This window comes from Ranitomeya variabilis, chromosome 6, assembly GCF_051348905.1.
Source record: "Ranitomeya variabilis isolate aRanVar5 chromosome 6, aRanVar5.hap1, whole genome shotgun sequence".
Taxonomy (NCBI): Eukaryota; Metazoa; Chordata; class Amphibia; order Anura; family Dendrobatidae; genus Ranitomeya; species Ranitomeya variabilis.
The window spans coordinates 326,790,782-326,912,656 of record NC_135237.1 but is presented as its reverse complement, the minus strand read 5'-3'; the positions used below and the strand labels follow the sequence as shown (position 1 = coordinate 326,912,656).

Genomic DNA, 121,875 nt, shown 5'->3' with positions numbered 1-121,875 from the left:
CTCAGGAAACACCCACAATGTCTTGACACCACGGCTTGGGTCACTGGCTGCTGAAACACATGTCCCTATCCATATAAATATTTGACATGTGGTTTTAGCGCCATTTTGACACTGATATAGCGCAGAGAGGCTGCTCCTTATGCTGCCTAGATTTCAGCTATTTAGTTAGGTGGCTGTATATCAGTCAGAAAGTGTAGCTAGATAGTGTCTAGTGTGGCTGTAAAATTTACCTTCCAGAATTTTTTTCTTATGGCCATACTGAGGTGCACAAACAAATCCAACAGGGCACGTGTTGCGCACTGCTTCTATTGTGATCGATGCATGAATATAGCATGCTAAATCACATATAGCTAGTGAAAAAATATTAAACAACCTGCTGTATCCCACCTTATAATTTAGTGCTGTGGTGAAATAAAACTGTCTGCAGACCTAAGGCACATAAAAAAAAGTTATATTTTTTTCTGTTGCTAAATGTGAAACAGTCTGCTGTATCCCACGTAGTCATTTTGTGTCGGTGATATGAACCTGTCTGCAGACCTAAGGCACATTAAAAAAATGTATAATTATTCAGTTGCAAAAAGTTAGAAAACCCGCTGTATCACACTTTGTCATTTGTTTGGGTTGAAATTAAGCTGTAGAGGCCTGATCCAGAAGCCACAAATTCTTCTGTTATTAATATCATACAGTAAGGGACCTGTCACCTGACTTGAAAAATAGTTTGCAGCATCTAGTGTGTTATAGAAGCCTGATACATAGGCCACAAACACATTCTTCTGTTATTAATGTCATACAGTAAGGGACCTGACTTGAAAAATTGTTTGTAACATCTAGTGTGTTATAGAGGCCTGATCCTTAGTTAAAAAAATTATTCTGTTATTAGCGTCATACAGTAAGGGTCCTAACTTTAAAAATAGTTTGAAGCATCTAGTATGTTATAGAGGCCTAATACATAGGCCACAAACAAATTCTTCTGTTTTTAACGTCATACAGTAAGGTTCCTGACTTGAATAGTCAACTATTGACCATTCGCTTGCCAACACTGTTTGCTCTTATCCATCATGGCGCCAGATTGCCTTCATGCCCATTGCGTATGCACGGCGCTTCCTCCGCCCCCCTGTCAGCGCTCGCGCTGGTTGCACGCTCGGCATCCAACTGCACGGGCCCCGTGTTTGTCTGTTGTTCGGTGGAGCGTGGCGCGTTGGCCGAGAGGTGGGGTGAGGCTGTGCTGCTTATCTTTTATCCCTCATTTCTTCACGCATACCAGTGTTAATTAGTGTATGTCGGCATGGCAACCCGCATACACTTCCAGCAATACACTCCATCTCACTTCCGGTGGCCATTAGTATATAAACCCGCTCATGGCACTATGTGCCATGCCCCCTGAAGGAGTGCTTCCGAAACGTGCGTCGGGGTGGGTGCACGGACCCTGGGAACCTTTATATCTGCATCCCATTAGAGGTAATAACTTTCAACTTTCTTGTAGGAAATATTTTGCTTTTTGTGTCAAGAGTTTTTTTATACTGCAGCAAATATTTTTGCACAATTTGGCATCTCTTCTAGATTGTATATGCTACATATATGCGGATGTAGCCACTGACCATAATAATAATAATAATAATCTTTATTTATATAGCGCCAACATATTCCACAGCACTTTACAGCTTAACAGTTTCAAACACAACAGTCATAAGTAGTGTTGAGCGATACCGTCCGATACTTGAAAGTATCGGTATCGGAAAATATCGGCCGATACCGGCAAAGTATCGGATCCAATCCGATACCGATACCCGATACCAATACAAGTCAATGGGACTCAAGTATCGGACGGTATTCCTGATGGTTCCCAGGGTCTGAAGGAGAGGAAACTCTCCTTCAGGCCCTGGGAACCATATTAATGTGTAAAATAAAGAATTAAAATAAAAAATATCGCTATACTCACCTGTCCGACGCAGCCGGGACCTCAGCGAGGGAACCGGCAGCGTTGTTTGTTTAAAATTCGCGCTTTTACTTGGTTACGTGAAGTCCCGGCTTGTGATTGGTCAGGGCGGCCATGTTGCCGGGACGCGGACCAATCACAGCAAGCCGTGACGAAATTACGTCACGGCTTGCTGTGATTGGTCCGCGTCCCGGCAACATGGCCGCCGTTAACCAATCACAAGCCGTGACGTCACGGGAGGCTGGACATGCGCGTATTTTGAAAAGCGCGCGTGTCCAGCCTCCAGTGACGTCCCGGCTTGTGATTGGTTAATGGCGGCCATGTTGCCGGGACGTCACTGGAGGCTGGACACGCGCGCTTTTCAAAATACGCGCATGTCCAGCCTCCCGTGACGTCCCGGCTTGTGATTGGTTAATGGCGGCCATGTTGCCGGGACGTCACTGGAGGCTGGACACGCGCGCTTTTCAAAATACGCGCATGTCCAGCCTCCCGTGACGTCCCGGCTTGTGATTGGTTAATGGCGGCCATGTTGCCGGGACGTCACTGGAGGCTGGACACGCGCGCTTTTCAAAATACGCGCATGTCCAGCCTCCCGTGACGTCATGGCTTGTGATTGGTTAATGGCGGCCATGTTGCCGGGACGCGGACCAATCACAGCAAGCCGTGACGTAATTTCGTCACGGCTTGCTGTGATTGGTCCACGTCCCGGCAACATGGCCGCCCTGACCAATCACAAGCCGGGACTTCACGTAACCAAGTAAAAGCGCGAAATTTAAACAAACAACGCTGCCGGTTCCCTCGCTGAGGTCCCGGCTGCGTCGGACAGGTGAGTATAGCGATATTTTTTATTTTAATTCTCTTTTTTACACATTATTACATTAATGTTGTTGCGATACCCGATACCCGATACCACAAAAGTATCGGATCTCGGTATCGGAAATTCCGATACAGCAAGTATCGGCCGATACCCGATACTTGCAGTATCGGAATGCTCAACACTAGTCATAATAAGTAATAACATTAGCAATACAATAATTAAAGCAAAATAAGATGACCCTGCTCATGAGAGCTTACAATCTACAATGTGGTGGGGGAGATATAAAGTACAGGTGTGTATTTGCAATTATGTATTTACAATGATGGTCCAGCCACCTTCAGGGGGTGGGGGATAGATGGGGATAGTGAATGGGCTACACAGACACACAAACATAAAATGACTTTGATTAGGGAACGTGATAGGCCGCTCTGAACAAAATGTGTTTTGAGGGAGCGCCTAAAACTATGTAAATTGTGGATGGTCCTAATATCTTGGGGTAGAGCATTCCAGAGGATTGGCGCAGCGCGGGAGAAGTCTTGGAGTCAGAGGTACGGATTAGTGCAGAGGTTAATCGAAAGTCATTTGCAGAGCGCAGAGGTCGGTTAGGCCGATTGACCAAAATGAGGGAGGAGATGTAAGGGGGTGCCACACTGAGGAGAGCTTTGTGGGTGAGAACAAGTACTTTGAATTGTATCCTGTAATGAATAGGCAGCCAGTGTAATGACTGGCAAAGAGCGGACGCGTCCGAGTAACGATTAGCTAGATGGACAACCCTGGCTGCTGCATTAAGGATAGACTGGAGAGGGGAAAGTCGAGTAAGGGGGAGGCCAATTAGTAGAGCATTGCAGTACTCCAGGCGGGAGTGGATCAAGGCGACAGTGAGGGTTTTTGTTGTTTCCATGGTGAGAAAAAGACGGATTCTAGAGATGTTCTTTAGGTGTAAGCGGCACGAGCGGGCGAGAGATTGTATATGGAATGTGAAGGAGAGATTGGAGTCAAACATAACACCCAGACAGAGCGCCTGCTGAAGGGGTGTTATTATGGTGCCACCTACGGAGAGGGAAATATCAGATTTAGGGAGGTTAGTAGATGGCGGGAGCTGAAGAAGTTCAGTTTTGGAGAGGTTGAGTTTCAGATAGAGAGCGGACATGATGTTGGAGACAGAGGACAGACAGTCACTGGCGTTCTGTAGTACAGCGGCAGTAAGGTCAGGGGATGACGTGTATAGTTGTGTGTCATCAGCATAAAGATGGTACTGAAGGCCAAATCTGCTGATGGTCTGTCCAATTGGGGCCGTGTAGAGGGAGAAGAGAAGAGGGCCAAGGACTGAGCCCTGAGGTACCCCGACAGTGAGAGGAAGATATGAAGTGGAGCCAGAGAACAGAACACTGAAGGAGCGGTCAGAAAGATAGGAGGAGAACCAGGAGAGAGCAGCATCCTTAATGCCTAGTGACTGGAGCCCAGAGAGTAGGAGAGGGTGGTCAACAGTGTCGAAAGCTGCAGAAAGGTCAAGAAGAATGAGGAGAGAGTGGTCACCGTTACATTTTGCTGTCAGAAGGTCATTGGTCACCTTGATGAGTGCCGTTTCTGTCGAAATGTAGGGGGCGGAAACCGGACTATGAAGGGTCTAGGAGGGAATGAGTGGAGAGGTAACGGGTAAGGCGGGAGTAGACCAGGTGCTCCAAGAGTTTAGAGATGAAGGGGAGATTAGAAACCGGTCTGTAGTTGTTTGTGCAGGATGGGTCGAGGGCGGGTTTCTTTAGTAATGGAGTAATGATAGAGTGTTTAAAGGAGGAGGGGAAAATGTCAGAGGAGAGGGAGAGATTAAAGATTGTAGTTAGGTGAGTTGTGACGACTGGATAGAGAAACTGGAGGAGAAGTGAGGGAATGGGGTCGGTAGTGCATGTAGTCAGACGAGAAGAAGAGAGGAGCCTGGAGACTTCTTCTTCTGTGATGGGATCGAATGTGGAGAGTGAACCAGGGGAAATACAGGGCTGTTTTACTCTGTGCTTGGACGTTCTGAGGGTGAGGGGCGCTACTTGGTCCAGGGTGCTTCTAAGAGTGTCATTGTAGTGATGTACAGCCAGATCAGGACAGGAAAAAGAGGAGATTGGGTACAATGATGAGTGTAGGAAGTCTGAAAGTGTTTGAGGGTTCATAGCATGTAGATTTCTGAATGTGTGGTAGGTAGGAGGTTGCTGGGGTGCGCGAGGAATTGTGAGTGTGAAGGAGAGAATGTTGTGGTCAGAGAGGGGAAGCAGTGAGTTATCTAGGTAGGAGATTGAAAAGAGCCGGATGAAGACCAGGTCAAGGGTGTTGCCGTCTTTGTGTGTTTCAGAGGTTGAGAGCCGTGAGAGGCCTAGAGAAGTGGTTAGTGAAAGAAGCTGGGATGCAGATGTGGAAGTGAGGCTGTTAATGGGGATGTTGAAGTCTCCCAGGAAAAGGGTTGGGAGTTCTGAGGACATGAAGTGTGGCAGCCAGGCAGAGAAATGGTCCAGGAAGTGGGTGGGTGAGCCTGGGGGCCGGTATATGACTGCTACTCTGAGGGAGAGAGGACGAAAGAGCCTGATGGTGTGAACCTCAAAAGAAGGGAATGAGAGTGATGGAGCTGGGGGATGACCTGGAAAGAGCATTGTGGGGACAAGAGTATACCGACTCCACCACCATGTCTGTTTGTGGGTCTCGGGGAATGTGAGAATTGTAAGCCACCATGGGAAATGGCAGCAGGATAGACAGTGTCAGAATCCTGAATCCAGGTTTCCGTGAGGGCCAACAGATTAAGAGCGTTTTTCAGAAAGTAATTGTGTAGGAAGGGAAGCTTGTTACATACAGACCGTGGATTCCAAAAGGCACAATTAAAAGGAGATGAAGGAGTGCAATTAATATTAGTAAGATTATTAAGGTTTCAATGTGAGGTAGGGTAGGGGGATGGTGGACCAGGGTTGGTGGAGATGTCCCCTAAAATCAGTAGGAGTAGGAAGATAAAGAGCAAGTAGTTTTTGGAATTGACCATAACATGTTACCCACTTTTATTACACCCCTCTTTGGGGAGGGAGTGATTTTGATAACTATGATCAAAGTGTAAGTAGCTATGGTCCCCTGGCTCTGTGCGCCCCTGGTGCAGTCATGTAATTGTGCGGTGATTTGTACTTAGTGTGGAACTCTGTCCTCACCTGTTCTTTATATTATATTTAATAAAGATGGATTATATTCTATTATTATGTGTGGACTGTATGGTCGTTTTTTTTTTTTAATCCTCTCCTTCTTGCTCCTTGTTAATTAGTGACCTGTCTGTACGCTTTATCCTATATTGATATCAGTGGATACTGATCTCCAATTCTACCTTTATCAATTGATTTCACAGTTGGTAGCTATGCTGATTGATGTTGTGATCTTGTTTATTTATTGAATCTAGGCAGGAGCTGCGCACTTCTTGGTGGTCTTTTGTGCAATTCTCGGTGTCTCAGGACCTGGACCCCGACCAATATGCAGGGAATGTAAGGGCCTAAACAATGTAAACATTTTATAAATACATATTTAAACCTTAACCCTATAATGACCTAGCGATTTTTTATTTTAATTTCTTCCTTATTTCAAAAGCTTTTTTTTTTTACTTAGTTACGTCCTCATAATCGTAAGGCTACGTTCACACTTTGCGGGTTTTGCCGCGGATCTGCAGCGGATTTGACACTGCGGATCCGCAGCAGTTTTCCATGCAGGGTACAGTACAATGTTACCCTATGGAAAACAAAACCCGCTGTGCCCACGCTGCGGATTTCCGCGGAAAAAGCCGCGCGGCTTTTCTGCGGAAAAAAAGAAGGAGCATGTCACTTCTTGGTGCAGAATTGCAGCGGTTCTGCACCCATAGAAATGCATTGATCTGCTCACTTTCCGCATGGGGCTGTGCCCACGTTGCGGGAAGTTAAGCGGATAATGTGCCGATGGTACCCGGGGTGGAGGAGAGGAGACTCTCCTCCAGGCCCTGGGAACCATATTTTGGTGTACAAAAAAGAATTAAAATAAAAAATAATGCTATACTCACCTCTCAGCGCTGCCCGCGGCGTCCGGTCTCAGTTGCTGTGCTTGCAGGACCTGTGGTGACGTCGCGGTCACATGACCGTGATGACACCGCGGTCACATGACCGTGACGTCACGAAGGTCCTTGTCGGCACAGCCGCTTGCAGCGCCCAGGAGATCGCGACGTCAGAGGGTGAGTATAACGAATTTTTATTATTTTTAACATTACTATTGATGCTGCATATTGCTGCATATGCAGCATCAATAGTACAGGAGTAATCCCGCAGCGGAAACCGCGGAACAAACCGCGATAAATCTGCAGGGATAACCGCAGCGGTTTTGCCCTGCAGATTTATCAATTCTGCTGCGGGATTAACCCGCAGAGCAGGCCGCAAAGTGTGAACGTGGCCTAAAAGGGCTTGTTTCTTTGCAGGACGAGTTGTACTTTTGAACAACATTCATTTTATCATGGGATATACTGGAAAGCAGGAAAAAATTCCAAGTGCGTTGAAATTGCAAAAAAAGTGCAATTCTGCAATTATTATTATTATTTTTTTTTATTTACCATGTTCACTGTATGGTAAAACTGGCAATAGGACTCCCCAGGTCAATACAAGTACACAGATACCAAATATGATCTGCTTATGTTGCCATTTTCCAATACTCCAATTTTTCACAATCTGGGGCTGGAAGAGGGCTTATTTTTTTGCGTCATAAGCTGCCATTTTTATTGATACCATTTTGGAATAGATACTTTGTTTTGATCAGCCATTATTTCATTTTATACTTGAAGCTGTGAGCCGGAGTTCACTGGAGTATTGTAATGACAGTCATGGGGGTCTTCTGCAGACCCCCGGCTGTCATGACAACCCATAGGTGTCGCACAATCACGTGACGGGGCGCTGATGGGTGGGATGTATGAAGTGCTTCCTGTCGGTGTGTGTTAAATCCCGCTGTCAGTGGTTGACAGTTTTGAACACCAGTCTTAATAAGATGCTCCAAATTGATTAAAAGGCACACGTTTCCTAATGAATTCAGAGCATTTTTTCAGTGGCGTGTGCCTCGCCAGAAATTTTACTCCCATCAGAAACTGACATTCAGGGACTGGAATAACATTTCTGGTATAAGAAACGCACCACTCTGCATAAATATGATGGGCAGGTGTAGCCACACTTCATCCTGCCCAGGCTCCATACCAGCTCTTCCCATTTTAGCAGAACTGCTTAAAACTGGTGTAAAAACGCCAAAACTAATAACTTCATTTTGCACAAATGTTTTACTACTAATCAAAGTGTTTCATGCCAGTTTTGTGACGTAAAGACTGTGGTTTTGTATTGGGCAATTACACAAATGACTGACGGAGGCTGAGGCTGCTTCCACTACTAGACTGGTTACTTAGGAAGTCACAGTGAGTGTATTGTATATACACCACCGATTTCAGCGCATGGAATATGTGTATATATATATATATATATGATCTGATATGATCCCCGTCCAACCCCACAATGTTGTGGCTGTATCAGTCACAGCACATGCATGGAGAGCCCAACAAACAGGATCTCCATGCATGTGTTGTGACAGTGACACAGCCGTGACGCATGCAGCAGTGGCGCCGATCAGCTCGCGCGATCCAGTAAGCCGGGTTCCCTCTGCAGCTTATTTGGCAAGCACTATAGCTTGCCAAATAAGAGGGAACCCAAACAAATTTGCTCAACTCTAGTTATGATGCTGTTTCAGTAACCAGTGCTGAGTTCCGCTATTATCAACCTTTTCTCTTATTCAGATATATAGTGTCACTATTTTTTAAGCTTAGCACCACCTCAGACTGTTTTTTCCTGAGTGCGGAACAGCTTTAAAGTGACACTTCCCATTGTAAGCTATGTGGACATGTCAGCAGTGCCAGAGTTTCATACTGTTATACAGGTCCTTCTCAAAAAATTAGCATATAGTGTTAAATTTCATTATTTACCATAATGTAATGATTACAATTAAACTTTCATATATTATAGATTCATTATCCACCAACTGAAATTTGTCAGGTCTTTTATTGTTTTAATACTGATGATTTTGGCCTACAACTCCTGATAACCCAAAAAACCTGTCTCAATAAATTAGCATATTTCAACCGTCCAATCAAATAAAAGTGTTTTTTAATAACAAACAAAAAAACCATCAAATAATAATGTTCAGTTATGCACTCAATACTTGGTCGGGAATCCTTTGGCAGAAATGACTGCTTCAATGCGGCGTGGCATGGAGGCAATCAGCCTGTGACACTGCTGAGATGTTATGGAGGCCCAGGATGCTTCAATAGCGGCCTTAAGCTCATCCAGAGTGTTGGGTCTTGCGTCTCTCAACTTTCTCTTCACAATATCCCACAGATTCTCTATGGGGTTCAGGTCAGGAGAGTTGGCAGGCCAATTGAGCACAGTAATACCATGGTCAGTAAACCATTTACCAGTGGTTTTGGCACTGTGAGCAGGTGCCAGGTCGTGCTGAAAAATGAAATCTTCATCTCCATAAAGCATTTCAGCCGATGGAAGCATGAAGTGCTCCAAAATCTCCTGATAGCTAGCTGCATTGACCCTGCCCTTGATGAAACACAGTGGACCAACACCAGCAGCTGACATGGCACCCCACACCATCACTGACTGTGGGTACTTGACACTGGACTTCAGGCATTTTGGCATTTCCTTCTCCCCAGTCTTCCTCCAGACTCTGGCACCTTGATTTCCGAATGACGTGCAAAATTTGCTTTCATCAGAAAAAAGTACTTGGGACCACTTAGCAACAGTCCAGTGTTGCTTCTCTGTAGCCCAGGTCAGGCGCTTCTGCCGCTGTTTATGGTTCAAAAGTGGCTTTACCTGGGGAATGCGGCACCTGTAGCCCATTTCCTGCACACGCCTGTGCACGGTGGCTCTGGATGTTTCCACACCAGACTCAGTCCACTGCTTCCTCAGGTTCCCCAAGGTCTGGAATCGGTCCTTCTCCACAATCTTCCTCAGGGTCCGGTCACCTCTTCTCGTTGTACAGCGTTTTCTGCCACATTGTTTCCTTCCAACAGACTTACCATTGAGGTGCCTTGATACAGCACTCTGGGAACAGCCTATTTGTTGAGAAATTTCTTTCTGGGTCTTACCCTCTTGCTTGAGGGTGTCAATGATGGCCTTCTTGACATCTGTCAGGTCGCTAGTCTTACCCATGATACTGGTTTTGAGTAATGAACCAGGCAGGGAGTTTTTAAAAGCCTCAGGTATCTTTTGCATGTGTTTAGAGTTAATTAGTTGATTCAGAAGATTAGGGTAATAGGTCATTTAGAGAACCTTTTCTTGATATGCTAATTTATTGAGACAGGTTTTTTGGGTTATCAGGAGTTGTAGGCCAAAATCATCAGTATTAAAACAATAAAAGACCTGACAAATTTCAGTTGGTGGATAATGAATCTATAATATATGAAAGTTTAATTGTAATCATTACATTATGGTAAATAATGAAATTTAACACTATATGCTAATTTTTTGAGAAGGACCTGTATATTTGTACTTCAATGGGGGTTGAAGTGTCAGCTCTTTCTCACTTCCCTATTATATATATACACTTACTGGCCACTTTATTAGGTACACCTGTCCAACTTCTTGTTAACACTTAATTTCTAATCAGCCAATCACATGGCGGCAACTCAGTGCATTTAGGCATGTAGACATGGTCAAGACAATCTCCTGCAGTTCAAACCGAGCATCAGTATGGGGAAGAAAGGTGATTTGAGTGCCTTTGAACGTGGCATGGTTGTTGGTGCCAGAAGGGCTGGTCTGAGTATTTCAGAAACTGCTGATCTACTGGGATTTTCACGCACAACCATCTCTAGGGTTTACAGAGAATGGTCCGAAAAAGAAAAAAAATCCAGTGAGCGGCAGTTCTGTGGGCGGAAATGCCTTGTTGATGCCAGAGGTCAGAGGAGAATGGGCAGACTGGTTCGAGCTGATAGAAAGGCAACAGTGACTCAAATCACCACCCGTTACAACCAAGGTAGGCCTAAGAGCATCTCTGAACGCACAGTGCGTCGAACTTTGAGGCAGATGGGCTACAGCAGCAGAAGACCACACCGGGTACCACTCCTTTCAGCTAAGAACAGGAAACTGAGGCTACAATGTGTACAAGCTCATCGAAATTGGACAGTAGAAGATTGGAAAAACGTTGCTTGGTCTGATGAGTCTCGATTTCTGCTGCGACATTCGGATGGTAGGGTCAGAATTTGGCGTAAACAACATGAAAGCATGGATCCATCCTGCCTTGTATGGAGCATCTTTGGGATGTGCAGCCGACAAATCTGCGGCAACTGTGTGATGCCATCATGTCAATATGGACCAAAATCTCTGAGGAATGCTTCCAGCACCTTGTTGAATCTATGCCACGAAGAATTGAGGCAGTTCTGAAGGCAAAAGGGGGTCCAACCCGTTACTAGCATGGTGTACCTAATAAAGTGGCCGGTGAGTGTATATATTATAATTAGAGATGAGCGAAATGTTCGGAAAACTTCGGAAAACGGTTGCCATCTCAAAATCGGCACGAACATAGCACATTCGGATTTGTGTTCCGTTTCACAAGCATTTTTTACTCGGTCGGCAAAATTCGGTCGCAGTTTGGTAAATAATCGTGTTTCCACTAATGCTTTTATTACTTTGGCTAGGACAGTGGTGCCGTATGATGAGCGGGGTGGGGGTGGGGTGCGTGTTTGATGAGAGGAGGCGGTGTGGAGAGGTTAGAGAAGTGGTGCGCTTTTTTTTCCCTTAACTTTATGAGTGTTGATTCTGGCAGCCAATCAGGACTCAGAAACAATCCACATTATGACACAAGGTCTTCTGTGATTGGTTGCCGAAGTTGCATGTCCTTGGCCATATAAAAAGCAGACATCTTGTTTTGCTGGCTCCATTTTCTCAGTGTGTCAGCACAGAGAGGCCACTCCTGATAATGCTGCAAGTGAACTTGTCAGTTAGCTAGATAGGATCCTGTCTTGTGTGAAATCGATCTTCCAGCATCTAACTAGATTGTGCAAAAACTGTGTGAGTCTGAGGAGGCCCCATTTGTTAATCCAAATAGTTTGTGATAAAACTGTATTTCAGTGAGAAATCAGGAGGCCAGATTTCCACTTAAAAATCATTAGGCCTGTTATTAGGGTTCAGCGAGGAGGCCCAATTAGCTAATCCAAATTCTTTGTGATAAAACTGTGTTTCAGAGACAAATCAGAAGGCCAGATTTCCACTTAAAAATCATTAGTGGAGGATGGGATTAAACCAAAGTAGGAGAAGGGAATTATCACACACTCAAACCTTAGTAACTGTCCCAGACAAATCCACCAAATGCCTTCTCCAATAACAACCACCAACAACCTCCAGCCATGCAGCATAACCTAGCTTTGACAATGAGTGCTTGCCAGGACCCAGTTTATAGATTAGATGAGTGGCTAACAATGCACAGAGGAGCCTTAACGCAGGAAAGTTTACATGAGCTCTCAACTGAGCAGATTAACCCCTTGTGAGGTAGTGAGGGGAATCATATACGAGGGCAGGTATGTGTCCCCCAGGATGCATACGTTATATTAAACCCGCTGGAGCATCTTGTGTTAACAGCAAAACGCCTGTGAATAACAAGGCAAAATAAAAGTAAGTGTGGATTTGGTCAAAGTAGTTGACCCAGTTAGAGTTTTAGGAAAACCCAACCTGGGCTTTTATTTTTAGAGGGATTTACAGGTTTGGTAGTGGGGCGAATCCCTCTCTCCACTCCAGGTTTTGAGAGTGGCTCTATGTCCACGATTTCCATTTAATCTCAGTATTGTCTTGGGTGTGTCAGTTTTAGTTTTGCAAGCTGCAGAGCAGGAGGCTCTGTGCAACCCAGGCCTGTGGGAAGCCAACACAGAGCCAGGGACTTCAAAGCGGCTGATGCACCAAGGAGTTATAGCAGTGCCAGGTTGGAACATGGACTGTTTTTGGGAAAAAGAACTGGAGGATATTGGTTTCTGTTTATGTGAGTTCTGGAAATAGACATTTTATGTTGAACTTTCTGTGGTCCCTGCCTATTTGTCGCACTGTGTAAACTCCACTGCACTACTAAAAGAAATTTCCACCATTTAATATGAAGAAGTGCTTCTAATCAGTGCAGGAGTAGGAGAAATCAGACGCTGCAGTCTTCTAGCTCCTTTGTCGTGGTAAACTCGTGGCTAGTGATGAGCGAGTATACTCGTTGTTCAAGTTTTCCCGAGCACGCTCGGGTGACCTCCGAGTATTTGTTATTGCTCGGAGATATAGTTTTCATCGCCTCAGTTGCATGATTTACGGCTTCCAGATAAGCTGAATACATGTGGGAATTCCCTAATAAACAGGCATTCCTCACATGTATTCAGCATATCTGGAAGCCGTAAATCATACAACTGAGGTGATGAAAACTATATCTCCGAGCTATAACAAATACTCGGGAGGTCACCCGAGCGTGCTCGGGAAAACCCGAGCAACGAGTACACTCGCTCACCACTACTCGTGACATCTAGACTTCCAACCCCGGGAAAGTCAAGGCGTCATGGCAAAAACATTAGCTGCAGCAGTAGTGTAAGTGGCATAAGCAATTTCTGTAAGTCATGTTACACTTTTTTTGTAGACCAGCCCATGCACCAGTAGAACAAAGTACAAGTCTGACACGTTGTGAACGATTGGAGAAGACAGTGCAGGAGTATCTTGAGCTCAATATAAATGCAATCAAAGGGAATTTGGACTCCTTTGCATTTTGGTCTTCAAAAATGGAAGAGTGCCTAAGCTCACCTTGGAGGTGTTGTCATGCTCGGCAGTCAGCGTTCTCTCAGAACGCGTCTTCAGCACTGCTGGTGGTGTCCTCACGGATAAGCATATCCAGTTGTCCCTGAAAGCGTAGACTGCCTAACTTTCATAGATCTCCAATGACTTTCGCACCCTAGTCACACACTGGGCTGACTAGGCGATGGTGTAGTTTTTAGTGTCATGCATGGATCTCGCATTATTTTAGTCTGTGCCACCTTTGTCGTGGCTTCCTGCCTGCTGTTACTACTGCTGTTGATGTTACATTTATTTGAAATGTGGAGAATCTAAGTTGGGTCTCATTCATGTGTGTTGCCTTTAGAAGTAGGGCTTCCAGACAGGCAGGCCTGCACTTACTTTCACTCAACTACCTGTGTTTGCAGTAAATCTTGTGAAATACTGTATTTTCCGGACTATAATACGCACCGGACTTTAAGACACATCTAGGTTTTGTTAGAGGAAAATACAAAAAAAAATTTGAAGCAAAAATGTGGTCATGATGCACGGTTATGGTGGGAGGGGGTGGTATCTACTGCTGACACTGCTACAGTACTAATATCCCCCATTATGGTATATATGTCCCCAATCCAGGTATACATGGCACTTTCATCCCCATCCTGATATATATGGCCCCCTTCAGAAAAACATAAAAAACATTCTACTTACCTTCCCTGCGCTCCCTCGCAGCATCCTGTTCTGATGCCAGCAGTGTATTTCAGCCTGGAAGCAGTGCATGGCAGTCACATGATGCTGTGCTAAGAAAATGGAGGACAGCTGCCGGATTACTCACTGCTCCCCATGCCTGGGACTATGGGCATGTGGAGCAGTGAATATACATCTTCTTTAATAGCAGGCACACTGTTAGCCCCAGCCATCAGCTTCCTGCAGGTGCTGGCCATCACATTTGCCCACTAGTAAAGAGAATCAATATTCACTGCTTTCCACTCCCATGGGTGTGGGGAGCTATGAATATTCATTCTCTAATAGCGGGCACACGTGATAGCCCAGCTGCTGCAGGAGCTGGCAGCTGCAGTTACCAGTGTGCCTCTACTAAATAAAAATGAATATTCACTGCCCCCACAACCATAGTCCCTCTCAACTCAGCGCCAAGAGGTGGGAGGGATTATGGGCGTGGGGAGCATTGAATATTCATTTCAGCAGGCATAGAGGTTAGCCACAGCAGCTGACTCCTGCCTCCCCCACCACCCCATCACCCCTCCACAGCAGGTACATCCAGACTATAAGATGCACCCCCATTTTCCTCCAAAAATATTGTGACCAAAGAGTCAACAAGGTTTTTGAATTTATAAATACTTTAAGGGGTGCAGTTTTTAAAATGGAGTCTTGTTTGTGGGTTTTCTGGCATATAAGCCCCTCACAGTCACTTTAAAAGTCAAGTGGTTCCTAAGACTATATTTTGTAAATTAACTGAATGAATAAGAAATTGCTGCTAAACTATTACCCTGTTAACATCCCAATGGGGAAAAAAAGTCTTTTAGAAAATAATGCTGATGAATAGCAGGCTCACTCTATATCTCTGATGCCCTGGATGAGCACAGAATTTCCCTTATGCCTCCTGAGGAACTTGCATCATGGGAGGGAAACGCGTCGAGGCTGAACTGATCTAAGCTAAGTTTTATTCTCTTGGCTCTTTTATATGCTATATGCTGACCTGCTTTGAGTATGGTGTAATAGGTGCATACACTTCAGATATTAATAAGACTATCTCAAGAAAGGTTGAATGAATATGTTTAAACTAAAGCCCCCGTCACACTAAACGAGGTCGCTAGCGAGATTGCTGCTTAGTCACAAGTTTTGTGACGCAACAGCGACCTCAGTAGCGATCTCGCTATGTTTGACACGTACCAGCGACCAGACCCCTGCTGTGAGATCGCTGGTGGTGTCGGAATGGCCTGGACCTTTTTTTGGTCGTTGAGGTCCCGCTGACATCGCTGAATCGGTGTGTGTGACACGGATTCAGCGATGTCTTCACTGGTAACCAGGGTAAACATCGGGTTACTAAGCGCAGGGCCGCGCTTAGTAACCCGATGTTTACCCTGCTTACCATCGTAAATGTAAAAAAACCCAAACACTACATACTCACATTCCGGTGTCCGTCAGGTCCCTCACCGTCCGCTTCCCGCACTGACTAACTGCTGGCCGTAAAGTGAAAGTACAGCACAGTGGTGACGTCACCGCTCTGCTGTGAGGGCCGGCGCTCAGTCAGTGCAGGAAGCGGACGCCGGGGGACGCGAAGGTGAGTATGTACTGTTTGTTTTTTTTACATTTTACACTGGTAACCAGGGTAAACATCGGGTTACTAAGCGCGGCCCTGCGCTTAGCAACCCGATGTTTACCCTGGTTACCCGGGGACCTTGGCATTGTTGGTCGCTGGAGAGCTGTCTGTGTGACAGCTCCCCAGCGACCACACAGCGACTAAACAGCGACGCTGCAGCGATCGGCATCGTTGTCTGTATCGCTGCAGCGTCGCTAAGTGTGACGGGGCCTTAAGTTTCATCGCCTTGGTGTATTATATTTGATCTGCCTTGGGCATGGTTCAATATGCAATTGATTACAGGCACTGCTTATACGCCCCCTGGAGATTACTCTAATTGCCTTATTATCTGGGCTGGGTTTAATAATAGGATTTTATAACCTCAGATAGACCTGCTTTATGGGCAAAGTGTAATATATATAGCTGGACATTAATTTTAGTGCTATACTGACCTTTGTTGTGTGTATATACAGTATATATATATAATAATTTTTGATTGGAGGTATAGGTGGTCCAGTGGGCATAGATCCTGGGAGTTTATGCATTACTGAGCTCGTCTGGGCAGCCATGTTTGCATATTTGTGAAAGTCTGCACCTTTATAACTGCACCATTTTTTACCACAAAAATTCTCTATTAAAAAGAATTGTTTGGATATGAAAAGGGGTTATTACTGAGCAGTTCCATTTAGTTTTATTGTGGGACTAGGGTCCCTCTGTTAACCTCACCTTCATTTATTTATCTTTACTTGGGTGAATAACAAAAGGGAGAGCTGTAGGGAACAGTCTAGGGGCAGCCTTCGTGGAGCGGGAGTGCCACTTTGCATTTAAATCTAGGGTGCCAACCTCCGTAGCCAGGAAGGGACTCTGCAAATAGGGATTGTGGAGGGAAATATTTTTCCACTTCCCTACTTTCCATCTGTTCTCATTTCCTCTTGCTTAATTAAATAAATCGTCCTATACAAGGAATGTTTATTTATTATTTTTGTGGTTTTGTTGGATTCGTTACCATGTTGTTGGCATTATTCTGATAATTGGGTACGGTAGTACTTTTTTGCTTCACCCTACCGTTTTCCGGGACTGCTCAGTTTACTGGTAATAGCAGGCGTTTGGATTTTTTTGGGCCAGTATAGCCCATCTGGTGTTGGTTGTTGTTTAATGCCTGTGACCAAATGAAGTATATTTGTCATGTGTTTGAGCAGGGATTTCTAGGGTCATTAGGGTGAGCCGCCGAGGAGCGGGGGCGCCACTTGCTTTCAAATAGGGTGCCAACCTCTGCTGGTAGGCAGGGTTTCGGCAGGGGCTACTAGGGCTATTAGGCCTACCCAATACATGGTGTTTTGCAGGTCGGCTTTTTATAGCTGCCTGGTTTTTGTTTTTTGAATTTTTGATGGTTTTTAACCTAGTCTAATAAAGTTTAATTTTTTAATGGTATTAGTTTTTTCTATGAGCCCTTTCTTTAACTAATCCACTCTGAGTCAATAATTTTATCTCGCATGCTGATGTAGGCGTAGCTGAAGGAAGAGGCGTGGCAGTGGGTGGGGCTTAATGGAGGAAGAAGGCTGCTATCCGCAGCCCTGCCGAACGCTAGTGTGAAACCAACCTAAATGAAACAACAATCTTCAGGTTTTCACATAAATTATTACAAAATTGAGGCATCTCTTGGATATAAGGATATGTAATATAATTCAGTGTACACTGTGGAGGAATGTTTGTGTGCTAAAAGAATAATTCTGCTTGTATGCACCCCTAAATACATCACCTACTGAAATGTTAGATGCATTGAGAAATGGTTTGAAGATGACTCAAAAAAGTACCAACACTATGCAGGAAACAGTGCCCCTAGGGATTCATACTCACCTGCGAGAAACTCGGATGAGTCTCGCACGTCAATATCCGGCACGGCACCCGGCACTCAGGAGCGGAGCGTGCGGCTGCATGAATTCCTATGCAATGCCGGCAGCAGCGCCGGGTATTAACATGCGAGACTCATTCGAGTTTCCGGCAGGTGAGTATGAGCCCTATGACTGAAAGAGCCAGGCTGCCGGGGTGAATAAAGTTAGTTTGCCCGTGGCAATGGGGCTCTGTATGAAGGGACCATAAAGTGTCAGAACGCTATTAATCTGCAGATTATCCCCATATGTGCAGGTTAATAGTGTTGTTTTACATGCCAGGTTCCCTTTAGCCCCTTAGTGACAGAGCCAATTTGGTACTTAATGACCAAGCCAATTTTTACAATTCTGACCACTGTCACTTTATGAGGTTATAGCTCTGGGACACTTCAACGTACCTCACTGATTCCGAGACTTTTTTCGTGACATTGTACTTCATGTTAGTGGTAAAATTTCTTCAATCTGACTTGCGTTTCTTTATGAAAAAACGGAAACATTGCAAAAATTTTGCAATTTTCAAACATAATTTTTGTACCCTTAAATCAGAGTGGTGTCACATAAAATAGTTAATCAATAACATTTCCCACATGTCTACTTTACATCAGCACAATTTTGGAAACAATTTTTCTTCGGGACCACCTCACATTTGAAGTGAGTTTGGGGGGTGAATATAACAGAAAATACCCAAAAGTGACACCGTTCTAAAAACTGCACCCCTCAAGGTACGCAAAACCACATTCAAGAAGTTTATTAACCCTTCAGGTGCTTCATGAGAAATAAAAAAATGTGGAAGGAAAAAATGAACATTTTTCTTTTTTTTTTATTTACAAAAAATTTACTTTGGAACCATTTTTTTTTTATTTTTACAAGGGTATCAGGAGAAAATGGACCACAAAATTTGTTGTGCAATTTCTCCTGAGTATGCTGATACCCCATATGTGGGGGAAAGCCACTGTTTAGGCGCATGGCCGGGCTCAGAAGGGAGGGAGCAAAATTTCTGAATGCAAAATTGGCTGGAATCAAAGGTGGCGCCATGTCACGTTTGGAGACCCTCTGATGTACTTAAACAGTGGAACCCCCAATTCTCACTTCAACCCCATACCCAACGCACCCCTAACCACAAACCTAACCCTAACACACCCCTAATCCTAACCGTAATCCCAACCATAACCCCAACCCTAGCGCTAGCTTTAGCCCAACCCTAACCCTAGCTTTAGCCCAACTCTATCCCTAATGGAAAAATGTAAATAAATATATTTTTTTATTTTAGTATTTTTCCCTAACTAAGGGGGTGATAAAGGGGAGTTTTGTTTACTTTTTTTTATTTTTGATCACTGTGACGGGGTCTATCACAGTGATCAAAATTAACCAATAGGAAAACTTTCCTATTGTTGCCAGGTGCCAGCCAGCAGATCTCGGCGGGCGCACACGCTGGCGACCCGGGGGACGTCACGGGGGGTTGCAGGGACATCGGAGGTACCGGGGGGACGCCATTTCTCTCTCCTTTGATGTGCGATCACATCAGAGGAGAGAGAAATTAAATTTTTGTGATCGCTGGTATTGCGTAATTAAAGCAATTGCAACACTGGGGTTGGTAAAAATCAACCCTAATCATGTTCTCTGGGGTCTCAGTTACCCCGAGACCCCAGAGAAATTATGACTCTGGGGGGGCGCTATACACTTATTTCTCAGCGCTGTTAAAAAGCAGTGCTGAGGCATAAGTACCCTTAATTGCTGCCGTTAAAAGGCGTATTGGCAGTCTTTAAGGGGTTAAAGTGCAACTGCACTTTCACCAGACTTTACATCATAGACATATGAAAAGTTTTGATTCGTGGAATCCTAAAATGCTCCTGATCCTCAAAATGGGGCAGAGGAGCTTAGCTTAACCCCTTTCTGACATTGGACGTACTATCCCGTCAAGGCGGGGTGGGCCCGTATGACCACCGACGGGATAGTACGTCCAGGGCGATCGGCGGCGCTCACGGGGGGACCACGGTCGATCGCGGCCGGGTGTCAGCTGATTATCACAGATGACATCCGGCACTATGTGCCAGGAGCGGTCACGGACCGCCCACGGCACATTAACCCCCGGCTCACCGCGATCAAACATGATCGCGGTGTGTCGGCGATACAGGGAAGCATCGCGCAGGGAGGGGGCTCCCTGCGTGCTTCCCTGAGACCCCCGGAGCAACGCAATGTGATCGCGTTGCTGCGAGGGTCTCTTACCTCCTCCTCGCTGCAGGTGCCCGGATCCAAGATGGCCGCGGCATCCAGGTCCTGCAGGGAGGGAGGTGGCTTACCAAGTGCCTGCTCAGAGCAGGCGCTTGGTAAGCCTGCAGTGCTGTAAGTCAGATCAAAGATCTGTGATATCCCCCCCGGGACAAAGTAAAAAAAAAAAATTTCCATATGTGTAAAAAAAAAATAAATTCCTAAATAGAGAAAAATACATTTCTTTATCTAAATAAAAAAAATAAAACAATAAAAGTACACATATTTAGTATCGCCGCGTCCGTAATGACCCCACCTATAAAACTATATCACTAGTTAACCCCTTCAGTGAACACCGTAGGAAAAAAAAAACGAGGCAAAAAACAACACTTTTGTCATGTCGGACGCTATTCAGACCAGGTCGTCCGACAGACAGCGGTAATTCCGCTTTTGACCACTATTTGCTCATTGGCGTCTGCTAGATTTTATCTAGCTGTTCCGGGGTTAATTTACCTAATCCTTGGATTGGAAGCTGGGCCATGCCCACTGCCTTTAAATAGTTCTCCTGATCTTTGGGTGTCGCCGATTATAGCTTCTGTCTTGTGCGTTGTTATCTCGGTCTGGTGAGGAGAGCTGGTGGTTGGAGATTCGTTGCTGGTGGTGTATTTTCCTTTGTCTTATTTACTCGTTCCTATATTTGTATTTATTTTGCCCTGCACATTTATAGTGTATTCCTGAGTGACTGCGGCGTGGTGTATATTTTCCTTTATCCTTGTCTGTGCTAACTGTGGGTATTGGGGAATAACATCATCACTGGGTGGTGGGCGGAGGTTTCAGCCTAGGGCTGAGCTCAGGAGACAGGGTGAGGTTCGAGGCCTGGACATGCACACCTTCAGTGTAAACTCCAGGTAGAGGGTCAGTCAGGATTTCCCTAGTCTGAGGGAAACTGCAGGGGCCCGGGTTATTAGCTCTTGCTCACCTAGTCTCTCCGACATTATAATCGGCCCAACAACACACAAAAAAAAGGGGTTTCTTTTTTTTTGTGTTTTGTCATAGATCCCATGACTTCCATAACCCGCCAGTTGGAGGCGCTGTCCCTACAGGTCATGGAGTTAAGGGGGGCAGTACAGCAACAGGGACTAGCAGTGTCTATTGTGCAAGCTGGAGCGACAGGAAGAGTTGCTGAGCCTAAATTTCCTTTGCCTGAAAAATTTGCTGGGGAACGCAGTAAATTTGTTTCTTTTCGTGAAGCTTGCAAACTATATTTCTGTATGCGCCCGATATCTTCAGGTAATGAGGATCAGCGTGTGGGCCTGGTGTTGTCATTGTTGAGTGGGGATCCCCAAGCATGGGCGTTTTCTTTGCCATCTGATTCTGCTGCATTTGACTCTGTGGAGAGTTTTTTTTCCTGTCTTGGGAAAATCTACGATGAACCTGACAAAATGGCTCTAGCAGAATCTAAGATACGCTCTATTCGCCAGGGGGAGTGAGTTGCAGAGGATTACTGTTCTGAATTTCGTCGCTGGGCGATCGATACACAATGGAATGATCCAGCATTGCGGAGTCAGTTTATACATGGGATTTCTGGAAGGGTTAAAAAAGCCCTTCTAGATTCCGCCATGAGTCTGGTTGTCCGCATTGATCGCCGTTTGCGTCAGGGGGAGCATGTGACACCGCCTATGGGAGAGGGTTAAGGTTCACGTGAGGTTGCTGCAGGTGAGCCCACAGAGCCTAGGCAAATCGCAGGGGTGTCACATGTGAAGCGTCCGGTCCCTGGGCTCAGGAAGCAGGGAGCCTGTTTTTACTGTGGTAAAACGGGTCATTTTATTAACATCTGTCCTCTGCTGCCTAAGAAAAACACAACGGCGGAAAACTTCTAAGCTCAGAGGGTGTGGAGGAGACCAGTCTGAGCTTATGTATATCCTCCATGGTGGTTTCTCAGTGCATGCTCCCTGCTAAGGTTTTTGTTGCTGGCAGTGAGCTGCCAATTACTGTTTTTGTGGGTAGTGGTTCAGCCACAAATCTCATTGATGAGTTTGCGCGCACAGCAGGTTTTAGGATTGAAAAACTGTCTCATCCTATCCGCGTGGTCACCATCAATGCTGCTCCTCTCTCTCAGGGGGAGATTTGTTGTGAACAGTGTTTCTGGGCTCCCTCTGGTGGTCACTAACGGTACTGTGTTAGACATGTCTTGTTGCAGGCCTGGGTTCCAGCTGGGTCATTAAGCAGCGGGTGTTCCCTATTTAGGTCTCCTCTGGACTCAGTCTCTTGCCTGGCATTGTTGTATCCAGTCCTATAAGGTTTCCTCCTGATTCCTTTCCGTCTGTCTCATGCAAGAAAAGCTAAGTCCGTTTTGAATTCTTTGGATCATTTGCATTTTTCAGTGTTTTTGTCCAGCTTGCTTTATATGTGATTTTCTGGCTCGCTGGAAGCTCTAGGGTGCTGATATTCCCCCTCCGCACCGTCAGTCGGTGTGGGGGTTCTTGTAATATTCAGCGTGGATGTTTTTGCAGGGTTTTCTGCTGACCGCATAGTCCACTTTCTATTTTCTGCCTATCTAGACTAGTGGGCCTCACTTTGCTGAATCTAGTTCATCTCTACGTTTGTGTTTTCCTCTTGCCTCACCGTTATTATTTGTTGGGGGCTTTCTATATCTTTGGGGTTCAATTTCTCTGGAGGCAAGTGAGGTCTTATTTTCCCTCTAGGGGTAGTCAGTTCTCCGGCTGGCTCGAGACGTCTAGAATCAACGTAGGCACGTTCACCGGCTACTTCTAGTTGTTGTTGTTAGGATCAGATATGCGGTTAGCCCAGTTTCCACCTCCCTAGAGCTGTTCCTATGTTTTTTGTTGACCTTGCCGGAATACCAGAGATCCTCTACCACTGGGATCATTACAGAATGCCAGGCCAAAAGAAAATGTTTATTGCATTGCAGAAGCGGGATTAAAAAGAAGTTCTGAGTTGTTTTTTTTTTGTTTTTTTTTTGTTTTTTGTGTTGCTGCAGTTCGCCTAGCTTCTTCCATCCCCTTTTTTCTCTGAGTGGCTTGAGCTCTGCTGCAGATATGAATGTCCAGACTTTGACTTCTAGTGTGGATCAGCTTGCTGCTAGGGTGCAAAGCATTCAGGATTTTGTTATCCATAGCCCTATGTCTGAACCAAAAATACCTATTCCTGAGCCGTTTTTTGGAGATAGATCTAAGTTCCTGAATTTTAGGAATAATTGCAAATTGTTTCTGTCCCTGAAACCTCGTTCCTCTGGTGATCCCGCTCAGCAAGTTAAGATTGTTATCTCCTTCTTGCGCGGCGACCCTCAAGATTGGGCCTTCTCTCTGGCGCCAGGAGATCCTGCATTGGTGAATGTTGATGCGTTTTTTCTGGCACTTGGTTTGCTTTATGAGGAGCCTAATCTTGAAAGTCAGGCTGAAAAGATGTTGCTGGCTATCTCTCAAGGCCAGGACGAAGCTGAGGTGTATTGTCAAAAATTTCGGAAATGGTCCGTGCTTACTCAATGGAATGAGTGTGCCCTGGCCGCAAATTTCAGAAATGGTCTTTCTGAAGCCATTAAGAATGTGATGGTGGGGTTTCCTATCCCTACAGGTTTGAATGATTCAATGGCTCTGGCCATTCAAATTGATCGACGTTTGCGGGAGCGCAAATCTGCTAATCCTTTGGCAGTGCTGTCTGAACGGTCACCTGATTCTATGCAATGTGACAGAATTCTGACCAGAGCCGAGCGGCAAAATCATAGACGTCAAAATGGGTTGTGTTTTTACTGTGGTGATTCAACACATGTTATCTCAGCATGCTCTAAGCGCTTAAAAAAAATTGTTGTTAATCCTGTCGCCATTAGTACTTTTCAGCCTAAGTTTATTTTGTCTGTGACTTTAATTTGTTCATTATCTTCTTACTCAGCTATGGCTTTTGTAGATTCTGGTGCTGCTCTGAGTCTGATGGATTTGTCGTTTGCCAGGCGCTGTGGTTTTGTCCTGGAGCCTTTGGAAAATCCTATTCCTCTTAGAGGAATTGATGCTACGCCATTGGCAGAGAATAAACCTCAGTATTGGACGCAAGTGACCATGTGCATGACTCCTGTACATCAGGAGGTGATTCGTTTTCTGGTACTGCATAAAATGCATGATGTTGTTGTTTTGGGTCTGCCATGGTCACAGGCCCATAATCCAGTTTTAGATTGGAAAGCTATGACTGTGTCAAGTTGGGGTTGTCAGGGGATTCATGGCGATTCTCCATTGGTGTCTATTGCTTCTTCTACTCCTTCTGAGATCCCTGAGTTTTTGTCAGACTATCAGGATGTATTTGATGAACCCAGGTCCAGTGCCCTTCCTCCTCATAGGGACTGTGATTGTGCTATAGATTTGATTCCTGGTAGTAAATTTCCTAAGGGACGACTCTTTAATTTGTCTGTGCCAGAGCATGCCGCGATGCGGAGTTATATAAAGGAGTCTTTGGAGAAGGGACATATTCGCCCATCCTCTTCTCCTCTTGGTGCAGGATTCTTTTTTGTGGGCAAGAAAGACGGGTCTTTGAGACCTTGTATAGATTATCGTCTTCTGAATAAGATCACGGTGAAATTTCAGTATCCTTTGCCATTGTTGTCTGATTTGTTTGCTCGGATTAAGGGTGCCAGTTGGTTCACCAAGATAGATCTTCGTGGTGCGTATAACCTTGTGCGCATAAAGCAGGGAGATGAATGGAAAACAGCATTTAATACGCCCGAGGGTCATTTTGAGTACCTGGTGATGCCTTTTGGACTCTCTAATGCTCCTTCTGTGTTTCAGTCCTTCATGCATGACATCTTCCGGAAATATCTGGATAAATTTATGATTGTTTATCTGGATGATATTTTGGTTTTTTCTTATGATTGGGAGTCCCATGTGAACCAGGTCAGGATGGTGTTTCAGGTTCTGCGTGAGAATGCTTTATTTGTGAAGGGTTCAAAATGTATCTTTGGGGTACAGAAGGTTTCTTTTTTGGGTTTTATTTTTTCCCCTTCTACTGTGGAGATGGACCCAGTCAAGGTCCGTGCCATTCATGACTGGACTCAGCCCACGTCTGTTAAGAGCCTGCAGAAGTTCTTGGGCTTTGCTAATGTTTACCGTCGTTTTATCGCTAATTTTTCTAGCATGGTTAAACCTTTGACGGATATGACCAAGAAGGGTTCTGATGTTGCTAATTGGTCTCCTGCGGCCGTGGAGGCCTTTCGGGAGCTGAAGCATCGGTTTACTTCAGCGCCAGTCCTGTGCCAGCCGGATGTCTCTCTTCCCTTCCAGGTTGAAGTTGATGCTTCGGAGATTGGTGCAGGGGCCATTTTGTCGCAAAGAAGTTCTGATGGCTCCGTGATGAAGCCATGCGCCTTCTTTTCAAGAAAATTTTCGCCTGCTGAGCGGAACTATGATGTTGGTAATCGGGAGTTGTTGGCTATGAAGTGGGCATTTGAGGAGTGGCGACATTGGCTCGAGGGAGCTAAACATCGTGTGGTGGTCTTGACTGATCATAAAAATCTTATTTATCTCGAGTCTGCCAAGCGCCTGAATCCTAGACAGGCTCGTTGGTCGTTGTTTTTCTCACGTTTTGACTTTGTGGTCTCGTACCTGCCTGGTTCGAAGAACGTGAAGGCTGATGCACTTTCTAGGAGTTTTGTGCCTGACTCTCCTGGAGTCTCTGAGCCGGTTGGTGTTCTCAGAGAGGGAGTGATTTTGTCTGCCATTTCCCCAGATTTGCGACGAGTGCTGCAGAAATTTCAGGCTGATAGGCCTGATCGTTGCCCACCGGAGAGACTGTTTGTCCCTGACAGATGGACCAGCAGAGTTATTTCTGAGGTTCATTCCTCGGTGTTGGCGGGGCATCCTGGGATTTTCGGAACCGGAGATTTGGTGGCTAGGTCCTTTTGGTGGCCTTCCTTGTCGCGGGATGTGCGTTCGTTTGTGCAGTCCTGTGGGATTTGTGCTCGGGCTAAGCCTTGCTGTTCTCGTGCCAGCGGGTTGCTTTTGCCCTTACCTATCCCGAAGAGGCCTTGGACGCACATTTCCATGGATTTCATTTCGGATCTTCCGGTATCTCGGAAGATGTCTGTCATCTGGGTGGTGTGCGATCGTTTTTCTAAAATGGTCCATTTGGTGCCCTTGCCTAAGTTGCCTTCCTCCTCTGATTTGGTGCCTTTGTTCTTTCAGAATGTGGTTCGTTTGCACGGCATCCCTGAGAATATTGTGTCTGACAGAGGATCCCAGTTTGTGTCTAGATTCTGGCGGTCCTTTTGTGCTAGGATGGGTATTGATTTGTCTTTTTCGTCGGCTTTTCATCCTCAGACTAATGGCCAGACCGAGCAAACTAATCAGACGTTGGAGACTTATTTAAGATGTTTTGTTTCTGCTGATCAGGACGACCGGGTTACCTTTTTGCCACTGGCCGAGTTTGCCCTTAATAATCGGGCTAGTTCTGCCACTTTGGTTTCACCCTTTTTCTGCAACTCTGGTTTTCATCCTCGTTTCTCCTCGGGTCAGGTTGAACCTTCTGACTGTCCTGGGGTTGATTCTGTGGTGGATAGGTTGCAGCGGATTTGGAACCATGTGGTGGACAATTTGAAATTGTCACAGGAGAAGGCCCAGCGTTTTGCCAACCGCCGCCGCGGTGTGGGTCCCCGACTTCGTGTTCGGGATTTGGTTTGGTTGTCTTCTCGGCATGTTCCTTTGAAGGTCTCCTCTCCTAAGTTTAAGCCTCGCTTTATCGGTCCTTATAAGATTTTGGAAATCCTTAACCCGGTGTCTTTTCGCTTGGACCTTCCAGCGTCATTTGCTATTCATAATGTGTTCCATAGGTCCTTGTTGCGGCGGTACGTGGTGCCTATGGTTCCTGCTGTTGAGCCTCCTGCCCCGGTTTTGGTTGAGGGCGAGTTGGAGTACCTGGTGGAGAAGATTTTGAATTCTCGTATCTCTAGACGGAGACTTCAGTATTTAGTTAAGTGGAAAGGCTATGGTCAGGAAGATAATTCCTGGGTTGTTGCCTCTGATGTTCATGCGACTGATTTGGTTCGTGCCTTTCACGCTGCTCATCCTGATCGCCCTGGGGGTCTTGGTGAGGGTTCGGTGACCCCTCCTCAAGGGGGGGGTACTGTTGTGAACTGTGTTTCTGGGCTCCCTCTGGTGGTCACTAACGGTACTGTGTTAGACATGTCTTGTTGCAGGCCTGGGTTCCAGCTGGGTCATTAAGCAGCGGGTGTTCCCTATTTAGGTCTCCTCTGGACTCAGTCTCTTGCCTGGCATTGTTGTATCCAGTCCTATAAGGTTTCCTCCTGATTCCTTTCAGTCTGTCTCATGCAAGAAAAGCTAAGTCCGTTTTGAATTCTTTGGATCATTTGCATTTTTCAGTGTTTTTGTCCAGCTTGCTTTATATGTGATTTTCTGGCTCGCTGGAAGCTCTAGGGTGCTGATATTCCCCCTCCGCACCGTCAGTCGGTGTGGGGGTTCTTGTAATATTCAGCGTGGATGTTTTTGCAGGGTTTTCTGCTGACCGCATAGTCCACTTTCTATTTTCTGCCTATCTAGACTAGTGGGCCTCACTTTGCTGAATCTAGTTCATCTCTACGTTTGTGTTTTCCTCTTGCCTCACCGTTATTATTTGTTGGGGGATTTCTATATCTTTGGGGTTCAATTTCTCTGGAGGCAAGTGAGGTCTTATTTTCCCTCTAGGGGTAGTCAGTTCTCCGGCTGGCTCGAGACGTCTAGAATCAACGTAGGCACGTTCACCGGCTACTTCTAGTTGTTGTTGTTAGGATCAGATATGCAGTTAGCCCAGTTTCCACCTCCCTAGAGCTGTTCCTATGTTTTTTGTTGACCTTGCCGGAATACCAGAGATCCTCTACCACTGGGATCATAACAGAGATTACTGAATTTGTGGCTGAGGTGAAACTCCACATTGGAGTTCTACATTCTGAGCAGGTTACATGTAAGGTGCTCCGGAATCTTCCTGCTCAGGTGGTTTTGGGTTTTCCTTGGTTGTCTATGCAAGACCCGGTAATTGACTGGAAAACTCAGGACATAATTCGGTGAAGCGAGTTCTGCCAGAATTGCCTGGCCACATGTGTGGCTGCAGTGACTTCAAGCGTTCCGGAGTCACTTCAGGATTTTGTGGATGTGTTCTCTGAGAAGGGTTGTTCAGAGTTGCCGCCACATCGTCCTTATGACTGTTCTATCAGGTTTAAACCAGGGGCCAAATTGCCTAAAGCAAGGATGTTTAACATCTCCGGTCCGGAGAGACAAGCGTTAAAAGATTACATTGCTGAAAGCTTGAGCAAAGGGCACATCAGGCCGTCATCCTCGCCGGGGGCAGCAGGGTTCTTCTTCGTGAAGAAAGATGGCGGATTACGCCCGTGTTTGGATTTCAGGGAGTTGAACCAGATTAAGGTTCGTGATTCATACCCTATGCCTCTGATACCAGATTTGTTCAACCAGGTGGCAGGTGCTAAGTGGTTTACCAAGCTTGACCTCAGGGGGGCGTACAACCTCATAAGAGTCCGTCATGGTGATGAGTGGAAGACGGCTTTTAATACCCCTGAGGGTCATTTTGAAAATTTGGTGATGCCGTTTGGGTTGACTAACGCACCTGCAGTGTTCCAACATTTCATCAATGATGTGTTCTCGCATGTTTTGGGGAAATTCATTATCGTGTACCTAGATGACATTCTCATATATTCTTGCGACCGTGATACTCATTTAGATCATGTCAGGCAGGTGTTACAGCTTCTCAGAGAGAATAAGCTGTATGCTAAACTTGAAAAATGTGTAGTTTTTGCTCAAGAGTTGCCTTTCTTGGGTTGTATTGTGTCTGCTTCTAGTTTTAAAATGGACGCCGCTAAGGTGCAGGCTGTGCTGCGTTGGGAACGTCCTGATAACCTGAAAGCACTTGAGCGGTTCCTTGGGTTTTCTAACTACTATAGGAAATTTATCAAGGATTTTTCCATCATTGCTAAACCGCTAACTGACATGACTAAAAAGGGTACCAATTTCTCCGTTTGGCCTGAGGCTGCTGTGCGCGCATTTGAATTTCTTAAGAACAGTTTTGTTTCAGCCCCCATTCTTGTGCAGCCAGACGTATCAAAACCTTTTGTTGTGGAAGTCGATGCGTCTGAGGTAGGTGTGGGGGCGGTACTATCTCAAGGCTCATCTTTGAGTGGTTTTCGTCCGCGCGCCTATTTCTCCAAGAAACTGTCGTCCGCCGAACGTAACTACGATATCGGCAACAGTGAGTTGTTGGCAATTAAGTTGGCCTTTGAGGAATGGCGACACTTCTTGGAGGGGTCGGTACATCAGGTAACTGTTATTACCAATCATAAGAATCTGCTGTATTTGGAGTCAGCCAAGCATCTGTCCCCCAGGCAGGCTCGCTGGGCATTGTTTTTCACGCGGTTCAATTTTATGGTCACTTACAGATCGGGGTCTAAAAACACTAAGGCGGATGCTCTGTCCAGGTGTTTTCCGGGGGGAGAACCTCGGGAAGATCCAGTACCCATCCTCCAAAAGGGTGTTGTGGTTTCGGCTCTCACTACCGAGGTTGAGGCTGAGATTGCCGAGGCTCAGGAGGAGGTACCATCTGAGCTCCCCGTCAACAAATCTTTTGTACCGCTTCATCTCTGCCTAAAGGTTTTGGTGGAGCATCATGATGCTGTCCTGGCTGGTCACCCAGGGGTTAGAGGTACCTTGGAGTTGGTGTCACGTCGGTTTTGGTGGCCCAAGATCCGACAGGACATGGTCTCATACGTGTCAGCTTGTACCACGTGCGCTAGGGCTAAGACGCCCCGCTCCCGTCCTGTTGGTACACTACTTCCTCTTGAGGTACCTAGTAAGCCATGGACGGAAATCTCCATGGATTTCATCACTGATTTGCCCTCATCAGCTGGAAACACGGTCATCTTGGTGATTGCTGATCGGTTTTCTAAAATGTCGCAGTTTGTGTCTTTTCCTGCGTTGCCTAACGCTAAGACTCTGGCCCAAGTATTTGTGCAGGAGGTGGTCAGACTTCATGGGGTTCCGTCTGACATCGTGTCTGATAGGGGTCTCAGTTTGTGGCAAAATTTTGGAGAGCGTTTTGCTCACGGCTGAAAATCAAGTTATCTCATTCTTTGGCGTTTCATCCTCAGTCAAATGGTCAGACTGAGCGTAGGAACCAAAATTTGGAACAGTACTTACGCTGCTTTGTCTCTGATAACCAGGAGGAGTGGTCTACCTTTCTTCCTTTGGCTGAGTTTGCCATCAATAATCACCGCCAGGAGTCATCTGGGGAGTCTCCGTTTTTTTGTGTTTACGGGCTACATCCTCAATTTTGTACCTTGAGTCAGAGGGGCTCTTCCGGCGTTCCGGAGGAGGACAAGTTAGGAACACAATTGTCATCAGTCTGGAGGAGAGTTAAACAGCGCCTGTTGAGTGTGGGTGCTAGGTACAAACGTGTGGCTGACAGTAGGCGTGTGCCAGGTCCGGACCTGAGTGTGGATGACTGGGTGTGGTTATCCACAAAAAACATAAGACTCAAAATACCATCCCTTAAATTGGGTCCATTTATTGGGTTATTGGGTTTATTGGTCCATTTAGGGTCACCGCCGTCATTAACCCAGTAGCGTACCGATTGGAGCTCCCTACGCTGTATAAGATACACAACGTGTTCCACAGGTCTCTTCTAAAGAAGGTGGTGGGTTCTGTGGACACGGCGCCTATGCCACCTCCAGTCTTGGTGGATGGTAATTTGGAGTTTGAAGTCTCCAAGGTGGTTGACTCTCGTGTAGTGCGCCGCACTTTACAGTACTTGGTACATTGGCGTGGTTATGGGCCTGAGGAGAGGTCCTGGGTACCAGCCTCGGACGTTCATGCTGACCGGCTGGTCAGGTTGTTTCACCGCCGTCATCCGGACAAGCCGGGTCCTATTAGACGTGAGGGCCCTGGGGTCCCTCGTAGAAGGCGGGGTACTGTCATGTCGGACGCTGTTCAGACCAGGTCATCCGACAGACAGCGGTAATTCCGCTTTTGACCACTATTTGCTCATTGGTGTCTGCTAGATTTTATCTAGCTGTTCCAGGGTTAATTTACCTAATCCTTGGATTGGAAGCTGGGCCATGCCCACTGCCTTTAAATAGTTCTCCTGATCTTTGGGCGTCGCTGATTATAGCTTCTGTCTTGTGCGTTGTTATCTCGGTCTGGTGAGGAGAGCTGGTGGTTGGAGATTCGTTGCTGGTAGTGTATTTTCCTTTGTCTTATTTACTCCTTCCTATATTTGTATTTATTTTGCCCTGCACATTTATAGTGTATTCCTGAGTGACTGCAGCGTGGTGTATATTTTCCTTTATCCTTGTCTGTGCTAACTGTGGGTATTGGGGAATAACATCTTCACTGGGTGGTGGGCGGAGGTTTCAGCCTAGGGCTGAGCTCAGGAGACAGGGTGAGGTTCAAGGCCTGGACATGCACACCTTCAGTGTAAACTCCAGGTAGAGGGTCAGTCAGGATTTCCCTAGTCTGAGGGGAAACTGCAGGGGCCCGGGTTGTTAGCTCTCGCTCACCTAGTCTCTCTCTGACAGCTTTATTATCATACCGCCGAACAAAAAGTGGAATAACACGCGATCAAAAAGACGGATATAAATAAAGAACCATGGTACCGCTGAAAACGTCATCTTGTCCCGCAAAAAACGAGCCGCCATACAGCATCATCAAAGAAAAAATAAAAAAGTTATAGTCCTTAGAATAAAGCGATGCCAAAATAAAAACTATTTTATAGAATAATTATCGTTTAAAAGCGCCAAAACATAAAAAAATGATATAAATGAGGTATCGCTGTAATCGTACTGACCCGAAGAATAAAACTGCTTTATCATTTTTACCAAACGTGGAATGGTATAAACGCCTCCCCCAAAAGAAATTCATGAATAGCTGGTTTTTGGTCATTCTGCCTCACAAAAATCGGAATAAAAAGCGATCAAAAACTGTCACGTGTCCGAAAATGTTACCAATAAAAACGTCAACTTGTCCCGCAAAAAACAAGACCTCACATGACTCTGTGGACCAAAATATAGAAAAATTATAGGTCTCAAAATGTGGAGACGCAAAAACTGTTTTGCTATAAAAAGCGTCTTTTAGTGTGTGACGGCTGCCAATCATAAAAATCCGCAATAAAAAATGCTATAAAAGTAAATCAAACCCCCCTTCATCACCCCCTTAGTTAGGGAAAAATAGTAAAATGAAAAAAATTTATTTATTTCCATTTTCCCGTTAGGGTTACAGCTAGGGTTAGGGCTGGGGTTAGGGTTGGGGCTAGGGTTGGGGCTAAAGTTAGGGTTGGGGCTAAAGTTAGGGTTTGGATTACATTTACGGTTGGGATTAGAGTTAGGGGTGTGTCAGGGTTAGGGTTACCATTGGGATTAGGGTTAGGGGTGTGTTTGGATTAGGGTTTCGGTTAGAATTGGGGAGTTTCCACTGTTTAGGCACATCAGGGGCTCTCCAAACGCGACATGGCGTCCGATCTCAATTCCAGCCAATTCTGCATTGAAAAAGTAAAACAGTGCTCCTTCCCTTCCAAGCTTTACTGTGCGCCCAAACAGGGGTTTACCCCAACATATGGGGCATCAGCGTACTCGGGACAAATTGGACAACAACTTTTGGGGTCCAAGTTCTCTTGTTACCCTTGGGAAAATATAAATTTGGGGGGCTAAAAATCATTTTTGTGGGGGAAAAAAAAAAGATTTTTTATTTTCACGGCTCTGCGTTATAAACTGTAGTGAAACACCTGGGGGTTCAAAGTTCTCACAACACATCTAGATAAGTTCCTTGGGAGGTCTAGTTTCCAATATGGGGTCACTTTTGGGGGTTTCTACTGTTTGGGTACATCAGGGGCTCTGCAAATGGAACGTGATGCCTGCAGACCAATCCATCTAAGTCTGCATTCCAAATGGCGCTCCTTCCCTTCCGAGCTCTGCCATGCGCCCAAACAGTGGTTCCCTCCCACATATGGGGTATCAGCATACTCAGGACAAATTGGACAACAATTTTTGGGGTCCAATTTCTCCTGTTACCCTTGAGAAAATACAAAACTGGGGGCTAAAAAATCATTTTTGTGGAAAAAAAGATTTTTTATTTTCACGGCTCTGCGTTATAAACTGTAGTGAAACACTTGGGGGTTCAAAGTTCTCACAACACATCTAGGTAAGTTCTTTGTGAGGTCTAGTTTCCAATATGGGGTCACTTGTGGGGGGTTTCTACTGTTTGGGTACATCAGGGGCTCTGCAAATGCAACGTGACGCCTGCAAACCAATCCATCTAAGTCTGCATTCCAAATGGCACTCCTTCCCTCCCGAGCTCTGCCATGCGCCCAAACAGTGATTCCCCCCCACATATGGGGTATCAGCGTACTCAGGACAAATTGGACAACAACTTTTGGGGTCCAATTTATCCTGTTACCCTTGTGAAAATACAAAACTGGGGGCTAAAAAATCATTTTTGTGAAAAAAAAAAAAAAAAGAATTGTCATTTTCATGGCTCTGCGTTATAACCTGTAGTGAAACACTTGAGGGATCAAAGCTCTCAAAACACATCTAGATAAGTTCCTTAGGGGGTCTACTTTCCAAAATGGTGTCACTTGTGGGGGGGTTTAATGTTTAGGCACATCAGGGGCTCTCCAAACGCGACATGGCGTCCCATCTTAATTCCAGTCAATTTTGCATTGAAAAGTCAAATGGCGCTCCTTCCCTTCCGAGCTCTGCCATGTGCCCAAACAGTCTTTTACCCCTACATATGGGGTATCGGCGTACTCAGGACAAATTGCACAACAACTGTTGTGGTCTAATTTCCTCTCTTACCCTTGGGAAAATAAAAAATGGGGGGCGAAAAGATAATGTGTGAAAAAATATGATTTTTTATTTTTACGGCTCTGCATTATAAACTTCTGTGAAGCACTTGTTGGGTCAAAGTGCTCACCACACATCTAGATAAGTTCCTTAGGGGGTCTACTTTCCAAAATGGTGTCACTTGTGGGGGGTTTCAATGTTTAGGCACATCAGGGGCTCTCCAAACGCAACATGGCGTTCCATCTCAATTCCAGTCAATTTTGCATTGAAAAGTCAAATGGAGCTCCTTCCCTTCCGAGCTCTGCGGTGCGCCCAAACAGTGGTTTACCCCCACATATGGGGTATCGGCGTACTCAGGACAAATTGTACAACTTTTGGGGTCCATTTTCTTCTGTTACCCTTGGTAAAATAAAACAAAATTGGAGCTGAAATACATTTTGTGTAAAAAAAAATTTAAATGTTCATTTTTATTTAAACATTCCAAAAATTCCTGTGAAACACCTGAAGGGTTAATAAATTTCTTGAATGTGGTTTTGAGCACCTTGAGGGGTGCAGTTTTTAGAATGGTATAGACTCCTCAAAATGACTTCAAATGAGATGTGGTCCCTAAAAAAAAATGGTGTTGTAAAAATGAGAAATTGCTGGTCAACTTTTAACCCTTATAACTCCCTAACAAAAAAAAATTTTGGTTCCTAAATTGTGCTGATGTAAAGAAGACATGTGGGAAATGTTACCTGTTAAGTATTTTGTGTGACATATCTCTGTGATTTAAGGGCATAAAAATTCAAAGTTGGAAAATTGCAAAATTTTCAAAATTTTCGCCAAATTTCCGTTTTTTTCACAAATAAACGCAAGCTATATCGAATAAATTTTACCACTATCATGAAGTACAATATGTCAAGAGAAAACAGTGTCAGAATCGCCAAGATCCGTTGAAGCGTTCCAGAGTTATAAACTCATAAAGGGACAGTGGTCAGAATTGTAAAAATTGGCCTGGTCATTAACGTGCAAACCACCCTTGGGTGTAAAGGGGTTAAGGACTGCTCTTCTTGCTTTAGACGTTTCCATATTTCATAGCACCTGAAATTAAGGGCCCAGTCAGATGGCCTTATAACACGGACGGCGATCACACCGCAATGCACGGGCTGGCCGGCGGCTCTGCTGACCTGAGCAGGACAGCATATATTTCTATGCAGCTGTCACACTCAGGTCAGGAGACCAGCTGGCCAGTCCATGCATTGCGATACGCGTGTCGCAATTGTGTTATACGGTCGTCTAAGTGGGCAAAATTCACAAACACAACTAACAAAATACAACAAATGTAAAAATTAAAAATGGATGCATAACTAAATATGTTTTAAGAGATATCACAAGAGTGAATTTCTAACAATCTGACATGCCCGATGCTCTCCTGTAATATATTTCCCTTTAAAACTGATAAAGATAACATTTCATACTTCTTTTTTACTTCCCATTCAATCAGTAACATGTAGTCCCGAAGTATAATGCATAAACTTGACTAATACATTGAGCAGTGTTACCAACATGCAGTGAAAACGATAGGAGCATATAGATAATGGCAAGGACAGAATATATAATTTAAAAACTACACAAGCAGGAAATGCCAAACGATTATTGCACTATAGAAGCTGAAAGCATAAAATATACTAATCTATTTTCCTTGTTACCTTTACTTTTCGTACAAATTCATTTTTATTAAATCTATAAAACCTGTGTATTGATTTATTTTGTGGACACAGGGGTCACTCTTTACGTCATTACTTTCATAAAAAGTAGCATATACAAAACATGTCCACAGACAATTAACATCTTTACTTGCCAATAGCATTGATGTGTTTTGCTTTTTTTTTTTTAAGATGAGGTTGAATGAAGATTATAATACTCTTATTATCAATGCTGACTTTCCTGGGTCTGTAGATTAAAACCAGTTTAAAATCATGTCAAGAAGTGGAAAGAGCAAGGGTCCATATATAAGGGTCCGTGTATTAACCCAGGTCCAGTTTTAGATTTTTTTTATATTTTTTTAATGGAAATCATCTTCATCAGCTGCAAAATTGTCTTCTAGGTTAGACACTAGAAACAGTCTAATCAGATGAATGAATGTAAACTTCCTGCAATAGCTACACACAAAAGTCATCACAGGATGACATCGGACTTTAGCCTCTTCTGTACAGTCAGCACTTTGGCACTTCTCCGATTATAGGGTGGAAAGCTTTCCACCGCTCTTGAGGATCCAGGTGATGTTTAACCATTTGTTGTTTTATTTTGGTTTAACATGATTAATTGATTGAGTAGATCCGTATCTCTAAGTTCACAGAGTGCAGAGGCCACCTTTCCAACCGTAATATTTTTCGACCCTTCTTTCATTTGCCATTTATACAACATCTGATAAACTTTTTCCTTCAACCCATCACGTTCGCAGTCATGATCGATTTCTTCAATTTCAGGCTGACGTAATCCAACTTTGCGCGCAAACTCTTTCCACTTCCGGGCTAAATTGTCCCTCAATAGTTGCATCTGGCTGTCATTTAATAAAGAACTGCTCTCTGAAATGCAGAAATACAGAGAAAAATTACTAAATTAATGATAAGTGTCATGTGCTTTAGACAAAACGGATTTGCCATTAACTCAGCTAAATACATTTATGTCATGGGCTTTATACTCGTTAAACTATTAGATTTATTAAACTAACCAATTAACATACAGGCAGAAGGAACTGAGCATTCCCAACTAATCGCCAGGTGTTAAGAGAACCTGTGCAGCCATTTTCCAATGTTTAACTGTCTGTTCTCATAAGATAACCATTCTAATTATTATGCTTTGCATTATCTGCTTGGAGGCATTGACACCCTAAGAGTATTCGGGGTAAACCCCCCTAAATCACTAGCTTATTCTGATGGCCATTTTTTTTACTTAATTCTTATTCGCCCATTCCATATAAAATATCCTTAATCCAAGATTATACAATTTCAGGTTTTAAAGTGCACCTATAACTTCTGTGCAGCCACAGCGCTTTATAGACATCAGCATCTAGATAAAACAAGTGTGATATGCTAATTAAATGTATTTAGGAATTTACATTTGACATTTCTTTCAGTCATTTATTCTTTTTCTATTCTTGGAGCAACTCCTTCATGACCTTGGGATTTTCCATTTTTCCGTGTTCGTTTTTCGCTCCCCTCCTTCCCAGAGCCATAACTTTTTTATTTTTCCGTCAATTTGGCCATGTGAGGGCTTATTTTTTGCGGGACGAGTTGTACTTTTGAATGATATCATTGGTTTTACCATGTTGTGTACTAGAAAACGGGAAAAAAATTCCAAGTGCGGTGAAATAGCAAAAAAAGTGCAGTCCCACACTTGTTTTTTGTTTGGCTTTTTTGCTAGGTTCACTAAATGCTAAAACTGACCTGCCATTATGATTCTCCAGGTCAGTACGAGTTCATAGACACCTAACATGACTAGGTTATTTTTAATCTAAATGGTGAAAAAAAATTCCAAACTTTGCTTAAAAAAAAAAATATTGCGCCATTTTCCGATACTCGTAGCGTCTCCATTTTTCATGATCTGGGGTCGGTTGAGGGCTTATTTTTTGTGTGCTGAGCTGGCGTTTTTAATGATACCCTTTCGGTGCAGATACCTTCTTTTGATCGCCCGTTATTGCATTTTAATGCAATGTCGCGGCGACAAAAAAACCCGTAATTCTGGCGTTTCAAATTTTTTTCTCGTTATGCCGTTTAGCAATCAGGTTAATGCTTTTTTTTATTGATAGATCGGGCGATTCTGAACGCGGCGATACCAAATATGTGTAGGTTTGAGTATTTTTTTATTGATTTATTTTGAATGGGGCGAAAGGGGGGTGAGTTAAACTTTTATATATTTTTTTAGTTTTTTCACTTTTTTTTTATTTTTGCCATGCTTCAATAGCCTCCATGGGAGGCTAGAAGCTGACACAACACGATCGGCTCTGCTACATAGCAGCGATCTGATGTTCACTGCTATGTAGCAGAAATGCAGGTGTGCTGTGAGCGCCGACCACAGGGTGGCGCTCACAACTGCCGGGGATCAGTAACCAATGACCTCTATGGTTACTATTCAGAAGCATCGCCGACCTCCGATCATGTGACGGGGGTCGGCGATGCGCTCATTTCCGGCCGCCCGGCCAGAAGCGCCGGTTAAATGCCGCTGTCTGCGTTTGACAGCGGCATTTAACTAGTTAATAGCGGCGGGTGAATCGCGATTTCACCCGCCGCTATTGCGGGCACATGTCAGCTGTTTAAAACAGCTGACATGTCCCGGCTTTGATGCGCGGAGCCCTGCATCAAAGCAGGGGATCTGACCTCGGACGTACTATCCTGTCCAAGGTCAGAAAGTGGTTAAAGATTCCTGTGTATTCCACATAACCGCTTCAGACTCCTGTGGGCTTCAAAGGAGAACAGTAGTTATGCAATAGAGTGAAATACTACAGTATCTGTGATTATAGGGGTTGCCCACTACCTAGATAACCACTTTTAAAATGAAAAAGTCCTAGTCTCCTTTGCAAAATAAAAATAATAGATATTCACCCTATGGGAGGTGGAGCCGCATATTCATCAACTGTAATGAGCGGCACCACGTGACCGCTCATACAGGAAAAGCTGCAGGGCGGAGGGCAAGCGTCGAGGGAGGCGGGTGAGTATTTTAATGCCGGCGGCCGGGCGCACAGGGGGTGGGAGGGGGGAGGATGCCCTACAGTTTATTTTAAACACAAAAAAACAAAAAAAAAGATTTTTCATCCCGTCTCCCCAGCGAGCGCTGGAGAGAACGGATGAATGGCGGCATCAGCACCATGCTGGGGGGACAGCGCTTACTGTAGCGCTGTCTCTCCTGCACGGTCCGTGTGGTACCCAGGCGGCACACGGCTGCCGCACGTGTGCCACACGGATGGCCTACGTGAGCTCACGGACACGGATAACTCCGGTATCGATTTTTCCGGTACCGGAATTATCTGGACGTGTGAGACTGGCCTAATGTGTCACATTTTGCATGTCAAATAAAATGTTTAAAGAAAAAAATTAGTTTAGATTTAATCAACACCCCACCTTTGCCCACAATGAAGATAACAAATTCTAAAAAGTAAAAAAATTAACATATCTGGTATCACTGTGTGCGAAATAGTCTAAACTAATAATTCACAGAAAAATATTTATTCTGTACGGTGATACAGTATCCTTTCGTACCAGTTATAATATGTTCCACCAACTCCAGACCCGGAAAAAAACCCAAAATAAAAATTCTTAATTTTTGTTTTTGTACACTTCAAAACATTTCAGTTAGTCTAGTAAAATTGAACAATTTGTAACTGGAACATTTTTGGTATTGCTTTTTCTTGTACCCCATCTGCTCTCCACCTTCACTTAATCATCCAGGTACAGAAATGTTTATAACGTATTGCTGCAGAGGTTACATCTAAAGTGGAGAAAGACCAATTACAAAAGTGTAGCCTTTGCTTTTAGTGTTGCAGTGATGTTGTACAATAGACATTTAACTTATGTTTCTGACAACACAAGTTTTGTCTGTCATTTTCAAAGCCTCCTGGAACTGTACATCATGATTTTCCTCTTCTTGTCAAACGGCAGCCATTTGTGACTGGTGCCCTACTAAAGTCGGGCTGTGCACATGTTTGACTTTTTTCTCAGTGTCTGTCCAAGAAAAAGAATTTCAGACTACAATTCAAGTCAATGAGTGTGACATATGAGTGCAGTCAGATTTCCACGCACTCACAGAATGGAGACAATTTTTTCTCCATCTTCTCCTCATCAAAGAGAATCGGATAGCACTATGGCGGACACTCGAATCAAACTCTGAGCAGAATGTTATTTGCATAAGTGACCCGATTCTCTGAGATGAGCGAATCTACAGCTGTCTGCCCCTTCCCCTAAATATAGTTTTTAGACCAACTGTATATCTATGTAGACAATAGGAGTATTCTATATGCTGCTTTTTTGTGATCAATTTAAAAAAAATAATACCTTACCAAGCACATCAGCATATCGATATTTTATGTAATTTAATCCTTGTGTGACTTGACCACTTTTCGTATCGGACCCGCGTCCAACATTTAGGTAATTATTGTTTCCAATCTGAAAGGCTGTACTGTTTGATATAGTCAGATTGACAGATTTCTCTAAAAAAACAAAACAAAAACAAAATAAAGAAACATAATTATTTAGAATTATAAAGTAAAGGAGCAATACATTTTATATACAGTACTCTACTCAACATTAAAATTGCAGAAATAAGACGAAAAATCAGGACACGAGTTGCTCATACTTTTGTGAGCATCCTTTGTGGCCTAAACGTGCTACTATGACCTGTGTCATCTCTGGACTGGTCTCCCATCGAGGACATCAGGGATGTAATTGGTCTGCAATTGCAAAGGGAGCTGCCAGCAGCGGATCTTGATGATTTGCACAACACAGTGCATTAAGCGTGGCAGAACATTAGGCTACTTTCACACTAGCGTCGTACGACGCATGTCGCAATGCGACGTACCGACGCATACTGTGAAAGCGCCGCACAACGGGGGCAGCGGATGTAGTTTTTCAACGCAACCGCTGCCCCATTGTGAGCTCCGGGGAGGAGGGAGTGAAGTTCCGGCCGCGCATGTGCGGTCGGAAATGCTGGACACGACGCACCAAAAAACGTTACATGCAACGTTTTTTTGTGCCGACGGTCCGACGCAACCGTCGCACGACGGTTGCGACGTGTGGCAATGCGTCACAATGTTAGTCTTTGGAGAAAAAACGCATCCTGCAAGCAATTTTGCAGGATGCGTTTTTTCTCAAAAACGACGCGTTGGGACGTGCATCGTACGACGCTTGTGTGAAAGTAGCCTTACTCAGACAACCATTAGCAACTACATTGATAACAAGCCAAGGCGTGTAAATGTGTGTCTATATACTGAATATATATACACAGTCATTAAAACTCAGCTTTTCACAGCTCTAGACAGTTAACCCTAGTACACATCTCCTCTTAGTTCCGTTGGGATCATTACTACATTCCTCAACAATGAAATAGTAGGACATTTGGGCCACGCAGCCTGATCACAGTTGCACAAGCAACATACAGCCTGGCATTGCCATGTTGAAAAACGACTCCTGGGGCACTTTGGAGAAATGGCCGTACCATCCACAATTGAGCCATTCTTGTTATGATCCGGTGACCATGGAGCCGCATGAGACTTTCTCTGGAGAAGGTGGAACCTGTACTGACCGCAAACCCTAAACTGACACCGCAACTAGAAGTAGCCGTGGGGTGTACCTAACACGTCCTAGACACCTCGACACAGCCGGAGGACTAAATAACCCTATAGATGGAAATGGGAATTCTATCTTGCCTCAGAGCAGAAACCCCAAAGGATAGGCAGCCCCCCACAAATATTGACTGTGAATATTAGAGTAAAGACACACACAGGCTGAAAACAGGATTTAGCAAAAGAGGCACTTCTAGCTAAATAGTAAAGGATAGGACAGAGTACTAAGCGGTCAGTATTAAAACCCTAAAAATATCCACAGCAGAAAATACAAAAATTCCACATCTAACTAAAGACATAGAATGTATATCTGCATCTCCAGAGAATCCAGCATGACTGAAAAATCCAAACAAGTCTAAGCTGGACAAGAAAAAACAATGAATTGTTCTGAATTGTAAAGCACACTGCATGTGTGCTGCAGGAAAATAAACCAGACTCTTATCTTGGCTGAATTGGCAGCAGAGCAGAAGGAACCAGACAGAGATGTAAACCCTCCAAGAACAATGGACAACTGGCAAGGAGTAATGGATCCTGCACACCTAAATACCTAGTAAAGCTGCAATAAGCAGAAACACCTGCCCTGGATTACAATCCAGAGACAACTGCGCTACCACCAACAACCACCGGAGGGAACCCAAGAGCAGAATTCACAACACATTCTGTTCTGCATGTGAAATTGGACAATATAAATCAAGGAGTAGTGTCTACACAAACCATCAAAAGGTGTGAGGTCTAAGCTTTTCAGCATTGATTCATACTTTTGTCTTGGAAGAGGTGAAAATGTTCTTTGGAGATTATGTGGAAAATGCTATGAAAAGGCCTTCTTGAGGGAACATCACACCAGTCCTACTACTGGGATTATGGTGGGGGCTGGCATAATTTAGCCAGACTCTTCTAGTCTTCATTCTAGGTACACTAACAACTCAACGCCATATTGACTTGGTCAATGAACCAGTTTTAAGGCCATTTTTCCAAAGTGTTTCAGGAGAAAGGCAAAAGCAAAGCGGAGGGCTGAGAGAACAGGCTATAACTAAGAAGGAAAGCACATAAAAAGGAAATACCGTATATACTCGAGTATAAGCCAACCCGAGTATAAGCCGACCCCCCTAATTTTGCCACAAAAAACTGGGAAAACTTATTGACTCGAGTATAAGCCTAGGGTGGAAAATGCAGCAGGTACCGGTGAATTTCAAAATTAAAAATAGATACTCCATACCGTTCATTATGGCCCCATAGCTGTGCCATATAGTGCTCGGCACCGTTCATTATGGCCCCATAGATGCTCCACATAAAGCTGTGCCATATATACAATGCTCTGCACCGTTGCCCCATAGATAGCTGTACCATATATAATGCTCTGCACCGTTGCCCCATAGCTGTGCCATATATATAATGCTCTGCACCGTTGCCCCATAGCTGTGCCATATATATATATATATATATAGTGCTCTGCACCGTTGCCCCATAGCTGTGCCATATATATAATGCTCTGCACCGTTGCCCCATAGCTGTGCCATATATATAATGCTCTGCACCGTTGCCCCATAGCTGTGCCATATATATAGTGCTCTGCACCGTTGCCCCATAGCTGTGCCATATAGTGCTTTGCACCGTTGCCCCATAGCTGTGCCATATATATATAATGCTCTGCACCGTTGCCCCATAGCTGTGCCATATAGTGCTCTGCACCGTTGCCCCATAGCTGTGCCATATATATAAATAAGCTCTGCACCGTTGCCCCATAGCTGTGCCATATAGTGCTCTGCACCGTTGCCCCATAGCTGTGCCATATATATAATGCTCTACACCGTTGCCCCATAGCTGTGCCATATATATAATGCTCTGCACCATTGCCCCATAGCTGTGCCATATATATAGTGCTCTGCACCGTTGCCCCATAGCTGTGCCATATATATATATAATGCTCTGCACCGTTGCCCCATAGCTGTGCCATATATATATAGTGCTCTGCACCGTTGCCCCATAGCTGTGCCATATATATAATGCTCTGCACCGTTGCCGCATAGCTGTGCCATATAGTGCTCTGCACCGTTGCCCCATAGCTGTGCCATATATATAGTGCTCTGCACCGTTGCCCCATAGCTGTGCCATATATATAGTGCTCTGCACCGTTGCCCCATAGCTGTGCCATATATATAGTGCTCTGCACCGTTGCCCCATAGCTGTGCCATATATATAATGCTCTGCACCGTTGCCCCATAGCTGTGCCATATATATATAGTGCTCTGCACCGTTGCCCCATAGCTGTGCCATATATATAGTGCTCTGCACCGTTGCCCCATAGCTGTGCCATATAGTGCTCTGCACCGTTGCCCCATAGATACTCCACATAAATCTGTGCCATTGCTGCTGCTGCAATAAAAAAAAAAAAAACCACATACTCACCTCTCTTGCTTGCAGCTCCTCAGCGTCCGGTCCCGGCGTCTCTCCGCACTGACTGATCAGGCAGAGGGCGGCGCACACACTATATGCGTCATCGCGCCCTCTGACCTGCACAGTCAGTGAGGAGAGACGCCGGGAAGATGGCGCGGCGCCCGGCGTGTGGAACGAGGGAAGGTAAATATGACATACTTACCTGCTCCCGGCGTCCCGCTCCTTCCCCCGGACAGCTGGTCTTCGGTGCCGCAGCCTCTTCCTCTATCAGCGGTCACCGTTACCGCTTCATTAGAGAAATGAATAGGCGGCTCCGCCCCTATGGGAGGTGGAGCAGCCTATTCATTTCTCTAATGAGCGGTCCCATGTGACCGCTCAGGGGAAGAGCTGCGGCACCCGGAGACCGTGGGACGGGCAGGGGGAGCGACAGGAACGCCGGAACTAGGTGAGTATATGACAGTCCTCACCCGCCAACCCCACCACCGATCATGACTCGAGTATAAGCCGAGAGGGGCACTTTCAGCCCAAAAATTTGGGCTGAAAATCTCGGCTTATACTCGAGTATATACGGTAAGTACAGGATAAAAGCTGTGATGATACATGCGCTAAGAAAACAGCAAAACCTTGAATACAAGCAGACTATCCAGAATACACTTAGGTCTAGAAATATTTGGTCAGTTTTGGCAATTTAGCGGTTTAACCCCCTTCACCCCCGGAGCTTTTTCCGTTTTTTCGTTTTTCGCTCCCCTCCTTCCCAGAACCATAACTTTTTTATTTTTCCGTCAATATGGCCATGTGAGGGCTTATTTTTTGCGGGACGAGATGTACTTTTGAACGATACCATTGGTTCTACCATGCAGTGTAACAGAAAACAGGAAAAAAATTCCAAGTGTGATGAAATTGCAAAAAAAGTGTAAACCCCACTTGTTTTTTGTTTGACTTTTTTGCTAGGTTCACCAAATGCTAAAACTAACCTGCCATTATGATTCTCCAGGTCATTACGAGTTCACAGACTCCTAACATGTCTAGGTTATTTTTTATCTAAGTGGTGGAAAAAAATGCCAAAGTTTGCAAAAAAAAAAAAAATTGTGCGATTTTCCGATACCCGTAGCGTCTCCAATTTTCGTGATCTGGGGTCAGGTGAGGGCTTATTTTTTGCGTGCCAAGCTGGCGTTTTTAATGATATCATTTTGGTGCAGATACGTTCTTTTGATCGCCCGTTATTGCATTTTAATGCAATGTCGCGGCGACCAAAAAAACGTAATTTTGGCGTTTTGATTTTTTTCTCGCTACGCCATTTAGCGGTCAGGTTAATCCTTTGTTTTTATTGATAGATCGGGTGATTCTGAACGTGGCGATACCAAATATGTGTATGTTTGATTTTTATTTAATTGTTTTATTTTGATTGGGGCGAAAGAGGGGTGATTTAAACTTTTATATATTTTTTATTTTTTTAAATATTTTTAAACACTTTTTTTTTTTTAATTTTGGCATGCTTCAATAGCCTCCATAGGAGGCTAGAAGCATGCACAACTCGATCGGCTCTGCTACATAGAGGTGAAGTACAGATCACCTCTATGTAGCAGAAATCCAGGTGTACTTTTGAACGCCGACCACAGGGTGGCGCTCAAAGCAATTGGCCATCAACAACCATAGAGGTCTCAAGGAGACCACCGGTTGTTATGGCAATGCACCGCTGACCCCCGATCATGTGACGGGGGTCAGCGGTGCGAGCACAGCCGGCCGCGCGGCCGGGAGCGCTAGTTAAATGCCGCTGTCAGACGGCGGCATTTAACTAGTTAATGGGCGCGGGCGGATCGCGATTCCGCTCGCGCTCATTGCACGCACATGTCAGCTGTACAAAACAGCTGACATGTCGCGGCTTTAACGTGGGCTCACCGCCAGAGCCCACCTTAAAGCAGGGGATCTGCCAGCTGACGTACTATTCCGTCAGCTGGCAGAAAGGGGTTAAAGTTGTGAAAAGATTTTTTTCAAACTAGCAAAGCGAATTAAAAGCAAAATACGTTATTATGACTTCATGGAAATAGTAGCAAGGGTATAAAAAATATATCTGCCGAGTTTAGAGTCTAGCTGACTCTTAATTGTAGATATAGCTGTTTACCAAAATATATGCAAGATATAGTTATATAATCAATATGGGCTTAAAATGCAGACTCTCCGCTTTAGGATACGCTCACACGTCCAGTATTTGATCAGTATTTTACATCAGTATTTGTAAGCCAAAACCACAAGGCCCTGACGAAGCCAGCTTGCGGTGGCGACACGCGTCGGGCATCTCCACAGGCTCCGCTCAACTCTTTTGGCCACATCAGTCTTTGTCTCGCCGGATCTGTATAGTGTTTCCAGCTCCTCCTAAGATCGAGGCTCTATATTTTTCTATCTTTTGCCCTCGACTTATTTTCACACCCGTATGATATTGGGAGCATTTGTTCCCCCATATGGAGAGTAGGGTCTGCACTATTAGAGTGGATCTGTTTTGCTGGTTCTTTTGGGGGCGTTTCAAACTGGTTTATATCAATGTATTATACTACATTGTCCAGTAAGGGGATGTAGGCAGCATTATACTGCTGTTTTTCTAAATGATTTTCTGTATTTTTATTTACGAATGTGCAATATTTGTCTTATGGAATAGTGTTATTCTGCATGATACATATTGGTATCTTGGTAAATATTTCTGTTATATATGTATATTATGGCCTGTTGAGGGACAGCCGCCTGGGTAGTTTATATAGTTTTAATTGTTTTTATTGGTATTTGTCTGTTGAGTATTCAATAAAACCTTTTGTATTTTGTGGTGATCCCTGTTGTGGTCTTTAGCCTTTTCTATGTAATAATTATGAACCCAGGACTCCAGCGCTGCAAGGCTGCTGTGCTAACTACTGCGCCACCGTGCTGCCCCATGCTAGTTGTGTCTTTTTTTTTTTTTTTTTTTAAATGGCAAAAAATAATTCTGAAAATTGTCATTATTTGTTTAAGCAATGTTCCAAGACATGTAACGTTTTCTTTTTTGGATACTTGGGTATTGGACTGCATGGGGGCTCATTTTTGGTGTCTTGAGTAGAGATGAGCGAATTTGATCAGGTCAGGGCTTATTGGCAAGCTATAGTGCTTACCGAATAAGCTGCAGCGGAACCCGGATACCTGGATCGCTCTGGCTGATCAGCTGTTCAGTTCCAATAGGTCCTCCATGAATGTGTTGTGACTGTCACACAGCCGCGACACATGCAGCTGCGGAGCCAAACAGCTGATCAGCCGGAGAGATCCAGGTTCCCTCTGCAGCTTATTCGGTAAGCGCTAGCTTTCTGAATAAGCCCTAATCTGATAAAATTCGCTCATCTGTAGTCTTGAGTTTAAATTTTTACTGATACCATTTTGGGCTAGATGCGATATTTTGACCACGCTATTTCATTGCAAAGTCGTGGCAGCAAAAAATTTAAATCTGGAGTTTAGATTTTTTTCTTGTTACGCTGTTAACTGATCGGATTAATTTATTTTATATTTTGAAAGATCAGACATTTTTATTTGCAGTGATAGCAAATATATGGGGGGTGATTTAAACTTGCGGTTTTTTTAGAAATTTTTTTTTACTTTATTTAATACTCCCCGTAGGAGACTTGAAGCTGCGATCGTCCGATCGCCTGTGCTATACATAGAGCAGGGCTTCAGCACTTACGTATAGCAGAAATCACGATCTCCTATGAATGCCGGCCACAAGTCAGGACTACAGACACAGGGGTTATCAGTAGACCCCAGCATGATGACCCATCGAAGCGCAACGATCACATGACAGGGATGTCGATGAGCAGTGATTGACAGCGTGATTTAATTGGCTTTCAGCTGCGGGCCAAGCACTGCTCCACACGCGGCCATTAGAGCAACATGATGACTTACTAAATCAGTCATCCTGTGAGGGGAAAGATGTGGGCTCAGCATGTGATCCGGCTTCAAAATCAGGGACATATGACATAAATATACATCATATCTCTTAAACGGATATCTTGCTGGAAAAATAAAATAGTTATGGCTCTTGGAAGAAGGGGAATACATAAATGAAAGCACAGTAAGGATATTGGATATAATATTGGCTTCTTTGGTAATGAGTTATATACAGTATAAAATATACAGTGCCTACAAGTAGTATTCAACCCCCTGCAGATTTAGCAGGTTTACACATTTGGAATTAACTTGGCATTGTGACATTTGGACTGTAGATCAGCCTGGAAGTGTGAAATGCACTGCAGCAAAAAAGAATGTTATTTCTTTGTTTATTTTTTTTTTAAATTGTGAAAAGTCTTTTCAGAGGGTCATTTATTATTCAACCCCTCAACCCACCAGAATTCTGTTTGGCTCCCCTAAAGTATTAAGAAGTAGTTCAGGCACAAAGAACAATGAGCTTCACATGTTTGGATTAATTATCTCTTTTTCCAGCCTTTTCTGACTATTTAAGACCCTCCCCAAACTTGTGAACAGCACTCATACATGGTCAACATGGGAAAGACAAAGGAGCATTCCAAGGCCATCAGAGACAAGATCGTGGAGGGTCACAAGGCTGGCAAGGGGTACAAAACCCTTTCCAAGGAGTTGGGCCTACCTGTCTCCACTGTTGGGAGCATCATCCGGAAGTGGAAGGCTTATGGAACTACTGTTAGCCTTCCACGGCCTGGACAGCCTTTGAAAGTTTCCTCCCGTGCCGAGGCCAGGCTTGTCCGAAGAGTCAAGGCTAACCCAAGGACAACAAGGAAGGAGCTCCGGGAAGATCTCATGGCAGTGGGGACATTGGTTTCAGTCAATACCATAAGTAACGTACTCCACCGCAATGGTCTCCGTTCCAGACGAGCCCGTAAGGTACCTTTACTTTCAAAGCGTCATGTCAAGGCTCGTCTACAGTTTGCTCATGATCACTTGGAGGACTCTGAGACTGACTGGTTCAAGGTTCTCTGGTCTGATGAGACCAAGATCGAGATCTTTGGTGCCAACCACACACGTGACGTTTGGAGACTGGATGGCACTGCATACGACCCCAAGAATACCATCCCTACAGTCAAGCATGGTGGTGGCAGCATCATGCTGTGGGGCTGTTTCTCAGCCAAGGGGCCTGGCCACCTGGTCCGCATCCATGGGAAGATGGATAGCACGGCCTACCTGGAGATTTTGGCCAAGAACCTCCGCTCCTCCATCAAGGATCTTAAGATGGGTCGTCATTTCATCTTCCAACAAGACAACGACCCAAAGCACACAGCCAAGAAAACCAAGGCCTGGTTCAAGAGGCAAAAAATCAAGGTGTTGCAGTGGCCTAGTCAGTCTCCTGACCTGAACCCAATTGAAAACTTGTGGAAGGAGCTCAAGATTAAAGTCCACATGAGACACCCAAAGAACCTAGATAACTTGGAGAAGATCTGCATGGAGGAGTGGGCCAAGATAACTCCAGAGACCTGTGCTGGCCTGATCAGGTCTTATAAAAGACGATTATTAGCTGTAATTGCAAACAAAGGTTATTCCACAAAATATTAAACCTAGGGGTTGAATAATAATTGACCCACACTTTTATGTTTAAAATGTATAAAAATTTAACTGAGCAACAAAACTTTTTGGTTTGTAAGATTTATGCATCTGTTAATAAATCCTGCTCTTGTTTGAAGGCTCTAACTTATTTGCATCTTATTAAACCTGCTAAATCTGCAGGGGGTTGAATACTACTTGTAGGCATTGTAAGTTGGTTCAATCAGTGTTGCACAAAGTGCACCAGTGGTGAGGTGCATGCCTCTGACCGCTCAGTCCTGTAACTCCACACATCCCCATGACATTCAGAATGGCTTAAAATAAAGTATTGACACTTGAGATTTACCTTGAGGATATGTCGGAGAATATTCAAAGTTTCCTTTGGGGAACAAACTGTTTCCCTCAGCTCCTGCAAGAACAAAGGAAAAATGTCTATCAAGTCTGGCAAAAAAGCTTAAAGGGCATGTGCATTATTTATTAAAAGAACACTAAAATATCTATTTTCTGTCGACATCTGACATGCACCCATGTGCATTGTTTGAGTTCCCATTCCCCTCGTCTATTGTTAGTCCACTCTACCCAGTCTGCCAGACCCGGTCCAGAGACACATCCTCCTGACAAGAGAAATGAGAGTGCCCAGTTGTCAATTTATTCACACATTTACAGGAGAAATAACATAGGAAGAGAACAACACAGACTTCTAAGCACTGTGAATGGGACACGCATTCCGTAGACATAGTGTAACCTGTTTTGCTCCCGTCTCTGAGCAAGTGTTATTGAGAAATAATGAGGTACCTTACGATGCGTTATGGGATAGAAGGAGCCCATCTACCGTCCTAGCGCTGCAATATGAAATGAGGGGAGTTATTGTGTACATACCAGTTTAGGCCATTTTGAGTTTTCATTGGAAAGTGGCCAACCCATTTGAATGATAGTACATAATAAAATGATCATACATTTATGTATAACACACATATTAAGATTATTCCTTTAATTGTACATTTTAGAAGCCTGCACACAATTTAAGGCATATAGATGTAAAGCCAGTAACGTGATCACTTAAAAAACAAACAAAACTAGAGCTTCTCATTTACGGTCGTTAAAAGAAACCCAACAAAACCCTTAATATAAGTGTATGTCACCTACTGGGAATCTTGCTGAAATATTATCGATATCAGTTTTACCTTATTCATTTCTGATAGTCTTCTCAGTGATGGGCTCTGTCAAATACCTCCAAGACACTACTTAACAGCTTAATGCCTACATTTTGCAAAGACAGAAAGCTGCTAATCAATAGTGGGGGTCATGAACATTGCAGCAGAGGAAATTTTTTTTTAATCAAAACTACAGCACGCAAGAGACACATTACTGGAAACAGTATACCTGTCTCTACTTTTAGCTATTTTTGATGGGGCAGCAACAATCTGGTGACATTCTCTTTAGGGCCCTGTACACATATGCATTTTAGTCTGCAATACAAATGTATATGAGTGAAAATTTAGCATTCCACAATGTTGACAGTAGGTGCCACTGGTGACTTTCTGACAGTGTGCTTTGTCTTCCTTGATAGAGTGGCACTAAAGAATAGGCTTGAATAGAAACTGAGTGCAACTGAATGTAATGGTCTGCAGTCTAATTAATCCTTTCACTCCAGAGCCTATTTTCACCTTCCTGATCAGGCCAATATTTACAATTCTGACCAGGGGTCATTTTATGAGGTAATACAGGAGCTTCTCACAAAATTATGGTACAATATCATGAAAAAGTTAAAGGGAACCTGTCACCCCCCCGGCGGTTTTAACTAAAAGAGCCACCTTGTGCAGCACTAATGCTGCATTCTGTCAAGGTGGCTCTTTTAGTTGGGGTCCCATCTAATGCTGCAATATTAGGTTTTTTAATTATCCCGCCATACCTATAGTCTGTCCGGGGGGGCATGTCTTTTCCCCCCGGACACAAACGCCTCCCAGCCACCCCTCAGCCCCTCCGTGCGCCGCTTACTGTGCGTTCAGTAACGTCCCCGGCGCCTGCGCTGTAAGTTCCCATCATGTGATGGGAGTCGAAGGGCAGCGCAAACTGCGTATGCCCGAAAAAGAAACTTACAGTGCAGGTGCCAGAGACGTTAATGAAGGCACAGGAGACAAAGAACAAAGAAACAAACCGCTTTACCAACCCTCCCCTGGGTTCAGCACTGCCTCTCAGTTTCTGCCTCTTCGTTGCTGCTCCTGGTGTCTGTAGCCAATCAGTGATTTCAGCAGCCAGTGCTAGCTACATGGCTGAGCTCAGTGATTGGTTGCGATCTGCGTGAAAACAGTACTGCAGACAACAATAGACTCTGGGAGCTGCGGTGAAGAGTCAGTACTGGACCTGGGGAAGGAGATTGAGCCAAATTATTTTTTTGTTTGCAATAAGCTGCACCTTAAACACAACTTTTTTGAAAATGGAAAACCCCTTTAACCTTTTACGTTCTTGCATGGAGGCAAAATAGTAATGAAGTACATATGAGATAACGTCTTTGCTACTGAGATCTATGTCATAAACTAGGTCACAGCAAATTTGCAGCTAAGATATAAGTTCATGTTATCCCCTCAGTGCCTTCTGCCATTAGTGGGGTAAGCTAACAAACTGCAGAGAGAGGAGGAGAATCTGATGTGCGATCCTTATCCTCTCCCTGTATAGAACTGGATTATTTTCAGGTACTTTTTAGCAGAATTTCAGTATGTTTTTTTGTTTGTAACTTTTAATTTATATGGTATCATGTATCTAATTTTCTCTGCGGGTCACGTTGAGCCAACATTATCAATTTTATGCATTTTTTTTTTTTTTAAGAAAAATTACACTATAAAGCAAAATAGCATGAAGGAGCCTGAGCATAAAAGGAGTCAAATTGCATTTTTGACAATGTGCCAGGTATCTACATCCAGAAAATATTCAGGTATGGGGGGGTTTAATATGTTTGTTTTTGCAATTTAATGTTTAATTTGTACTTATCAAGTAGGGCTTCTTAAAGAAAAACTAGCAGGTCTGCGAGAGCCAACGTTCCTGCTGGTTGGAAGGTGATGAAATACTTTTTTCATGCAATAAAATGCAAATTAATTATGTAAAAATCATACCAAAATCAACAGTGTATCAAATACTTATTTTCCCTACTGTAGCTGCAAAATTGAAGGGTAAAACAATAGAGCGGAGTGTTGTTTTGCTAAGGAAGCCGAAAATGGCTCCATAAATACGTGGCCGCAGATGTTATTAAGAATGGTGGTCTGGGCTGGATGGAAAATAAATGGAAAGTGCTCAAGAAGTCATTTGTGAATCGCTGTATATAATTGTTATGTATTTGGCTTGTGACTGCCTTTCACCAGTTCTATGCTGGTGTAGAACTGGTATCTGACTTCTATATGGTAACCTTATAGCGGTACTATTAGTAATATTTTACAATTTAGAGTAACCAAGTTGATACTAGTTACTGCTAATTGGTAATGACTGGTGTGGAGGCTGCTTTTAAAGGAAAACAATGTTGAACTTCTGCATCATACCACAAAACCAACATGTAATGATTGCATGTAGCTACAGATTGGCCCCTAGGTACCTCTGCCTATAGGCCTGACACGGCCTATAGGTATTTACTTGTACCATATATGATGACGGTCGCTTTAAAAGGAATCTGTCATCAGGTTTTTTTCTACCTAATCTTAGAGCAGCATATTGTAGATGCAGAGACCCTGATTCCAGCCATATATCACTTACTGGTCTGCTTAGTGTAAGATCACTGTTTTATCAGAGATTATTTATTTATTATGCTTACTTATATAGCACAATCATAATCCATAGCACTTTACAGATATTGTCATTATTACTAGAGGAATATTGCCAGCTGCAAGGTAGTCCAACCACGTCCCACCAATGATTGGTAGCCTTCTCCCTATGCAGTGTACAGAGTGAGCTGCCAATCATTATTGTGGATGGGGTGATAGAGAGCTCAGTACTCAGAGAACTGCTAAATCTGCATCAGATAATACAGTTTTTTATTCAAAACTGCAGCAATCAGTAAAGTAAATGATGCATCGCTGTAATCAGGGCCTCTGCCCCTACAACATGCTGCTCTGAGATGGGGAAATAAAAACATGTTGACAGATTTCTTTTAAGCTTTTCTTCTAACCTGCATAAACTGTAGATCAGAAAGCCCATGTCCACAACTAGGAAAAGAACTCAAGACTTACCCATTGCATGGCCCATAGCAGTATGGTTTAAAGAGGTTGGGTTTAAAGGCACAGCGTAGAAATTTAGTCTTTCTGATTCTGTAACTGGCAGCTTGGTAGAGTCAACTGGAACAGAAGCGGTAGATGTATACAAATTTTGACTGTTTTGTGGAGCTGAATGGGGCGTATTCCACGTCCCAGGATGAGGTACAGGGTAATATATACTTGAAGGTGGTTCGTATGAGTGATGGTAATCGACAGGTCTGCTATCTGTTTGACAAAGATTTGGACTCTGTATTACATTATTATGGGTGTAGGATGGAGCTGATGGTTCATTGTTGACGCCAAATGGCATGTTTACAGGGTAAGGATGGTAAGAACCAACTGGAGCAGAATTTCTTTCACATGCTTCATTGAACACTTTCCTGCTTCTTAAGTCACTCAAAGGAGGATTAGAAAGGTTTGTCGAATTGTCAATGCGACTTCCTGTCTGATGGTAATTCATTTCATCTTCCAGCTTTCTCTCCAAAAAACCATCAAATCTTTCTTCCTCACATTCTACTGGCTCATTACTATAAGCTCTAAAAGAATTCTCATCAACTTGTCCTTGTTGAAAACCCACAGAGCTGTGTAGAGATAGTGGTTCATCTACAGGAAGAAAGAAAATTCTTAAATACATAGCATTGTAAACTAAACACATGTATGCTTATCAAATAAGTATAAACTAAGCACATGTATGCTTATCAAATAAGTATAAACTAAGCACATACTGTATATGCTTATAAACTAAGCACATATATACTTATAAACTAAGTGCAAACTAAGCACATTTATGCTCATAAAATAAGTATAAACAGATGGTATAAACTAAGCACGTGTGCTCATAAACTAAATGCAAACTAAGCACATGTATGTTTATAAACTAAGTGCAAACTAAGCACATGTATGCTTATCAACTAAGTACAAACTAAGCACATGTGTGCTCATAAACTAAATGCAAACTAAGCACATGTAGGCTTATCAACTAAGGCTTCTTTCACATTTCCGTCGGTAGTCGGTCGTCACAAAGAGTCGGCGCGACGTACCGACGGACGTTTGGGAAATAGTGGCAGCAGATGCAGTGTTTCAACGGTCCGCTGTACGGAATGCTAAAGTCTAAAATCCTGGGGAGGAGAGAGAGATTTCCTGCCGGGCATGCGCAGTAGGAAACACAGGATGCAACGTACAGAAAAACATTCCCTTGAATGTTTTTAGCAGACGACGGTTCGCCAAAATGCACAAGATCCAGTGCACGACTGACATAACGTGTGCCCATACGTCGCTAATACAAGTCAATGGGAAAAAAACAGGAACCTGCATACAAATTTGCAGGATCCTGTTTTTTCACAAACCAACGTATTTCGACTTGTGGAGGAAGACGGAAATGTGAAAGAAGTCTAAGGCCTCTTCCACACTTCCGTCTTTTAGCTCCCGTCGAAATCTGTCGATTTTTGAAGAAACAGGATCCTGCTAATTTTTCTGCAGGATCCTTTTATTTCCCATAGACTTGTATTAGTGACGGATTGTGAAGGATAGCCATCCGTTTCATCCGTCATGCACTGGATCCATCGGTAAATAGCGGTCCGTCGTGCGGAGAAAACATTCAGAGGAACGTTTTTTCTGCACATCGAAAAATTGCTGAGCGACGGGTCCTGCGCTGTGCGTCGTTGGCTATAATGGAAGCCTATGGACATAGGATCCGTTGCTGAAAGTCAAACACAGGAATCCAGCGACGTATCCCGTTTTTTCATTCTGAGCATGCCCGGAAAGATTTTCAAGTCAGGGAGAAATCTCTCTCTCTCTCTCCAGTTTGAAGCAGAAGTCCTTGTGTGCAAGTTTGCTCAGGAACAAAAGTCTTGATTGACTCAGAATGAAATTCACGCAAGGAGGTGCCTGGATCAGAGGCGTTGTCCACAACAGGAAAAAAAAAAGGAAGTAAATCTCCAGCATGAAACTTGGATAAAAGTTCAATTTATTTAGACAAATCCATTAAAATCCTTGTTTCATAGTGGTACAGCAAATGATGGGGTACATGATACGACCAAAGCGTTTCGACCTGTAAAGGTCTTAACCCCTTTCTGACATTGGACGTACTATCCCGTCGAGGTGGGGCGGGCCCGTATGACCACCGACGGGATAGTACGTCCAGTGCGATCGGCGGCGCTCACGGGGGAGCGCGGCCGATCGCGGCCGGGTGTCAGCTGATTATCACAGCTGACATCCGGCACTATGTGCCAGGAGCAGTCACGGACCGCCCCCGGCACATTAACCCCCGGCACACCGCGATCAAACATGATTGCGGTGTGCCGGCGGTACAGGGAAGCATCGCGCAGGGAGGGGGCTCCCTGAGTACTTCCCTGAGACCCCCGGAGCAACGCGATGTGATCGCGTTGCTGTGAGGGTCTCTTACCTCCTCCTCGCTGCAGGTGCCCGGATCCAAGATGGCCGCGGCATCCGGGTCCTGCAGGGAGGGAGGTGGCTTACCGAGTGCCTGCTCAGAGCAGGCGCTTGGTAAGCCTGCAGTGCTGTAAGTCAGATCGGTGATCTGACAGAGTGCTCTGCAAACTGTCAGATCACCGATCTGTGATGTCCCCCCCAGGACAAAGTAAAAAAAAAATTTTTCCACATGTGTAAAAAAAAAAAAAAAAAAAAATCCTAAATAAAGAAAAAAAATATATATATTATTCCCATAAATATATTTCTTTATCTAAATACAAAAACAAAACAATAAAAGTACACATATTTAGTATTGCCGTGTCCATAACGACCCCACCTATAAAACTATATCACTAGTTAACCCCTTCAGTGAACACCGTAGGAAAAAAAAAAACGAGGCAAAAAACAACGCTTTATTATCATACCACCGAACAAAAAGTGGAATAACACAAAAAGACGTCAAAAAGACGGATATAAATAACCATGGTACCGCTGAAAACGTCATCTTGTCCCGCAAAAAACGAGCCGCCATACAGCGTTATCAAAGAAAAAATAAAAAAGTTATAGTCCTCAGAATAAAGCGATGCCAAAATAATTATTTATTCTATAAAATAGTTTTTATCGTATAAAAGCGCCAAAACATAAAAAATGATATAAATGAGGTATCGCTGTAATCGTACTGACCCGAAGAATAAAACTGCTTTATCAATTTTACCAAACGTGGAATGGTATAAATGCCTCCCCCAAAAGAAATTCATGAATAGCTGGTTTTTGGTCATTCTGCCTCACAAAAATCGGAATAAAAAGCGATCAAAAACTGTCACGTGTCCGAAAATGTTACCAATAAAAACGTCAACTCGTCCCGCAAAAACCAAGACCTCAGGTCTCAAAATGTGGAGACGCAAAAACTTTTTTGCTATAAAAAGCGTCTTTTAGTGTGTAACGGCTGCCAATCATAAAAATCCGCTATAAAAAATGCTATAAAAGTAAATCAAACCCCCCTTCATCACCCCCTTAGTTAGGGAAAAATAATAAAATTAAAAAAATGTATTTATTTCCATTTTCCCATTAGGGTTAGGGCTAGGGTTACGGCTAGGGTTAGGGCTAGGGTTGGCGTTAGGGTTGGGGCTAGGGTTAGAGCTAAAGTTAGGGTTAGGGTTGGGGCTAAAGTTAGGGTTAGGGTTGGGGCTAAAGTTAGGATTAGAGTTTGGATTACATTTACGGTTGGGATTAGGGTTGGGATTAGAGTTAGGGGTGTGTCGGGGTTAGGGGTGTGGTTAGGGTTACCGTTGGGATTAGGGTTAGGGGTGTGTTTGGATTAGGGTTTCAGTTAGAATTGGGGAGTTTCCACTGTTTAGGCACATCAGGGGCTCTCCAAACGCGACATGGCGTCCGATCTCAATTCCAGCCAATTCTGCATTGAAAAAGTAAAACAGTGCTCCTTCCCTTCCGAGCTTTACCGTGCGCCCAAACAGGGGTTTACCCCAACATATGGGAGGATCAGCGTACTCGGGACAAATTGGACAACAACTTCTGGGGTCCAAGTTCTCTTGTTACCCTTGGGAAAATATAAATTTGGGGGGCTAAAAATCATTTTTGTGGGAAAAAAATGATTTTTTATTTTCACGGCTCTGCGTTGTAAACACTAGTGAAACACCTGGGGGTTCAAAGTTCTCACAACACATCTAGATAAGTTCCTTGGGAGGTCTAGTTTCCAATATGGGGTCACTTGTGGGGGGTTTCTACTGTTTGGGTACATCAGGGGCTCTGCAAATGCAACGTGATGCCTGCAGACCAATCCATCTAAGTCTGCATTCCAAATGGCGCTCCTTCCCTTCCGAGCTCTGCCATGCGCCCAAACAGTGGTTCCCTCCCACATATGGGGTATCAGCATACTCAGGACAAATGGGACAACAACTTTTGGGGTCCAATTTCTCCTGTTACCCTTGGGAAAATACAAAACTGGGGGCTAAAAAATCATTTTTGTGGAAAAAAAAAAGAATTTTTATTTTCACGGCTCTGCGTTATAACCTGTAGTGAAACACTTGAGGGATCAAAGCTCTCAAAACACATCTAGATAAGTTCATTAGGGGGTCTACTTTCCAAAATGGTGTCACTTGTGGGGGGTTTCAATGTTTAGGCACATCAGGGGCTCTCCAAACGCAACATGGCGTTCCATCTCAATTCCAGTCAATTTTGCATTGAAAAGTCAAATGGTGCTCCTTCCCTTCCGAGCTCTGCCATGCGCCCAAACAGTCGTTTATCCCCACATATGGGGTATCGGCGTACTCAGGACAAATTGTACAACAACTTTTGGGGTCCATTTTCTCCTGTTACCCTTGGTAAAATAAAACAAATTGGAGCTGAAATACATTTTGTGTAAAAAAAATGTAAATGTTAATTTTTATTTAAACATTCCAAAAATTCCTGTGAAACACCTGAAGGGTTAATAAATTTCTTGAATGTGGTTTTGAGCACCTTGAGGGGTGCAGTTTTTAGAATGGTGTCACACTTGGGTATTTTCTATCATATAGACCCCTCAAAATGACTTCAAATGAGATGTGGTCCCTAAAAAAAATGGTGTTGTAAAAATGAGAAATTGCTGGTCAACTTTTAACCCTTATAACTCCCTAACAAACAAAAAAATTTTGTTCCTAAATTGTGCTGCTGTAAAGTAGACATGTGGGAAATGTTACCTGTTAAGTATTTTGTGTGACATATCTCTGTGATTTAAGGGCATAAAAATTCAAAGTTGGAAAACTGCGAAATTTTCAAAATTTTCGCCAAATTTCCGTTTTTTTTCACAAATAAACGCAAGTTATATCGAAGAAATTTTACCACTATCATGAAGTACAATATGTCACGAGAACACATTGTCAGAATCGCCAAGATCCGTAGAAGCGTTCCAGAGTTATAAACTCATAACGGGACAGTGGTCAGAATTGTAAAAATTGGCCTGGTCATTAATGTGCAAACCACCCTTGGGGGTAAAGGGGTTAATCATGGTATGGTATATGGTCAGAGCAACAAAACATATATAGAGGAAATTAAACACACAACAGATGCAGCAATTGGAATCAAGCAAAAAAAAACAAAAAAAAAAAAACAAACAAAAAAAAAACACTGGTGCACTAGCTAAAAGTCCCAACATTGGTACAAACACAATTGACATACAACGATTCATAGAAAAATGCAGTGACAGCATTAAGACACTGTATGCATAGATCCAGATCAAAAATAACAATTGAGAAATATGTATTAGCCAGGTTATGCAGAGGAGAACAAGAGAGAGAGGGAAAAAAAACCCAACCAAACATTGTTTTAATCGTATTGTAAAATCAAATCTTGCCGTTTATTCAGACCCAACGGGGTTCTAGTCTGCAGTTTAAAAATCCAGAAGGATTCACGGTTCAAGACCTTACGTCTGAAATCCCCACCTCGACTCGGTTTAAAGACTTTGTCAATGCCCACAACATTGAGGTCGAAACGCATTACCACTATGAAAACCAGGATTTTAATGGATTGTCTAAATAAATTGAACTTTTATCCAAGTTTCACGGTGGAGATTTACTTCCTTTTTTTTTTTTTCAAGTATAAATTGATGGTATAAACTAAGCACATATATTCTAATAAACCAAGTATAAACTGGCTGTGTACACTAAGCACATACATGCTAATGAACTAATAAACTAAGTACATATATACTTATAAACTAAGTATAAACTAACGGTATAAACTATGTATTTACCGCGATTTGAAAAGGTATTCGTACCCCCATGAACCTTTCCTCATTTTTTCACATTACACCCACAAACTTAAAGGGAATCTGTCTCCCTAAAATCCGCCTATAAGCTAAGGCCACCGGCATCAGGGGCTTATCTACACCATTCTGTAATGCTGTAGATAAGCCCCAGATGTAACCTGAAAGATGAGAAAAACAGGTTAGATTATACTCTGCTACGTCTCCTGCCTGCGATTATAATTATCTATGGACATTTTGCTTTTGCCTATTGTTATAGGTCTTTTTTTTAACAATCTTTCTAGTTAATATTTGCTCCTAAAATGTCTAATGTAAATAGTCATCAATAACTGTAGGCATAATTATTCACTTTTTTGGAATTCTTGTTCAGTTAGAATTTTTTATCCATGTATATTTTATTTTTTATAGATCTCATTGTGTAAATCTTTTTAATTGGTATAATCATCTGTAATATTTTTGTCTTGTTGTCTAATGTCTTACAAATGTATGTTGTTCAAATAGATTATCATGTTATGTAACCTTTTACACCTGTTTATTTCACGCCCACTTCTTAAACTAACACCAATCACTTATCCTACCGGTGTGTTCTCCAGTCTAGGGTTATTTAAGTGGAATACATGGGTCATTACGAATGTCATGATTCAGGGAGCTTAGTCTCCAGAAACGCGTTGAGATTCTTACCCATATAGTTTGGGCTGAAGTTTGTATCCTCCATGTTTAAGTTTGTGAATAAAAGAAAAAAGAAAACTTTTTTTCATGGATTCGGTGGAGCTGGACATTTTCTTCATTTATATTATACTCACCCAGGGATGGTCCCAGTTCGGTTCGGGTCCGATGGGCATCGCGGTTCGGGTCCGGCGCCTCTCATCTTCATACGATGACGTCCTCTTCTTGTCTTCCTGTCGCGGCTCCTGTGCAGGCGTACTTTATCTGCCCTGTTGAGGGCCGGGCAAAGTACTGCAGTGCGCAGGCGCCAGGCCTCTCTGACCTTTCCCGGTCTGGCGTATTGTTTGAGAACATAAAGGGATCAAACTGCATCATGAAAACCAAACAAACCTATGAGGGCTTAACAAAACAGCTGTATTTATACTGAGGTAAAAGGACAAACAGGTGGACCCCAGTGACTAATCTTACTTCTGGAAGCAATTGGTCACTGAGTATTTTATTAAGGGTTATTGGACTACAGGGAGCGGTATACAAAAGCATGTCACAATTTTCAGATTTATATTTTTAAATCATTTCCTTTATACATCACAAATATTGGCATATCACAAAATCCAAATAAAATACATTTAAGTTTAAAAAATGTGGAAAAGTTCACGGGGTAGGGATGCTTTTTCAAGGCAATATATATGCTTATATATACGAAGGCAACAACTGTGGGCACAATTAAAACACGGAAGAAACACAAGATGACTGTCAATCGTCCTCGATCCGGGGCTCAATGCAAGATCTAGTCTCGTGAGGTAAGGAAGATTCTACGAAAGGCAATGACCTGAAGAGAGCTGGGACCAGAGTCTCAAACATTACCGTAATATACTACACTGTCATGGATTAAAGTCCTGCAGGACACGCAAGGTCCCCCTGCGCCTGCTAGCACATGTCCAGGATCGTTTGAAGCTCGCCAATGACCATCTGGACGATCCAGAGGAGGCATGGAAGAAGGTCATGTGGTCACATGAGACCAAAAAATAACTGTTTGGTATCAACTCCAGTCGCCGTGTTTGGAGGAAGAATTATGAGTACAGCCCCAAAAATATCATCCCAACCAAAGAAGCATGGTGTAGAAAACTTCATACTTTGGTGGTGCTTTTCTGCAAAAGGGACAGGACGACTGCATCGTATTGAAGAGAGGATGGATGGGGTCATGTATTGTGAAATTTTTGCCAATAACCTCCTTCCCTCAGTAAGAGAATTGAAGATGGGTCATGGCTGGGTCTTTCAGCATGACAATGACCTTTCAAAACACACAGCCAGGGCAACTAATGAGTGGCTCCGTAAGAAGCATTTCAAGGTCTTGGAGTAGCCTAGCCAGTCTCCAGACCTGAACCCAATAGAACATACTTGGAGGGAGCTGAAACTCAGTGCTGCCCAGTGACAGCCCCGAAACCTGAAAGATCTGGAGAAGATTTGTATGTTGGCCCAAATCTCTTCTACAGTGTGTACAAACTTGGTGAAGAAATACAGGAAACATCTGACCTCCTTATTTGCAAACAAAGGTTTCCGTACCAAATATTAATTTCTATTTTTCTATAGTACCAAATACTTATTTTATGCAATAAAATGTAAATTAATTATGTAAAAATCATACAATGTGATTTTCTGGTTTTTATTTTTAGTTTCTGTTTCTCGCAGTTGAAGTGTACGTGCGATAAAAATTACAGATCTTTCCATTCTTTGTAGGTGGGAAAACTTGAAATATCGGCAGTATATCAAATACAGTACTTATTTTCCCCATTGTATGTTAACTGTGGTTTGGAAATGCAGGGCTCAAAAGAGGGGTCCATTTTGCATTGGGAGTATGCATGTTACTGGACTTTATTCAGCGTCTTTGAACTAATAATAACGTTGAAAACCTACATTTTTGCATAGACATGTTTTTGTGGGATGAGTTGACGTTTTTCCAGGTTCCATTTGGGGATACGTAATATTATATAATCACTTTTTCTATAAATTTTTGGGAGGAATTGTCTTTATTTTTTATGCTATTTACTGTGCTGTAAAACTAACCACATGACAATTCTGCAGGTCAGAAGCATTAGGCTGCCGTCACACTAGCAGTATTTGGTCAGTATTTTACATCAGTATTTGTAAGCCAAAACCAGGAGTGGAACAATTAGAGGAAAAGTATAACAGAAACATATGCACCACTTCTACATTTATCACCCACTCCTGGTTTTGGCTTACAAATACTGAGGTAAAATACTGACCAAATACTGCTAGTGTGACGGCAGCCTTATAAGCAAGGCCAGGGTTATGTAGTATTACATATATTGCTACTTTTACAAACATGCATTTGTTTTTGCATCCTCATGTTCTGAGAGCTATAACTTTATCTTTCCACTGGAAACTGTGCATGAGGGCTTTTTCTTTTGCAGGATGTATCAAAGTTTTTATTGGTATAATTAGGACAATAAAAAAATTTTTCTCAATTTTATTTTTGGAGTGGCAGAGTGAACACAAAACAGCAGTTTAAGAGTAGTTTTTACTGTTTCATGGCACTCCATGTGTGGTAAAAGTGTTATGACAATTCCTTCTTTCAGGTCAGTGCGATAACTGTGATATTACATTTAGCAAATAATTAGTTTTTACATCGCCATATTCTGATAGCTAGAATTTTGTGGTTTTTGCAGACAGACCATTTATGAGGGTTAGTTTTTTTTTTATGAAACAAATTGACTTTTTTAGTGAAACCATCTGTTTTCCAGGCAAGTCTAGAATGTTCTTCAGTCTGAGGGATGCCCTCAGGGAGCGCAGAACACATGTGGAGGCCGTTTTCACTACAAGATCTCCTGCAGGCCTAAGAGCCTGGGTTTCCTCTCTAACCTGTACATACATCATTCTAAAGTCTTTCTGACTGGAATCACCTCAGTTTTTACATTCACCTATAAGTACTTGTGCACGTGCCGTGACACACTGTGGAGTCAACCCCAAGTACAGGTCAGTAACCTCTAATTGCTGAATCTACCTCCTTCTGTAAGCTATCAAAAGTCACTGTCCAGTGCTCTTAAAGGGAACCTGTCACCCCCCCCAGACGTTTTTAACTAACTAAAAGAGCCACCTTGTGCAGCAGTAATGCTGCATTCTGACAAGGTGGCTCTTTTAGTTCTGGGTGCTGTAACTGCCGAAATAATCAGTTTTATAATTTGTCCAAAATACCTTGTCTTCAGTCAAGGAGGCAGGCGTTTCCCCCCTGCTTTAGACGCCATACAGCCGTCACTCACATCTTCTTGGCGCCGGGTGCCGCCTCCTCACCGCTGTTTTGAAATGACACGGCGCCTGCGCTCTTTTCTCCTGCCTTGAGCACGCGCAGTGAGCGCTGGCCGTCTGTCCTCTGTGCATACGTATGCCCTGCCTGTGAATCCCAGCCCCGCAGTGTCTTATGATTTATTCATACTATGGGGCTGGGATTCCTGGGCATGCGCATTGCGTGTCTAAGCCTCTCACTCTCTCCCACCGCCTGCTACAGCTTGTGCATCCTAAGGTGATCCCTCCTCCGTGCAATCGCCTGGAACCTTGCCAAATCCTCACAGCTGGTGTGTGTGTGTGTGTGTGTGTGTGTGTGTGTGTGTGTGTGTGTGTGTGTGTAGCAGGCGGTAGGAGAGGGTGAGAGGCTTAGACACGCAATGCGCATGCCCAGGAATCCCAGCCCCGTAGTATGAATAAATCATAAGACACTGCTGGGCTGGGATTCACAGGCAGGGCGTACGTACGCACAGAGGACAGACGGCCAGCGCTAACTGCGCCTGCCCAAGGCAGGAGAAAAGAGCGCAGGCGCCGCATTATTTCAAAAAAGCGGTGAGGAGCCGGCGCCAAGAAGATGTGAGTGACGGCTGTGTGGCGTCTAAAGCAGGGGGGGAAAGGCCTGCCTCCTTGACTGAAGACAAGGTATTTTGGACAAATAACAAAACTGATTATTTCGGCAGTTACAGCACCCAGAACTAAAAGAGCCACCTTGTCAGAATGCAGCATTAATGCTGCACAAGGTGGCTCTTTTAGTTAAAAACGCCTGGGGGGGGTGACAGGTTACCTTTAAAGCTCCAGACCCCAATCACACCTCAGCATCTAAGTGTGAACTGTAATTGCCATGGACTATCCATGAGAGACTGTTCCTTATTTATTCCAAGTTATAATTCCCATTCCTACTGAAGTAAAAGCAACGGTTATCCCCGAGACCGCTGTGTGTCACAATTCCTTCGGCTGCGGACACCGCGTGGGGGTGGATAGCAGGGAAAGTTCAGCCTGGTCATTACAAGGGCTAGTTCTTTTTTTATTAAATGAGTTGACTTTTTTAGTGATACCAATTTTTTTTTATACAATGACTTTATGATCAAGGTTTATTTCATTTCTTATGTTAGTATAATGAAAAGAGTGTATTTTTGTGTGTTTTACTTATATACAATATTCACATTACGGGTTTAATAGTAGAACAGTTTTAAAGCTTGGGCTGTTCAAAATGTGGTGACACTAATTATCTGTACTTTTTTGTTTGCTTTTATTGTTATATAAAAACAGCACTTTTGGTGCCGAAACATTTTCCATCACATCGCACAGATGATGTGGTGCCGACACGGTCAAATGAAATGCCGAGCTGGGGACACTGGGAGGTAAGAGATTGGCACGCCCCCGTCTAGCAGCTAGGTACTAGTGATGGGTCGTTCGTGAACGATCCGAGACAAAGAGCCGGCTCCCTGCCATGAACGATGGGAGCCGGCACCCCAGTGAGAGCCACTAAATTCTCTTAATGGCTCTCACTGGGCGTATAATTCCCCAAGTTCAGCAAACTTAACCCTGCCCACCCAAAACAAACCCCGCCCATTCGTCACTTTTATTGGTTGGCTGCACATGGGCGTGGTTTCAAAACTGGTGGGCGGAGTTTCAGTCATACTGACGTCACCATAAATATATATTCACCTATGGTGAACACATATTTAATAGGGATGCAATTAGGATCCGCTCTTTTTGGTGAGCGGAGCCATGAGAGCCAGATCACCAAAAAGAGCTGGACTGCCATCACTACTAGGTACCACTGACCTGGACACTGTACCAGATACCCGCGAATTGATTCGCTCATCTCTAGTATCCACTAGTAAGGCATGAGTGTGCTCACATAAGGTGTTATCCGAGCATGCTTGGGCGTTAGCTGCGTTATGTTCAGCGTGCTTTAATAATATGATCGAGTACCTGTACCTGACAAACAGGCAATCCATGCATGTGTTGTGGATGTCTAACAGCCATGAGACATGCAGGCGACGGGACTCAAACTCATTATTAAAGCACGCCAGACACTTAGTTAGTACCCAAGCATGCTCAGATAACACCTTATCTGAGCACATTTGCTTATCACTAGTGTCTACCTATGATACACAACTGTCATGCTGCTGCTGATGAACCCGGCTCTGCTTGTTAACCTGCTTTTATCGTCACACCGTACACGATTGGCAGATATCATGGAGGGCTTATCAAAAATCTGAAAAATTATGATGAATCTGTTTGATGAATTGAGGCTTGTGTGTCTAAACTGGGGATTGTCTTGATGTATTTTAAGGCCTCATTCACACAGCAGCTTTTGACTTTTGATAATTTTTTTTAATGAAAATATAAATTGGACACAACAAAGAACAAGGGCAAGTTTCTCAATTGTAATTTTCCTGTTTCTAGTATGCATTCCTGGCTTAGGCTTAAAAAAAGAAAAGAATTAAAAACAGCTCCAAACTGCTGTGTGTAAATTTGGCCTTGTAAAACAGAGTTCTCTCATACTACAGCAGTTATATAATTAGGGTCATCTCTTACCTCTTGGGATGCTTGGTGGCTCTGCATCACAATCTAACTGTAAAGATGCCATCCTTTGAATCAGGGCATTCGGTTTAGGGTATGAAATCTAGAATTTGTAAATAAAGATTGGAAAATTATCAAAATTGTTCATTATTTCACAGTCTGTGCCTCCTTCAGATGAATAAATGAATTGTTGGCAGGTAGCGAACTGAACACAGCACTGCTATAGTTTACGTACTCTAAGTTAAAGGGAACTTGTCAAGTTTGATAACGCTATTAACCTGCAGGTATATGCTTAATCTGCTGGTAAATAGCATTAAAGGGGTTTTCTCATGAACAAAGAACATTTTAATACCACATCTCCTGTGCAGGGGGGATGCAAAAAAGCATACAGACATTACAGCATGGGATTGGCAGCTGATTCTTTCTGTGCAGTAAAGCATTTGCTGCCTGTTATTAAACAATGTTTTATCTGACAGAAAGAATCAGCCATGATCTCCTGCTGTAATGTCTGTACACTCTTTTGCCCCCCCTGCCCAGGAGCTGTGGCACTGTATGATGAGACACAGCCATTACACAGTACACAGCAGGGGCACATATATGAGATTATCTCAGCACAGGAACACGTTTTTGAACACTTGTGGAACTTCTTTTTATTTCACGATCTATTCATTAACCCCTTCACGACATAAACCGTACGTGTCTCCCCCTTTGATGTTGGCTCCGGCGCTGAGCCCACATCTTTCCCAGCACGTCAGCTGTTTTGAACAGCTGACATGTGCCTCTAACAGCCGCGGGTGGAATCGCAATCCACCCACGGCTGTTAACTAGTTAAATGCCGCTGTGAATCTCTGACAACGACATTTAACGAACGCTTCCGGCAAGCATGCCGGAAATCCCACCCATCGGTGACCCCGTCACGTGATCGTGGGTCACCGATGGGTCAACATTGACAACCAGAGGTTTTCAGCAGACCTCTATGGTTGTCACTGCCAGTCTACTATGAGTGATGCCCAGTGGTCGGCGGTCATAGCAAGTCAGCAATTCTGCTACATACAATCTGATCATCGCCTGTATGTAGCAGAGCCGATCGGATTATGGCAGCTTCTAGTCACCCACGGAAATTATTGAAGCATGCCAAAAGTAAAAAAAACAAAAAAAAAACGTATTAAAAATATTTAAAAAAATAAATAAAAAGTTCAAGTCACCCCCATTTTGCTACATTCAAAATAAAATAATAATAATAATAAAAAAAATCAAACATACACATATTTGGTATCACCATGTTCAGAATTGCCCAATCTATCAAGCTATAAAAAGAATTAATCCAATCGGTAAACTGTGTATCGAAAAAAAAGTCAAACCCCTAGAATTATGGTTTTTTGGTCCCCGCAACATTGCATTAAAATGCAATAACGGGCGATCAAAAGATCGTATACACACCAAAATGGTATCAATAAAAACATCAGCTCGGCATACAAATCATAAGTAGTGATGAGCGAATATACTCGTTACTCGAGATTTCTCGAGCATGCTCGGGTGACCTCCGAGTATTTTTTAGTGCTCGGAGATTTAGTTTTCTTCGCCGCAGCTGAATGATTTAGGGTATGTGCACACGTCCGGATATCTTGCAGAAATTTCCTGAAGAAAGCCGGAAATTTTCTGCAAGAAATCCGCATTTTTTTTTTTGCGTTTTTTTTCCGTTTTTTTCACGGTTTTTTTAGCATTCTGCAAGCGTAATTAGCTTGCAGAATGCTAAAGTTTTCCAAGCGATCTGTAGCATCGCTTGGAAAACTGACTGACAGGTTGGTCACACTTGTCAAACATAGTGTTTGACAAGTGTGACCAACTTTTTACTATAGATGCTGCCTATGCAGCATCAATAGTAAAAGATAGAATGTTTAAAAAAAAATAAAAAAAATAAAAAAAAAGGTTATACTCACCTGCAGACAGCCGGTCTCCTCGGCGGCGTCCGTTCCTATAGATGGTTTGTGTGTGAAGGGCCTTCGATGACGTCGCGGCTTGTGATTGGTCGCGTGAGCGGTCACGCGACCAATCACAAGACCGCGACGTCATCGCAGGTCGTTCACACAGACCATCTAAAGGAACGGAAGCGGCAGCATGCACCGGAGAGGCGGGAACACTCCGGGGGCCATCAGAGGGTGAGTATATCACTATTTTTTATTTTAATTCTTTTTTTTTTTACCTATTATATGGTGCCCAATCCGTGGAGGAGAGTCTCCTCTCCTCCACCCTGGGTACCAACCGCACATAATCTGCTTACTTCCCGCATGGTGTGCACAGCCCCGTGCGGGAAGTAAGCAGATCAATGCACTCCTAGGTGTGCGGAATCCCCGCAATTCCGCATTTTTAATGAACATGTTGCTTTTTTTTCCGCGATGCGATTTTTTCGCGGAAAAAAATGCAACATTTGCACAAAAAATGCGGAATACCCTGTAAACAATAGGAGGCATATGTTAGCGTTTTTTTCGCGTTTTTATAGCGAAAAAACACGAAAAAAACGCAAAAAATCCTGAATGTGTGCACATGGCCTTACAGCTATTAGCCAGCTTGATTACATGTGCGGATTCCCTAGCCACCAGGCAACCTCCACATGTACTTATGCTGGCTAACAGATGTAAATCATTTAGCTGCGGTGATGAAAACTAAATCTCCGAGAACTGAAAAATAATCGGAGGTCACCCGAGCGTGCTCGGGAAATCTCGAGTAACGAGTATATTTGCTGATCTCTAATCATAAGCGGTTCTGGTCTCAGAATATGATGCAATTTTCTATTTTTTAACAAACTTATTTTTTTTCACCACTTAAATAAAAAAGCCTAGAAATATTTGGTGTCTATGAACTCATAACGACCAGTAGAATCATAATGGCAGGTCAGTTTTAGCATTTGGTGAACATGGTAAAAAAAAAACCCAAAAAAACTGCACTTGAAATTTTCTTCCCGTTTTTGAGTATAAGATATGGTAAAACCAATGATGTCGTTCAAAAGTGCAACTTGTCCCCGCAAAAAACAAGCCCTCATATGGCCATATTAACAGAAAAATAAAAAAGTTATGGCTCTGGGAAGAAGGGGAGCAAAACACAAACGCAAAATGCAAAACAAAAACGTGCTCCTTCATGAAGGGGTTTAAATGTACTTTGCTAATGGAAAAACCCCTTTAATAAGATACCCAGGTGCTGTGCTTAAAGCATGTCACCCAAGAGAAAATTAACTTTATTTCTTGCAGGAGCCGCTAGCTTTTAGTCATGCAGACGTGCCCAGAGGGGCTACAGTCACTGCTCAGAGCACTGAGAAGAGGGCTGTAAGCATGCATCAGCACTCTGACTGACAGCTGGCTCTGCAGTGCATCAGTACAGTGCCAGCTGTCAGTCAGTGCCAGGGTGTGCTTACAGCTACCACTCTCAGTGCTGTGAGCAGTGACTGTACTGAAATTGCTTTGGGACATCAGCATGACTGAAAGGTATAAAGTTCAGTTTCTCCTAGGTGCCGTGCCACGCTTCAGTACAGCAGCTGGGCACCTTCTTAACGATTAACCCTGTATCTACACGCCAATAGTGTTATACGACCTGACAGGTTAACTTTAATGCATCTATAAGATAATAATAAATCATTTTATTTCTATTGTGCCAACGTACTCCGCAGAACTTTACATTTTAGAGGGGACTTGTACAGACAATAGACATTACAGCATAAACAATGAACACATAACAAAACCGATATCAAGAGGAATGTGGGCCCTGCTCGCAAGCTTACAATATATGAGGAAAAAGGGGAGACACGAGAGGTGGATGGTAACAATTGCTTTCATTGTTCAGATCAGCCATCGTGTGTTCATCGGGTGTTCATGTCATGCTGGATCAACTGGTTATCAGCCTAAGTATGTAACAGTACAGACATAGAGGACTATTAGATGCATGAAGCATGTGAGAACATGATGCGAGGAACCTAGTTATGGTATTGTAAATGGGCAACACAGGGATAGTTAATGTATTGAGGAGGTAGGCCAGTCTGAAGAAATGTGTTTTTAGGGCACGCTTAAAACTGTGGGTGTTGGGGATTAATCAAATTAACCTGGGTAGCGCATTCCAAAAAACTGGCGCAGCACATGAAAAGTCTTGGAGACGGGAGTGGGAGGTTCTGATTATTGAGGATGTTAATCTCAGGTCATTAGCAGAATGGAGGGCACGGGTAGGGAGGTAGGCTGAGACCAGGGAGGAGATGTAGGGTGGTGCTGAGCCATGGAGTGCTTTGTGGGTGAGAGTGCTAAGATAGTTCAGTAAATACTATGTAGTGCATAATAAATGTGTACAGTTATTTAGCTGTGGTGTACATCCACCACTTCCAACCTTTCTCGGACAATCTTGGGAGTAGAATTAAATATATTTATTCATACTAATGAGAACAGAATTATATGGGTGCTACCGTGCCCTCAAACATTTCGAATATTAAGCCCTAATATCTCAGATCGAAACACTGATACAAATTATCCCTTCTTTATTTGGTCTCAGGACTTTGAGGACATACTTTAGTGTGCTCTTATCTTATACTACGATTAGTATCCTAATACTTTCATTAATTGGCAAAGCAGTTATTCAACACTTTAAATTTTTTTTGCCATCCCCCAGCACCTCCTCCATCTCCTTTCATCTCAGATTGATAACCTCAGACAAAGCTTTTGCCTACAGATCCAACAGCCCCTCCTTATAACAACTCGGCCCTCCTCCAAAACCAGCTTCTCTGCCATTACGGAAGATCAACTTTAACATGTGCACTTGACCCGATACTGTCCCACCTCATCCCAAACCTTATCACAGTCTTCATCCCAACCCTAACCCATCTCTTCAACCTATCACTAACAACTGGTGTCTTCCCCTCTTAATTATAACATGCCTCCATCACACCCATCCTCAAAATGCACTCCCTTGACATCCTCTGTGTAACTATCATCCAATATCACTTCTCCCCTATGCCACAAAACTACTGAAACAAAACCTCCATCTTGAACTGTCTTCCCACATCTCCTTCTGCTCACTCTTTGATTGCTTATCATATGGCTTTCGACTGCATCATTCCACTGAAACTGCCCTCACAAAAGTCACAAGTTACTTATTAACTGCCAAATCCAAGAGACACTACTCTATCCTACTACTCCTGGACCTGTTCTCTGCCTTTGACACAGCACAGTGGACCATTACTTCTTTCTACAGATTCTCTTGGCATCACAGACTTGACCCTATCCTGGATCTCTTCATACCTAACAGACCGGACATTCAGCATCTCCCACTCTCACACCACCTTCTCATCTTGCCACATATCTATCGGGGTACCCCACTCCAAGGTTCAGTTCTAGGACCCCTGCTCTTCTCCATCTACACCTTCGGCCTGGGACAACTCATAGGAGTCCCACGGCTTTCAGTATCATCTCTATGCTGATGACTCACAGATCTACCTCTCTGGACCAATATCACCTCCTTACTAACCAGAATCCCACAATGTCTGTCCCCTATTTCATCCTTCTTCTCTGCTAGATTTCTAAAACTTAACATAGCTAAAACAGAATTCATCATCTTTCCCCCATTTCACTCAAAGAAACAGATCTTTCCATCAAAGTGAATGGCTGCTCACTCTCCCCAGTCCCGCAAGCTTGCTGCCTCAGGGCAACACTGGACTCTGATCTCTCCTTTAAATCACATATCCAAGTCCTTTCCACTTCCTGCAGACTCCAACTGAAAAATATTTCCCTGATCCGCACATTCCTTAATCAAGAATTGGCAAAAACACTATTGCATGCCCTCATCATCTCCCGGCTCAACTTCTGAAACCTACTGCTTTGTGGACTCCCCTCTAACACCCTTCCAATCTAGCCTAAACTCTGCTGCCCAGGTAATCCACATGCCGCCCCCCCCCCCCCGCTATTCTCTGGCCTCTCCTGTCTGTCATTCTCTTTAATGACACCCCATTGCCCAGAAACGCCAGTTCAAAACCCTAACTATGACCTACAAAGCCATCCATATCCGGTCTCCTCCATACATCTGTGACCTGGTTTCCCGGTACTTACCTGCACACAACCTCTGATACTCAGAAGATCTCCTTCTCTACTCGCCTGTTATGTCTTCTTCCCACAATCGCATACAAGATTTTTCCAATGCATCTTCCCTACTTTGGAACGCTATACCCCAACATATTAAACTCTCGCCTATAGTGGAAACCTTCAAAAGGAACCTTAAGATCTACATCTTCCGACAAGCCTGCAGTAACCCACGTTCTACCATACCGCTCAGCGACAAGCTCTCCCCTCACCAACTGTATTCCTCACCCATCCCTTGTAGACAGTGAGCTCTCGTGGGCAGGATCCTCTCTCCTCCTGTACCAGTTGGTGACTTGTTTTGTTAAAAAATATCGTAGTTGTCTTTTATTATGTATACCCCTTTTCACATGTAAAGCACCATAACATTTTTTGTTTGGTGCACTTTATTACCAATGATTTTAATGATTTAATAAAAGTTAAGTGTTATTTACTATACAATCTGTGATCTTTAGCCTAAAAGATAAGCCCACAATACACATTAGATGGAGCCAACCAAATCATTGTCCGGTTGGCAGCCATCTTGCATGGCTCTCCCACACATAGGAGCGTTCACTCTGCCCAACGCTCCTGTTCTCTATGAGACAAATACTGCCAGACATGGCTGATGGTGACTTATCTTCAGGAGGATAAAAGGTTCGCGATTCCAAAAATCAGAATCCCATAACTCCCCCAACAATCACATTTCTGGCGCCCCAATACATATTCGATTGAAGGCTGAATTTCTGAAAACATTAATCTAATATGTATGTGGGGGGCTGTACAGGGCGGACTGTTTGGACCACAGCGTTATATAAAAAACACAGTTTGATTATTTTAATTTAAAGAAGGGTGATAGTACATTAGAATCACAGGCTTTTATTTCTCTTTATGTTCACCCTATACTCTTATGTGCAACGCTACATTAAGTATTGCTGCTCGGCTTACTTGTTGCCAAAAAACTCAAGTTCTTTTTCCTGTTGTAGACTAATGATATCAGCTAGAGTTACACGTTCTGCATTTCCACAGTGAGAAAATCCTTAAAAAATGCCAAAATCACAAGACTCAAAATAAAATACTGAATTTAGCAGTGAAAAAAATATGTTTTCGAACGTGTATACTTCATAATTTAATATTGGGGCAAATAACTTTTTTCTGCACTCATGTTAAAGGGAATCCCCCAAAGTGCAAATTAAACTGTTTAAACATTTATAAACGGGACTTTGCTCCTATAAAAATAATACGAGGCATATAAAGGTTTACATAAAAATTTACCTTTATTTAATATGTAAATGAGGGCTCTTAAGTGCACACTAGGTGTGGTCTATGGCTTGGTGCAGCGATACACCCTCCGATTTTCATATTACAGTCAGTCCCTTGTCTTAATTGATGGCTAGAGCGAAAGCAGTCTAAAATCAATCCCCGTTCTTGCACTTGTGCACTTTCAATATCAGTGAGCGCGCAATCTGACCCCTGCTTATCAGCAGCTATACGTCCTCAGTGTCCTCCCCTCCTCGCTACTCTTCCGGGTGTATGGAGCAGCGGCTGCACGCCATAGCCATAATGTGTGAGTGATAGCACTGCCATTTTGAAGCACGCTCCTGGGCCTCTCCAGTGTGAGTGTACAAGTGCAGAAAAACTGAAGATTTTAGACAGAGACTGTGCTTCTCAAACAAGCACTGTCAATTAAGTTAAGGGGCAAATTGAAGGGTGTAACAGTTTACCAAGCCAAAGGCCTCGTCAAGGGTGCACCAAAATGCCCTCATTTGCATATTAAATACAAATCGATTTTTCTGCAAATATAACATTATAATGTATATGCCTGGTACGATTTTTTTTTTTATAAGGACTACATACCAAATATAAATGTTAAAGCCGTTTCATTTGCACATTAGGGGTGTCGAATTCCCTATAAACAGCTCAATTTCTATCTGAAAAACGTCTTACCTGGATTGTAGCCACATCTTTTGCTACATACTTTTCATATTTTTCAGAGTATATGGGTCTTAATGCCTCTTCACATTCTAAGAAGAAAACAAACAAAATGTTAACATTTCTGCTACCTACGTAACAAAATGCAGATCCTTCTTATTATAAAGGCTACCAAACAAACCACATCGGTTTACAATGAGAACCATAAAGTTGTTTTGAAAAGAAAAAAAAATAACTGACTGCAGAAAATTTTTGACAGAGGATGGAATCAAATATGAACAAAACCTTACAGAAGCAAAATACCGTATGTAAAAAACAAAAAATATATAACTAGAAAACATCATCGCTGTGATGACAATATTTACATATTTAATGAATACAACAAAAGAACAAGGAAAGCGCTAAACACCAACAGAAAAATATCAGAGTAAATTTAACAAACTAAATGTGGGGGCATTCTGGAGTAAGTTGTGTCCCAAAAAACGGTCTTCAAAGACCTGCACCATATTACTGGGGTATTTTAGGACAGTTACAAGTACAGTTTAAGTACAGGTCAGTTACAGTGGAAGCTAGGACATAATAATGGCAGAGGTGAAATCTTATGAAATTTGCAGGGAAATTCCCACTGAGATCCAGGAGCTTGTATATTGCTATAGTGGCAGGAACAGAAGTTGGGCCAGTCATTAAGGCTACGTTTACATTTGCGTTGTGCGCCGCAGCGTCGGCGCCGCAACGCACAACGCAAACAAAAACGCAGCAAAACGCATGCACAACGCTGCGTTTTGCGCCGCATGCGTCCTTTTTTTCATTGATTTTGGACGCAGCAAAAATGCAACTTGCTGTGTCCTCTGCGCCCGGACGCGGGCGCCGCATGCGGCGCAAAACGCAAGTGCGACGCATGTCCATGCGCCCCCATGTTAAATATAGGGGCGCATGACGCATGCGGCGACGCTGCGGCGCCCGACGCTGCGGCGCCGACCGCAAATGTGAACGTAGCCTAAAGGAGCAAATGACACACTATAGCAGGAATCCCCGACCTGTGACTCGGGAGCCATTAGTGGCTCCTGGAACCATGATGCATGGCTCACATCTGTCTGCCAACTTCATGCATTTAGCAAACAACTACAAAGGTCTCCAAATGGTGACTTTTCTGAATATGCGTGCACAGAAGAGCAGATCTGGATGCGTATACTAGCAGGGGAAGGGAGGTGGTGAGACAAATATGGTAGGCTGGAGATAAGGTGATACTGCCAGTTAGAAGAGTGCTTGAAACTGGATGTGATGGTGTTGTGTGAGTGGTTGATGCAAGAATACTAAATGGGGGTAAGGTGGGAACCCCTGGATATAAGTATGTTGCCTATAAGGGAGCAAAGCACAAGGTCATGGTGTGATTTCTATGCGGAAGCTTTGCCTGTGATTATACCGGTAATTGTGTGTGGCGGGAGGGATCCGGGTGTCATTACTGTATGTGGTAGGACTGGATGTCACTATTCTGAGAGCTGTGGATGTGGCTTGCGACCATCTTGGAGAGCTGAATGTGGTCCTTAGTATTAGAAAGAAAGCAATAGCATTAGAGGAGACAGTGGAATGCTATTCCTGTGGGATGATATCCAATGGACAAAAAAATAGGGATTTTTGTGTACTCACCGTAAAATCCTTTTCTCCTTCGCTTCATTGGGGGACACAGACGGTGGGTGTATGCTGCTGCCACTAGGAGGCTGACACTAAGTGATACAAAGAAAGTTAGCACCTCCCCTGCAGTATACACCCTCCTGCTGGCTCTCAACTATCCAGTTCGGTGCAAAAGCAGTAGATCAATAACAACATGAGCGTATAGCATGTCATATTATATAAGAGAGTATAGCATGTCAGATTATAAAACAAGCATAAGCTAATAACAGGGTGGGAGCTGTGTCCCCCAATGAATGGCTCGGAGAAAAGGATTTTACGGTGAGTACACAAAAATGCCTATTTCTCCTTCGCCTCATTGGGGGACACAGACCGTGGGACGTCCCAAAGCAGTCCCTGGGTGGGGACAACATCAGATCAGGCCCTGTGTAACCGCTACCTACAAGTGTGCCACCGTGGCCTGCAGAGTCCACCTGCCCAGACATACATCTGTGGAAATGTGGGAATTATAGTGCTTCAAGAATGCATGCAGACTGGACTAATCCGCAAGCTTGCAGGTGTGATTTGCCGACGCCTGGTGCCTAGAACCCTCGATAGACATGGAGATAGGCTAACATCTAACACAGAAGGACTCCTAGATGATGAAACTAATCCATCTGGCTAACATGGCCGATGAAACGGCTAAACCCCTCCTGTAAACGTCAGGAAGCCTTCCCCTTACCGTCAGGAAGCCCAAATAAAGCGTCCAACCTTCGGAAGGACGCCGTCCTCGAGACGTACCTACTCAGAGCACTCACTTCGTCCAGAATATGGGGAACTCATTCCATTTTGTGGACTGGTACCAAAAGAGATGAGGGAAGAACGATGCCCTCATAACAGTGGTAATACAATACCACGTCGGTAATAAGGGACGGGGATGGCCTGAGGACAACCTTGCCTTGAAGGTAATAAGGGAAAAAAGTCTGAAAGAACAGAGAAGCTAGCTACGAAGACTCGTCAGGATGAGGATATCGCAAAGAAAAAAGGGCGACCTTCCCTGATAAGTAAAGTCTGTCCGGATCAAAAAGGAGTCTACTGTAAGACTCCTAGGACCATTAAGGTCCCAATGATCTAATGGTATGCGATAGGGAAGAACTACGTGTGAAAACTCCCTGCGGGAAAGTCCCTACGTGCAGTTTTGTTGCAATAAGGAGGAAAGATACTAGCTCCGCAAACAAAAAACTGACGTGGTCAGTGCGGATCTCCGAGGATCACTGGGCCCTTTCTGCTTCCGAAAGGTTTTCGAAAGTAGTGGAAGGGGAGTTATGGAAACTGGTACCACGGAAGAACCAGAGCATGCAGTACGATGGCTCTTGGATCTCGAGGCTGAACCACGAACTCGAGTACATTGGCGTTCAGTCTGGACGCCATCCGATCTACAACTGGAGAGCTCCAGTGAAGGCACATTTGATGGAAGATTTCCGGGTGAAGTTCCCACTCACTTGAGGCGGAACCCTGACGGCTGAATGTTTGCCGCCCAGAGTTCTACTCCTGGGATATGTACTGCCGAGATCACCGAATGATAGATCTCGGCCCATCAGAGAATGTGAGGTACCTCGCCCATGGCGCCTGACCGTGGGTACCTGCTAGATGATTGACGTATGGCACAGCCGTTGCATTATCCAATTGAATTCGGATGGGGTGACCCGCCAGAAGGCAGTGGACCTGCTGTAGGACTACTGTTCGGATCTCCAGAGCAATGATTGAGAGAAGACTGGCATTGGTAGTTACTAATAACCATTGAACCGGGAGAAAGGCCCTGGATGAAGAAGGAGCTCAGAGACTATCGTCTGAAAGTCTGTTTGACTTGCTGAAACGAGCGGAGCAAAGGAAACTGCTTCCATTGTCGTCACCATTTTTCCTCAGAACCCTCCTAGCAAATTGAATGAAATGAGGGGATGAGTGATCAAGTGCACGAGCTCCGTTGAAGGGCCATCACCTTGTCTCGAGGGAGAATTACCATCCTTCTGGAAGTGTGCAGGATCATTTTCAAAAAGTATATCTGCTGGGCTGGAAATGAGGAGAACTTGTCTAAGTTTAGCTGCCAGCCCAGGTGAGAGGGTATCGCAAGTGATATAGACGACTCAGCGTAGTCCTGGAAGGGCGGCTAGACAGTCGACCAAACAGGGCAGGATGACCATGCCTCTAGGGTGCAAGAGGAACATGACAGCCGCCATGACCCTTGCAAACACTCTGGGTGCGGGAGCAAGGCCAAAGGACAAGGTCGTGACTTGAAAATGCTGTTCGCAAATGGAAAAGCGAAGGAATTATTGAAGATGGGAAAAATAGGAATGTGAGGGTAAGCATCCCGAATGTCGATGGATGCCAGAAACTCCACACTTTTCTGTTGAAGTAATGGCTGAGTGGAGGAACTCCATTCGAAAAAGGAGGACCTTGTCAAAGGTTGTTTGAAGTTTGAGGTCCAGGATCGGTCTTACTTTTCGTTCCCCTTTTTGGAACCAAGATCTAGACTGTCCTGGACAACCCTTCCACTGCCGGTTGGGGTTGTAGGAAACATACGATCCTTTGTTAGTCTCCCGCACAAAAGATTTGATTGGCCAGTTGTACTGTCTTCAGGAAAAGGTTACTGGTGTGAATCAAAGTAGTTAAGGTCTACAGCCAGGAGACCATTGCTCTAGCAATCCATGCGGCAGCTAGGGAGGGTAGAGCGCTGAACCAGAAGCCGCAACGAACCAGATTTGCTCTCTGACAGTATGTGGTATTTTTAATTGATGATACATCGGGCAGGGATACTGGTAGGTATACCACAGGAGATTCTACCCAGTTAATCTGCCAAGTGACAGAATGCGCTGCTGCATCCAGCAGGTCATAGTCTCTTGCCATCGCCGCTCTCTTTTGACGGTGCAGAGTTAAAAATTAGGAACCCTCGATCCACCATCCTCTAACAGGGAAGTGGAGAGGGATCGTCCACCTTCTTGTACCCTCTGCTAAATAGTGGTGATGCAGAGGGGGGTGCTCGGACGCCAAAAAGGGTGCCTCTGTACATCCACAGAGTTCAGGTCTCCGGGTGGACAGGACAGGTTGTCTGGCGTTAGTGGAGCGCCCCCACACCGCCGCAGGGCCGAGGGGTACCCGGAGCCGGGCCTCTGGGTCTCAGTCCTGGGGTTGTCACGGTGGCTAGACCCGGTCCGTGGCCCTGTCTGTCAGTGGGGGGATGTCCGGTGCAGTAAGTGGTGTTGTAACGGTGCAGTTATGGGGTGCAGGTCGCGGTAAATAACGAGGACACCAGGTTGCAGTCTCTTTACCTCTTTACTGGAGATCTCTGAGTCCGCAGTCCAGAATACGGTTCTCCAGGCTGCGCAAGTCCGGCCGGTCCAATGGCACCTCCAGAGTTCACTTCACAGGTGGAAATCGGTGCCTTCCTTCTTAGCGCTATGTGTTGTAGTCCTCCCCTGCTGTGCTTACGGAAAGTACCCCACAACCGTTGTGTCTGTTTCTTAAGTTCCCTCACAACTCGATTAAATGATGTTCTTCTAATCTTCCGTCCCTTCCTGATGTTACAGTTAGAACGGCACCCGTTTGTCGGATAGGCCTGGAGTTCTTCCAGGACCCTAGAGACGCCCCTCTCCCGCAATTGCCTCCCAAGACTTCATAGGTGATATGTGTTAGACAGCCCGCCTTAAACTGACTGTCCTGCCGCTGTTTAGAGTATTGCTTGAAGCTGAATGTTATAATACTCCCTCGGCGTTCCGGCCACCGGTAGTGCGCCTCAGTAGGGTGTTGCTCCGGTCTTACAGCACGACCCCTACTGGAATTCTCCTATTGCTTGATCTCATTTCTCACTCAGCACAATCTATCTCGCTTCTAGTCCTTTCTTGGGTCCCGCCGCTTCCCGGAGCTGGCGCGGACCCGTTACGTTCTTTTCAATGCCAAGCCTCTGTCAGGATCCCACCCCTGACAGAGACCCTACTGTCTCTTCCTCCACAACACCCTCTGCCACTAGGTGTTGCTTCGTCCAATCCAGTCAGCTTTCTCATCTAACTTCCTGCCTGACCCCCAGTTTACCCACTATGGTGGGGAGTGGCCTAATGAATAGAACCCTTAGCTCCCCCCGGAGGCCCGGCTGTGAAATGTATTGGTGTCTGTGATACCTGGTCAGATGAACTCCTTCAGTGCCATCGGATGCACCATAGCTCCCCATAGTGGCGGAGCCACAGTACTGCAACGACCAGGACTCTGGGGCGCTGCACTCCCCCCTGGTTAAACACAGTACTCCGGGACTGGGAAGAAAACAACAATACAAGATTAGCAAAAAGACATACAGTTTTGTTTGAGTGCAATAACAGTAAGTATACTTGAACAAGCTTCCCTTTATGGGAGGTGAGGACACTTGAACGTTACAAAACATGGTTAAATATTAAAACATTATAAATTACAGGCTATAAATAACTCCTGTTACCCAACCGGGTATTCTACTAAGTGCAAAAACTGCTGAATAACATTTTAACATTGCCCTTAAGGACATACACTCTGTATCCACCAAAGGCCTTCCTATAATCACATTATAAGGTAAGTTAACTTTTTCATTCTCCTTCTTTGAGTCTGCAGGACCGCCTGTCCTATCGGCACCAGTCCTACTGCCTCTCCTTTCTGTTACAGGACCGTCCCGTTCAGCCAGGACCTACTGCCTTTTCAACTGCTATACATAGTATAGGACATAACATACTTTCAGTTTTAGAAGCTTTGAGCCATCTACGTATGGCTCCTAGGAGGACTCACTACCTAACCCCTACGGGTTCACTTTCTGTCCTCTGTAACACATTACTAACTCTTTCTTAACTTTCTATGGAGGACTCAGGGTTTACCTTCTATCCCCATTTTCTTATCAACATTATCAACTATCTTCTTAGATCATCAACCTTCATTAGTACTTTCTTACTTCCGACTATGCAGGACATTCTGTCTACCCCTAGGGGCCTACTGCACCTTCCTTCTGTCTCTCAATCTTTCTTCTAAGGAACATTATCAACATTTCTTCACAGTTAACCAGTTGGATACATATAACTTTTACATGTAAGTATCATCATTTTCTCTTATCAAACATCATTGCTATCTATCAGTCTTAAAGCAATACCATTTCTTTAAGTGCAACACGTGAACATCCCCTTTAAGAGGGGACCAAGTCTTTAGGAGGTAGCATTTGTTCTCTAGCTACCAGTCCTTTCTCAGCAAAAGCTCCGGTATGGTATCTTCACAAAGAGTCTTTAAGTAAAACCAGTAGGAAACACCCTTAAGAAGGTGTAAACTATTTACAAAGAAGAGTTTGTATCATGCACGGTCCATGATTACTGCAGTTCTTTCAACTTGTGCAAACTTGAGGAAAAATAAACAAACAAGAAGGATCCCGGGTCAGCAGAGGGATCCATAAGAATTACCCTGGACGGGTTTAGCAGCAAACAATCAGGAAACAAACAGTTAAACCAAGAACTATATACATTTTTAAAGCAGTCATGCTTACTCATTCTTCGGGGAGGAAGGTGGTTTCCTCCCGGGCCTCACCAGACCAACGGGTCGTCCGACTGGTTCCAGGATCGGGTCCCGCCCCAACAGCGACAGGATCCCTCGCCGGGATGTTCTTTTCGCTGAAGCTCCGGCACGCCCCCAAGGTGCATGGTAAGTCCGGGTGCTCCGTTGTTCTTCGGGGCCAGGTTCAGCGGCCTTTTCAGCGGGAGATTTATCCTCCGGTGTTCCGGCAGTGGCTTGTAGTGCGACGCACCGCTGGACGCCCCGCGCCATCCAGCCAGCCTCTCCCATGGCTCTCCTCCATCTGGTATAAGTTACCGCATCACCAGGCTCCAGATCGCGAGGGAATCGTCCTTCACAAGGCTCCACCTCCTCCCGGTCCACATGAACTTGTAGCGGCTCTCCAATCTCCTGTATAACCCCGCGTCCATGTTGAGGGTTGAAAGAGACCACCACACCCCAATGAGACAAGGGGGGCTCCGCAACGGAGGTTAAATCAATCTGGGCTGCCGGTTGTGGTCGGTTCCGCCATGCAGCCATCAAGCGCCGCAGGTGCTCAGCCTCCGGCAGGATCTTCATGCCCTGTGCCTGCAGCGTACCTTCAGCCGCGGCCGGGTGGGAAGGAGCAGGGGACACCGGAGATAGGTGGACTTCTGTGGGCCGACCTAGCCGAGCAAGTACGCGAGCATCGGCCTCCACGCGTCGCGCTATCTGGCGAGCTTCGGCTGCAGCTACACACTCCTCTGATGGTGGCAAGGGGGGTCGGCCCATCGGTAGCTCCGTGAGGGTCAGTCCCCGCAACGCTGGTGCATCTGGGGCTGTGTCAAGCGGTGCAGCCTCAGGCTGGATCGGGTCAGTCCCCCGCGGAATTCTCGGTGTCGCCATCTTTGCTCCTTCTTCGGTGTCTTCTTCCCGCGGTCTCTTTCGTGGGCGGCCCCGTCTCCATGGTCTCCACCCTCCAAACAGGATTAGGAGGCGGACCTCGGCTGTTGACGGACACGTCCTCAGGACCAAGAAATGTTTAGACTGGGCGGCCATTGTTCTTCGCGCTCTCTAGCTTGTCTACGCCTACTCCACGCCCCTCTTCTCTTCCGGCGCTCTCCTCAGCGTTGCAATGGCGGCGGATTTTGGCGGCAGGTGGCGCAGCACACAGTCTTTGTAATAAAGTACAGTCCAAGCACAACAAATCACAGTTCCAAGGCACACATGACCTGATTCTTCAGGCTTAAGTAAATCCTGTTCGTGACGCCAAGTTTTGGAGCGCCCCCACACCGCCGCAGGGCCGAGGGGTACCCGGAGCCGGGCCTCTGGGTCTCAGTCCTGGGGTTGTCACGGTGGCTAGACCCGGTCCGTGGCCCTGTCTGTCAGTGGGGGGACGTCCGGTGCAGTAAGTGGTGTTGTAACGGTGCAGTTGTGGGGTGCAGGTCGCGGTAAATAACGAGGACACCAGGTTGCAGTCTCTTTACCTCTTTACTGGAGATCTCTGAGTCCTCAGTCCAGAATACGGTTCTCCAGGCTGCGCAAGTCCGGCCGGTCCAATGGCACCTCCAGAGTTCACTTCACAGGTGGAAATCGGTGCCTTCCTTCTTAGCGCTATGTGTTGTAGTCCTCCCCTGCTGTGCTTACGGAAAGTACCCCACAACCGTTGTGTCTGTTTCTTAAGTTCCCTCACAACTCGATTAAATGATGTTCTTCTAATCTTCCGTCCCTTCCTGATGTTACAGTTAGAACGGCACCCGTTTGTCGGATAGGCCTGGAGTTCTTCCGGGACCCTAGAGACGCCCCTCTCCCGCAATTGCCTCCCAAGACTTCATAGGTGATATGTGTTAGACAGCCCGCCTTAAACTGACTGTCCTGCCGCTGTTTAGAGTATTGCTTGAAGCTGAATGTTATAATACTCCCTCGGCGTTCCGGCCACCGGTAGTGCGCCTCAGTAGGGTGTTGCTCCGGTCTTACAGCACGACCCCTACTGGAATTCTCCTATTGCTTGATCTCGTTTCTCACTCAGCACAATCTATCTCGCTTCTAGTCCTTTCTTGGGTCCCGCCGCTTCCCGGAGCTGGCGCGGACCCGTTACGTTCTTTTCAATGCCAAGCCTCTGTCAGGATCCCACCCCTGACAGAGACCCTACTGTCTCTTCCTCCACAACACCCTCTGCCACTAGGTGTTGCTTCGTCCAATCCAGTCAGCTTTCTCATCTAACTTCCTGCCTGACCCCTAGTTTACCCACTATGGTGGGGAGTGGCCTAATGAATAGAACCCTTAGCTCCCCCCGGAGGCCCGGCTGTGAAATGTATTGGTGTCTGTGATACCTGGTCAGATGAACTCCTTCAGTGCCATCGGACGCACCATAGCTCCCCATAGTGGCGGAGCCACAGTACTGCAACGACCAGGACTCTGGGGCGCTGCACTAGGGCTGGATGCAGAAGAGGATACATGGAGGCGACACACTGTGTGTGATAGTCTGTTGATGGTGTGGGGAGATCGGTGCCCTTTAAAGGACCCGTCGCCCTTAAAAATCAGACCAGGCATGGCATCCTACGTAGAGGCTTCTGTCCAGTGAATCGCTTATCGGGACTGAATGACAAATGCTCTACGAGGGAGTTTAGTCTCCTTATGAGGGGCATTGCATAGTCTAGAGCAGAACCGGAGTCCTCGTCAATGTACAGAGATTGGTTGATGATATAAATAGGCGAGTTCATCCTTTACTGAAGCTCTGGCAAGTCCAGGTCCAAGGCAATATCCAATCCATATTCAGAGTCTTGTTCTCAGCAAATCCTTGGGGAGAGAGATCATGAAATGAAAACTTCCGTTTTCTAGATGCCTGTACGTTTCTAGAATACTCGCGGCCCCTGCTAGCCGACGGCTCACATGTAGGAGAGGAACCATGTATATAGGTCCTGCGAGCACTCCGAGCCACAGAGGGATCACGGAGGGATTCAATCTCTTGGTCAGAGAAACCATGGGTTGCGGCAGTGACGAAGTCCACTGAGGGAACTAGGTACTCTGGGATAAACTGGGATCAGCGGCGGAGGGCTCCTGAGCTCATTTAGGGTGACCGGCTTCGGATTGGTCATGTGCCTTTAAGACCAGGGAATACTGGCCATGTGCCTTTAAGACCAGGGAATATTGGTCATGCGCTTTTAGGACCAGGGAATACTGGTCATGCGCTTTTAAGACCAGGGAATACTGGTCATGTGCCTTTAAGACCAGGGAATACTGGTCATGCCATGTTGCAGAGTCGTTGTGCCCCTTTAATGCAAAGTCGTCACCCCTGTGTGAGCCGGCCAGGTGGAACAAGATGGCCACCAGGAGTTGCAGAGGTGATAAAATCTCGCAGAGAGCGAGAAGCGCCAATTCGGGGGGCGGAGCCACATGCACGATGTGGGCAGTGCCTCGAGACCTCCATGAATAGGTCCAAGCCAGGGCCTAAATTTCTGCAGCCAGCAGGAGTGATACCAGCGGTAGAAGTGAGGGGCGCTGTAGTGGTCGAGAAAACTGAGCGCTTCCGTGCCAGGTGAGAAGCGCCAGAAAAGCGGGAAGAGCCGCCTTAGGGTGCCGTAGTGCGCTTCCGGGGTGCGGCCTACACATCGGCCGAAGCCGGGGGCTAAATTTTTGCAGCCGGCCGGAGCATTGCCTCAGGGAGGTGGGCCACAGGGAAGCCTGAGACTGCCTGTGAACATGTGAATATCCCACTGCAGAGGCCCACCGCTGACAGGATCCACTCACCATCGGTGCACGTCCCGGCATGGAGCCGCTGCGGATGACTGAGTTTCAGCGCCGAGTATTGTACTGCTGCAGGTCAGGTATTGCAGCGTGGACGATGCAGGGATAGAGGGATAAACCTCAATCCATCATCCCTTTGTTAGGGAGGTGGAGAGGAACCGTCCACCTCCTTGTGCCATCCGCTTTAACCGTGGTGGGACAGTGGGAGCTGCTCGGAGGAGCCTCTGTGCATCCAAGGAGTTCAGCCCCCGGGTGAACAGGGCCAGTTGTCCGGCTATAGGCCTGGCTCCAGGAGAGGATACATGGAGGCGACACTCCATGTGGTCGCTTGCTACTGGTGTGGGGAGATCAAGACCGTGAAGGAACAGTCGCCCCTGAAGTGAGCTCAGGCATGGCTTCCCACGTCGCAGGAGAGGGTACGGGGAGGTATACTCTGTGTGCTCACCTGTTGATGATTTGGGGGAGATCGGAACCTTGAAAGGATCCGTCGCCCCCTTCACTCCGTTAATTAAAAAATAAAAATTTACAGAAAAGAAAAAAATTAAATAAAAACGTTGGGGTCTGAACCAGACCCAAGTGCCTCCTACAGACACTAAGCAAGAACTGGTTAGCTGAGAGCCAGCAGGAGGGTGTATACTGCAGGGGAGGAGATCACTTTCTTTGTATCACTTAGTGTCAGCCTCCTAGTGGCAGCAGCATACACACACGGTCTGTGTCCCCCAATGAGGCGAAGGAGAAACACTAGTGTGTAAGACGGCAAAAAAAAAAATTGCACTTGCATCACTTAATGATCTTAAGAAAGGGATTTTATGGTGAGTTGAAAAGATCATTATTTTCTAACTCATGTCATTGTGGACACAGTAAATTACATTTTGAGCCTTAATGTGTAAAAGGATTAAGAAAAGAAATTAGTTCTGCTATTGTTTTTGGAGTTTCATGATTACAGGCACCCAGTGTGTGGTAAAAACCTGGCAACATCATTCTTTATGTCAGTGCTATTTCGGCGACATGAAACATTTATTTTTGTCTGTAATTTGCGGATTTAAAAAAAAAATACTGAATCTGTTAAAAAAAAATAAAAAAAAAATTGGGTTTTGTGTCGCCATTTTCAGAGACGCATTTTATTACTTTTTTATTTTTATTTCAAGAGAGCTTTGCAAGAGCTTGTTTTTTGCCCAATGAGTTGTAGATTGTACTGGTACCATTTTGGAATTCCTACTACGTTTTAACAGCTTTTCATTGCATTTCTTGGCAGAAATTCTGTGACAAAAAATGGCAATTCTGGTGTTAAATTTTTTTTTTCTTTATATAGTGTATATTTTCATAGACTGAAATATTCCTGTGCCAATGCCAAATATTCTTACTTTATTTATTTATTTTTTTTATTATTTTAATTTTTGTAATTGTTAAAGGGAACCTGTCGCCAGGTTTGTCCGATATAAGATACGGCCATCACCTGTCAGGGCTGATATACAGGATTCTATAATACTGTATATCTGCCCCCGATCCGACCTGTAAGAGAAGAAAAATAGCTTTTATTATACTCACCTATGGGCCGGGCCGGTCTGAGGGCTGTCGCTATTCTTCGCCCAGCGCCTCTCTTCTTCCTGTGATGTCGTCCTCCTGCTTGCTTCATGTGGATAACGCGTCCGTGCAGTACTTTGCTCTGCACTCAACAGGACAGAGAAGTACGCCTGCGCAGGAGCCTGTGTGGATGATGCAGTGTTGTGTCATTTACATGAAGCAAGCAGGAGGGCGGCATCGCAAGGGAGGCAACGGACCAAGACCAGCGACGCCCATAGGACCGGACCGCCCCGCAAGTGAGAATAATAAGTTATTTTTCTTCTCTTGCAGGTCGGGGCAGATATACAGCATTATACAATGCTGTATATAAGCCCTGAAAAGTGATGGTCGTAACTCTTATCAGCCAAAACTGCTGACAGGTTCAATTTAACTACTTTTTACATAATATTTTATTCCACCTAGATTACTTGATCCTTCAATTCATCAGCAACCGTCAGCTGCTATGTCTTGGTGTCCGCTTCTGTGTATGGCCGAAAATGATGCACGACAAAGCACACCATCACTCCATATGCATCATTATAGTCAATGGCCTCGTTGGCGCATACGCCCGACTCCTGTTTTGCAATTTTCAAGCTTTTAGTTTTTGTACCCTAAGGGTACCGTCACACAGTGGCATTTTCATCGCTACGACGGAAACGATTCGTAACGTTCTAGCGATATAGTTACGATCTCGCAGTGTCTGACACGCAGCAGCGATCAGGGACCCTGCTGAGAATCGTACGTCGTAGCAGATCGTTTGAAACTTTCTTTCGTCGCTGGATCTCCCGCTGTCATCGCTGGATCGTTGTGTGTGACAGCGATCCAGCGATGCGATCGCTTGTAACCAGGGTAAACATCGGGTTACTAAGCGCAGGGCCGCGCTTAGTAACCCGATGTTTACCGTGGTTACCAGCGTAAAAGTAAAAAAAAAACAAACCGTACATACTCACCATCTGATGTCCGTCAGGTCCCTTGCCGTCCGCTTCCCGCTCTGTCTGTCTGCCGGCCTGAAAGTGAGAGCAGATCACAGCGGTGACGTCGCCGCTGTGATCTGCTTTCACTTTACGGCGGCACTCAGTCAGAGCAGGAAGCAGACGGCAAGGGACCTGACGGACATCAGATGGTGAGTATGTACGGTTTGTTTTTTTTTACTTTTACGCTGGTAACCACGGTAAACATCGGGTTACTAAGCGCGGCCCTGCGCTTAGTAACCCGATGTTTACCCTGGTTACCCGGGACCTCGGCATCGTTGGTCGCTGGAGAGCGGTCTGTGTGACAGCTCCCCAGCGACCACACAACGACTTACCAACGATCACGGCCAGGTCGTATCGCAGGTCGTGATCGTTGGTAAATCGTATAGTGAGACGGTACCCTTAAATCAGAGAGTGGTGTCACACAAAATAATTAATAAATAACATTTCCCACATGTCTACTTTACATCAGCACAATTTCGGAAACAGAACTTTTTTTTTGTTAGGACATTATAAGGGTTAAAAGTTGACCAGCAATTTCTCCTTTTTCCAACAAAATTTACAAAACCATTTTTTTCAGGACTACCTCACATTTGAAGTGAGTTTGGGGAAGGGGTGGGGGGGGGTCAATATAGCAGAAAATGCCCAAAAGTGACACCATTCTAAAAACTGCACCCCTCAAGGTGCTAAAAACACATTCAAGAAGTTTATTAACCCCTCAGGTGCTTCACGAGAACTAAAGCAATGTGGAAGGAAAAAATTAACATTTTACGTTTTTCACAAATAATTTACTTTGGAACCAAATTTTTTTTATTTTCACAAGGGTATAAGGAGAAAGTGCACCACAAAATTTGTTATGCAGTTTCTCCTGAGTACACCGATACACTGTATGTGGGGGAAAGCCACTGTTTGGGTGCATGGCAGGGCTCAGAAGGGAGGGAGCATTAGTTTGACTTTTTGAACAGAAAATTGGCTGGAATCAATGGTGGCACCATGTCGCGTTTGGAGATGCCCTGATGTACCTAATCAGTGGAAACCACTCAATTCTAACTCCTACCCTAACCCCAACACACCCCTAACCCTAATCTCAAACCTAACCATAACCCTCACCACAACCCTAACCCTAGCAACCAGGCAACCCCCACATGTACTTATGCTGGCAGATGTAAATCATTCAGCTGCAGCGCTGAAAACCAAGTCTCTGAGCACTAAAAAATACTGAGGACACCCGAGCGTGCTCGGGAAATCTCGAGTACCGAGTAGATTCGCTCATCACTAGTCAACAACTATAGAAGGTGCAATGTTACTTCACCTTAACTACGGCGGGTACAATTTTAAGGCAATGCTTTCTCCAAATGCAATTTTCAGGAGATAAACTTTCTGAGCATTGCTTGATTTATTTTTCCTCGAATGCTAAATGACTTGTATAAAAAATAATGTGAAAACTTCAAGATTTTATAGACATTGCTATAGAAAATTAATTAACCCTCACAAATTCTTGAAATGTTCAACATAAAATCTGACAAACAACGATTAAGTTTAAGAATACTCATTGTCTTTAAGACTGACCTTGAAAAGTAGGTCTTTCTTCTGGTTTATCTGTCCAGCATTGCACCATCAGATCTGATGCTTCTGTCAGTCCACATTGCAAACTCTCCTCTACTTCTGGTCTGTCACCATTTTGTACACAAATTGATATTTGCTCATTATTAATTGCATCTGCAGAATGAGACAAAATGGAAAAAAGGTATTGTTCCCACGTACATGGGTAATCCACTCGGGACTACGGATTTTACAAAGGTGCACAAAATATTGCAAGAATTTTAGGCTACTATTTAGGCAATACAGTACAAATAATCTCCTGATATTATGTTATATGTGAGAAGAGCACACTGGTGCTTGGCGTGATTAAATATTTAGGCCATTTTTGACAATTGTAATGGCATGGACTAAAATGTGCCAAACTGCATAACCATTAGGCCTCATTCAGACGTGTCTGTGTTGCATGTATGTGTTCTAGCCATTATTTTCACGGATAGAACACGTAACCTTTATACTCTATAGTGCTATTCATATGTCCATGTTTTTCACTGATGACACACTGATGGTAAAAACGGACACATGGACCATACACTTATGACAAACTGATCCAAAACACTGGTACCATTTTTTCCCAGATGTCTGAATGAGGCCTTAGATCTATCTATTGCATATGGCCTCATTATTTAAAGCTAAGGTCACGTAGTGACTCATCACACAACTGAAGCTTTTATAGAAAGGCGCCGAGCCAAACAAATTGTTTAACTTCGTACACCTGATTGCACCAAATTTGCTGCTGATTGACACCGTGGAGTGACATACTCTACTTTACTCATCTCAATTGGAGACACTTATTTTGCATGACATTACACTAATAATACATATGTGAATATCAGACGTGTATACAATATCCACACATCATATAGAGGTCAACTGTAAAATGGTGCTCAAAGGTGTACAGTATGTTTAACAGTGATTTGGCAGCTCAAAACAATAGATAGTTATGTTTAGAAAGTAAAGAAAAATTACAAGTGAAATCCTGATATACTGTAAATACATATTTCGGAAATACACTTCTTGCAGTATTTCCATAGTACATGAGGTGCAGACACAACAAGATGCTGTCTTACGTTCATAGGGTTCCTTGTTGCTCAGTATCACCCAGATTACAATAGCAAAACTGTAAATGTCCGATTTTACAGTTGCCTTTGCATTTAAGCTCCTCAGGTGTTCGGGGGCCATATAACTTAATGTTCCAGCATTCTTTGTATTTATTGCACTGACGGTCTTCTGACGGTCCGTCTCTTCTCTTGTCAGGCTACTCCATTTCTGAAAAGCAGCAACCCCAAGGTCTGCAATCTATTAATAAAGGCAGTTTTAATTTTATTTTCAAAATTGGAAAACAAAAATCACATTTTTTGTCAAAGAATACTATATGCAGAATATATTAATTCTGAACATTATTTTTTAAATCTGCTTCAGTTCACTGGCTCTTTAAATGCTAATTATTCAATTTTTCAGGGCTTTAAAACAATTTAAAATCATAAATGTGTGCATTTTTTTCTGAGTTGAATATTTGCATAATACATGGTGGTAATCTAATGTGTATGAGAGCTACAAAATGACCTCCAACCACTCCCCACCTTTTCCCCCCTCAGGTGTGAAACAATTTGTTTTGCATTTGACAGATCCTTCTTTAAAATAATTACAATTAAAACTAATAAGTAGAAAATGTTTGTGTGTACAAGGTTCTCAGTCATTTTACTGCTCTTCAGCCTCACTGTTCTATGTCTAACAAAGTCAACTGGCTGCAGCAGGAGCCTCCCCCCACTTCTCTGTGTGCAGTAGGGCATAAATACTTTTAAGACCACCCCACTGAGTAAGCTGCACCCCTTCAAACTCTTCCTAGCTAAAAAAGAAACAGATAGCAGAAGATTACTTCATGTTTTCGCTGCAAGATTTCCACATGTGAAAATACTGCGGACTGACAGTAGACACACATTTATATTCTATATCTAGATTTAGCGTTAATTTAAAAAATGTAAGAAGTACCTTCACGTGGAATTCATCATCTGCCAATATGTTCTCTGGTTTCAGATCTTTGTGAATCACCTTCTGATTATGCAGATATTCCATTCCTTCAGTAATTTCAAGGATAAATCGAGCCTTTACTGAAACTGGTACGGTTACCTGGAAGCAGGAAATGACTACATTATTTGAATAAACATACATTTATGTTAAAACTGGACAATATTAAAACTTTTTATTATTAAAACTTGTAGAACAATCAAACAATCCCTGGAGTAAATTACATAGGACCAAAGATATTGGTTGCAGTGTACTAAATGACAAAAGGAAGGGCCTACAAACGTGCCCTATTGTTTTAAACCTCACTGTAGCTCACATGGCCAAGGTTTTGGGGGGTTTGTTTGGCACAGTTTTGACCTTCAGTAAGTGACAAGTCCAGCCCAAAAGTTGCAGACGGATACAGCATACAGATTGGCCCTAGTGAATGGGGCTAATCCTTGTTGACCCTCAGAAGTTTAACCCCTTCATGACCGTGGGATTTTTCGTTTTTCCGTGTTCGTTTTTCACTCCCCTCCTTCCCAGAGCCATAACATTTTTATTTTTCCGTCAATTTGGCCATGTGAGGGCTTATTTTTTTGCAGGACGAGTTGTACTTTTGAACGACATCATTGGTTTTACCATGTCTTGTACTAGAAAACGGGAAAAAAATTCCAAGTGCGGTGAAATTGCAAAAAAGTGCAATCTCACACTTGTTTTTTGCTTGGCTTTTTTGCTAGGTTCAATAAATGCTAAAACTGACCTGCCATTATGATTCTCCAGGTCATTACGAGTTCATAGACACCTAACATGACTAGGTTATTTTTTACCTAAGTGGTAAAAAAAAATTCCAAACTTTGCTTAAAAAAAAAAAATTGCGCCATTTTCCGATACTCGTAGCGTCTCCATTTTTCATGATCTGGGGTCGGTTGAGGGCTTATTTTTTGGGTGCCGAGCTGGCGTTTTTAATGATTCCAATTCGGTGCAGATACGTTCTTTTGATCGCCCGTTATTGCATTTTAATACAATGTCGCGGCGACCAAAAAAACGTAATTCTGGCATTTCGATTTTTTTTCTCGTTACGCCGTTTATCGATCAGGTTAATGCTTTTTTTTATTGATAGATCGGGCGATTCTGAACGTGGCGATACCAAATATGTGTAGATTTGATTTTTTTTTTATTGATTTATTTTGATTGGGGCGAAAGGGGGGTGATTTAAACTTTTATATTTTTTTTATTTTTTTCACATTTTTTTTAACTTTTTTTTTTTTTACTTTTGCCATGCTTCAATAGCCTCCATGGGAGGCTAGAAGCAGGCACAGCACGATCACCTCTGCTACTTTGCAGCGATCTGCTGTTCGCTGCTATGTAGTAGAAAATCAGGTGTGCTGTGAGCGCCGACCACAGGGTGGCGCTCACAGCTACCAGCGATCAGTAACCATAGAGGTCTCAAGGACCTCTATGGTTACAATGGAGAAGCATCGCCGACCTCCGATCATGTGACGGGGGTCGGCGATGCGATCATTTCCGGCCGCCCGGCCGCATGCGGTAGTTAAATGCCGCTGTCTGCGTTTGAGAGCGGCATTTAGCTAGTTAATAGCGGCGGGTGAATCGTGATTTCACCCGCCGCTATTGCGGGCACATGTCAGCTGTTCAAAACAGCTGACATGTCCCGGCTTTGATGCGGGCTCACCGCGGAGCCCTGCATCAAAGCAGGGGAGCTGACATCGGACATACTATCCCATTTGATGTCAGTAAGGGGTTAAACTGCAAATCCTGTGCCTTTTTTCTGCTTACTCTGGCGCTAATTTACCTCCTTGGTAAAGTTACAACATATGCAAGTTGAGCTGGTCCACTTGTAACCTTCAATGACCAGGGTAAGTTTTAGGACCAAAATATTGCCAAGTTGAAATTTGTGATACTTGATGTGCAAAAAGATCCTAAAGCAATAAAATAACTTTACATAATACCTGGAGAGAATAATTTACTACAGTAAGGTGATAAAATGTTATCATTTTCAAAATGTTAGGAATAGTTTATATTCTAGCAAACAACAATGGAGGTAAAGCAACCGCTGACTATTTTTCTTTACATGATAAGGCCTGATTCATCAAGATTGGCAGTTTTCACACCAGTCGTGATGAGGTATTCTGGAGAAAGATGCTCCTGATTCATTAAGAGGCACATACATGCTCATGCCTCTTAATGAATCAGGAATGTCCGAATAGTGGCATGTGCCTCTGCTCAAATGTTACTATAGTTGGGCACTGAAGTAAGATTTGTGGCATAGTGAACACTGCCAATCATCGTGAATTTGACAAGTAGGGGTTGCGATGCCCCAGTCCCGCCGCCCCAGTTGGAGCTGCGCAAAAATAACATAACCATACCAAGAGTTGCAAAATTTTAGCACAGCTTCACACTGCGCCAGAACTTTGTGACTTTTCAAAGCTTTTTACACCAGAATTCTGGCACAAAAGCTTTGATGAGCCGAACCCAATGACTTGTCAAACCATCAGTCAACAACTGGTGAAATAGGAAAGTTCCTTGCAAAGATTTTTTGGTAAAATATTGCTACAAATCACTAAGAATCGTGTGATTCAGTGATTGGGTAGTATACTGGCCTTTAATGGTTAACTGCATAGTATAGTACCTGTTTTAAAACATGTAGCAAATTTCCTTTGGTCATATACTCAATCACCAGAGCGTAGTTACCATCTTCTAAGATGATACCAAGCAACTTTACAATTCGTTCATGGCTGAGTTTATACATAATTTTGCCCTCTTCGTAGAGATCATTATTGTATCTGTAATACACAAAAGAAAGACAAGTGAATTGATCATATATAACAAATACAAATAAGGCCCTAATGAGTATTACAAGATGGATCAAAGCAATAGAAAAGAAAAGAAATAGGACAATACCAGTAAAATAGCAGCATTGTATACAGCAGGAGTATAAGAAAAAGCAGGAACCAAGAAGATTAATATATAGGATTTCGGAACAGATGTAGTATAACTTGACAGCTATCCCTGTATATATACTTAGGCCACGTGCACACGGTCAGTATTTGGTCAGTATTTTCCATCAGTATCTGTAATCCAGAACAAGGAGTGGGTTATAAATACAGAAGTGGTGACGTGTTTCTGTTAGACTTTTCTTCTGATTGTTCCACTCCTGGTTTTAGCTTACAAATGTCAAGGTGAAAATATATTTCTTATATATCTTTCTGTACTTTTATACTCTTATACTGTGAAACAATAAGTTTTTCCTATCTGCTAGCTAATGCATATGTAATTGTATTTAAAGATGGTTGCCAGTGTTCAGTTTCGTTTCAGGTTAGTGACCGAAGGGTTAAGTCATTTCTTTGGAAATCGAAACTTAAGGAATGTGAAGAAAAGGAGGATCCACCAGAAGACATCAGAACAAATCAGAAAGACTGAATGCTAGCTTAAACCCCGCCTAATGCACGCCTTCCCCTAACACTCAATATAGTATTGTGTATTTTAGAATAAAGCCAGTTGTTGTGACCGTTGCAGACATGAGTAGATGCACGGGCATTCAATTGAGATTGAATCAGCACCTTGTCTGAGTCATACTTACCCGGTACCAAATGCTCGGCTCATACTTTAATTTGGAATGACTGGTGAGGGAAGGGTAATTGTTGTTTTACGACCCCGACACAAATACTGATGTAAAATATTGACCAAATACTGAATGTGTGAACGTGGCCTTATAGAGAAAAAAAAATGTAATTGAGGGATGCTATACACAAAAACCGCCGCCGCCACCGCCGCCTTACGCACTTGTTGTGCCGAAGCCTGGTGCCGAATGGCCCAGGAGGCCCCTACCGCCCGTGTAGAGTGCCGTAATACCGGCTGGAAGAGGAGAATTCTTAAGGCGGTAGGCCTCTTGTATGGTGGATTTGATCCACCTGGCAAGGGTAGCTTTGGAAGCTGGCAGACCCTTGTGGCCGCCTTCCGGAAGGAGGAAAAGAGAATCAGACCTCCGGAAGGACGCAGTCCTAGACACGTATATACGCAATGCCCTGACGAGGTCAAGCATATGCAGAGCCTTCTCCACTCTATGAACCCGGACCGGACAAAGGGATGGTAGTGAAATTTCCTCATTGAGGTGGAAGTTGGACACAACCTTCGGAAGGAAGGATGGGACCGTACGAAGAACTACCTTGTCCTGGTGAAAGGCCATGAAGGGCCGTCTGCAGGAGAGTGCTGTCAGTTCAGACACCCTGCGTAGTGAGGTGATTGCCACCAGGAAAACCACCTTCTGGGAGAGAAGGCGGAGCGGGACCTCCTTAATAGATTGGAAGGGTGGTTCCTGCAATGCTGTCAGCACCAGGTTGAGGTCCCACGTTTCTAGTGGTCGTCTGTAGGGGGGAACCAATCGGGAAACCCCCTGAAGAAAAGTCCTTACTTGCGGCTTGGTAGCAATGCGCCTTTGAAAAAGCACTGAGAGGGCTGACACCTGGCTCTTAAGCGAGCCTAATGACAGCCTGGCCTCCAGACCTGATTGGAGAAAGCCAAGTACTTTGGGTAGGGAATAAGGGAGTGGGGTCTGGCCACGAGATTCACACCAGGTAAAGAAAGCTTTCCAGGTACGGTAATAAATCTTGGCAGAGGCTGGCTTTCGTGCCCTGATCATGGTTCCAATGACGTCCGGCGAGAGCCCTACCTGGGTTAGAACCCAGGTCTCAAGGGCCACGCCGTCAAATTGATAGCCCCTGAGTTCTGGTGGTAGAACGGGCCTTGTGATAGAAGATCGTGGCGGTTGGGGAGACGCCAGGGGGCGTCTGCTGTAAGTTGTACGATGTCAGCGTACCATGTACGTCTGGGCCAGTCCGGTGCAATTAGAATGGTTGGAACTCCCTCTTGTTTGATCTTCCTCACCACTCTGGATATCAGGGGGAGAGGTGGAAAAATGTACAGAAGCTGGAACTGGATCCAGTCCTGAACCAGAGCGTCTGCTCCGAGCGACCGCGGATCGTGTGTTCTGGCCATGAAGTTGGAGACCTTGGTATTGAAGTGGGATGCCATTAGGTCCACATCCGGGGTCCCCCAGCGATGGCAGATCTGGCGAAAAATTTCGGGATGGAGAGACCACTCTCCCGAGTCTATTTCTTGTCGGCTGAGGAAGTCTGCTTCCCAGTTGTCCACACCTGGAATGTGGACTGCCGAGAGAACCGACCCTGTGTACTCCGCCCAGTGGAGGATATGTGACACTTCTCGCATCGCCTGGGTACTGCGGGTCTCCCCTTGGTGATTCACATATGCCACAGCCGTGGCATTGTCCGACTGTATTCTGATGTGAGAGGCTGCAAGTAAGTGATGGAAAGCCCTCAATGCCAGGAGCATGGCAGGAATTTCCAGGATGTTGATGGGCATGGTCACTTCCACTGGGGACCACTTGCCCTGTGGTGTAGGTGCACTGCACCCCAACCCGTCAGGCTCGCATCGGTGGTCAGAACTTTCCAATGACCTGTGAGAAAGGATTTCCCCTTTGCTAGCGAGGTTGGCTTGAGCCACCAGTGCAGGGACCTCTTGGTTGACGACATTAGCCGGAACTCCCTGTCGAGAGAGAAAGGGTTCTTGTCCCAGGACTTGAGGATGGCTAGTTGGAGAGGCCTGAGAGGAAACTGGGCAAATGGGACGGCTTCTATTGCTGCCCCCATCCTGCCGAGGACTCTCATGGCAAACCGAAGAGATCGAGGGGGTTTGCGGAGGAGGGTGCGAACTCCTAGATGGAGAGCCAGTGCCTTGTCCTTGGGAAGACCCCTGGAGGTGTTGAATAGCATTCCCAGGAAGGTCAGAGACTGACTCGGGGTTGGTGATGACTTTTGTAGGTTGACTAACCAACCCATGCGACTCAGAGTATCGATTGTGATTGAGACGCTGAGCTCGCAGTCCTTGAAGGTGGAAGCCTTGATGAGTAGATCATCCAAGTATGGAACGACTACTATGCCTCTGGAGTGCAGGACGTCCATGGTGGCTGCCATGACTTTGGTAAACACTCTGGGAGCCGTGGCGAGTCCAAACGGGAGAGCCACGAACTGGTAGTGGTCCTGGTCGATTGCGAACCTGAGAAATGTTTGATGAGCAGGTGCAATCGGTATATGCAGGTATGCATCTTGTATGTCTATGGAGGCGAGATATTCTCCCTTCTCCATGGACGCAATGATGGACCGAAGGGACTCCATGCGGAAGTGACGGACCCGTGCGTATTTGTTGAGTTGTTTTAGGTCCAGTATGGGCCGAACGCTGCCTCCTTTCTTGGGAACTACGAATAGATTGGAGTAGAACCCTCGGAAGTGCTCGGCCATGGGGACCGGTACTATGACTCCTGCTTGAAAAAGTGAGGAGACCGCTTTCCGGAAGGCACGAGCCTTGACTGGTGGTTTTGGGGGGACAGAGAGGAAGAATCGGTCCGGTGGGTTGGAGGTGAACTCTATCTTGTATCCGGAAGACACTAGTTCCCTGACCCACCTGTCTTCTGTAATAGGCAGCCAGACTTGATGAAAGAGCAAAAGTCGGCCGCCTACGGGTGTGGTGTCTTCCGGGGTCCGTGAGTCATGATGAGAAAGTCTGAGATTTTCCTCCTCTAGGTTTAGACTGGGCTGCTTTTGACTGCCAGGTCTTGTCCGACCTTTGCGTTGATTGTGAGTTGTTCCTGCGTGGGGAACGGTTACGATTTTGTGCTGGATGCGAGACGGACCAGCCCGAAGAATTCCGAAAGGATCGGATTCGAGTTTGGTTACCCTTCTTGTAAGTGTGTTTAGGTTTTAGTTGGGGAAGAGAGGTACTCTTACGCCCGGTGGCGTTGGATATCATTGTGTCCAACTGTTCACCAAAAAGACGCCCACTGAGGTAGGGGAGGTGCGTGAGGGAGTTCTTTGAGGCTGCGTCGGCTTTCCATTCCCGCAGCCAGAGGACACGCCGAATTGTGATGGCGTTTGATGCTATCCCCGCTACACCCCTTGCTGAATCCAGAGCTGCATGAAGCATGTAATCTGCTACGACTGCTATTTGAACCGCTTGGTCCGGCAGCTCAGGAGCGGATGCTTTGAGAGCTTGTAAATTTTTGGCCCAGGCCAGAATGGCCTTGGCAGCCCAAACTGAAGCGAACGCGGGAGCCAGGGATGCCCCTGCGGCCTGGAAAATTGAACGAGCCATGCGTTCTACCTGCCGGTCTGCTGCATCCCTGAGGGTTGAGCTATCTAGCAGTGAAAGGAGGGTCTGTGCTGCTAGTCTAGAGACTGGGAGGTCCACTTCGGGTGGGTCTGTCCACTCCTTGGTATCCTTCTGCGGGAAGGGGTACCTCGCCTCCAGATATTTGCGATTAGCGAATTTTTTCTCAGGCTGTGAGAACTGCTTTTTAAGGATCGCCTTAAACTCTGGGTGGTTAGAGAAAACCTTAGGCGGCTTCAGAGGTCCTTCAAAGGAAATCTTGTGTGCTGGGGCCTCTGGTGGCGGATCAGATATGTCCAGCACCCGATGGATGGAAGAGATTAAGTCCTCAACTAGCGCAGTATTGCTAGGGGGGATTGTCTTCCGAATCCTGTGTATCACTGAGGCGTCCCCTGCTGGGTGAGCCGGGGAGGAGGCCTTTTCTGGTCGGGGATTGCGGAGATCTGCGTTGTCTGTCCCTGGAAGGGGACGGTCTAGCTGACCTGGAAGTACGGTGTCTCTCCCTAGAAGGGGATGACCGAGTGCTATGGCATGACGTAGATGGACTGTGGGTCCGCTTGCGTCCTGACTTAGACGTGGATGTGCCAGGGTCGTCCTGTCACTGAGCCAAGCTCTCCCTTTGCTGGGTAACGGTCATAGCCGAGGCATGACTATGCAGAGCCTGAAGCAATGTGGAGGTTAGGTTATCTATAGACTGCGTCATAGATTGCGACATCTGAGTGACCCATTCCGGCGTGACATTAGACACCGAAGCATTGGCAGGGGCCTCTTGGGGCTCTGAGACAGTAGTCTGAGTGCAGTCCTGGCAGTGTGGGTAGATACTGCCACTGGGGAGAGCGGTCCTGCAGGCTGTGCAGAATGCATAATAGCAGTCCTGCCTGGTTCTCTTGGACCTTGAGCCCGGCATAGTGCACAGAGTGCAGAAGGGCTGCTATGCAGAGGACGTTACAGGGGTAGCTATGCAGAGAACCCTATAGGGGAGCCTTATAGGGAATATGGATTCACAGCCGAGTAAAACAACCCAGCTGTGATCTTACCCCACCAGTTTGCCCTTAGGTCCAGTGCCGAAGATCCACAGTCCTGTGCCCCCCGGAGACTGGCTGGCCTGGTCCTGCTGACCGGGAGATGCAGGGTTAATCCTTGCTGCAGTAGAAATGGCCGCCGAGGAGAAGAGGCAGGGGGAGAAGGGGGCGGAGAGCTGAGAAAAAGGTGGCAAAGCTGTGTAAAAACGCGCCCTTTCTGTCTCAATCCGCCCCCTCTATGACACTGTAGAGTGTCATATTTGTCATCCGGGAGGGGGCGGAGAGGAGGCGGCGGCTTCAGCTAGGCCGAAGACGGGGCCTAAATTAGATGCCTGATGCCCAGAAGGGCTCCAGGCCGGCGCCAAAGTCCGGGAGGGGGTCGGATCTGAACCGGACCCCTCCGGATTTAAAGGCAGGATAGCGGTGGGGCTGTAATCGGAAGGGGGGGCCCAGTGAGGCAGTATAGAGCTGGTGCTGCCGCAGAGACAGGGGCGCAGGGAGCCCTGTGTCTGTCTGTGCCATGCCTGCCTGCACTCCCCCCGGCCCCAACAGGAGCCCGCAGCTGAGCTGGGGTCCCTGGATGCAGGCGCAGTGTGCTGGCCCATTGCTGGGAGCTGCAGAGTGCTGCCTATACAGGCCCTACCTGAGGCGTCTCAACCTAATGTCCCCAGAGGGGGATTAGGGAGGGTGCTGTTGTCACCTTCAGGGGCCTTTATCCTCGCCTCGACCTCAACCCAGAAACCAAGAGGAATTGGGGAAGGAGGGGGGGTCTCGACTTCGAACCAGCAACCGAGGGACTGGGGATGAAGCAACATGGGGAATAGCCATCTCTACTTCAACCGGGCACCCCGTGATAGGGGGCCGAGGAAGGAGCCATGCCGGGAGTCTCACAGGAGACCCACTTTTCTTCATCTGTAATCCGTCGGATAAAAAACGGAGTAAAAGAAAAAATCTTAGGTGTGCCTCCTATGCGACACTAAGCAAAAACTGGAGAAGGCTGATGCCGTCCAGGGGTGTATACTGCAGAGGAGGATCCACAGTTAATCTTTTTCAGATTATGCATAGTGTCGCCTCCTAGTGGACAGCAGCATAACACCCATGGTCCTGTGTCCCCCAATGAGGCGAAACAGTAATTTAAGTAAGATTTCTGTTTAGGATTACTGCCCTGTAAAAAATGATAAACAAAAAGACATGGGCAATCAATATATCTTCCACTAAATAATATATACGGTAATCAAAATTAATAGACCTCCGTGTAATAAAAAGATTACGTAAAACAGAAAAAATCATATCCCATTTGCCATATTGACAAAAAAATAAAAATATGGGTTTGGCAATTGTGATTTTTTTTCCCTTCATTTTCGTGGTCAGGTGCTGGCATTGAATGCATGAAGCTGTGTGCAGTCTTTGCCAGATCTGTCCAATCTACTATATAATTGTCTTCCGTCTTTCTGTCTGTCCTTCTGTCTTTCTTTCTGTCACGGATATTCATTGGTCGCGGCCTCTGTCTGTCATGGAATCCAAGTCGCTGATTGGTCTCGCCAGCTGCCTGTCATGGCTGCCGCGACCAGTCACCGACGGCCACAGTCCGATTAGTCCCTCCCTACTCCCCTGCAGTCAGTGCCCGGCGCCCGCATACTCCCCTCTGGTCATACACACACACACACCCCCTGCAGTGTGCGCTGGGCCTAGCACTGCATGCCCTGTGCACCACGGTCTCTCCCCGCAGACCCCGGCAGTGCCAGTCTCCTGCCCGCACACAGCTCAGGTGGTGGGCTCCACACTCCCACCAGCCTCGCACACCGCCCTCAGCCTCCCAGGCCCATCCCCTGCTTACCGTCACCCAGTACTTGAGAGCGATGCCCTGCAGGGTGTCCCCGGGGCTGACCGGGTGCTCTATGTACCTCTCGGCCCAGGGCGCTGTCACGCTGGCCGTGCTCCCGTACGAGCGTGTTTTGGTCCGGGCCAGGCTCAGAGACATCTCCGCTTCAGATTTGCACTCCGAGCTGGGAAACATGGTGTATCCGAGCCAGCTCCCCGCATCCCTGTGCGGCTCTAGCACCGGGGACAGTCCCGCCACCTTCTGCGGAGGAATACATGCTCCGGTAACGGTAAGAGCACTACTTGTACTGAACTGGAGCCGCCACTGCCAGCATCACCGCCAGCAGGTGGCGCTCCTCTGATCCAGCACGGGGAAGCGCGGCTGTGTTATCCCGGGACCCCCGGTGTGGAGCACGTGTCCAGGAACTCTCCGCCCCTGGCGGCATCTCCAGGCTGCACGGTGTGCACGGCGGACATGCTGCGACCTCAGGACACATTAGTAGCATTCGTCTTATTTACTCTATCAGTGCTGTTAGTATTACTCTTACGTTATTTTGTGTTATACTTACTGCTATTATTTATTGTACTGTTATTAGTATGCGTTATATCTTCTATATATATAATTGTCTAAGGGGTACTTCCGTCTTACTGCGTGGCCTCTGTTATATATTGCGTGGCCTGTCACTGGGCAATATACTACGTGGCTGGGCAATATACTACGTGGCTGGGCAATATACTACGTGGCTGGGCAATATACTACGTGGACATGCATATTCTAGAATACCCGATGCGTTAGAATCGGGCCACCATCTAGTCCTAAATAATCAGCAGTTTACAAGGGAATAATTGCCCATGCTTAGCTCAGCAATATAATGATCACTTGCATACGATTTCATCCAGAAGGGCAAAAAAATATTGTTTGTCAGCAGCACATTCCTTGAATATCATGAATTTCGTCATGATCATTCCAAGATAAAAATGAATTGACGCTCATTATAGATAGCTTATCTACTGAGAATCATATGGGAGGGTCATTACATGTCCCCCAGGAGGTGCATAGAAACATACTGAATAGTGATTAGCGAGTGTACTCATTGCTTGGGTTTTCCCAAGCACGCTCTGGTGGTCTCCAAGTATTTGTTAGTGCTCGGAGAATTATTTTTTGTTGACGCTGCTGCATGATTTACGGCTGCTAGCCAGCTTGAATACATGTGGGAATTCCATAGCAACCAGGCAACCGCCACATGTACTCAGGCTTGCTAGCAGCCGTAAATCATGCAGCTGAGTTGACAAAAACTAAATCTCCGAGCACTAACAAATTCTCAGAGACCACCAGAGCTTGGGAAAACTACTCGCTCATCACTAATACTGAACCCACTGTAGAGCGTTGTAATTATAGCCACAGCTGTGGTTACAACGCAAGAGAAAAGTAAGTGTGGACTGGGTCAAGCTATTTGATCAAATTAGATTTAGGAAAACCCAATCTGTAAAAAGTTAGTGGATAAGATCTCTCCCTCCAGTCCAGGTCTTGGAAGTGGCCCATATTCAGGATTCCCATTTCAACTTTAAGGCAAGGGTTGGGTGTCAGTGTTGGTCTGCAAGCAGAGCACCAGGTTCTGGCTGCTAAACGGATAATAAAGTTTGGATTTAGTTTCCAAGTTGGCAAATAAAGACATTTAGGCCGGGTCACACTTAACGTAAGAAAAATTGGTCCGAGTCTCCCTGCCGAGAGTCGCACGAGTGTTCTCCGTATGGTCATCCGTGCGTATTGCGGTTTTCCGGTTTTCTCACACTTATGCATCCGTATGACATGCGTATGGCTTTACATTTCTCACTGCTTCTCCCCATTGAATTTAATGGCTCAATGGGCTGAAATGAGGAAAATGTGTGCGTATTTGTCACAAGCATGCTGCGATTTTACACGCACGTCGAATATGCCTGAGAAAAAGTACGGCTGCCCCATAGATTAACACTGGTCTGAGTGCTAAGCGATGTTTTCTCGCATAGCACTCACCCTTATTCTACGGCAGTGTGACCCTGGCCTTAAAGTTGAATTTTCTTGGGTCACTGCCTCATTACCGCACAGACGTGAAAGCCGCTGCCTTACACTACCCATGTAAACGGACCCTAAGGGCTCATACTCATCTGCAAGGAAAATGGAACAGTGCAATACGATTTAACCCCTTCACCCCAAAGCCTGTTTTCACCTAAGTGACACGGCCAATTTTTACAATTCTGACCACTGTCACTTTATGAGGTCATAACTCTGAAACGCTTCAACGGATCCTGGTGATTCTGAGATTGTTTTCTCGTGACATATTGTACTTTATGACAGTGGTAAAACTTCTTCGATATGACTTGCATTTATTTGTGAAAAAAACAGAAATTTGTCGAAAATTATGAAAATTTAGCAATTTTCAAATTTTTCGTTTTTATGCCCTTAAATTAGAGAGTTATATCACATAATATAGTTAATAAACAACATTTCCCACATGTCTGCTTTACATCAGCACAATTTTGGAAACATAATTTTTTTTTGTTAGGGAGTTATAAGGGTTAAAAGTTGACCAGCGATTTCTCATTTTTGCAACAAAATTTGCAAAACCATTTTTTTTACGGACCACCTCACACTTGAAGTGACTTTGAGGGGTCTATATGACAGAAAATGTCCAAAAGTGACACCATTCTAAAAACTGCACCCCTCAAGGTACTCTAAACCACATTCAAAAAGTTTATTAACCCTTCAGGTGCTTCACAGGAATTTTTGGAATGTTTAAAAAAAATTGAACATTTAACTTTTTTTTCACAAAATTTTTACTTCAGATCCAATTTGTTTTATTTTACCAAGGGTAACAGGAGAAATTGGACCAAAAAAGTCGTTGTGCAATTTGTCCTGAGTACGCTGATACCCCATATGTGGGGGTAAACCACTGTTTGGGCGCATGGCAGAGCTCGGAAGGGAAGGAGCGCCATTTGACTTTTCAATGCAAAATTGGCTGGAATTGAGATCGGAACCCATGTCGTGTTTGGAGAGCCCCTGACGTGCCTAAACAGTGGAAACCCCCACAAGTGACACCATTTTGGAAAGAAGACCCCCTAAGGAACTTATCTAGATGTGTGGTGAGCACTTTGAACCTCCAAGTGCTTCACAGAAGTTTATAATGTAGAGCCGTAAAAAAAAATTAATATTAATTTTCACAAAAAATGATCTTTTTGCCCCAAATTTTTTATTTTCCCAAGGGTAGCAGGATAAATTGGATGCCAAAAGTTGTTGTGCAATTTGTCCTGAGTACGCTGATACTTCATATATGGGGATAAACCACTGTTTGGGCGCATGGCAGAGCTCGGAAGGGAAGGAGCGCCATTTGACTTTTCAATGCAAAATTGGCTGGAATTGAGATCGGAACCCATGTCGTGTTTGGAGAGCCCCTGACGTGCCTAAACAGTGGAAACCCCCACAAGTGACACCATTTTGGAAAGAAGACCCCCTAAGGAACTTATTTAGATGTGTGGTGAGCACTTTTAACCCCCAGTTGTTTCACTAAAGTTTAGAATGTAGCGCTGTGAAAATCAAAAAATCATTTTTTCTTTCCACAAAATGATGTTTTAGCCCGCAATTTTTTTTCCCCCAAGGGTAACAGGAGAAATTGGACCACAAAAGTTATTGTCCAATTTGTCCTGAGTACGCTGATACCCCATACATTGGGGGGAACCACTGTTTGGGCGCACGGCAGAGCTCGGAAGGGAAGGAGCGCCGTTTGAAATGCAGACTTAGATGGATTGGTCTGCAGGTGTCATGTTGCATTTGCAGAGCCCCTGATGTACCTAAACAGTAGAAACCCCCCACAAGTGACCCCATATTGGAAACTAGACCCCCCACGGAACTTATCTAGATGTGTTGTGAGAACTTTGAACCCCCAAGTGCTTCACTACAGTTTATAACGCAGAGCCGCGAAAATAAAAAATATATTTTTTTCCACGAAAATTATATTTTAGCCCCCATGTTTTTATTTTTCCAAGGATAAGGCTGGTTTCACACTTGCGTTTTTTTTAAAAACGCATGTGTGAAAAAACGCATGTAATCGCGGTAAAACGCATGCGTTTTTTTAGACGCATGCGTTTTTATAGAAAAACACAAGAAAACAAGAAAAAACCAAAAAACCCTAACCCTACCCCTAACCCTACCCCTACCCCTAACCTGAAATACGTGGCACTGAAATACGTGGCACTGAAATACGTTTATATACGTATATACGTATATAAGTGCCACGATATTTCAGTGGCCACGTATATAAGTGCCACGTATATAAGTGCCACGTATATAAGTGCCACGTATTTCATGTACATGCCACGATATTTAAGTGCCACGTATATAAGTGCCACGTATTTAAGTGCCACGTATTTAAGTGCCACGTATTTAAGTGCCACGTATTTAAGTGCCACGTATTTAAGTGCCACGTATTTAAGTGCCACGTATTTAAGTGCCACGTATTTAAGTGCCACGTATTTCACGTAAATGCCACGATATTTCAGTGCCACGTATTTCACTGAAATAACGTGGCACTTAAATACGTGGCACTGAAATATCATGGCACTGAAATATCGTGGCACTGAAATACGTGGCACTGAAATACGTGGCACTGAAATACGTGGCACTGAAATACGTGGCACTGAAATACGTGGCACTGAAATACGTGGCACTATGACTGTCAGAAAATGTTCATTAAACGGTTAGGGATGAGTTTAGGGGTAGGGTTAGGGTTTGGATCCCTTTATCACCTTGATGGTGGTGGGTGACTTTTCAGTGTGTTCTGTTTTTTTTCTATAAAAACGCATGCGTTTTTAACGCAAACAAACGCGTTGAGATCGGACGCCATGTCGCGTTTGGAGAGCCCCTGATGTGCCTAAACAGTGAAAACTCCCCAATTCTAACTGAAACCCTAACCCCAACCCTAACCCTAGTCCTAACCCTAGCGCTACTTTCACACTAGCGTTTTTTTGCATACGTCGCAATGCGTCGTTTTGGCGAAAAAACGCATCCTGCAAAGTCATCTGCAGGATGCGTTTTTTCCCCATAGACTAACATTAGCGACGTATTGACACACGTCGCAAGCGTCGTGCGACGGTTGCGTCGTGTTGTGGCGGACAGCCGGCAGCAACAAACGTTACATGTAACTTTCTTTGTGCCGACGGTCCACCATTTCCGACCGCGCATGCGCGGCTGGAACTCCGCCCCCACCTCCCCGCACCTCACAATGGGGCAGCGGATGCGTGGAAAAACAGCATCCGCTGCCCCCGTTGTGCGGCGCTTGCACAGTATGCGTCGGTATGTCGGGCCGACGCAGCGCGACGGCCCCGTACCGACGCTAGTGTGAAAGTAGCCTAACGGGAAAATGGAAATAAATATATTTTTTAAAATTTTATTATTTTTCCTAACTAAGGGGGTGATGAAGGGGGATTTGATTTACTTATATAGCGTTTTTTGGGCGGATTTTTATGGTTGGCAGCCGTCACACACTAAAAGACGCTTTTTATTGCAAACAATAGTTTTTGCATCACCACATTTTGAGAGCTATAATTTTTCCATATTTTGGTCCACAGAGTCATGTGAGATCTTGTTTTTTGCGGGACGAGTTGACGTTTTTGCTGGTACCATTTTCGGGTACATGACATTTTTTGATCGCTTTTTATTCCGATTTTTGGGAGGCGGAATGAACAAAAACCAGCAATTCCTGAAATTCTTTTAGGGGGGGCGTTTATACCGTTCCGCGTTTGGTAAAAAGGATAAAGCAGTTTTATTCTTCGGGTCAGTACGATTACAGCGATACCTCATTTATTTAATTTTTTTATGTTTTGGCGCTTTTACACAATAAAAACTATTTTATATAAAAAAATAATTGTTTTTGCATCGCTTTATTCTGAGAGCTATAACTTTTTTATTTTTCTGCTGATGATGCTGTATGGCGGCTTTTTTTTTGCGGGACAAGATGACGTTTTCAGCGGTACCATGGTTATTTATATCCGTCTTTTTGATCGCGTGTTATTCCACTTTTTGTTTGGCGGTATGAGAATAAAGCGTTGTTTTTTGCCTCGTTTTTTTTTTTTTTTTTACGGTGTTCACTGAAGGGGTTAACTAGTGATATAGTTTTATAGGTTGGGTTGTTACGGACGCGGCGATACTAAATATGTGTACTTTTATTGTGTGGTGTTTTTTTTATTTAGATAAAGAAATGTATTTATGGGAATATATTTATTTTTTTTTTCTTTATTTAGGAATTTTTTTTTTTTTTTTTTTTTTAAACATTTGGAAAATTTTTTTTTTTACTTTTTTACTTTGTCCCAGGAGGGGACATCACAGATCGGTGATCAGACCGTGTGCATAGCACTCGGTCTGATCACCGATGTGACAGGCACGTAACAGAGGCTTGCCGGCGCCTGCTATGAGGATTCTCAGCAGACGCCGGCAAGCAGGGTCATCTTATGACCCGGAAGGAGTCCCGCGGCCATCTTGGATCCGGGGACTCCTTCCAGGTCACCGGAGCAGCGCGATCTCATCGCGCTGCTCCGGTGGGAGAGCGCAGGGAGCCCCCGTCCCTGCGCGATCCCCCTCTATGCCGCTGTCACTATTGACAGCGGCATCAGAGGGGTTAAATGCCCGCGATCGGCGACAGCGCCGATCGTGGGCATTGCTGCGGGGTGTCAGCTGTCATATACAGCTGACACCCGCACCCGATCACCGCGGCGCTCAGCGTGAGACCGCGGTGATCGGGGCGCCGTACTAGTACTGCGGCTGGCACTAATGCAGTGCCGGCAGCGCCGTACTAGTACGGCGCATGTCACGAAGGGGTTAAAAAAAAAAAAAAAAAAAAAATCGGATTGCAGTCTGATCATGCTCACCTGTGATTTTTCTCAGTTGAAATTGGACTGAGAAAATAAATACATAAATAAAAATAAATCACAGCATGCTGTGATTGTCCTCGTATCTCGGAGAAGACTTGCCAATGCAAGTCAATGGGTGTGACAAAAATAAATAAATCGCATGGCATTCGGACCATGAAAACCCGACCATGTAACTGACAAAATAGATTATATTCTACACACATAGAATAGATAGATATAAAGATGTCAGTGATAAATAATTAGTACAGTGCTTGTGTATCTTACTGTACATATACACTCACCGGCCACTTTATTAGGTACACCATGCTAGTAACGGGTTGGACCCCCTTTTGCCTTCAGAACTGCCTCAATTCTTCGTGGCATAGATTCAACAAGGTGGTGGAAGCATTCCTCAGAGATTTTGGTCCATATTGACATGATGGCATCACACAGTTGCCGCAGATTTGTCTGCTGCACATCCCAAAGATGCTCCATACAAGGCAGGATGGATCCATGCTTTCATGTTGTTTACGCCAAATTCTGACCCTACCATCCGAATGTCGCAGCAGAAATCGAGACTCATCAGACCAAGCAACGATTTTCCAATCTTCTACTGTCCAATTTCGATGAGCTTGTACAAATTGTAGCCTCAGTTTCCTGTTCTTAGCTGAAAGGAGTGGTACCCGGTGTGGTCTTCTGCTGCTGTAGCCCATCTGCCTCAAAGTTCGACGCACTGTGCGTTCAGAGATGCTCTTAGGCCTACCTTGGTTGTAACGGGTGGCGATTTGAGTCACTGTTGCCTTTCTATCAGCTCGAACCAGTCTGCCCATTCTCCTCTGACCTCTGGCATCAACAAGGCATTTCCGCCCACAGAACTGCCGCTCACTGGATTTTTTTTCTTTTTCGGACCATTCTCTGTAAACCCTAGAGATGGTTGTGCGTGAAAATCCCAGTAGATCAGCAGTTTCTGAAATACTCAGACCAGCCCTTCTGGCACCAACAACCATGCCACGTTCAAAGGCACTCAAATCACCTTTCTTCCCCATACTGATGCTCGGTTTGAACTGCAGGAGATTGTCTTGACCATGTCTACATGCACTGAGTTGCCGCCATGTGATTGGCTGATTAGAAATTAAGTGTTAACAAGAAGTTGGACAGGTGTACCTAATAAAGTGGCCAGTGAGTGTATATTATTAAATAAATATGTGAACAAAAATGGTGTGGGAGCCCCGACATTTTATTAATCAGCAGAGGGAAAGAGGACGGCTGGGGGCAAATGTTTATAGCCTGGGAAGGGGGTAATACCCATGGAGGTTCCCAGGCTATTAATATCAGCTCGCAGCTGTATACTTAGCCTTGACCGATTATGAAACTGGGGGACCACAAAATTATTAACCCCTGGGCATGATGTCACCTGACAATACAGCTCCAGGGCAAGTGGGATGAGCGAAGCCAGTGCCAGAATTGGTGCATCTTATGGATGCGCTATTTCTTGGGCGACTGAGAGCTGATGTTTTTAGCCTGGTCGGGGGCCAATATCCATGGCTCCTTCCTAGGTGTAACAACTCTGCTGGCATCACGGCATGGCCACTCATCACTCACACTATCTTACCCACTGCTCCAGGTCATGTTGTGGTTTCTGTTTCTTGCCAGCTCCATATTCTGTGCCTCTGCATGCTTCCTGGCTGTGTGCATAGGGGGGCGGCGCCTGAACTCTCTGGTTTTTATAGGAATCAGGTGCACCTGTCTAATCTGTTCCTGACCAATTACCAAGAGGCCTCCAGTATTTAGTGAAGCTCCACCCAGTGGACTGGGCCTGTGCAATGTGTTAGCTCAGTTTGTGTTTAGCTTCTGACTTGCCAGGCCTTGCTCTGTGTTACTCCCTCTCTAGAGACTTTTCTCCTTGCCTTGCTTTGATCTTGTTTGTCTGCCCTCCAGGAGGCTGTATATCCTGGTTCCTGTGTCTGTGTTCTTGTTCCTTGTCTTGTTCCATTACCTTGTCTGAACTTAGTCCTATCTCTGTCTCCTTGTCTGTGGCTTCCTTCCCTGCTGTGTCTTTCCTTGTGTTCTCAGTCTGCTTATGCTCTGCACTCTTGCGGCTCTGCCAGCTCTGAACCCTTGTGACTTTGTCTGGGCTCCACTCTCTTGCAGCTTTGCCTCTGCTCCGCACTCCTGTGGTTCTGCTCCGTTCTACTCTGCTCTCCTGCTGCAGAGACCTCTTGCTGCAGCTCCTCTCCGCATTCCTTGCAGTTCTGCTCTGCTTAGCCTCTGTTGCTGCTCCGTCTCCTGCTGCTCTACCATTCCTATCCGCAGCCTTGCGGTTCTCTTCCTGTGTGAACAGGTCCCAACCTGTTCCTTCCCACTCCATTCCTTCCTGCTTGTTTCCGTACCTGCATCTCCTGTGTGAACAGGTCCCAACCTGTTCCTTCATACATCATATCCGTACCTGCACCTCCTGTGTGAACAGAACCCTACCTATTCCTTTTTATACACCACACCAACCTGCCCTGTGTCTCTGCCGTGCCTGCCAGCCCTGTGTCTCTGCCATGCCTGTCAGCCGTGTCTCTGCCGTGCCTGCCAGCCCTGTGTCTCTGCCGTGCCTGCCAGCCCTGTGTCTCTGCCGTGCCTGCCAGTCCTGTGTCTCAGCCAGCTCTGTGTCTCAGCCGTGCCAGCCTACTCATCTGAGTTTCATCCGTGCTCATCTGCTAGTCCTGCCTGATGCCTGCACCAATCCTGGTGTTCCTGTTTCCCAAGTGGGATCAGCAGCCACAGCCAGACACCACCCTGGAGTAGCACCTGGCAGCTGCCTGCTGTACAAGCCTGACCTCATCATCAGAGGCTCCAGTGAAGACCAAGGCAGCTGTCATAGTCACGCCCCTTCCAGGGTAGTCTGGTTCGTGGCACAGTGGGACCACAAACCCCCGTCCCCCGAGCTCACGCCCACCAGTCAGGGCGTAAGTGTGACACTAGGCTATTAATATCAGCCAGCATCTGTCTGCCTTGCCTTTGCTGGTTATTAATTATAGGGGGACCCTACGTCTTTTTTTTAAATTTTTTTGTGGTCACCCATATTAGTAACCAGGAAAGGCTAAGTATATAGCTGTGAGCCAATACGAATAGCCTGGGAAGCGACATGGATATTAGCCCCTTCCCAGGATATAAACATCAGTCACCAGCTGTCTGCTTTCCCTTTGCTGGTTAATAAAATGTCAGGGGATCCCATTTTTTTCTGAAAGGAATTTATTTACTAAACAAAAAAACCCAAAAAACATGTACAGTAAACTACACACACACAAAGCGCTCATTATATATCTCACTCACATATTTATATCAATGTTTTTGTATCTAACTGTATATCTATCTAATCTCTCTCTCAAGTTAAAAATCACATTGCAAACGGATCACATTCATATGGAAATCGGATGCTAGGTGTTAAAAATCGCATTGCACTTGCATGAAAAATCGCTTCACAAATCGGACCTTTTTTTTTTTTTTTTTTTTTTTTTAATAGTGATGGGTATGAGCCCTAAAAGGTCAACATCATGATACCCCACCGATATTGCTGAGGAAGATAATTTTGTTCTCCGAAAGATAAGCCACCTAAGGAGTTGGACAGTTGGGCAATGTCTCTTATAAAAACAACAATCTCTTGTTTATAGGAGTATCAGGCAAGAAAGCTGCCACTCAAACCATTGCTTGCCATCAGCTATCTAAAGTGTACGGGGGCTTTAGGTAGATAGACAGTAAAATAGTAAGTGCTTTTTTTTTTTCACAAAGCAACAGCGCAAGTGAATATAAAAACACAAATCTGTTTTCACTGAAGGATCAAACAATACCTGCTGCCTGCTGGAGCTGGAGGGGAAAGAGGAAGAGCACACAAAGAAAAACAAGTCAAGTAATAGCCAGAAAGTGTCATTTCTTATGTACAAACACATATAACACAGCTTATGTTGAACAGATATCTGAAAGTGCACTTACACTGTAACCAAAACATAAAAGCAACAAAAACTGTAGAGCTAAAACCTGGAGGCACATAAACCTATGTAGCAGAATATTATAACTTACACAAGTGAAATATACAGAATAGTAACTTACGACTCAGTCTTCAATCCTGTAAAAACAGTTTTTAGTGCTACCAGCCCATGTTTCCGATGGCAGCATAAATAGACTTTGCCAAATCCTCCAGAATCAATCTCCTCCTTATCTAGCAGGTCCTTGGAACACATCCGGATGTCATCGAGAGACATGTCTGCAGCTGCTGCTTGTGATTCCATGGACTAAATATCGCCAGAATACCCTAAAAAACATTAAGCAGATTAGAAATGTGTATTGTTAAAGGACTGTGCCATGTTTTTTTTTTTCAGGAGTACCCCACTCCCCAGCTGGCCAATTTCCTAGTTTCTGGCTTGCCGGATTGATTAACAGTTCAGACCAGATGCATTGTCTCCATGCTGGACCAGTTTTTCAACTTCCAATGCTGCTACACCAGGATATATACGGTACATATATTTTTTATTATTAGAATATTGGCCAGTGACGTAGTATATTGGCCAGTGACGTAGTATACAGCACAGAGCCACGTAGTATATTGGCCAGTTACGTAGTATATTGCCCAGTGACGTAGTATATTGCCCAGCCACGTAGTATACAGCACAGAGCCACGTAGTATATTGCCCAGCGACGTAGTATACAGCACAGAGCCACGTAGTATATTGCCCAGCGACGTAATATATTGCCCAGCCACGTATGTCACAGGTTAAAAAATAAAAAATAAACATATACTCACCTTCCGAGGAGCCCCTTGTAGTTCTGTCGCCTGTGTTCGGTGCAGGCGGCAGCTTCCAGTCCCAGGGTGTGATGACGTCACGGTCACATGACCGTGACATCACGGCAGGTCCTTCTCACGCAGGCGCGCAGGGCCTGCAATGATGTCGCGGTCACATGAGTGAGTTACCCGCGGCATAACGCAGTCCGTTACCGCTGGCATTAACCCTGTGTGAGCGGTGACTGCGCTGCGGGGAGTATGGAGCGGGCACTGACTGCAGGGGAGTAGGGAGGGACTAATAGGACTGTGGCCACTGCTGATTGGTCGCGGCAGCCATGACAGGCAGCTGGCGAGACCAATCAGCGAATGAATATCCGTGACGGAAGTTGCCGACAGACAGAAGGACGGAAGTGACCCTTAGACAATTATATAGTAGATATATATATATACACACACTAGATGGTGGCCCGATTCTAACACATCGGGTATTCTAGAATATGTATGTATGTATATAGCAGCCACATGGTATATAGCACAGGCCCCGTAGTATATAGCAAATAGGGTTGAGCGACTTTAACTGTTTTTAGGATCGAGTCGGGTTTCGAGTCGAGTCAACTCGTGTGTGTCTCTCTCTCTCTCTCCCAAACGGTAAGATGGCGGTTTTACCCCCTGTGACGCCGCAGAAAGCAAGCCGGAACCTATGTCATCACGCTGCCCGCACTCCTTCATTGGCTTAAAAATGGCGGGAAAGCGTCATATGAAACGCGACTTTGGCGCAAAGATCGCCGACCACATGGCCGATCCCACAGTGGGATCGGGTCGGGTTTCATGAAACCCGAATTTGCTGAAAGTCGACGATTTTTTAAAATGTCCGATCCGTTTCGCTCAACCCTAATAGCAAATATTACGTGGCCTGTGCTATATACTATGTGGCTGCTATATACATACATACATATTGTAGAATACCCGATGCGTTAATACAGGCCACGCAGTATATAACAGTGGCCACGCAGTATATCAGCCCAAACAGTATATAACACAGGCCACGCGGTATATAGCAGCCACGCAGTATAAAACACAGGTCACGTAGTATATAACACAGGCCACGCAGTATATAACACAGGCCACGCAGTATATAACACAGCCCACGCATTATATAACACAGCCCACGGAGTATATAACACAGCCCACGCAGTATATAGCAGACACGCAGTATATAACACAGGCGATGTAGTATATAACAGGCCACACAGTATATAACACAGGCGATGTAGTATATAACACAGCCCACGCAGTTTATAACACAGCCCACATAGTATATAGCACAGCCCATGCAGTATATAACACAACCCACATACTATATAACACTGCCCACGCAGTATATAACACTGCCCACGCAGTATATAACACTGCCCACGCAGTATATAACACAGCCCACGTACTATACAACACAGCCCACGCAGTATATAGCAGCCACGCAGTATATAACACAGCCATGTAGTATATAACACAGGGCACGTAGTATATAACACTGTCCATGTAGTATATAGCAGCCACGCGGTGTATAACACAGCCCACGCAGTATTTAGCAGTGTGGGCACCATATCCCTGTTAAAAAAAATAATTAAAATAACAAATAGTTATATACTCACCCCTTGATGGCTGCCGCCATCTTCCGTTCCCAGGATGCATTAAGAAATTAGCCAGATGACGCAATGCATCTCTGGGAACGGCAGATGGCGGCCGGCGCGAGCGCATCGTCGGACTACGGAAGGTGAGAATAGCAGGTTTTTTGTTTTTTTATTATTTTTAACATTACATCTGTTTACTATTGAAGCTGCATAGGCAGCCTCAATAGTAAAAAGTCCCGCGGCAATGTCGCTGATTGGTCGCGACCAATCAGGGAAGCAGGATTTAAATCCTGTGGCAATGTCGCTGATTGGGCGCGACCAATCAGCAAAGCGGGATTTAAATCCCGCGCCAATGTCGCTGATTGGTCGCGCTGGCTGGGCGCTATCAATCAGTGAAGCAGGATTTAAATCCGACGCCAATGTCGGCTGGGCGCGACCAATCAGCGAAGCGGGATTTAAATCCCGCGCCAATGTCACTGATTGGTCGCGCCGGCTGGGCAAGTCATCATCTCGCGAGACCGCAAGTCATCATCTCGCGAGACCGCAATGCATGGACCGGTCACCGGAGCATCGCGAGGAGCGGTAAAGGCCGGTTCTGGATGCGGGGGCCGACGGACGGTGAGTATATAACGATTTTTTATTATTTTTAACATTAGATCTTTTTACTATTGATGCTGCATAGGCAGCCTCAATAGTAAAAAGTTGATCACACAGGGTTAATAGCAGCGTTAAGGGAGTGCGTTACACCGCGGCATAAAGCGGTGTAACGCAGCCATTAACCCTGTGTGAGCGCTGACTGGAGGGGAGTATGGAACGGGCACTGACGGAGGGGAGGAAGGAGCGGCCATTTTTCCTCCGGACTGTGCCCGTCGCTGATTGGTCGTGGCTGTTTTGCCGCGACCAATCAGCGACTTGGATTTCCATGACAGACAGAGGCCGCGACCAATGAATATCCGTGACAGACAGACAGACAGAAAGACAGACAGACGGAAGTGACCCTTAGACAATTATATAGTAGATATATATATATACACACACACACACACAAACAGGATCTATCTGCGCCAAACTGCCACGTAGGTAAATCAGACACTTGAAAGGTTTATGATGGGTTTCAGCTCTCTAGAACATTCCATTCTAAACATAATTAAAAAAAATAGAATACAAAGGATTAATTTATGGGCAAACAGGGCCCATCTGCTCCACATTTGGTCCATAGGTAAATCAGGTGTGTCTGAAGATTTTAGACTGGGTTTTAGCGCTCCGTGACCCACCTTTCTCAACATATGTCAGATACAGAATCTGTACAAAATCTGACACATAGGTTAATCAGGCATTTCTTAAGGATATTAAAGGAATCTGTCACCACATTTGACCTACCTAAGCTATTGCTATGGGCATACAGGTTATAGACAGCTGAGGAAAGTTATGTCTGCATGGCTCATATCAGATGTGTTCTTGCTGAGAAATCATCTTTTATCACTTTATATAAATGACCTCCTCCAGGCTCTGGGGAGTAAAGTAATCCTGCCCCTAACAATGATTGGCAGCTCAGCATTCAGAAACCTGGTAGATCTGTAGCATAGAAAACTGTGATTTTACCAAAATAACAGGAAGCAGTCCAATAAGTGATACATCACTACAATCAGGGTCTATGTGCCTACAACATGTTGCTCTCAGATGGGGCAGTAAAACCTGATGACAGATTCCCTGTAAATTGCTTCACTGCTTAGCAAGTGCTCTTTTGGATTTTTTTATTGTCAAATGCCTGCATCTGCATATTGAGAGACACTGCGCAGTAATATCTCTCAACCATCTATATAGGCTGCACTCACTCCACACAAACATGAACCTCCTACGCTGTGCAATCTCCTTCCCCTCCCCAAATATTACATTTGAAGATAGGTGGGATAAAGAAGTGCAGTGTGGAATAATCGGATGCAGTCCTCTGCCATGCTTTCTTCTATAATGACACTTTATTTTCTTCCTCCCATTTAGTCAGAGAACAACAATCCCCAAAGTCCAGTGGGGAGTAACATTCATCCCCCTATAAAGCCTGTGTAGTCACTTATCATTTATCATGGGTCTAAGAGGGAACATCTCTCTTTGTGCCAATTCGGTGTAAGGAGACTTATATGCCATGCAATTATCCTGTGGGAATTTAAATATGCAAATAGCCTCTTGAGAAATGAAGAGGACTTGAACTCTGGTGCCACTTATTGAAGGTAGCAATCCTAAGGCTACTTTCACACTTGCGTTTTTAGCAATCCGTCGCAATCTGTCGTTTTGGGCAAAAAACGGATCCTGCAAATGTGCTCGCAGGATGCGTTTTTTGCCCACTGACTTGTATTGCTGACGGATCGCGACATATGGCCACACGTCGGGTCCATCGTGCACTGGATCCGTTGTGTTTTGGCGGACCGTCGGCACGAAAAAACGTTCAAGTGAACGTTTTTTGTCTGTCGCATCCGCCATTTTCTACCGTGCATGCGCGGCCGGAACTCCGCCCCCTCCTCCCCGGACTTTAGAATGGGCAGCGGATGCGTTGAAAAACTGCATCCGCTGCCCACGTCGTGGCACATTTTCACAACGTGCGTCGGTACGTCGGCCCGACGCTTAGCGACGGACCTGTACAGACGCTAGTGCGAAACAAGCCTAAGGCTATGTGCACACGCTGCGGACTTTGCTGCGGATCCGCAGCGTTTCCGCAGCGGTTTCCCATACGTTTACAGTACAATGTAAACCTATGGGAAACGCAATCCGCAGTGCACGTGCTGCGGAAAAAAACGCGCGGAAACGCAGCGGTTTAGATTCCGCAGCATGTCAATTCTTTGTGCGGAATCTGCAGCGGTTTTACACCTGCTCCATAATAGAAAATCGCAGGTGTAAAACCGCAGTGAAATCCACTCAAAAACCGCGGTAAATCAGCAGGAAAAAAGCGCAGTTTTTGCCCTGCGGATTTATCAAATCCGTTGCGGAAAAATCCGCAGAGGCTCATTCTACGTGTGCACATACCCTAAAAGTCAATATCGACCTTTTAAGGAGCCTTGCCATATGATATAGGATAAAAACCTTGCCAAATCATACATGCGGCTTTGCACTCATGAGGGGCAAGCATCTGAAACACATGTCTGTAAATTAATTGTCTGGTTTGGCTTCTTATCCCAAGTCATGTGGCAAGGAATGCTAAAGGAGCCACTATTTACTCTTCGAGTTGCTACATGAAAGGTGTCGCTAGCGTTCAAGTCCTTTTCCTCTCTGAAGAGACTAGTAATGTATAGTGTAGCATAGTGTGGCAGGATGACACCAGGGTGACTGTGTTTGCCTGTGATCTTATACAGAGCTGTATTGCAAACCCCAGCTTCATGGAAGGATGACCTGGATGGAAGAAGTGTTGTAGGACACAGCAAGCTGCAAGATTAGCAAAGCCGGTAGTAACAGCTGTCTGTGTAAGGCCTGTCCCACACGTCCAGATAATTCCGGTACTGGAAAAATCGGTACCGGAGTTATCCGTGTCCGTGAGCTCACGTAGGCCATCCGTGTGGCACACGTGCGGCACACGTGTGCCGCCCGTGTGCCGACTGGGTACCACACGGAGCGTGCAGGAGACAGCGCTAGAGATAAGCGCTGTCCCCTGCATCTGGTGCTGAAGCGGCCATTCATATCTTCTCTCCAGCAGCGTTCGCTGGAAAGAAGATATGAAAAATCCCTTTTTTTTTTTGTCCTCGTGTTTAAAATAAAGATCCCTGTCACCACCCCCCTCCCACCCCCTGTGCGCCCCCCCGCTGTTACTAAAATACTCCTGTCCTCGCCGCACCTTCTCCTGTATGAGCGGTCATGTGGGGCAGCCGATTACAGTAATGAATATGCGGCTCCACCTCCCATAGGGGTGGAGCCGCATCATTACTGTAATGATGCGGCTCCACGTGACCGCATACAGGAGAAGCTGCGGCCAGGACAGGACACTGCGAGGGAGGCGGGTGAGTATTTTAGTAACAGCGGGGGGGCGCACAGGGGGTGGGGACATGGCTCTTTATGTTAAAGACCAGAAACAACCAAAAAAAAGGATTATTCATATCTTCTCTACAGCAAACGCTGCTGCAGAGAAGATATGAATGGCGGCTTCAGCACCATGTGGGGGGGACAGCGCTTACTGTAGCGCTGTCTCCTGCACGCCACACGGACTGCACACGGACGTCCGTGTGCGGTACGTGTTTTACACGGACCCATTGACTTTAATGGGTCCGTGTAATCCGTGCGCTCCCACGAACACTGACATGACTCCGTGTTTGGCACACGGAGACACGGTCCACAAAAAAATCAATGACATCTGCACAGATGCATTGATTTCAATGTGCCTACGTGTGTCAGTGGCTCCGGTACGTGAGGAAACTGTCACCTCACGTACCGGAGCCACTGACGTGTGAAACCGGCCTAATGCAACATCACTGTCTTCCTGGGTATGTGCAGAGCGGCCATGAAGCTGGGGAGCGTACACCAGGATTCAATGAGCAGTGTAAGGGAGGCAAAATGGGACGTGATTGCTCAAGACTTGCAAAGAGAATGCAGGAACGCCGCTCTTGCAAAAGAAGTCACTCACGCTTACAGAGGCATGGTAATATGATTAGTGAGATGATAAGTCTGAGAAAAACAACATCCCCCTGACTAGTCACTCGCTAATTACCATATCATATGCACAGTTCTAAAAACGATTTTATGGTGATAGAGAAAGCAATAAGCCACCAAAATGGGCTTGTATGAAAGCATACTAAAGGTTACATAAAGATATAAAGGTGGTTTGGGGGACTAGGGAAGCTGACAGGTTCCCTTTAAGTGAAGAGCGGTGATGAGCAAACGTGCTCGGATGCTAACCGAGTGACTTCGGAGGGCTCGAAAAATATGTTGAAGTGCCCACTCCTGTATGTCTCATCTCTGTCTCAGGCGTGTGAACTTGAACATATTATTCGAGCACCCCGAAGATACTCTGTTAGCACCCGAGCATGCTCAGATAACACCTTATCTGAGCAGATTCGTTCCTCAATAGCGAAGAGAAAAATAGATCTAACTGATCAGACCCATTCGCAAAAAAAAGTCGAATAAGGCTTAATGAAGTTGTCCACTACTTGGCCCCGATAAAATGCAAAAGCTATTATTCAACTCCCATACCGGTGCAGTTCCAATGGTGTAGACACTCACGTTCTTGTGCGGTTGTTATGACACGTAAGCCCAGCACCCAATCAGCGCTGGCGTCACAGTCCCCGCCTTCGGACAAATCAAACATCAAGAGGAAGTCAGGGCTGTGGCTGGTCTCTCACTTCATACAAATCGAACATCAAGAGGAAGTCAGGGCTGTGGCTGGTCTCTCACTTCATACAAATCGAACATCAAGAGGAAGGCGGAGACCATGGCGCCAGCGCTGATTGGGTGCTGGGCTCACGTGTCATAACAACCGCACAAGAGCCCCAGGAATGCGAGTGCCGACACGGGAGGTGAGTATCAGCGTCAAACATTTAGATCAACAAGGACAACCCCTAGTAGTGGACAACCCCTTTAACTCCTTCCACTTCAATATAGTGATGCTACCTCCAAGCAGCCACAGCTGGTGCCTTAGGGTATGTGTCCACGTTCAGGAAACGCTGCGTTTTTGACGCAGCGCTGAGCCGCAGCGTCCAGATGTTACAGCATAGTGGAGGGGATTTAATGAAATCCCGACTCCACTGTGCATTAAAAAACGCATGCGTTTTTCCCGCAAAAACGCACATGCGGTGCGTTTTTTCAGAACGCAGCATGTTGCTACAATGAGCAAAACATGCAGAAACACCGCAGGTGACCTGCCAGTGACCTCAGGTGCATTTTTGGTCAGGATTTTACCTGCATAAAATCCTGACCAAAGCCTGAAGCAAACCTGAATGTGGACAGGATGGTTTGTAGGTCCTAGACCAATGGTCTCCAACATGCGGCCCCTGTGGTCAGTGAACACCGAAGCTCCTGAAACGATTGCGACCTGGTCTTGGGAGGAAGAAGGCCCACACTTTACTGAATTGTATCTAGGTGCAGAGAGTCACCACAACCCATACAACGAACATAGTAATCTATAGTAAATAAAATGGAATCAAGAGTGAGTTAAAAGTTATAGGCTATGTGCACACGCTGCGGATTACTCTGCAGATTTTTCCAGACTAATTTTGGTAAATCCGCAGGTAAACCGCACTGCGGATTTCCTGCGGTTCGGTTTTTGTGTGGATTCCACCTGCGGTTTTACACCTGTGGATTCCTATTGAGGAGCAGGTGTAAACCGCTGCGGAATCCGCACAAAGAATTGACATGCTGTGGAATAAACACAGCGTTTCCACGCGTTTTTTTCCCACAGCATGTGCACTGTGGATTTTGTTTTCCATAGGTTTACATGGTACTGTAAACTCAGGGAAAACTGCTGCGGATCTGCAGCGGCGGATCTGCAGCAAAATCTGCAGCGTGTGCACATACCCATATAGAAAAAAACGGTATAGCTGAAAATGTCATCTTGTCCCGCAAAAAATGCAGCCTGTCAAAATCAAGTTTTGTCCATGTGCCGTCTATTTACCTGGCAGAATTTGAGACCCCCTGCTCTACACAGAAAAGAAGAGCTGTATGTTAGCACTAAAACTCTATAGACACATTTTGTCACAATACGTTAATATTGCTTACCAGTGCAGCAAGAGACTCGATGCACAACATGTAGTTAGTGTGCGCATGTATCTATATAGACATTATACAGCTAGGTGTGTATTCTATACACTGCACATTAGAGCACTGGCCTTCAGGACATACTTTCACTTTCACTTCCGCGGTCCCCCTCCCCCAGTGAATGGCATGGCGTGACCGTACCGCACACTGTGTACATACGGGAGGCACACTACCTGGCACCTCTCCACACAGGGCACGTCCGGCTGTGCCACCTGCCCACACAAGGCCTCCCTCACCTGTCACATACAGGTCCCACTCACTGTGCGCGGCAGGAAGTTTCTCCGTGGACCCCACTGTCTTCTACATGGCACGGACTGCACTGTGCCCCCAGGGCCTTCCTCGGTTGTCCACAGCAGCTGGCACAGACACTCGTGCGGCGTCCTCTCCTCTGGAGTTCCCTGAGAACCTCGCTTCCTGGTGGACACTGGACAGTGTCACCCTCGGCGCCGCCCCTTCCCCATTACACGGCGCTACGTAGTAGTGACAGGAATTCCCGGGTGTCCTCCCCGGTGTGTGAGGTGGCGGCTGTGCGCTGTGTGTGGGTCATACACCAAGCCACACGTAAGCTGCAGGTATTCCACTGACAGCAGAGGGTTACTGAGCAAAATGGACGAAATTGTAACAGAACTGCAGACAAATGTACATTTACTTGTAACTGAGCTGCAGAGAAAGGGGGCATTATAAGGGGCTGCATAAGCTCCAAAATGCTCAGTTTATTAACCCATTAAAGGGAACCTGTCACCCCCAAAATCAAAGATGAGCTAAGCCCACCAGCATCAGGGATTTATCTACAACATTCTGTAATGCTGTAGATAAGCCCTCGATGTAACCTGAAAGAGAAGAAAAAGAGGT

The 121,875-nt window shown here is 45.0% G+C and overlaps 1 protein-coding gene across 3 annotated transcripts; it reads right to left on the bottom strand.

Moving 5' to 3' along the window:
• Positions 1-35,243: 35,243 nt before the first annotated feature.
• Positions 35,244-121,654, bottom strand: RIPK1 (receptor interacting serine/threonine kinase 1). Of its 3 annotated transcripts, none has more exons than XM_077269787.1 (12): positions 121,260-121,643; positions 111,997-112,198; positions 93,630-93,783; positions 90,968-91,105; positions 90,046-90,274; positions 88,946-89,095; positions 73,980-74,056; positions 65,965-66,052; positions 53,238-53,864; positions 49,370-49,432; positions 39,829-39,978; positions 35,244-36,361 (listed from the first exon to the last, which is right to left on the bottom strand). In XM_077269787.1, the coding sequence occupies exons 2-12, from the start codon at positions 112,173-112,175 to the stop codon at positions 36,060-36,062; spliced, it is 2,157 nt and encodes a 718-aa protein (XP_077125902.1). In that variant the 5' UTR covers positions 112,176-112,198; positions 121,260-121,643; the 3' UTR covers positions 35,244-36,059. The 3 variants fall into 3 exon arrangements, with proteins under 3 accessions (XP_077125902.1, XP_077125903.1, XP_077125906.1); XM_077269788.1 differs by having other exon boundaries at positions 35,668-36,361; positions 121,284-121,654; XM_077269791.1 differs by lacking the exon at positions 111,997-112,198 and having other exon boundaries at positions 35,668-36,361; positions 121,260-121,485.
• Between the last annotated feature and the right edge of the window lie 221 nt (positions 121,655-121,875).

Bases quoted from the DNA above. Each gene is read 5' to 3' on its own strand.
- RIPK1 (XM_077269788.1), bottom strand. From the start codon at position 112,175: ATGGAATCACAAGCAGCAGCTGCAGACATGTCTCTCGATGACATCCGG. The intron at 91,106-93,629 runs GTACTATACTAT...TCCTGCTTCCAG, and splicing joins TGCTACATGTTTTAAAACAG to GTAACCGTACCAGTTTCAGT. The intron at 74,057-88,945 runs GTCAGTCTTAAA...TTTTCTTCTTAG, and splicing joins AGAAAGACCTACTTTTCAAG to AATGTGAAGAGGCATTAAGA.